The 144,179-nt window shown below is 41.8% G+C and overlaps 2 protein-coding genes and 1 pseudogene across 2 annotated transcripts; 2 read left to right on the plus strand and 1 right to left on the minus strand.

Annotated features, from left to right (window-relative positions):
- The first annotated feature begins 9,475 nt into the window (after positions 1 to 9,475).
- Positions 9,476 to 21,123, plus strand: LOC116981406 (annotated as a pseudogene).
- A 391-nt stretch (positions 21,124 to 21,514) lies between these two features.
- ccdc172 (coiled-coil domain containing 172) lies at positions 21,515 to 80,073 on the plus strand. The gene is made up of 7 exons (XM_033033946.1): positions 21,515 to 21,684; positions 40,972 to 41,088; positions 58,467 to 58,632; positions 67,213 to 67,314; positions 69,960 to 70,062; positions 76,737 to 76,824; positions 79,763 to 80,073. The coding sequence occupies exons 2-7, from the start codon at positions 41,053 to 41,055 to the stop codon at positions 79,808 to 79,810; spliced, it is 543 nt and encodes a 180-aa protein (XP_032889837.1). The 5' UTR covers positions 21,515 to 21,684; positions 40,972 to 41,052; the 3' UTR covers positions 79,811 to 80,073.
- A 27,463-nt stretch (positions 80,074 to 107,536) lies between these two features.
- LOC116981149 lies at positions 107,537 to 117,154 on the minus strand. Its single transcript, XM_033033947.1, has 2 exons — positions 116,988 to 117,154; positions 107,537 to 109,474 (listed from the first exon to the last, which is right to left on the minus strand). The coding sequence occupies exons 1-2, from the start codon at positions 117,096 to 117,098 to the stop codon at positions 108,425 to 108,427; spliced, it is 1,161 nt and encodes a 386-aa protein (XP_032889838.1). The 5' UTR covers positions 117,099 to 117,154; the 3' UTR covers positions 107,537 to 108,424.
- Between the last annotated feature and the right edge of the window lie 27,025 nt (positions 117,155 to 144,179).

Genomic DNA, 144,179 nt, shown 5'->3' on the forward strand with positions numbered 1-144,179 from the left:
TTATGGATTCCAATTTTTACTTTAAAAGAACTAGGAGAGGGCTAGGCTATATGTCCCTTCAAGCCTGCACCTGTTATGGCTGATTAGATCTTTGGTGCAGCTCTAGTGCCTTCCTCATGAGCCATGGTTAAAAAAGTATCTTACCCCTGAATATATTCCATTACCATCCCAGGTATTGCATTAGAGAATTCCAAATATTCACAGTGCCACACAAAAGTTCCACCTCTTTTCTGGAATGCATCTTTCACAGCCTGAATTAGTATATATACCTAATTCCACTCGTGAAGAATCAGAGGTAGAAATTACATTTACCTTGTAAAGAATGGGTGGAAACTCTTCCCCGACAAGACCTACCAGAAGAAATTAGAAATAGCAAATACTGTTTTCAAGTAGATTTCCCGTTTTCCTGATGTAGATTTAGTTTAGAGATACACTATGGAAGCAACCTCTTATGCCCACTGAGTTCACGTCGATCATTGATACCCATTCACACCGGCTCTATGTTATCCCGCTTTTGCATCCTCTCCATACACACAAGGGACAATTTACAGAGCCCGATTAACCTTCAAACCTGCACGTCTTTGGGATGTGTGGGAGGAAACCTGGAGCATCTGGAAGAAACCTACAATGTGGCACTGGGAGGATATGGAAACTCCACACAGAGCACATCTAAGGTTGGGATCAAGCCAGTGTCATGGCACTGTGATGCAACGGCTCTACCAGCTGTGCCACTGTATCTCTCTTTATGTTGCCTAATAGCATACAAGTGCCAGGAGAATAAATACATATCAGTGAAAAGGCTTAAGTAAGGTACACTATGTGGTTATTCACTATGTGAATAGGTCACATATTTTATGATTATTATAGAGCTGGGGGCGCTGACCTGTGCGCGGCTGCCCAGCCTGCAGCTGTCTGTCTTTTCATCTTTTTTTTATTTTTAGTTAGTTAAAGTGTTTTTGTTTTTGGAGTTCTAGACTTTTTTATGTGGGGGGTGGGGGGGGGGGGGGAAGGGGGAAACAACCTTTCAGGGTCCCTACCTGGTCTGAGAGGCAGCTTTTCTCCGGGCTGCAGCTTCGACCCGTCCTCGCGGCCTACCAGCGGGCCTGGAGTGGCGTTTCCTGTCGGGCACTGCCCAGAACCACGGCTTCGGCAGCGGCACAGCGCTGGAGCGCTATCGTGGAGCGGGCGATGCCTTGCCTGGGTCGCCGCGCTGGAGCTCCGGTGAGCTGAAGACCGCCGAGTAAAACATCGCGGAGCTGCGGGTTTGAGGAGCGGCCAGCTGCGGGCAGCGGCGCTGAACTGTACACCCCGGGCCTGGGATCTCTAGATGAGATCGCCAGTTGTGGAGCTCCAACCGGCGCGGCCTTGTTGGCTTCGGAAGCCGCGGCCTCCAGTACGGAAGCGGCCGTTCCAGGGTTCCCAGGCCGCTGCGAGGATTCTCCCGACGCCGGAGCAACATCACCCGGCGAGAACGGCCAGGAACATCGGGCCTCCGTAGAGGCAACTGTTGAGGCCTCAATGGGCCCGACTATGGGTGAACTGGGGTTGGGGACTGGACATTATGCCTTCCCTCATGGTGGGAGCCATTGTGGGGGGATGTTCTTTATGTTTAAAACTCTTATTAATGTTATGTCTGTATTCCTTCTTCATGTGCTGCATTGGCAAGAAGCATCTCACTACACCTAGGTGTATGTGACTAATAAATAATCTTTGAACCTTTGAACCTTTGAGCTACCAATAAAGTGCCTTAATTACTCCAGTTAATGGGGAACTTTTTGCTGATTGGCTATCTGACAGGATAATAGATGAAAAGTAACCCAATCCTTGGGCAAACCCTAGTTAGACATAAAATGCTGGAGTAACTCAGCGGGACAGGCAGCATCTCTGGAGAGAAGGAATGGGTGACGTTTCGGGTCGAAACCCTTCTTCAGACTGATGTCAGGGGAGTGGCTGACAAACCTTGGGCAAACCCTGTCAGTTCCTCATTGATGAATGTAATTGTATATTGTGCCATTAAAAAATAATTTGGCAGTACATTATTCAAATCAAAACCAGATCTATAATTTCTAACTACATTACCAAAGAAAACACGTGCAAAGATAACATAGTAAGGATAGATGACAGCAATTTTGCTTCACCTATGGGAACAGAAATGACAAAAACACTGATCTTGTTGAACATGGCAATTGATCCAACTAATAATGAATTTAAATGATTTTATCAAAGTCTGCAATGGCCATAAAGGGATTAGATCAAAGTAGACCTATGCTTCAGAAAATGTCCGAGTTGGGAAAACCCCTGACAAGTTTAAAAATGACATAACAGATGAAGAAATATGCGAATGTGCTCTAAAAGTTAGCATATTTTAGGGATGTGTCAGATCTTTACATTTTCAAAAATAAAAATGAGTAAAAATATTCCAAGAATGAAATCTAAAAAACCAAGGTCTGTGACACTAACAAGGCATTCGAAGCATAGTGTGACCTAGAAGTGAATTACCAATGCTTAGCTTGTGGTTTTCTAGAGGAAGCTCAATTTACAGAATAGTCATTCTTTATTTCAGAAATTGCTCAAGTACATCAAGGACATGAATCATTTCTTCCAGCATCAAAACTCTGGCCATTTGTTGGACTGTCTTGTACATTGAGGAAAAAAATGTTGATCCTGCTGAACAAGGCATCAGGATATGTTGGTAGACAAAAAAAAGATATTGATAATTCCAGAGTCACAAAAGCCATGCTCATTTTTACTGTCTTGCCAGTGCTGTGCCTGCAGTTTTCTTCATCTGAATGCCACATCTGGTTTCCCATTGGATGCAAGTCTGCAGAAATATTTTGTTCGACTATTACTACAATGCTGTTTCTGAATCCAAGTACCATGGAGGGCATATTGGTTTTTGCATCCACTATGCTTACTGGTACCATAAGACAAACTTAACTGTTGGTTATGATCATCATTATCAACTTTCATGGAGTGGTAAAATAAAGAGCACTGGGTGCCCAAAAGCCAAGGATATCTGGAACCACATGAAGATTACTAAGTAAGTCTTAGTTCTTGAAAAATCCAAATTGTAAGGTCTATAAACCTCAAGATTAATTCATGGCATGTGCAGTGCACTTCAACCTGCATCGGTAATTAGTATTCATGAACATGTCTGAATTGATAACAAAGTGAAAGCATATTTTTTGCAGAAGTGGGGTAGCAACATGTGGAATCCTTTGCAGTGCAAGCAGCAATGCTGTCAAAAATGTACCCATTTCTAACATCAATATAAATTATATAATTGTAATGGCACAGCAGTAGTTATCGTGCAAGCTAGCTGCAGATTTATACTAGGTGCTTTTAGAATGTTGAATAATAAAAATTATATTTCTGCACACTAAATCAGTTTGGTTTATAATCTCTGGATGGTAGAAAAGACTGTAACATTTTATTGAAAAGGTCAATTTATTAAGATTGATTTTTTACGATTAATCTAATAATAAAAAATTGAGCCAGCACATCAGATCTGCATGTTGCAATAGGCAAATAATCAGTGGCTCTGCGGAGCTCTGGTGCATCTGGACAATATCTGTTAAATGTTCAAGGACTGGGAAAGGGCCTTTACAGAGGTTGATCATTGTAACAGCAATAGGAAGCTGTACTGGAGCCTGTACTAACATATAGATCAAAATTTGTAAAGACAAGGTGGCTTGAAAAGTGTATTGAAAAGACAATGTGTCTTGCAGAGACAGTGTTTTGAAAAGACTGTTGTGACTTTGCTACCAGAGAGTAGCCAGGATTGATATTACAGACTGCAAAGGTTTGTTACAAATAAAGGATTGGGCTGAACAGGCTGAAAAGGTTTGTTACAATTTGTGTACTAAAGCGGCCTTTTCACGGGGCGACTTGACGCAAGAGTTAACCAGAGTTTAACATCGTGGGAACCTCGTGCGATAACAGTACGGCATTCGTGGACCACCTTGGACCACCGTAGCGCTAACGGCAGGTAGTCGTGTAACTTGGTCACTCGGGAGAAAATTCAAGAAAGTTTGAATTTCTCCAAGAGTGACTTGTACACTTGTGGTTGAGCATTGCAACATTATATGGACGTAGTGGCCAGTGCGATATCCGTAATAACTCTTGCGGGTACCGTGGGAACTCCTGCGAACGGTGAACCCAGAAGCTGGACAGAGGGGACAGAAGGTGAGTAAAAATTGTCTTCTGTGGGATTGAATTTAAAAAATAAATAAAAATAAAGATTTGCATCCGCATATGGACATCAACTTATTCATGAGTTATGTTAATGAGATTCAAGAAAATAACTATAATCTTTAAAAGGGACTTTAAAAGGGACTTTACTGAAAGGTTACGCATTTTTATGGTCCGTGAGAAATTTTTCACATGTACTTCTTTGAGAGATACAGGTCGGAGTCCTCGCCGACTAGCGATCGATGCCTTTCCGAAGCAGGGTCCGGAACGCTACCAATCAATGTTGTACAGAGACCCGTGTAAGGAGTGAACTGCACATGCTGGTTTAAACCGAAGACAGACACAAAAAGCTGGAGTAACTCAGCGAGTCAAGCAGCATCTCTGGAGAAAAATAGCTGATGTTTCGGGACGAGACACATCTTCAGACTCAATTCCGATTAGGCTGTCTGAAGAAGGGTTCCGATTCGAATCGCCACCTATTCTTTTTCTCCAGAGACGCTGACTTACTCCAGCTTTTTATGTTTTTCTTCCCAGATCTGACTTACCTGCTGAGTTACACCAACATTTTGTGTCCTTCTGAGCGTATTAACCAGCATTAACCAGCGTCTGCAGTTCCTTTAGACATTACCTAACTTCAGATTTTAGAGATATAGCGCGTGGGAACTCCTGCGAACGGTAAACCCGGAAGCTGGACAGAGGGGACAAAGGTGAGTAAAAAAGGTGGTCTCAATATCGACAAGGGAACATGTGTCCTTCGAGGACGTCCCACCTAATTGTCATTGTTGGATAATCTTTTTAACAGGAACACTTGCAGAGATGGCTCCCAGAAAATCTCAAAGAAAGGGGGTAAAGCGTGTCAGAGATGTTTTTGCCATGTTGCTCTATTCAGTTTCTATATTGTTTCAGTTTCTATATCTATATTGTTGCTCTATTCAGTTTCCCAGGGGGTCGGGACGGGACTGGAGTTGGGAGGGAAAGGTGGGGGAGTCGAGGTAGAGGAGGGGGAGTAAGATGGGGGTGTCTTCATTTACTGGCGGCGGGTGTCTGTCACTGAAACAGGCAGGTGAGATTTCACATCCACCTTGTGTGTGCCTCTCTCTCTCTCTCCCTCCCTCTTACACAGGCTGAGAGACTCTGCCTCTGTGAGTGTGCGTCTCTTTCTCCCCCTCTCCCACACACAGTAAGACCGAGGTACTGTGCTCAGTCCATCTGTGTCTCCCATACACAGTAAAACATGTCTCCAAATGAGCCAATTCAACCAAGGGAGGATATTTATAGTGTGTGAAAAAAAAAGTTACATCATTTGTGTCACGTGTAGTTCACGATGTTCATTCAAGATTTAACGCGAAAGCTCGGGAGACGGACAAGTCACTCGCACAAATAACAGAAATGCCGAGTACCGTGGGAACTCTTTATCTACCCCCCGTTATATCGTGCGAGACTCGTGCTGGACCATGACCACGTCACTCTGGTGACATCTTGCGTCAACTCGCCCCGTGAAAAAGCCCCATAAGTAAGTAGTGATTTGGAGATTGGATAGATATGGAAATAATTTGGATAAGAGTGACGAAAAGACGGCTGTACAACAGATGTGTTATTTGTTTCATAACAACAAGGATTATAGAATATTGAATTATAAATTGACGAAACGTTTGAGTAATGAGTCTTGACCAGTAGGAGGAATATGGAATGTGGAGTTTATTGCAGGGAGAGAGAGAGAAAGTGAGTGAAGCAGAAAATAAGTGGGTGGAGACGCGAGATACTAGTTGGATGGATAACGCCTGTAAAAGAGGGATTGAATTGTGTAATAAAGACGGAACTATTAAAAGATGAAAGTACTTCAGATAGAATGCCAGTGGGCAGAGGAATAGGAGATAAGGGCTAAGGCAGAGAAAGAGAGCGCTGATAAGAGAACAGCAATTAGTAGTTAAAAACAAACTTAGTCCTCTATAGACCCTATGTCTGGCATGGCGACTCTGTCTATAGAAGGGGGAGGTGGCCAATCACAATCTGGATCACTGTCCAATCACAGCTCAGACCACTCCCATTTTGAAAATTAGCCCGTTCACCATTACATTAAACTACTCCCTTTGTTCATTTTAAATTCTCACTCAAACAAGAAGACGACTTTTGCAAGCCCACCCATTCCCGGAGGAATGCCCTAGGTTGCTAATTCTGCAAATTGGTCCGCACAGAAACAAAGATTATTTTAAACAGAACGGCTTTTGTCAGACAAGGGAGGGGAATGTAAAGTTAATACAGAGAGATGTCTCTAATGTTTAACGCAATTTTTGGGGAAAAACTAAGGGGGCTGCGAAACTTTGGCTAACTCCTCTTGGCTAAATTTAAGTACCTGATGTATGTTTGCCCGTTCATTTGTACTAGTTTTCTTTTAATGTTTGAAGGGAAGTATTTGTTCCAAATCCAAAGCTCTCTCAAAATATTCTAGGATGTTCTTTCAAGTTGTCACTCATCCAAGTTCTGTCCCTTATCAGGTTAGATAAAACTCCATGTTCATTTGAGTTGTCACTCATCCAAGTTCTGTTTCTTATCAGACTAGAGAGCTCACTGTTCTTTTCAAGGCTATGCTGCCTTCTCCTGTGATCAGGATTTCGCTCTGTCTGTTTCATTTCTCCCAAAGCCCATCGGGATACTTGACATCCAGTCCCAGGGTATATTTATATATTCATATATATGCCCCTTTTGATGAAATGGTTCATGTCAGATGAAATAGGATCTCATTATTTTCTTCCTATTTCTTACCTTTTGAATTGAGTTCAAATAGTGACCTGAATTCCACGATGGCCGCGTGGCATCCAGGTAGATGTGTTAGATGAGATTGGCGATGCCTTTATCTTAGAACAAAATCTGTGAATTTGATATTGTAAATTTGGGGAGATAGATTGGAACAATTGGGAATATTTTTAAATTGTTTTTTTTTTAATAATGATCTATTTTTAAAGGGTCTGCATTATAGGTAGTTCAAGAGTGATCTCACATTCCCCACCACCCGTAGAATTCTGGATCAGTGGAGGGAATGAATAGGACACTAAAGAGTGTGGAAGTTAGTTATGATCTACAGGCCCACAGCAATGAATTAATTACATATGCACAGCAATTAAGCACAATCTTGTCAGTCTTGCATTCACAGGGGTTGAAAACACAGAAGCCACTGCCAGTTGAACACATACAGTCCATAATACTGGAGACAACGTACTGATAAGGTAGTGGGATCGGACAAAATTGGGACTGTGTTGGAGGGGACTGTACCAGGTGCTACTACAACACCAACCACCGTGAAGATCGCAGATTACCCCTGTTAGAGACATCCGATTTAATTGACTGTAAATGGAGGAGAACCAAGAAAAGACAATGGGGCTATTGGCCCTACTTTTTATCCTGAGGTTAGGCCCAGATGGGCTGGACTTGTGGAACAATCCCTGCACCAAGACGTCCTGAATAAGGCTGACAACTGTCCTTACGTTTATAACACTGACCAAGATGGATCCATTACCATAGGTTCTTGAAGTAAGCAGAAAAAGGTGGCAGCTTATCCCAGAGCTACAGACCGAGCTGAAACAGATAAGAAATGTGCTCACCAAAGCCCAGTCTGAAAATGACCATCTCGCTTCCATCACACAGCAGCTGAAGGAGAGCAATTAGGTTGTGGAGTTGAAAAGCCTTGATTTTGGAGTGCAACTCAGTTACAGAACTGGATTGAGGTAAATCCCAGCCGGGATCAAAGTGAGGAGCTGAGTTGAGATAGATCAGACAGACAGTTGGCATTGATGGAGAAGGACGAAGAATGCTGGTTTCACACGCTGATGGACATCTTGGGAGAAAGAACGACTCCATTTGTGGAAATAAACTACATTTGTGATGAATACGGACAGACTTTCATACAGCTGAAACACCTGTCAATTCACCAAATGTGCCATACTGGAGCAAAACCTTTGCAGTATGAAGTTCATGGTTTCCAGTGCAGGCAAAGAGCATCCTTGAAATACCATATGACCAAGCACAAGGCAGAAGCTGAACTTGAATTTGCTTGTGACCAACGTGAGAAACGGTTCGAGAAGGCTCACAATTTGAATGTTCATATGTCCATGGCTCATCCCTTCACCCAGAATACAGATAAAAACAGACCTATTGAAATTGAATCAAGCCAGGCTCACTTAAATTAGGTTGAGCAAAGGAAAGGTTTGTGTGGATAATATAGTTCTGAGCATTATAGCACACCAGTTCCAGAGACAAAATCCAATGTCTGCAATGTGGTAGAGGAGAATCAAGCAGAATCCTAGCAATTGGAAGGACTGTTCAGAACTCTGATAACAGAGGGGAAGAAGCTAGTTGGTGTTGTGGTGAGGCAGGATTCCACTTTGCCACAGTTACATCCTGGACATGCATTCAAGTCGCAGCATTGTTTTGAATGAGGGACAGTGCCCATCCAGTAGAAATAAGGGCTCAATGGAAGAAGTTCTGGATGGTTCAATAAACCTTTCACCTCGGAATGGAACAGTGACTGAAAATGGTGAGGGTGATAATGTTGCGAAGCATCAACCTGTCCCAGTGTTAGCAGAATTTCAGCCTTGTACATACAGTGGAGCCACTTCACGGCCAGTCGGAATCCCAATTGAAGAAGGATATGTTCTTGCACTCAGATCCTGAATATACAGAGTGCTCTTGGGAAAAAGTTCAGGTACAAGATGCAACTCAACCATTAAATGTGAAAAAAAAGGTTAACTGCAATGAAGCATCTTGTTCTATAAGAAATAATGTTGTGGATGGATTGGAGTCCAGTGATCTTTCTGAAAGGTATTTATCAAGTGAAGATGACAGAGAAATAAAAGTTAAGAATGGTTCTTCACTTGAGTCTTTTCAACCATATTGGAAGAAGAAGAGTAAGTTACCAGTTAAGAAGTGCAATATTAAGCATGTGAAGAAACAATCTGGGCAAAAACGTGGCCAAAAAACCAAAGTCAAACTTGGAGGGATGATTTCCCCCACCATGTATCGATGTCAGTATAAGGATTGCTGTGCTGTTTACAAAGTAGTTGTCGGACTTAAGAAACATATAAAAGAGTTGCGTGAAAGACCTTGCCACCACCCAGGATGTAACAAGGTGTTTCTGATTGATTATTACCTGCAGCACCATGTAAAGCTGATCCATACAGAAGAAAGAACATCTTTACAGATCAGGAGGAAGTGCAAAGACTTTGGTCACAACTTCAGAAAGACAAACCACATTTGATCAACAATCTTGAAGCATTTTGAGCTCTATCGTATGACCAAGGGTCTAGCGAGAGAGAAGTTGAACATTTTTAAACAGATGGACCTCTTGAAAGAGATTATGCATCACCCTATCCAGGAAGACAATGACTCAGACCTGGTGGGTAATCAGTGTGATGACAATCAGGACATTGATGAGGATGGCAATTATGATGTTTCTGATGAGAAGGACAGTTGCCGTTTTGTTCCCAACCCTGACCAGATCAATGCCGATGTTGACAGCAGGAGAGACACCTGCAAGGACGACTCTGACAACAACATCCCAGATATCTATGACATGTGCCCCGAGAACAGCGCCATCAGTGAGACTGACCTGAGTAAGTTCCAAAGGGGACGATGCAGATCGTTCCTAACTGTGTAATGCGCAACAAGGGCATGGAGTTGCTGCAGGCGGCCAACTCTGACCCTGGCCTTGCTGTCGGATTTGAGGAGTTTAACGCCATCAACTGCAGTGGCACCTTCTACGTCACCACAGACTGCAATCTACGCTGGCTTTGTCTTCGGCTTCCAGTACAGCAGCCGCTTCTATGTGGTGATGTGGAAGCAGGCCACCCAAACCTACTGGGAGAAGCTGTCCAAACCCATGGATACGCTAGCGTCTAGATCAAGGTGGTGAACCCCACCACTGTAACTTGCGTACAGTTTTGGTCTCCTAATCTGAGGAAAGACATTCTTGCCATAGGGAGAGTACAGAGAAGGTTCACCAGACTGATTCCTGGGATGGCAGGACATTCATATGAAGAAAGACTGGATAGACTCAGCTTGTACTCGCTAGAATTTAGAAGATTGAGGGGGGATCTTATAGAAACTTACAACATTCTTAAGGGTTTGGACAGGCTAGATGCAGGAAGATTGTTCCCGATGTTGGGGAAGTCCAGAACAAGGGGTCACAGTTTAAGGATAAGGGGGAAGTCTTTTAGGACCGAGATGAGAATTTTTTTTTTCACAAAAAGAGTGGTGAATATGTGGAATTCTCTGCCACAGAAAGTAGTTGAGGCCAGTTCATTGGCTATATTTAAGAGGGAGTTAGATGTGGCCCTTGTGGCTAAAGGGATCAGGGGGTATGGAGAGAAGGCTGGTACAGGATACTGAGTTGGATGATCAGCCATGATCATATTGAATGGCGGTGCAGGCTCGAAGGGCCGAATGGCCTACTCCTGCACCTATTTTCTATGTTTCTATGGGCCGAGTAGGGGCAGCACCTGTGCAACGCTCTCCAAAGAGACTGGCAACACCCTCAGACAGGTCCAAACTTTATGGCACAACCCCAATATCAGCTGAAAGGATTACACCGCCTACAGGTGGCACCTGATCCATCAACCCTAAACAAGCTTCATCAGGATGGTTGTCAATGAAGAGAGTGACAACTAGATGCCATACCATTGGTTTGATGGACTTTGGGGTACTATTGAACTGGTAGCCATACCTTTGGTTTGGTGGACGTTGGGGTACTGTGATACATTATGGCTCTATCATTCTGTTAATCATTGCTCTAATGCTTACGAACATTGTGTGTCTCTACTGTGAATGTTATCATGTTTGATAAAAAGGAGGGCATGAAAGAAATAATGGTCAAATCTAAAATGGAATAATTCTTCTACAAAAGCATGGTCTAGTAGAACAAAAGAATGGTTCGGTGCCAAGTCTGAATGACTTTGCAAACTAAATGAAACACAATACGGAGAACAGGTTGTCTTTTTAATAAAGAAATTAAGACGGAATCCTGTAGTAATAACATGTGCTCTTTCAAGGCCATAAAGAAGCCAAGATTGAAAAAATTGCTGACGCTCCAGAGATAAGTAATAACTTGTTATTGGATGAGCTTGATTTGGACCCAGCTTTTCCTATTTTCTGAAAGGCTATAAAATCTTTCAGTCATGCCATATTCAGACTTGGTAGGAGTGTTTTACTGATAAGAAAAAATGTATAATTGTGCTAACTTTCCTTTGTTCTGTGAGTGGAGCCCGAGAAGCACTGAGCAACGTTGTGCTCATTGTAGATCTTGCCAATCCCGTTTGACGAATCAATTAAATACTTTAATTTTGGTTCTTAATTTGGACTTTAATTCAAGTTGCTTACCTACCATACCACCTACAGGTTGCTTACCCACCATACCACCTCCAGGTCCCTCAGATCAGCCGACTTGGGGTTACTGACCATCCCGCGGTCTAGGCATAAGCTCAGGGGCGACTGGGCCTTTGCGGTTGCAGCTCCTAGACTATGGAACAGCATCCCTCTTCTCATCAGAACTGCCCCCTCCATCGACTCGTTTAAGTCTAGCTTTAAATTTATTTCTACTCTCAAGCCTTTCTTGAGGTCCTCTGAGGGAGCGCTGTATGTATGCATCTATGTATGCATGTATGTATGTATGTATTGTTGATCTATGAATCACTGTTTGTAGCACGTTAGTACCTGCACCAATGTAAAGCACTTTGGTCAATGAGAGTAGTTTTTAAATGTCCTATAGAAATACAATTGACTTGACTTAAAGATTGCCATGGTTTCCATTTAACATTTGTTGCTATCTGCTTTTTAAGAAACAAACTTTGACACATCTGGACAATATCTGTTAAATGTTCAAGGACTGGGAGAGGGCCTTTACAGAGGGTGATCATTGTAACAGCAATAGGAAGCTGCACTGGAGCCCGTACTAACATATAGATAAAAATAAAACAATGGAGACCTGCATAAAACTTGTGAATATTAAACTTTACAAAAATTAGGTATAGGGAGAAATAGCTTCTTATTATAAGAAGTGTCTTTGGAAATAATAAGTAAATACCATATGCCACCAGGGTTAAAAATTGCATTTGAGGCGTCTTACGATGTTGGGTACTCGAGAAACAATAAAGTATGTGTGTTAGGCACTTTCCCCCCCTGGTGAATGCTATGTACTTACTTCTCTGTTTCTATCCCAAGTACAGGCCTCGTGGCTGTGAGTCTGGAATCGAGGGGTTAAAGGCTCCTGTACCCGATTGGCCCAGCTGCGTCAGGTGACGGGTGACTCATCTGAAGTATAAATACGAGAACTTCCCAGGATCCTTCGCTTCGTCGTGGACTCTGACTGATGAGCAGTCTGTTGGTGGGGGCTGAGGCAGCCGGACCACATGGCATAGAACTTTGTGTATTTTCACCATTCCTTGTTAACAGATATTGTATTGGGACGGATAAGGGCTGACCTTAGAGTTTTCGGGTATTTTGGTTTCAGGGTTGTATCTCTTTGGGCAGGTTTTGGAATCTCCGGTTCGACGGCCCATGGCGTGGCTGGCTGGAGCATTGTTAAATTGTTGTCGGTTTATCCATATCCCTGACTGGGTTGTTTAAATCAGGTTTGAGTTTTGTGTTCCCATGAATAATTAAAACTGTTTTTTGAACCTGAACCTGGTTTTTGACTTGTGTTACGTGGCTCTGAAGTACTTGCATTCGGGAGTCGTAACAAAATGGGGGCTCGTCCTAAGTTTTGAGGACCCTAGACGTTTTTAGGGGGGTTTTTTGGTAGGCTTCTGGACTGAGGAAGTCTGTGTGTTGAGAGGGAATTTTTTCTTCCCTGTTTGTGGTAGCATTAAGGCCCAAGTTTTAGCTGGTGGTTTGGGGCTACATTAGTAATGGAATTTAAGGTGAAAGAATTTGTTGAGGCTCCTAGTCGGGAGTTGTTTGATAGATGTACGAAGGAGCATTTGATTTTGCTGGCTGAGAACTATGCCGTGACTATTGACAAGCATTCAAAGAAACACTCCATTAAATCGGAGTTGTGGGCTGCGTTGGTGGAGGCTGAGGTTTTGCCTGGTGGTGCAGACAGTCCCCCACCTTCTGTTCAGCCAGTTCAAAACATGGAGGCCATCATTAAACTGAAGGAGATGGAGCTTGAGTCACAGAGAATTGCCTCTTTGTTAAAAGAGAAAGAGCTCATGCATGTTCTTGAAATGAAACGGCTTGAGCTTGAGGAGGAAACCAAAAGGGCTGAATTTCAGCTGCGGGAAAAAGAAATAGATAATTCCCGGGTTTCTTCTAGGGAACGGGAGTTTGATATGAGCAAGAACATCCGCCTGGTTCCCCCATTTCGTGAGGAGGATGTGGACAAGTATTTCACAGTGTTTGAACGGGTGGCTTTGTCCTTGAAGTGGCCTAGGGACGTGTGGACCTTGCTATTGCAGTGTGTCTTTGTGGGTAAAGCACGGGAGGTGTACTCGTCTTTATCTGTTGAAAGCAGTCTGGACTATGAGTGTGTGAAGTCTACGGTACTAAGGGCTTATGAATTAGTTCCAGAGGCGTACCGGCAGAAGTTCCGGCGCTTTAGGAAGTTTGATAGTCAGACTTATGTGGAGTTTGCTAGGGAGAAGGAGGCACTTTTTGACAGGTGGTGCGCTTCTCAAGGAGTGAAGGATTTTGAGCTACTGCGGGCCTTGATAATTATGGAAGACTTTAAGAACTGTCTCCCTGAGAGGGTTACTACTTACCTTAATGAGCAGAAGGTGAATGAGGTGTCTAAGGCTGCGGTGTTGGCAGATGAGTATGTATTGACTCATAAATCTGATTTTGTTGGGCGATCCTATAGTTTTGGTGCACGGCCGGTTGATCGTGGTGGTGTCGCCGGTGGCAGTGTCAAAGCTGTTTCTGTGCCTGCAAGTGGCAGCACGTTGATACAGGGGGCGGTCTGAGCTGATAGGGTTGACGGAAATGTAAGGACTAATGAAGGTCCTGTGTGCTACTATTGTAGAAGGAGAGGGCACATGTTAAAGTCGTGTCCCGTTCTGAAGCAGAAAAATGCAAAGCCTGTTGCTTTGGTGGGTGCACAGAAGGCACCTGTCGTACCTGAGGTGCCTGAGTCTGATGAGTGTAGGAATTATTCTGCGTTCATCATGAATGGTTTTGTTTCTCTAGAGGATGGGGGTGATAGAGTTCCAGTATCCATCTTGCGTGATACTGGTGCTACTCAGTCCTTTATATTGGATGGTGTACTGCCGTTTTCTGGGGAATCATCGGTTGGGTCAAGTGTCCCAGTGGTAGGATTCGGGATGGATGACATGGTAGTGCCTTTGCATACCGTGCGTCTCGAGTCCGAGTTGGTTTCAGGCCGGGTAACTGTTGGGTTACGGCCGTGTTTTCCCGTTGGGGGAGTTTCTGTGATTTTGGGGAATGACTTGGCAGGAGGTAGAGTTTTAGTCACTCCTGAGGTGACGGCTGTTCCGATGGTGCAGAGTCCTGATAGATTGGCTATGCAGCATCCAAAGGTCTTCGCAGCTTGTGCTGTCACGAGGGCTATGGCTAAGAGCCAGGCGAAGTTTGAGGATGTGGTGGACCTGAGTGAGAGCATTTTTGGGGATCAGGATGATAGATCCTGTGTTGTGAAGGGTGTTTCTCCATCTCAAGATGGGATAGTGTCTGGAAATGTGCCGGTGTCACTGTCACGTGACCGGCTGGTTGAGGAGCAAAAGAGTGATCCAGGTTTATCTGATCTGTTCGACTGCGCAGTGCCTGAGGGGGATATGGATTCCACAACAAAGGGGTATTTTCTAAGGGATGGCTTACTGATGCGAAAGTGGTCTCCCTTGGATATATCTGGGCATGATGATTGGAGCGTGGTTGATCAGATTGTGATGCCTCGTCGGTATAGGGACGAGATACTCTGTTTGGCTCATGATGGTCCTCTGGGTGGACATTTGAGGGTCCTGAAGGAAAAATGGTTGCAGGAGGATACAAAACGTAGTGTTTTAGACCACGTTTGTACTTTTCGCTCTAGACTGAGGAGGGCATGCGAACTGGCAATGGGTAATCTTGCCTCTGCTCAGTCTAGGATGAAGGACTGGTTCGACAGGAAGGCTTCTAGTAGGAATTTTTCTCTAGGTGACAAGGTCCTGGTGTTGTTGCCTATTCCTGGTTCCAGTCTGCAGGCTCGGTATAGCGGTCCCTATCAGGTGGTTAAGAAGGTTGGTGAGAGGGATTACGTTATTGGTACCCCTGATCGGAGGCATAAGACTCAGCTCTGTCATGTTAACATGATGAGACAGTACCATGAGCAGGAGCCTGTGGAGGTTGATGGGTCGGAGCTATGTCCTTCTAAGCCTGTTTTGGCTGCAGTGGTGCTGCCCCCTGACACGGGTGGTGATGTGGGGGAGGCACGGTTGTCTGTGGCAGTAACGCAGGGAAAGCTGAGTAACTCTGAGGCTTTGGAGACGCTTCCCTTGCGGTTGTCTCATTTGACTGGCATATCCGTGGCAAGGATGATGTATTGGCTGATGCATTGTCGCGCCAGTGATGTCTGTGTTACTGAATAGTTGCTGAAATTTGGTGGTGTTTTTTTTAGTTCATTTTCAGAAACCTATTCAGTATCTTTGGGTGGGGGTGTTAGGCACTTTCCCCCCCTGGTGAATGCTATGTACTTACTTCTCTGTTTCTATCCCAAGTACAGGCCTCGTGGCTGTGAGTCTGGAATCGAGGGGTTAAAGGCTCCTGTACCCGATTGGCCCAGCTGCGTCAGGTGACGGGTGACTCATCTGAAGTATAAATACGAGAACTTCCCAGGATCCTTCGCTTCGTCGTAGACTCTGACTGATGAGCAGTCTGTTGGTGGGGGCTGAGGCAGCCGGACCACATGGCATAGAACTTTGTGTATTTTCACCATTCCTTGTTAACAGATATTGTATTGGGACGGATAAGGGCTGACCTTAGAGTTTTCGGGTATTTTGGTTTCAGGGTTGTATCTCTTTGTAGGTATGTTGCAAAGCGTACCTGAAGCGTCGTCTAAGATCTGCCGCTGAGGTTGTGCGCGATTTTGGCGCCGTTTAGAGGGGGCGGGTTTAAAACGCGATTTTCTCTAAGCTGTTCCAATCGAAAATGTTCAGCCTAGTTAATTATTAACGAAAAATCGCTGATAGACCCCGTCGCAAAAGCTATTATTAGGTTTAAAGGCCTTGAATAATAGTTATAGTAGTTTAAAAATCAATCTTTAAACCCGCGACCGTCAGCAACCCCAGGGTCTCATAAAGAAAATAGCAGAAGTTAGGTTGTATATTTTTACATTCAAAAGGGCTTCTAAAGATCCTTTTATACAAAATTTAATATTGCGAGTAGCTCAATTTGGGCCCATTATATCGCGCAGTATTTTTCTCGGCATTTGAGGCACAAATCTACCGCAATGTGAACGTTCTAAACCAGCGCGTTCCACAGGGACCCACTGGAAAGCTGATTTAAATGGGCATTTATTTACAGCAATTGAACACTGAATTCCTTCCATTTGGCCTATAAATTAATGTAAATGAGATTTAAAAATCATGTTTTATTGTGAATTATTTGTGAATATTATTTGGACATTTAGGCTATTTAAAAATGTTAATCATTTATTAAGAAATGGATAGATGTTTAGATCTAGTAATTGAAGTCTGAAATTAGCTACAATTAGGTAACTAACTAATTATATGCTTTAATTTCAGGTCATCCAAGTAAGATTATTTATATTTGTTTCAGAATGCTTCAATCTATGATAACTGAAAATTTCATTCAGTTCTCTTAATTTTTAAGAAAGTTATGGGCTTTTGACTGTTCACGATCACAGCTTTTTTGTTATGTCCATAGAAAATCAATAGGGAACAAGATGCTCATTTCCGAGTATGAAAATGGCCATAACTTTTTAAATACTTGAGATATGAAAGTGAATTAGATGTCAAATTAAACTTATTTTTATGCTTTATCTGACGGGATAAATTACAGACTTGATTTTTAAAATCTCAAAATTTTGTAACATTGCTACTCTTTGGGCAGGTTTTGGAATCTCCGGTTCGACGGCCCATGGCGTGGCTGGCTGGAGCATTGTTAAATTGTTGTCGGTTTATCCATATCCCTGACTGGGTTGTTTAAATCAGGTTTGAGTTTTGTGTTCCCATGAATAATTAAAACTGTTTTTTGAACCTGAACCTGGTTTTTGACTTGTGTTACGTGGCTCTGAAGTACTTGCATTCGGGAGTCGTAACAATGTGAGACAATTACTGCAGTATTACCAACTACATAAAACTATGATAACATGGCACAGCCAAGATCTTGGCAGCTCAGGACTGGTATATTTTCCACACAATTGAATGTTACCAATATTAATTAACTACCACTATTAGTTTAGTTTAGTTTACTTTAGTTTATTGTCACGAGTACCAGGAATAGTGAAACGCTTTTGTTGCATGCTAACCAGTCAGTGGAAAGACTATACAGGATTCCAATTGAGCCATTCACAGTGTACAGATATATGATAAAGGTAATAACGTTTAGTGCAAGAAAAAGTCCAGTAAAGTCTGATGGTCTCCATTGAGGTAGATGGAAGTTCAGGCCACCTCTCTAGTTGTTGATGATGGTTCTGTTGCCTGATAACAGCAGGAAGCTCAGGCCACCTCTCTGGTTTTTGATTATGGTTCTGTTATAAACCATATAACAATTACAGCACGGAAACAGGCCATCTCGACCCTTCTAGTCCGTGCCGAACACGTATTCTCCCCTAGTCCCATATACCTGCGCTCAGACCATAACCCTCCATTCCTTTCCCGTCCATATAACTATCCAATTTATTTTTAAATGATAAAAACGAACCTGCCTCCACCACCTTCACTGGAAGCTCATTCCACACAGCCACCACTCTCTGAGTAAAGAAGTTCCCCCTCATGTTACCCCTAAACTTCTGTCCCTTAATTCTCAAGTCATGTCCCCTTGTTTGAATCTTCCCTACTCTCAGTGGGAAAAGCTTATCCACGTCAACTCTATCTATCCCTCTCATCATTTTAAAGACCTCTATCAAATCCCCCCTTAACCTTCTGCGCTCCAAAGAATAAAGCCCTAACTTAATAATAATAATAATACATTTTATTTATGGGCGCCTTTCAAGAGTCTCAAGGACACCTTACAAAAATTGAGTATGTAGAGGAAAAACATGTAAGGGGAATGAAATAAATAGTAGAGACATGACTAGTACACAAAGTAAAGACAGAATTCAATACAAAACACAGTATGAGGCAATTAATGCACAGATGAAAAGGGACGGGGACGTGGGGCTAAGGATAGGCAGAGGTGAAGAGATGGGTCTTGAGGCGGGACTGGAAGATGGTGAGGGACACGGAATTGCGGATCAGTTGGGGGAGGGAGTTCCAGAGCCTGGGAGCTGCCCTGGAGAAGGCTCTGTCCCCAAAACTGCGGAGGTTGGACTTGTGGATGGAGAGGAGACCGGCTGATGTGGATCTGAGGGACCGTGAGGGTTGGTAGGGGGAGAGGAGGTCAGTGAGATATGGGGGGGCCAGATGGTGGAGGGCTTTGTAGGTGAGGACCAGGATTTTGTAGGTGATCCGGTGGGAGATGGGAAGCCAGTGAAGTTTTTTGAGGACTGGAGTGATGTGATGCCAGGATTCGGTGTGGGTGATAAGTCGGGCGGCTGCGTTCTGGACCAGTTGGAGTCGGTTGATGTAGGTGGAGCTGATGCCAAGGAGAAGTGAGTTGCAATAGTCCAGTCGGGAGGAGATGAAGGCATGGATGAGTCTTTCAGCAGCGGGCGGTGTGAGAGAGGGTCTGAGTTTGGCGATGTTGCGGAGATGAAAGAAGGAGGTTTTAATGACATGGCGGATGTGAGGCTCAAGGGAGAGGGTGGAATCAAAGATCACGCCAAGGTTGCGGGCCTGGGGAGATGGGGAGACAGTGGTGCCATCGATGGTGAGAGTGGGGTTATTGATTTTGCTGAGTGTGGCTTTGGAGCCTATGAGGAGGAATTCTGTCTTATCGCTGTTGAGTTTGAGGAAATTTTGTTGCATCCAGGTTTTTATAACTGACAAACAGGAGTTGATATGGGAGAGGGGGGTTTGTGGGGGGATTTGGTGCCAAGGTAAATCTGGGTGTCATCAGCGTAACAGTGGAAGTCCAACTTGTTCAACCTCTCTCTGTAACTTAGTTGCTGAAACCCAGGCAACATTCTAGTAAATCTCCTCTGTACTCTCTCTATTTTGTTGACATCCTTCCTATAATCAGGCGACCAAAATTGTACCCCATACTCCAGAATTGGCCTCACCAATGCCTTGTACAATTTTAACATTACATCCCAACTTCTATACTCAATGCTCTGATTTATAAAGGCCAGCACACCAAAAGCTTTCTTTACCACCCTATCTACATGAGATTCCACTTTCAGGGAACTGTGCACAGTTATTCCCAGATCCCTCTGTTCACCTGCATTCTTCAATTCCCTACTGTTGCCTGATAACTGCAGGACACTGTCCCTGAATCTGGAGGTGTGCCTTTTCACACTCTGTATCTCTTGCCTGATGGGAGAGGGGAGAAGAGGGTTGTGACAGGAGTGAGACTTGACCTTGATTATGCTGGAGGCCTTGCTGAGGCAGCGTGAAGTGTAAATAGATTCAATGGGAGGGAGGTTGGTTTGTGTGATGGTCTGGGCTGTGTCCACAATTTTCTTCACTTTCTGCGGAAATATGGAGCTTTTCCCAAACCATGCTTTCTATGACGCATCTGTAGAAGTTGGTGAGAATTGATGGTGACATGCTGAACTTCCCAAGCTTTCTAAGGAAGCAGAGGCTTTCATATGTTTTCTTGGCGTTTGCTTCAATATGGAGGGTCCAGGACAAGTTGCTGGTGATATTCACTCCTAGGAACTTAAAGCTTTCAACCATCTTTACTTTAGTGCCGTCAATACCACTTCGCTTTCTGAAGTCGTTCACTATCTCCTTTGTCTTGCTGACATTGAGAGAAAAGTTGTTGCCTTGACACCAGCTCAGTACATTCTCATTCCCATTCCGGCACATTATTTGATGTCCGCTTTTTAAAAAAAACAATGATGCCCATTACTTTGATACATTTTCTAGAGAAGTTTAAAGGGGAGAGGGAATTGGGAACTAGGTGAATGGATGGGAATGTGGAAACTAGGCCAGAGATTGAGTTGAATGAAGCATGTGAGTGGAATTAAATATGGGAATAAGTGACCGACTAAGTGGAGTATGGGAGTAAGTGCCCTAGAGAATGGAAGCAAAGTGGAACTGGACTCCAGTGAGTGGGATGGAGCGTAGGAAGAAGTGCCCTATTGAATTTGAGGTGGTGTGGGAATTGGGCTAGAGTGAGTGGAATAGATCAGGTAGATGCACAGAGTCTCTTGCCCAGAGTAGGGGAATTGAGGACCAAAGGAAATAGGTTCAAGGCTAAGGGGCAAAGATTTAATAGGAATCTGAGGAGTAACTTTTTCACGCGTAGGGTGGTGGATGAATGGAACAAGCTGCCAGAGGAGGTAGTTGAGGCTGGGATTATCCCAACGTTTAAGAAACAGTTAGACAGGTCCATGGATAGGACAGGTTTGGAGGGATATGGACCATGCGCAGGCAGATGGGACTAGTGTAGCTGGGACATGTTGGCCGGTGGTTTGGGCAAGTTGGGCCGAAGGGCCTGTTTCCACACTGTGTCACTCTATGAATGAAAGTGACAGCAGCAAACACCACTTCATGAGCCAGATACAAACCCCTTGGGTTTTCCGAGTCCCTGATAGCAGATGATTGGAGTTTTACTGTTATTGTATATAATTCTTAGCATTAAATACAATAATTTAAATATCATAAGTGGCTTAACCGTAGTACAGCTCCCAAGAAAGAAAATGTTGATGATACTGGGGTAATTGATTGATTGATTGATTGATTGATAGACTTTATTAATCCCCTTATTCAGGAGAAATTCTGATGTCCTTGCAGCACACTAATAAAAATACAACACAGTATTCATGAAGAAATTCAACACCAAAACATAAAAACATCTATCTAACCCACTATCCATTGCCTATGAATGAGTACCTTTGCTCAGAGGCGTTAGTGATGTTTGCTACTCCCTCCGGCGAGGGCTCCCTGCGGGAAGGCTCGACGCTGCTGCTTCTGGCGGCCGCGCAGACTCAGTGCTGCTGCCATTTGGTGCCCGAGCCGTCCGTGGTGCTTGGATCTTTGGCGCAGCCGCAGTGCTGCCGGCCGTTGGTTCCCTCGCCCGGGCCTCCGGCGCAGGCGCGCTGCTACCGGCAGTTGGTCGTCGCTCAGTCCGTGACGATCGGACGGCGCAATAAACTCGAGGACCCGTCGCCTGTCAGCCTCTCGGAACCACTTCGCTGGTTAACGTTGGCCATGAGCCTGGACAATTTATTCGAGGAGATCCTCGTGACCGAACAGAAGGCTTTGCAAAAAAGACAGTTTCTTCAGAGCGGTAAAGAAGTGCCCGCCCCTCCGCCACCTTCCCTCGACGCTCGGTCCCTTTAACCACCACCCAGGGTCGCGGCGGCCGTTTGCCATTCCGTCCCGGCGAGTTGTCCGATCTCTGCGCTGGCCTCGGGTCTGGGATGCGGGTGCTGCACCACTGTTTTTCCTGTACTGCCTGTCCCAGATGACGGCTCGGCTCGGTGGCGCAGCGGGAGAGTTGCTGCCTTACAACGACAGAGTCCCGGGTTCGATCCTGACCACGGGTGCTGTTTGTGCGGAGTTTGTACGGTCTCGCGGTCTGTGCGCAGTTTGTGACCACAAACCGCATGGGTTTTCTCCGGGCGCTCCGGTTTCCTTCCACACTACAAAGACCTGCAGGTGTGTGGTGCTAGGGTGGTTGCCGGTCGGCACGGACTCCATGATACAGGTGTTCCTATCCCTAAAGCTCTCGGCCGCCACTAGGTAGCTACTTTAGTCAGATCGATTGAAAGTAGCATGGAAACTGGCCCTTCACCCCATAGAGTCCATGCTGACCACCGTTGACACTAGTTCCATGTTATCCCACTCTCATATCCACTCCCTTCACTTTAGGGGCAATTTACAGAAGGCAATACAAAGGCACGCCTTTGGGATGTGGGCGGAAACCCACGGGGTCACAGGGAGATCGTGCAAACCCTTTTGCACGAACTACATTCCCAGTGATGTCTGCTGGCATGGCCTGCCACCCCCATTCTGCAGCATATCCTGCGTTTGCCAACTAGCAACATTAAAGATCAGACAGTCCCCGGATTACGTCAGAACTTCCTTAAACAATTTCTCCGCAGTCAACAAAGTCCAGTTTCTATAGTAATCGATAACATGTTCGGCACAGACATTGTAGGCCAAAGGGCCTGTTTCTAAGCTGAACTATGTATCGAACATTGGGGTCTGAAGAAGGGTGTCGACCCAAAACGTCACCCATTCCTTCTATCCAGAGATGCTGTCTGTTCCGCTAAGTTACTCCAGCATTTTATGTCTAGTATGTAGTCTTGCTATTGTTTTTTTTATTGGATAATCACCCTAATTCCTATCAACATCCCTAATTAAACGAATCAAAGAAATTCTGTATCCTGTCATTAATTAATACCATAGAACATTTTATTATTACCAGCACAGTTTTAAAATGGGGAAATTTTGCATCATTTTGGATTTATTCATTACCCGGGTAGCGATCTACCAAACCTTTAATATGTTTCCGATACCAAGGGACACAATATGTGTGGGGCCTTGTCTACATTAGGCTAATATTTGGTTATAGGGCTATGCAGATCAGGGAAGAAACCTGAGGCCACAACCAGATTAGCCATGGTCTTACCAAATGGCTCTCGTTTCCTAATTATGCTTATCAGATGGAGTTGCTATTTAAGCAAAAATAAAAACATGTCTGGTGATTTATTGTCCATGTAGTTGCAGTAGCACCATAATGAAATTATATAAAAATGTGTAATAAATATATATCCTAGTTTTATATTTAAAATTGCCTCAGCACCCATGGAGGCACCTTAAACATGTTGCCACACAATGCTGCCTATTCTCTTGGTGAAGTCTAGAATTTGGTAGGGTGCAGTACAAGTTTTCCATTATTCTAAATATGTTCAACGTGATAATATTATTTTCAAGACAATGTTTTTGCGTTCCTAAACTAGTTTCTTTTGCCTGGGAAAATAAGTAGAAGTTACTCAAAATTAGAGAATTATGTTCATACTACTGGGTTATAAGTTACCTGAGTGAAAGATGAGGTACTGCTCTTCTAATTTGCATGTGGCCTCACTCTGGCAATGGAGGAGGCCCAGGATGGAAAGGTTAAAATGGAAAGGGGATTTGAAATGATTGGCCACCGGGAGATCTCGGCGGACTGAGCTTAAGTGTTCAGCGAAACGGTCACCAAATCTATATTCGATCTTGCCGATGTTTAATGCCCCTGTCCCACTTAGGAAACCTGAACGGAAACCTCTGGAGACTTTGTGCCCCACCCAAGGTTTCCGTGCGGTTCCCGGAGGTTTTTGTCAGTCTCCTTACCTGCTTCCACTACCTGCAACCTCCGGCAACCACCTGCAACCTCCGGGAACCGCACGGAAACCTTGGGTGGGGCGCAAAGTCTCCAGAGGTTTCCGTTCAGGTTTCCTAAGTGGGCCAGGGGCATAAGAGTCCACATCAGAAGCAGTGGATAAGGTTAGAGGAGGACATGTGAACTTCTGTCTAACTTGAAAACTGCCGGGGTCTCTGGATAGATTGAGGGAAGATGTATAAGGACAGGTGTTGTATCTCTTGCAGTTGCAGGGTAAAGTACCAGGGGAGGCAGTGGTTCGCATGGGAAGGGATGTGAACCAAGGGGTTGCAGAGGGATTGGTCCCTACAGAAGGCAGAAATGGGTGGAGATGGGAAGATGTGATTAGTAATGGAATCCTCTAGGAGGTGACGGAAATGTCAGAAGATAATATGTTGGATGTAGAGGCTGGTTGGGTGGAAGGTAAGGACCAGGGGAACTTAGTTGAGTGGGGGGGAAGGGAGAGCGAGTGTAGAACTGCGGGGCACAGAGGAGACACTTGTGATGGCCTCATCTAAGATAGAAGGGAGGAACCCACGTTCACTGAAGACATAGCAGATGTAGTAGTATGGGACACCTCATCTTGGACAGGCGCAGAAGAATAGAGAATAGCATCTTTGCAAGAGACAGGGTGGGAAGAAGTGTAGTCCAGATAACAGCCCAAGTTGGTAGGTTTGTAATAGATGTCCATCATTTGTCTGTCTCCTCTGATGGAGACAGAGATCGAGAAAGGGGAGATAGGTGTCAGAGATAGTCAAAGTGGATTTGATGGAACAGCTTTCTTACTAGCACCCTCAAGACTCATATTATTTCTGTTTTATGCACACTCTAGCCAAATGAACTAGGTTTAATTAAAAGCTACCTTCTTCATTATTTCTTTTTGAGTGATCTTAAATCTGGACCACATAAAGTTATTTGCCTGGATTGGTCAGTGTTGGAATTTATGCTGTACTTGTGCCTCTGGGCCCATTTATCTGATCATATCAGCACAATCTCCCTCTAGTGAATATCCAGCTATCCATGTATCTATCACTATCTGCCTCGTTTAGACAAAGTGGGAGTGGGTTCCTTTGGACACAACAAAAGCTGTATGTTGTTGATGAATATTAACTATTTTCATTGAAATGGCAGTATATCAAGGATTCCTGCATATCCTGAATGGAATGGTAAAATTTAGAGCTTATTCTTGCAGAATTTTTCTGTAATTATCTGATACAGGATCCTTGAGCCCTTTAATTTCAATGCTGGCGATGGAGGTGCAGCTATTGAGCAGTTGAGATGATTTATTGCTTAATTAAAAAATATATCCACTTCCTTGATTGTTTTACTTTTTCCAGTTTTATATTTTAATTATTTCAAGTGACATTAAGAACCATTTGGAAAGATTGACAATTTGGGGAGATGAAAGCTTTGTTGGCTGTAAAACCAGTTATGGAAGTTTTGAAAGCAAGACATTTTGACTCAACATTTGGTGTTGGTATTGGCTAAGTCTTGTCAAGTGTACTAAAATAATGTGAAAAAACTCAGTCAAATCATATCATTCATGAATTCAATCAGTTGTTCACAAATTAAACAGATAGTGCAAAAGAAAAAATATATATAACCAGAAAATAGAATATAGCATTGCCGCTACAGAGAAAGTGAAGTTTAAAAACATCCAAGGGCCGCAAGGAGGTAAGTTGGAAAATCGGAACTGCATCCTTATCTTATGCATGGTCCTCAGTAATCTGATTACAGAGGGGAAGAAACTGTTCCTGAATCTGGAGGCATGTGCTTTCACGTTTTGTAACTTCTGCTTGACAGGAGAGAGGTGGAGGGAATGACTAGGTGGTAAGTTGGCATGATTGTTGGCATGTTATGTTGGCTATTTTCCTGAAGCAACATGGTTTGTAGATGAAGAAAATGGAGGCAGAAGGGAGAGGGAGGGAGGCTGGTTTGAATGATGAAATGGGCTGTATCCTCTACTCTGCAATTTCTTGAGGTCTTGAGCAAGCTGTTGCCAAACCAAGATGTGAAGCAATAAAATAGGCTTCTTTCTACAATGCATCTATAGAAATTGAGACATCTGGATTTCCTTAGTCTTTGAGGACGTTGGTCTGCTTTCTTGGCCATAGTGTCAATATGGTTGGACCAGGAGAAATTGTTGATGATATTTATACCCAGGAACTTGAAGCTTCCAACCATCTCTTCAGTGCCATTGATGCCGACTGGGCCATGTACACCACCCGGTTATCTGAAGTCGATGACTAGCTCCTTCGTCTTGCTAATACTGAGGAAGAGGTTGCTGTCTTGAAAATATATCCATCACCAACTCTCTATCTCCATCCTGTACTCTGTCTTGCTGTTGTTCAAGATCCAGCGTCAGTGTCAGCAGCAAACTTGTAAATGGAATCAGAGCAGAATTTGGTTCACAGTTGTGAATGTATAGGGAGCATAGTAAAGGGCTGAGAAAGGCACATGTGTGGGGTTGTGCAGGCCAGTTCAAGAATCAGGTGCTTTTTGGAAAGTAGCTGTTACTGAACCTGGTAATGTGGTACTTGAGGCTTCTGTACCTGTTGCCCAATGGCAGCAGCAAAAATAGGGTATGACCCAGATGGTGAAGATCCTTAACGTTAAATGCCACATTTTGTATAGGTACTTCGACTTTTTTTAACCTCAATAAGCCCAAGGAATCATCAACCCTATTTCTTGATTTACCACTTTGGTGTGACTTGACTTGAATAAAACAGAAAAACATGAGAATTCAATAAATTAAAACAGCATTTGGTTTGTTCAATATAGTCACATGTACTGAGATATGAGATCAAATTATAGTATGCTATCCATGTAAATCATACCATTGATAATAACTACATCGTGTAGTGCAAAATAACAAAATATACAAGAGTGCAAAATAACAAAATATACAAGAGTGCAAAATATTCTGATACAGAGAAAGTGCAGATTTTTTAAAATGTGCAAGGACCACAACAAGGTAGATTGGCAGATCAGGACCATCATGTTTTTTTAATATTGTTTGTTTAAAAATGTATTTCATGAAAATACTAATGAATACTGAACATCACCAGGGGGCGCTGCACAATGGCAGCCTCGCCAACAGTCTGTCTGTTTTTTTGTCTAATTTTTAGTGTGTTTTAAAAGTTGGTGTTAATGTTCTCTGGTTTGTTTTATGTGAGCAACTTTTTTTCAATCTCTTACCTTGCTGGAGATGTAATTGTTTTCTGGATCGTGTCTCCGGTCGCTCTGCGGCTTAACATCATGGAGCTGGCAGCCTTGCTTGGGATTGACTTTGAGCCCCACCGCGAGGCCGTGGACTTACCATCGGAGCCGATCCCTTGCCTGGGATCGACGCTCCAACCGCGGCCTTGTGGATTTCACCATCGAGGAGCTCACAGTCTCGGGTAGAGACCGATGTCGGGAAGCTCCAAACAACGCAGATACTCCAAACAACCAGCCCCGACCCGGGGTCAGATCGACCGACACGGGGGAGCTGAGATTCCCCCCGATGCAGGAGCATGATTGCCCCGATGCTAGGGCCCAAACACCGTCGGCTACGGGAGCCAAGATCGCCCCATCAACGGAAGGCTCGAGGCCCCCGACCGCGGGAGAACAAAGAAGGGAAGAGATTGAACTTTTTTTCGCCTTCCATCACAGTGGGGAATGTGGAAGAGTCACTGTGGTGGATGTGTATGTCAAAATGTATTTTGTGTGTTCTGTTACTTTTTATTGGTATGACTATGGCAAATGAAATTCCTCGTATGTTGCAGAACATACTTGGCTAATAAAATATGATTATGATGATGTGATCTTCATTTTGAAGCATGAATATGTGATTATTTTCAATGAAGCTTTGAGAAATGACCAGTCAGAAATAATGAAGTATTAATTCTTGACTATCTGATTGAGATAAAAATAGTTATAAAAACGCACATAAATTACAGTTGTCTTTCAGACTGATATATAATAGTAAGAAATGCTGATTAAACAGAAAAAAAATATGAATTCCATTTTTTATTCTAGATTCAGACATGTAGTTATATATTATAAATTGCCATAGGCCTTAGAGAGGTAGATACCAGGGATCGGAATTTGGACATAAATCATCTGAGCTACAGAAATCAATTACAGCAGGTTACTACATTTTTACTATTGAATTATTTTTTGTATTCTGTGTTCCAGTTTTCTAAGATTTTCAAAGATTTTCTAAAAGCTGCAGGATGTTGTGAAATTGTTTTATTTCTTTCATTCTATCTTTTTTTTCATTTACTAATTTTACATAATATGTATTCACCTGTTAATAGTAACATTTCCTAGTTTAGATTGTTTCTTAAATTTAGTTTTCATTGTTTATATTTCAGTGAAATCAGAAATTATTAGATGCAATGAAAAGCTCAGGGATGTCACGGAGAATTTACATAAAAACAAAATAACACTGGAATCAAAGGTAATTGAAACGGTTATTTTTAAGAAGTGCTTTTTGAAAAGCAACACATTTATTATAACTTGCAATCTTTTATTTGTTTGGTGAGATCAGTAGTTGTCAACAAATATAGTGATTATACCATTCAAATGTGAAACCATTGATATTATAATTTACAAATTAGTACTTGGTCCCATTCAGAGAGAACTATTTCCATAGAAACAGCTTTAATATTTGTGCAATTTTTTTCCAATGTTAAATCAGATAATTATAGTCTGGAGAAATATATAGGTCCTGTCGATAATGAGCTGCTATTTTGGCAGTTTGCCATTAAGTGATCTTTAGCTAACTAGTTAATATTGGAAACAAATCTACTTTAATGATTCTTTAAGCGAAAGCTCCCATAATGTCTGATGTGACTTTAAAATATCTGTCATCATCATTAATCTAAGAGCTCAATATAGAATCTGCAGTTGTGTTTTGATGTACTTAACAAGAGTTTCAAGTTCTGGCTCAATAGTCAGCTTGCCTTGGATCCCATGTGCCTCAACCAAAGTGCCTCAGCTTTATCTGTGACTTTGCTACCTATACATTTCTGTATAGGACTGTACCTACACAGTTGGAAAGATTATCACTCCCAGCACATTCATAATTGTACAAGTAGAACCCAAATTAATCCATGACTGCATTAGTCTCGAGTTGGAGATTTCCACTGCGACTACAAACACGTGAAGCTTGATAGAAATTCTGGTTGGAGTCCTCGCAATGTGATCTTACTGCCGAGTAACTTGAGAAGTACACGAATGCGGCACTTGCCAAATAATGCTCTACATTATTGAATGCTGCTTAAGATGGAAGTTAGGAGGGCATAGGAACAAGAGGACAGAGATGGTGTTGGCAAATGATGATAAGGAGAGCATTTCTGTGTGTGCCATTAGGGTACACTTTATAGCCTTGAGCTTCAGTTGAAGATTCTTGCACCTCAAGGTACAAAGAGACAGGCAGATGTCTATTTTACCACCACTTGAACTTGGAATACAATGTCATAAATTATCATTCACACTAGTACTTAACAAAATAAAAATATCTAGTTAAAATTCTTCCTCCTTGAAATTCAATAAAGTTACAATTACTCATTCCTCCATTAGCAATATCAGAAAATTAGTTGAACTCTCATGGTTGCAAGAGCAATCCGAAAGCTTTGACGGAAGTCTGTAGAATTTATTTCCTTTGTATGTAAGTCTATTCCACTGTCGAATTAGTAGAAGAAATTCTTTGCAGCTCAAGAGACAGCGAAGAATGTGGTCCACTTGCTCTTTGAATATAGAAACATAGAAAATAGGTGCAGGAGTAGGCCATTCGGCCCTTCGAGCCTGCACCGCCATTCAATATGATCATGGCTGATCATCCAACTCAGTATCCTGTACCTGCCTTCTCTCCATACCCCCTGATCCCTTTAGCCACAAGGGCCACATCTAACTCCCTCTTAAATATAGCCAATGAACTGGCCTCAACTACCTTCTGTGGCAGAGAATTCCAGAGATTCACCACTCTCTGTGTGAAAAATGTTGTCCTCATCTCGGTCCTAAAAGATTTCCCCCTTATCCTTAAACTGTGACCCCTTGTTCTGGACTTCCCTAACATCGGGAACAATCTTCCTGCATCTAGCCTGTCCAACCCCTTAAGAATTTTGTAAGTTTCTATAAGATCCCCCCTCAATCTTCTAAATTCTAGCGAGTACAAACCGAGTCTATCCAGTCTTTCTTCATATGAAAGTCCTGACATCCCAGGAATCAGTCTGGTGAACCTTCTCTGTACTCCCTCTATGGCAAGAATGTCTTTCCTCAGATTAGGAGACCAAAACTGTATGCAATATTCCAGGTGTGGTCTCACCAAGACCCTGTACAACTGCAGTAGAACCTCCCTGCTCCTATACTCAAATCCTTTTGCTATGAATGCTAACATACCATTCGCCTTCTTCACTGCCTTCTGCACCTGCATGCCTACTTTTAATGACTGGTGTACCATGACACCCAGGTCTCGTTGCATCTCCCCCTTTCTTAATCGGCCACCATTCAGATAATAGTCTACTTTCCTGTTTTTGCCACCAAAGTGAATAACCTCACATTTATCCACATTATACTGCATCTGCCATGCATTTGCCCACTCACCCAGCCTATCCACCTTGCAGCCTCCTAGCATCCTCCACACAGCTAACACTGCCCCCCAGCTTCGTGTCATCCGCAAACTTGGAGATGTTGCATTCAATTCCCTCGTCCAAATCATTAATATACATCGTAAATAGCTGGGGTCCCAGCACTGAGCCTTGCGGTACCCCACTATAGTTCCAGTAAAGTTATGGAAGCTTGAATTCATGCAGTGCAATGCAGCAGCTTTGAATGCTAATAACATCTCCAGCCATCATTGCTACGTCCTGGCTTCGTTGTGTGTTAACCTCCTCATAGATGCCAGAAATGTATTAAGAATTTTGCAGCAGCACACAAAAAACATTGATTTTTATAACTGAAAGGAAGACTTACTGTTAATATATGCGTTAGCCTCCAAACTTATAGACCATCTAGAATTAGAAATACATTCAGTTCTTCCATGAATCTTCATTGTACTCTGTTGTAGTCTACATGGCAGCATTTTTTAGTTTATTCGTCACAACCCGAGCTACAAGTTAAAAAGCCTGCTCCTCAATATCCTTCATCTACATTTGAAATAATCAATAAATACTCAATTTCCAGCAATGCCAGGAGTATTTATTAATAAACATTGAACTCCAGAGTGAGTAACAGTGCAGTAATGTTGCGCTCATTCTGTTCTTGATCATTTCACCACGTATCTGAGAAGGAATCACCCATATCAACACTTCTGTAAATCCAAATGAAATCAGTCACAGCAGTTGACTGCTCATCTTTCTACATTCCCTCACTACCCATTTGCGGCATTTCAGCATAGGATGTTTCTATTAGCTGCAGCCAACCCATTGGATGATCTTTCTTGTACTTCAGTTTGCTGCAGATGGCATGAAGTATGAGTCCAAAAGGGTTTTATCATTGCTGGCCCAATTTTTAATTATTCAATCTTATAATGAGTGGCAGATGTCCCCCATGACTTGACAATAGTCAGTATTGAGGAAATTATTGTAATAGTAATGATGGAAGCATAAATCCCGTGAGAATGCAATAGATTTATATTCCATGAAACCATTCTGCTGAGCAGTGGACGGGAATCGGCAAAGTTAATCATCTGCTGCCAGGAAGTATCTTAATATCTGTGAACAATGCATTCAGTGTCATGAAGTCTGAACTTTTATCAAGATCGCTTTTGCCAGTGGTGCAATGGAAACAGATAGCAACCTGGTGACACTGCATGGTTGGATCCATGTTCACATGGAACTGAACCATTTTTGTTGAAATAGCTGCTATCGACTTCCGGTGGCGCTATGGAGGCTTGAGTCCAGCGCCAACTAGCTCCGTGCCGAAGAAATTTAAAACGGGAGAAAATCGGGTCTTACCTGCAGCGATCGCGATCTGAACGGCTGCCTGCGTGACGTCATCAGGCGCGCGACTTTAAGATATGTCGTCGGTACAACATACCCCCCCCCGTGGGACACAAAAAAAAGCCGGTAAAGGGAGACAGCAGAAGGAAGAGGAAGGCCTCACAGAGGCCTCGACCTCAGTTACAACGACGGCCCAGGAAGACCCTTCGAAGAAAACGAAACCGAAAAAGTCTGAAATGGAGGATCTTAAAATTTTTCTCTCTGCCGAAATGAAAACCTTTGGAGAGAAGTTTGGAGAGAAGTTTAAAGAGGAACTTGACTCTTTTAAGGTAGATTTTAAAGCAGAAACGCTTTCTACCGTTCAACAAATGCTGGAAATCTGGAAGAAGACGAGGGAGGAAGAGATCAAGGATCAGATGGAAGTGCTGGAAACCAGGCTTGTTTCGGTGGAAACGAAGGTTAAAACGGAGGTGGTCCCCATTTATCACATACTTGATCAGCATAGAACAGCGATAACCGAACTTGAGAATTCGGTGACGACAAGTGCGGAAACTGTAAGTCGACTCCTTATTGAAAACCAACGCCTCTCCGATATGGTGATCAAATTAAATAAGTGTATTGATTTGGAGGGGCGTCAAAGACGTAAGAATCTAAGAATTGTAGGGGTGAAAGAAGGAAGTGAGAAGGAAATGGGCACTCGGGATTTTGTGGCAGACCTATTACAAAAAGCCTTAAAATTGGATCACAAACCTTCACTCGGTCGAGCTCATAGAGCGCAGGGACGTCGTATACAAGATGATCCCCGTCCAAGACAAATTATCGTAAAGGTACAATTGGATCATGAATTTGATGATATAATGAAGAAAATTGTTCGAGGCGGACAGCTCCTTTTTGAAGGTGCGAGATTCAGTATTTACCGAGATTATCCGGCAGAAGTCTTCAAGAAAAGAGCGCTGTTCATTGAGACAAAGAGAATACTGAAGGATGTACCTGATCTGAAATACAGCTTGTTTTACCCCGCAAGACTAAGAGTCCTCTACAAGTCCAAGGAGCACTTTTTTACAGACCATGAAAAAGCACTGGAATATGCCAAAGAAGTCAGTAACATGACCACAGACGGAAGAATTTACATTACTCCTTAGGAGTCAAGCCAGATCTAAAAGGACCTTTAAAGTTCTTTTAAGAGCTTTAAGGACATTCGGAAACCGAAATGGACGGAGGACATTGGATAAAACCGTGATCTTTGTATTTTTGTTTATTAATCAATATTATTATCTGTATATTCATGCCTAACTATATATGTAACAACTAATACTTATTAAATATCTATATTACCACTAAAATTATTAACATTAACATTTCTCATAAAAATTTAATACTGTATATGATTGATAACAATGATTAATAATAAATAGTCTTCGATTAACGTAGAAATGAATTACATACTTATATTATATAGGAAGATATGCAAGAGGTAAATTAGATTACGTCATTAAAAAAGTTTAACGGTTTTTCTCTTTATTTTTCGATTTAAAATTAAATTTATAGATTTAGCGAAAAAATCAATATGATATGTGAGAATAATAACGTTGGGAATTTTTGCTGTTTTTGAACTTTTCTTCAGGGTTACGTGTTTATGTATGTATGCATATGGGTATATGTGTATATATATGTATATATATATATATGTATATATATATATATATATATATATATATATGTGTGTATATTGTGTGTGTGTATGTATGGATATGTAAATAAGTTTGTTACTCCCAAAGAAGTTATTTGAATGTTAGAAATAATCTTTTTTTTTCTTCTTCGGGCACGGAGCTGGAAATTTTTTTTTTTTACAAAGGCTACGGAAGTCTTTAGAATTCTAGCCACGTTAGTGTGGCTATCACTAACTACACTAATTGTAGATGTAGTTCTTTTTCTTTCACCCTATACTAACCAACTCTATCACTTTTTTTACTTTAAATATTTTTATAATTTAATGTTTGAATGGAAAAATAAGATTAATACAAGGAGATGTGTTCGGAAGAGCGATGTATATGATTTTAAATTCATCTATTTGAGGTTCGGGAGCAGGGTCAGGTTCTATGTGTTGTACCTTCTGCTCGGTTATAGACCACCTTAGAAACAATATGCAAGATGTTAATATGATAAGAGGGGGTCAGGGAATAACATTTTGTAGTTGGAATGTCAAGGGAATTAATGAACCAATTAAGAGAGGTAAAGTTTTGGCACATCTAAATTTAATCAAAACAGATATAATATTTCTACAAGAAACACACCTTAAAAAGGAATCTCAACATAGACTTAAAGCTAAATGGATCGCTGAATCATATCATTCCTCCTTTTCCCATAAGTCCAGAGGAGTTGCAATACTAATTCGTAAAGGAATACCTTTTAAGAACTCTTCAACAATAGTGGATATTGATGGTAGATATATTATATTAGTTGGAGAGTTAAATGGAGAAAAAGTGATTCTTCTTAATGTTTATGGGCCTAATTTTGATAACCCCAAGTTTTTTAATAAAACATTTAATAAAATTCCTGAATTTACACAATATAAATTAATAATTGGAGGAGACTTCAATTGTACATTAGATCCATACTTAGACAGATCATCAAGGCAAAAAAAAGTAAAATCTCAATCAAGTGTATTTCTAAATTCATTTATTAATACCACTAATATTAAGGATGTCTGGAGAATAGAAAACCCAACGGGACGGGAATATTCATTTTATTCACCAGTACACAAAACATACTCAAGAATAGATTATTTTTTAGTTGACTCTACGTTTATCCCATTTATTTATAATTCAAAATACCATAACATTATAATCTCAGATCACGCACCTGTAACATTCATGATTAAATTAAATGGAATGTCCGAGAAACAAGCATATTGGAGATTTAACCCACAAATTTTGAACGAAAGATCATGCCAGGAATATATTATTAAACAGATTCAAATATTTTTTGAGGTAAATGACAACCCTGACACACCTATTTCTCTTATGTGGGAAACGTTTAAAGCGTATGTTCGAGGTACATTAATTTCTGCTCAAGCATTTTATAATAAAGAGAACAGGATTAAGCAACAAACATTGGAAATTGAAATCAAGCAACTAGATATAGAAAATGCGAGAATGCCATCTACTTTAAAACATAATAAAATTGCGGTATTGAAATATAAATTAAATAAAATGTATTCAGAACAAGTAATAAAACTTTATCAAAAAACCAAACAACTACATTTTGAATTTGGAGACAAACCACAAAAATTATTAGCACGTCAATTGCGAAAAATGGGAGGGGAAAAAACAATTCATAAAATTAGAACAGAGACAGGAGAATTATTAAAAATGCCCAAGGATATAAATGATAGATTTCTCCAATATTATCATAACCTTTATTCAACTAAAACCGTAGCACAATCAGAAGGAATAGCAGATTTTTTAATAAAATGTAATTTAAAAGGTTTAGATTCAAACGATAGAGAATTATTAGAAAGGGAGATTACGATAAAGGATATTGAGGAGTCTATTGGCTCTTTAAAAAATGGTAAAGCAGTAGGACCAGATGGTTTAGGTTCCGAATTTTATAAAATATTTTATGATTTGCTTAGCCCACGTTTACAAAGACTGTATGAGTATATATATACTCAACAGAAACTTCCAGACACTTTAAATGAATCAATAATAACACTTATTCCTAAAGCTGATAAAGATCTGGAAGACCCGGGATCATACAGAGCAATTGCACTTTTAAATACAGATCAGAAAATTTTAACTAAAATACTAGCGCATAGATTAAGTACAGTGATGAATAAATTAATACACCCTGACCAAACAGGCTTTATTCAGAAACGGTACTCATATTATAATCTAAGAAGATTATTTAATATTATATATTCTAAGAGAATTATTAATGAAGATCTAGCAATAATTTCACTTGACGCTGAAAAAGCATTTGATCAGGTCGAATGGCCTTATTTATTTTCGGTGATGGAAAATATGCAGCTAGGGGAGAAATTCTGTACATGGATAAAACTGTTATATACAAATCCCACGGCTAGAATATTTACAAACCAAAGGTTGTCACCTAAATTTAGCCTATCTAGAGGTTGTAGACAAGGATGCCCATTATCTCCATTATTATTTGCGCTTGCTATTGAGCCACTGGCAGAAAGAGTTAGGGGGCATCCGGAAATACATGGGTATAACACAAAGGACACAGTGAATAAAATTTCTCTATACGCAGATGATGTATTAATTTACATTACAAAACCAGAAATTAGTATTCCAAACTTATTAAAGCTAATAACCCAATTTGGTTCACTTTCAGGATACAGAATAAATTGGAATAAAAGTGAAATTATGCCAATAAGGGAACATAACAAACAGACAATACAACAATTTCCATTTAAAATAGTAAATGAAAAATTTAAATATCTAGGTATTTATGTAACTAAGATATATACATCATTATTTAAAGCAAATTTCCCCCCATTACTGAACAAACTACATAAGAATATTCAATACTGGAAAACACTTCCTATCTCAATGGTAGGCAAAATCAATGCCATAAAAATGATTTTTTTTACCGCAAATATTATATCTTTTTCAGACAATTCCGATATATCTGGCAAAAAACTTTTTTTTTAAATTGGACTCTATTAATGATTTTATCTGGGATTATAAGAATCATAGGATAAACAAAAGACACTTGTGTAAATCAAAAATAAATGGAGGCTTGGTTTTACCCAATTTTTTGTTTTATTTCTGGGCAGTTAACATTAAAAATATGAATTTCTGGTTGGAAGAAATAGATCATCAACCAGACTGGTTAAAAATGGAAAAGGAAGATTGTTTACCTTTTGATATCGGTTCGATATTATTTGCTACGTCTAAATTAAACAAAAAAATTTATAGGGAAAACCCTATAATATTTAGTGCTATACGAATCTGGAAACAATTAAAAAAGACATTAAAATTAGATAATTTATCACTTTTTCTTCCAATTGTGAATAATCCTTTGTTTAAGCCTTCATGGTTGGACGGGGGTTTTACACAATGGAAGAATTATGGAATTAAAAATATGGGACAACTTTACAAGGAAGGCACTTTTCTGACATTTCAGGAATTGCAACAGACTTATGGACTTCGAGGAAATGATTATTTCAGATATCTTCAACTTAGAGATTATGTAAAATCGAACTCCCAAAATTTTCGAATTAGAAATTCAGAAATTCTTGATGAATGTTGGAACAAACATCCTAATACAGAAAAATTAATATCTTATATATACAATATCTTATTAGACAGTGACATTCCCTCGACGGACTTACACAGACAAAAATGGGAAAAAGAATTAAATCAAGTAATAACGAAAGATACTTGGGAAGAAAGTTTGCAACACATACATCAGTGTTCACTAAACGCCAGACATTCTCTAATACAATTTAAAGTAATACATAGGTTACATTATTCAAAAACAAAACTACATAAAATTTTTCAACATATCTCACCTATATGTGATAAATGTCAACATTTAGAAGCTACATTATCTCATATGTTTGCAAACTGTATAAAAATTAAAAAATTCTGGGTAAATATTTTTAGTATAATATCTAAAGTAACCAGCACACAATTGGACCCAGATCCAAAATTAATAATACTCGGAATATTAGAATTAAATCAAACACTTAGAACAACACAAAGAAACTTTATTGATTATAGTTTAATAACAGGAAAAAAATTAATTCTAAAATTTTGGAAAGGACCTACGGCCCCCACAATCAAAATGTGGATTATAGAAATGACGGAGACCTTAAACGTGGAAAGAATCAGATTTTCCCTGTTGGACAAACAGGAATTATTCGTTGGAACATGGTCTCCTTTTATTGATTACTTAAAGGGTCAGAATGGTTCAGCACAGGAACCTGACTAGCACGCGGGCTAAAGAATGGATGAAATACTATACTCTGAAATGTACGAATATATCTCGAATGAAGTCTTTTTTGTTTTAATAAATTTTTCCATTCTTCTTTAACTACCTTTTTTCTTTTTGTTTTTTTTTTTTTGTTTTTCTTCTCTTTCTTTTCTTTCTTTACTTCATCTATCTCTTTAGTTCTATCTAGTTTAAAAAAAAAAAAAAAAGGCAAAAAGTATTGGAGACAATGTAATAATAATTGACAATATTATCAATTTAAAAATGTAAGACTGTAATGATGTAATTTGGTTATGTACCTATCTCCAATAAAAAATATTTTCAAAAAAAAAAGAAAAGAAATAGCTGCTATCAACAAAAATACTGATGCCTCAAGAAACTCACGTGAATCTGATTTCAATATCTGTGCAACATAACAACTGAATCGGATTGAACATTTATCCTGATAGAGCTATTAATTTTTTGAGATGCTTTGAAAAATAATGATCCAATATATCATCAGTAGCTCATATATTCAAGATAAATTAAGATTACAGCATATTTAATTGAATGTTACTATTTGTCATTAGTACTAAATAGTATTACGGAGGTGGATAATTTTAAGTTCTTCTGCAAGTTCGGCAAAATGACTGCTGTGATTTAGTAATAACAATGGTGTACTTATTAACAAATTCTTGTTCGGCATGTCATTTTACCTTGGTTTTTATTGGTGTTCCAAAATAAAACTGATGGCAAATTCTGTATTAGTAATGCATTTATGGTTTATATTGGCTTTTTCAACATCTCTTTAAAGAATTACAAACTGCTGATTGCACATTTTGCATGATGATATTTTGGTATTCATGGAATTTAAACATTTCCATTTAGGTACACTGAACCTTTGCAAATAAGTGTAAATATTTGTTTAAACATCCAATCAATAGTGCCTAAGGGAAATGTTATCACAACATACAGTAATCTCCAAGCTTTTTTCAGCACAGAAACTAGCCATTTAACCCAACATTTTAAATATTTACTAGACCAAGTGCAGACCAGTTGGGTCTGTTCCCCCAACGTGTGATTGCGGGGGAGGGGGGGTCGGCATGCGGCATCACATACACTAACTACCCCCCCCGCACACATGCTAACTACCCCCTTGATATATTAATGTTATTAATTTGCACCTTTTACCCCATAACCGCCCTATCCACTGACGCATAGCCCCCAACTCACAGGCGCAGAGAGAGAATGGGGAAAGACAGATAGAAAGGGGCAGGGAGAGGGGTTGGAGGGGAGGAGGAGAGGGGGGGAGGAGGGGTGAGGGAGATGGGAGGAGGGAGAGGCGGAAGGGAAGGGAGGAGAGGGAGGGAGGGTGAGAGGTGGGGGGGTGGGGAGGGGATCGGGTGGAGGGAAGGGGGTAGGGGATGGGTGGAGGGGGGGAAGGGGGTTTAGGGGAGGGTGGGGGAGGAGAGGAAGGGGTGAGAGATGGGGAGAGACAGAGCGAAATGCAACCGTGCGTCACTCGTTCGGAATGTTCTGGAAATGAAGCGTCCACGTCTCATGCACGAAAGCTGTTGGCAGCTCTATGGAATTCAGGGAGGCCCTCCACACACACACACACACACACACACACACACACACACACACACACACACAGCGGGTCCGATCTAAGCTGTCAATGAAGACAGCAAATTTTTTTTTTTAAACTGTCTTTGAAATTAATAGTTAATGTTAAGAATTAGTGATGTTAAGTGAGAAATAATTCAATTCAATTCAATGAAAAACAATGGAATCAACATCCTGGCAGGCTGGGGGGCAGAGCCGGGCGGGGCCAGGAAGCAGTTGGGCCAGGTGCAAAGGCATTGTGAGGTCAGCGGGCGGGGCCACCAGGCAGGCGGGGTGTGGGGGCAGGGCCGGGCGGGGCCATGAGGCAGTTGGGCCAGGTGTAAAGGCATTGTGAGGTCAGCAGCTGGGCAACCTTAATATTAAAAAAAAATGTCAGTTTGGTTATAAATTTTAGTAAATATGTCGGGAAATAGTCGACCAAATTTATCGAGGATTGAATTTTTGAAACCATAAGGAAATTTTCTACCAGAAGATGTAAAAATGTCTATGTTATTGTAACTCAGCAGCTGGGTGGCGGTGACGTGAGATGTCACTGTGACTCATGCAGCAGTTTGATTTTAGTGGGACCATGTGAAGGTTCCAATCTCCCACCCCTGTCCCATTGTGATGTCATATATGTAAATGGGATCCATTGTGATTGGACATGTGAGGTGGCACTGTGACTCATGCAGCAGTTTGATTTCTTTTTTAAATTATGTTTTGTGAACAATTTTATTCAAAATCTGGGGAAATAATCGACTGAGGTTAGAGAGGAATGGATTTATGAAATCATAAGTTAAAACTTTACCGAAATAGTAAAAAATCTCCACGTTTTTGGATCTGGTTTTCGAAGAGATTTGTTTCAAAGGCAAAATGACATACACCCACACACACACACACACACAGAGTTTAAAAAAAAAATAGATAGATAGATAGATAGATAGATAGATAGATAGATAGATAGATAGATAGATAGATAGATCTCAACCATATCCATGGTAATAAATTCTAACCCACCGTTCTATGTATGTGTATTAAAAGTTTATGTGTGTTCTTTTATCTCTCTCTCTCCTCCCCTCCAAGGTTAGTTCTGTTTGCCGTTATTTTCTTCAGTTTTGAACAAGCGTTTTTTTTTTTGCATTGTCAATGAACTTGATGCTTAAACCAACTTTGCCAGATGTATAATTTGCTTTTATCTCACTCACAAGTACAAATTACATCAAATAGTACAAATTATCCCTGTGTACACTACGCTCTTTTGTAACACTGCAAAATACCCGTTTCTTATCGAATTTCAAAGAATAAAATTCACACAATCTATTACCCAACTCAAACAGGACAGCTTATTAGCCCCTCCCCCTCCCTGCCTGCCCCTGTTCTACGTCAGTGTGCCAGTAATCATCAAGTGTGAATGTCAACAGATATAATTGTACCTATTTCTGCAAAACTAATTTCTGTGAGAAGCAGCACACAATATCTGTGCATATTATCTTTTAATGCAGTGGGTTTTTAATTGAAATGTCAATAAACGTCTTATTTGTGCCATGAAACACCTTGCTGTACTGTAATAGTGTTGGAAAAATGTTTTTTCCTACTGTGACTGGAAAAAAGAGTCATGACTTAATGTACAGCTTGCAGTCAATATCTAGGTTCATCTCTTGCCTCATTCAACTATACTCATGAATCTTTGAGAATTTTAGGATATTCCATCTTTATCTAACATTATATTTATAAAAAGGTAAAGGATCTTTCAGAAGAATATTTCCATTTGGATCGGCTGAAGAAGCAGGAAGAGGGCCTGAAGAAACAACGGGAGGAGATGGTTAAAGAGAATAATATCTACTTAGAAAATCTAGTAAGACTTCTTAACCTTCTACTAATTTTGTTGTAACTTTGTTAGTAACATCAGAGCTCGAAAATTAGCGGTTGCCCGGGTGCCAATGGCGACCTAACGTCCCGCCGGGCAACCTAAAACTCGTGTAATTTTGCCCGGCTTGGCAAGCACCCGGGCCACCTATTGTTTAATTCTGATCGGGCCCCCCTCTCTATCTCTCTCTCTGTCACTCTCCGTCTCCGCCCGCCATCTGTATCCGTGTCCGGGTCTCCGTTCTCCACTCGCTCCTCATCTGTCGGCACCGCCGGCCGCCTTGCACATGCGCACTGCCACGGCCTGCACATCCTCCCCTGCACATGCGCACAACCACGGCCAGCACATCATCGGCCATGGTTGTGCGCATGTGCCGCCCTGCACATGCGCACTCCCACGGCAACTGTTCGGCGTCAGGCATTTTCTCCCGCCCTTTGCATTGTGGGAGATCTGGCCACCATTGCTGTCCGGTGGCCACCTCGCCGCGACCGTTGAAAACCAACGCAGAATCACTCCCTGTAGCTGGAGCAACTCCTTTTTCTTCTTGGATTCCTGGTCCTCCAAAAATATTCCAAATGGAATTTAAACTGTAATGGACCCACCACCACCAAACTCTGTAAAATAACAGCCTATTGCAGTTTATCTGTTTATTTATTGTGTATATATATATATGGTTTATAGTATATAGACACACTGAACTTTTATCTCCTGTTCTGTATTATGTTTACATATGCTGTTGTGATGCAGCAAGCAAGAATTTCATTGTCCTATCTGGGACACATGACAATAAAACTCTCCTGACTCTTGACTTGGACTTAAGCAAAAAAGGGTTCTTGGGGAAAAAAGAGCTACCTTAAATTTAGTTGCGTCTGGTTGGGTAACTATGGTAGGGTGAAGACTATTCCATGCTTTAATTGTGCGGGGGAACTCCATGGAGCAGCCAGCATCTCTGGATAGGAGAAATTGGGTGATGTTTCGGGTGAAGACCCTTCTTTAGATTTCCTCTGGTTTTAGTGTTTTTAGTTTTATTTGAAGATACAGCGTGAAAACAGGCCCACTGAGTCCACGCCGACCACCGATCACCCGTACACTAGTTCTATCCCAAACATTAGCGACGTGAGTCAAGAGTGTTTTATTCTCCCAGTTAGAACAATGTAATCCTTACTTGCAGTGCACAACAGAATATGGAAACATAGTACTTACGAGGCTAATTGGGACCCGTTGGGTCCCAGAATCACACTCCCAGGGTTGGCCCCCAAACGCAATATTCCACCTCTCCACCAATTCTAATATTGGTGGCCAGTGTGGGGGCTTTCTGGAGCGGTAGTATGGGTGTTGTGGGCTGAAGGGACTGGTTTCCAGAGGGCTAGTATGGACATTGTGGGCTGAATGAATTCTTGGGCTGGCGGCGCAGTCACTCAAGCCTGTTGTGCTGGCAGCTAACTCACTCACGGCTGGTGAGCTGAAAGTGGACTCACGGTTCCTTGAAATTCCATTTCAAGCAGGGTGCAAGGCCAGCAAATTCAAGTGCAGTTTCATACCATTTCAAGCAGGGTGCAAGGCCACTAAAGACAGCGAGTCGTGACCTCTCCCTCCTCCATTTTGCAGAGACTGAGCCACGGCCACACTTCTGGGTTTTATAGTCCCCCCCCTCCCACCAGAAGGGGCGTGGCCTTCATGGCGTCATTAACAGGAGAGAGAATCGCAACATTTTTAAAACACTAATAAGTCTTATTTTTCATCGATGGGAAAAATCCTCTGCACCTGATGAGCGGAGGAGGACTCTGAGTAAGATGGCCTAAAAACACAGCCGTAAGTGGTAGCGTTTTTTCTAAAATCAATATAAAGCACAGACAGGAAGTGGTCTAGATTAGACTTTTAATTATATAGAAGGCAAGGCAACTTTAATTAGGCAAGGCAACTTTAATTAGGCAAGGCAACTTTAATTGGGCAAGGCAACTTTAATTAGGCAACACAGCTTCAGCATTTCCAAACCAAAGACAACACAGCTTTAACATTTCCAAACTATATTTTCAAACCACATTAAGGGCACTCACAGGTCAGTAAAACCACTCACAATTTAGTAGACATGTGTTCAGTGTTATTCACAGCTCAGACTGAGAGACATGATCCTCTCGCTCCCCCATCTTGCAGAGACTGACTGAGGTACTCAACACTTCTGGGTTTTATAGTCCCTCCGGAAGGGGCGTGGCCTTCTGTAGAGAGAATCTCAACATTTGTTAAACACTAATAACTCTTTTATTTTTCATCAATGGGAAAAATTCTCTTGTCCTGTGCAGCAGAGGGGGACTCCGAGTAAGATGGCCAAAAATCACAGCCGTAAGTGGCAGCGCTTTTTCTAAAATCAAAATACAGAACAGGAAGTGGTCAAGTTCAGACTTTTAGTAATATAGACTAGACTAAGTGGAACCCGTTGGGTCCCAGCATCACACAGGAGGGCTGGTCATCCAATGCAATATTCCACCTTTCCACCAATTCTAATATTGGTGGCCAGTTGGGGGGGGGGGGGGCTTTCTGGAGCGCTAGTATGGGTGTTGTGGGCTGAAGGGACTGGTTTCCAGAGGGCTAGTATGCAAATTGTGCGCCAAATGGATTCTTGGGCTGGCGTCTCAGTCAATCAAGCCTGTTGTGCTGGCAACTCACTCACTCACGGCTGGTGGGCTGGTAGTTGACTCACGGCTAATCCTTGAAATTCTATTTCAAGCAGGGTATAAGGCCACCAAATTCAAGTGCAGTTTCATACCACTTCTAGCAGGGTGCAAGGCCACCAAATTCAAGTGCAGTTTCATACCATTTGAAGTAGGGTGCAAAGCCACTAAAGACAGCGAGTCGCGACCTCTCCCTCCTCCATCTTGCAGAGACTGAGCCACACCCACATTTCTGGGTTTTATAACCCCTCCCCCCCACCGGAAAAGGTGTGGCTTTCATGGAGTGATTGACAGGGGAGAGATTCTCAACATTTAAAAAAAAACTAATAACACTTTTATTTTTCATTGATGGGAAGAATTATCTGCACCTGCTCAGCGGAGGGGGACTGAGTAAGATGGCCAAAAATCACAGCCGTAAGTGGTAGCGTTTTATCTAAAATCAATATACAGTGCAAACAGGAACTAAGTGCATTTACAGTAGTGCCTTTCAACTTCAAGCCAAAGCACGCACGCCACCATTTGCAGTAAGTAGTGCATTTCAACTTCATGCCACCATTTGCAGTAAGTAATGCCTTTTAACTTCAAGCCAAAGCACCCAAGCCACCATTTGCAGTAAGTAATGCCTTTCAATTTCAAGCCAATGCACCCAAGCCACCATTTGCAGTAAGTAGTGGCTTTTAACTTCAAGCCATTGCATCCAAGCCACCATTTGCAGTAAGTAGTGACTTTCAACTTCAAACCACACCCAATGCACACCCAAGCCACAATTTGCAGTAAGTAGTGCCTTTCAACTTCATGCCACCATTTGCAGTGCCTTTCAACTTAATGCCAAAGCACCCAAGCCACCATTTGTAGTAAGTAGTGCCTTTCAACTTCAAGCCAATGCACCCACGCCCCCATTTGCAGTAGGTAATGCATTTTAACTTCAAACCATTGCACCCAAGCCACCATCTGCAGTAAGTAGTGCCTTTCAACTTCAAGCCACACCCAAGCCACCATCTGCTGTAAGTAGTGCCTTTTAACTTCAAGCCACCATTTGCAGTAATTAGTGCTTCAACTTCAAGCCAAAGCAACCAAGCCTCCATTTGCAGGAAGTAGTGCCTTTCAACTTCAAGTCAAAGCTCCCAAGCCATTATTTGCAGTAAGTAGTGCCTTTCAACTTCATGCCACCATTTGCAGTAAGTAGTGCCTTTCAACTTCAAGCCAAAGCAACCAAGCCACCTTTTGCAGTAAGTAGTGCCTTTCAACTTCAAGCAAAAGCAACCAATCCACCATTTGCAGTAAGTAGTGCCTTTCAACTTCATGCCACCATTTGCAGTAAGTAGTGCCTTTCAATTTCAAGACACACCCAAGCCAAGCCAACCAGGGGAGTGCGGTGGGGGGCTTTCTGGAGCGCTAGTATGAACCATTTTAGAACCAATAGTCATTTTGTTGCATGCTTTAGAACCAATAGACATTTTTGCAAGCTTTAGAACCAATAGACATTTTTGCAAGCATTTTAGAACCAATAGACATTTTTTTGCAAGCTTTAAAACCAATAGACATTTTTTTGCCAGCTTTAGAACCAATAGACATATTTTTGCCAGCTTTAGAATCAATAGACATATTTTTGCAAGCTTTAGAACCAATAGACACATCTTTTTGCCAGCTTTAGAACCAATAGACATTTTTTTGCAAGCTTTAGAACCAATAGACATTTTTTTGCAAGCTTTAGAACCAATAAAGACACTTTTTTGCAAGCTTTAGAACCAATAAAGACACTTTTTGCAAGCTTTAGAACCAATAAAGACACTTTTTGCAAGCTTTAGAACCAATAGAGACACTTTTCGCAAGCTTTAGAACCAATAGACATTTTTTTGCAAGCTTTAGAACCAATAAACACATTCTGCCAGCATTTTAGAACCACTAAGGGCACTTACATTTGAGTAGACATGTGTTCAGTGTTATTCACAGCTCAGAGAAACGTGACCCTCTGCCTTCCTCCAGCTTGCAGACACTGATTGAGGCATACACACTGGTTTTATAGTCCCTCCCCTGCCGCCAGCGGGGGCAGCAGAGAGAATGGGGAATTTTGTAAAATCATTAATATCTCTGTCATTTTTCATCAACTTGAAAAATCCTCTGCACACATGCAGGTTGGTTATTGTAAACTGAGTGGCGGTGTTGTGCGAAGCGATCGTCAAGCCTGCACTTGGTTTCACCGAGGTTGATCATACGCTGAATAATCCAACCAGATTTTTGTTTGGAAGTGGAAAGAAATAATAGAAATTGTGTTCATTGCAACGTGTAAAAAGAGATGAGATACTGTATTGTAATTTTGCTTCATGTCATTGTGGTATAGATCAAGTTCAAGTAAGTTTACTGTCATGTGTCCCTGTATAGGACAATGAAATTCTTGCTTTGCTTAAGCACACAGAAAAATAGTAGGCATTTACTACAGATCATGTCTTGATTGGTGAATATGTTTAGTTTGGGACTTTATTTGAAGCAGAAATAATATGTGAATGCTTCATTGATAATTCATAATTCTGACTGGTAACTACGCACTTCGTTCGAGCACATTATCGCACGCGTCATGCAAGCTCTTAAATGACCACCTAAACTGTCATTTGGCAACCTAAAAACCTGCCGAGGTTGCCCGGCTGGCAACAGGGAAAAAAAGTTAAGTGAGATGCCTGAATATAATATTGCAAGTTGAGATAAGATACAATAAAATCTATGTCAATTAATGCACGGTTCAGTGAATTAAGTTGTCTTTTCAATCTTCCAATTGTATTCCCATTACACATTTTCTTATTGCAGTAATAATTTTGCAATTTAAAAAAAAGAAGGGGATTTTGTGAAGACCTGACTCTATGTACTCTACACAGATTACATGTAAATTTGTACTTGTACATTCATTTTTATTGTTCATGTTTGATATTTTAAATAACTTACATTATGATAGCAGAGTAGACTTGGTGTGCCGAATGGCCTAATTCTGCACCTATGACTTGTATACTCAAGAACTTATAATATGTGCCTGCAATTTACAGAATAAAATTAAAACATTTCTTTTTTTTTCTTTTTTCTTTTATTTTATTAGAAGTAAGTACAATCATATAGCACCAAAGTGCCTAATACATATTTTCATAATACATTTTATGTACAGCTTCTTATTTTTTTTTATTATAATAAAGAAGAATAAGAATAAGAAAAAGAAATTAGATAGTAAAGGATAGAAAAATGTGAGATATATAGTGTGTGAAAAAGAAGAAAAAAGAAGAATGAATGAAGAAAGTTGAAGAAAGGAAAATAGGAAAAAGAGAGTAAGAAATAAAAAAAGAAGTAAGGAGATCATTGTTTATAATCTTGACCATCCCTCGTCCAGTCCTGAAACAGTTAGCTTTTACAATTGAGTTGCACCATATGATTCCAAAGAGACGACAAATGGAGACCAACTCGTTATGAATTGGTCTGATTTATCTATTAGGAGGAATCGCATTTCCTCAAGATGTGCGGTCCAACATGCTTGCGATCCACATTTTAAGCGTTGGTATTGATGTATTTTTCCAAAATTTAAGTGTTAATTTTTTTGCTATTAGTAAACCATAATTAAAAAATAAATTTTGAGATTAGCTCAATTTATTCCCATCTTCCATTACTCCAAATATAATCATTTCAGTATTAGGTTCCATTCTTATCTTGAATAATTTTGTAAATATTTCAAAAATATCACTCCAAAATCTATAAAGTTTTATGCAGGAAACAAAAGAGTGTGTTATAGTTGCGTTTTGGGATAAACATTTATCACAAAGGGGGATATATTTGGATAGAATTTATTCAATCTTGTTTTTGAATAATATAATCTATGTAAAATTTTAAATTGAATTAGATTATGTCTTGCATTAATCGAACATTTGTGAATATATATCAAGTATTTTCCCATGTAACCTTCGTAATTTTTATCATTAATTCCCGTTCCCATTCTTCTCTAAGTACCTCTGTCGATGGTAGGTCTATATTTAAAATACTATTATATAAATATGATATTAATTTTTGTGTCAGCTTTAATATTCATTGCTTCTTCCAATAAGTCAGGAGTTATTTTTTGATATCCTTGTATGTATTTCTTCATGAAATCGCAAATCTGAAGATATTTAAAATATTGGTTGTTTTTCAATTTAAATTTTAATTGTAATTGTTGTAATGATAATAGATTTCCCATTTCATACATATTCCCGATCCTTTTAATTCTGAAACTTTCCCATTGGTTATATGTTTCATCAATAAGCGATGGTTTAAATAAAGGGTTATTCGCTATTGGCATTAACAATGATAAATTTCTTAATCTTAAGGATAATTTTATTTGTTTCCAAATTCTTATTGTATCATGTATAATTGGGTTCTTCTTATATATTGTGTTGTTCAGTTTTTTCGCGGAGAAGATCGTTCCTATATTACAAGGAAAACAATCCTCTTTCTCCATTTTTAACCATTCTGTCTGTTGGGTAGAACTGTCCAACCAATAAATTATATTCTTAATATGCACTGTCCAATAATAATACAAAAAATTCGGGAGTGAAAGTCCCCCGACATCTTTTGGTTTACATAAGTGTTTTTTTTTTATTCTATGTGATCTATAATCCCCAATAAAATTAGTAATATTAGAGTCTAATTTAAAAAAAAAGTATTTTGGTATATATACTGGTATCGACTGAAATAGATATAATAATTGTGGTAGAAAGATCATTTTTATAGCATTTATTCTACCTAATAATGATAAAGGAAGTGTTTTCCAAAATGCAATCAGCATATTAAGTTTATTTAATAAAGGTATAAAATTAGCGTTGAATAATGCTTTATATTTTCTAGTAATCTGAATACCCAAGTATTTAAATTTTTCTGTTGCAATTTTAAAGGGGAACTTCAGTAAGTGTGTAGATTCTTGAGGTTTTAACGTCAAGATTTCACTTTTATTCCAATTTATTCTATATCCAGAAAAGGGCCCGAATTCCTCTATTAAATTTAATAAATTTGGTATGCTCGTTTGTGACTTTGTAATATATAAAAGTATATCATCTGCATATAATGACATTTTATTATTTGAGTCCCTAGTATTATAGCCCTGAATATTCGGATGAATTCTTATACAGTCAGCCAAAGGTTCTATCATAAGGGCAAATAGCAGGGGTGATAACGCACATCCCTGCCTATTACCCCTTGATAATTGAGATTTTTGAGATAACATGTTGTTAGTTAATATTCTTGCCATCGGTTTATCATACAATAATTTTACCCATGTAATAAAATTCTCTCCCATATTAAATTTTTGCAGTACTTTATATAAGTACTGCCACTCTACCTGATCAAATGCTTTCTCTGCGTCCAAAGAAATAATTGATATATCTTCTTCCTCTACTTTATGTGAGTACATTATATTAAACAGGCGTCTCAAATTATTAAATGAGTATCTTTTGGGTATAAACCCTGTTTGATCAGGGTTTATCAATTTACTAATATATTTGCTTAATCTTCTTGCTAAAGTCTTTGCTAAAATTTTCTGGTCTGTCTTTAAAAGTGATATAGCTCTATATGAGCCCGGATCATCTAAATCTTTATTTTTTTTGGAATAAGCCTAATAGTTGATTCTGCTAATGTTTCAGGTAGTATATTTTCTTTAAAAGCGTAAGTATATAAATTAAATAAATAAGGAGTCATTAGCTCATTAAATTTTTTATAAAATTCATTACTAAAACCATCTGGTCCCGGTGGTGTCTTACCATTTTTCAACGATTTTATTGTTTCACCTATTTCTTCGATTGTAATTTGAGCTCCAAGTTCCTCTTGTTCCAAAAGGTCAAGTTTTGGAAGATTACAGTTATCTAAATTTTTTTTAATTTTACTATCTTCTATTTTAGTTTTAGATGTATATAAATTTTGATAAAATTGAGCAAATCTGTTATTAATCTCTTTAGGTAGTATTAGTAATTCACCTTTCTCTGATTTAATTTTAGTTATAGTATTTTCCTTTTCTTGTTTTTACAATTGGCGAGCTAAAAGCTTATGTGGTTTGTCACCAAACTCAAAATGTTCCTGTTTTGTAATTTGGAATAATCTTATTACTCTTGACGATAAAATTCGATTAAGTTTAAATTTCAGTAATATTATCTTATTATGTTTATCTGTAGTGCAAGCTTTAGCATTATCTAACTCTAACTGTCTGATTTCTTGTTCTAACAACATTTGTTCTGTCTTATTTTTATTTTGAAAAATTTGATATGAAATTATAATTCCTCTAATAAATGCCTTAAAAGTTTCCCATAATAAAGAAGGCGAAGTACCTGGTGTATCATTTGTATTAAAAAAAAGTTTCATTTGGTGTTTTAAATATTGATAGCCTTGTAAGTCATTTAAGATATGTGTATTAAACCTCTAAAAAGATTTTTTACCCGGCATTCCCTCGAATTTTACTGAAAATGTCAACGGAGAGTGATCAGAAATATTACTAATGTGGTATGTTGGATTCATTGTATATGGCATTAATTTCATATCCACTAAAAAATAATCAATTCTTGAATAAGTTTTATGTACTGAAGACTAAAACGAGTATTCCCTTCCAACTGGATTAGCAGATCTCCATATATCTATTATATTAATATTTTTTATATATGTATTTAGAAGTTCACTAGTCTTAGATTTTAAATTACTCCTCCTTTGTTTTGCTGATTTGTCTAGATATGAATCTAAAACACAGTTGAAGTCCCCCCCCCCCCCCCCCCCCTATTATCACATTTTGGTAATTAAACTCTGATATTGTGGCGGCTCCCAAGGGTCGTGCCATCATACTGTTGAACCCCTCGGCACGGGAGTGGTTCAGTCCGGAGGCGGCCCTTAGCCAGAGGGTTTAAAGGCAGGGGTTTGGGTGCCATCTTTCTCTTGTTTGGTCTTCCCTACAACCGGGAGGAACATAATTAAAGGTGCCTCTCAAAACACTGGACTTCGTGCTTCCTTTTGAGACCCACGCACCACATTGGTGACCCCCGACGCTCCATTGGCGTCATGATGGAGAGAAGACAAAGCCCTACCTCCTCACAGGCTGGCCCGGCCCTGTCTCTGGACGCGGTCTCGGTGAAACTGCCCAACTTCTGGACCACCCGGCCGCTCATCTGGTTCCAGCAGGCGGAGGCCCAGTTCAACCTGCGGGGCATCACGGTCGATGCCACCCGCTTCTATTACCTGGTGGGGGCCCTCGACCAGGACACGGTTGAAGAGGTCATGGACTTCCTCGCAGCCCCCCCCGGACATTGATAAATATCTCGGCCTTAAGGAGCTCCTGCTGCAGATTTATGGCCTAAGCAGGATGGAGCGTGCTGCTAGGATCCTGCATATGGAGGGCCTAGGCGACCGACGGCCATCTAGCCTCCTAAAGGAGATGGTGGCTCTACTGGATGGGCCCATGCCGTGCCTGCTATTCGAATATACATACCTGCATCTGCTGCTGGCCTACATTCGTCTGCAGCTCACAGACGCCTCCTTTGCTGACCTCAGGGCCCTCGGGAGGCGCGCCGACGCACTGTGGATGGCGCGCCCTGGTGACGTCAGCATGCTGGCCGTCAGCAGAGACGGGGTCGCGCTGAGGCCGACGCGTCCTGATGACGTCAACGCGCTGGCCGTCGGCAGGCGCGCCGATGACGTCACCCCGGCAGCTCCCGATTTCCTCCGGTGGGGCGGGGGAGCTGTGGAAGGAGTGACAGCTCCAGCCCGACGGCCCGTACGATCGCCCCCAGCGGCAGTGAGGGGTACTGCACCTGCAGTCCAGCGCCAGCAAGCTGCAGGCACCGCCAGCGGGAGCAGGCAAGCTCCAAGTAACACGAACATGAGGCGCTGGTGCTATTTCCATCAGCGCTGGGGTGCTGCAGCATGACAATGCCGCCAGCCGTGCACGTTCCCGGGAAACGCCTGGGCCGGCTGCCAATAGTCCCCGCGGCGGCCGGCCAAATTCACCGCCTCTTCGCCTGGGATCGGCGCTCCGGGACCCACTTCCTCGTTGATACTGGAGCGGAGCTCAGCGTCCTGCCCCCTTCGCTGGCCGACATTCGTTCCGGTAAGCGGGGGCCCGTCCTCACCGTGGCGAATGGCAGCCCCATCCGCACATATGGAGTGCGCATGGTTCCGATCGTGTTTGGCTCCTGCCATTTCTCGTGGCGGTTCACCATTGCCGACGTCTCCCAGCCATTGCTCGGGGCCGATTTCCTCCGGGCGCATTCCCTCATGGTGGACGTCAGGCGTCAGCGTTTGGTCAACGCCACTACGATGGAGCCGATCACGTTGCGTTTGTATCAACCGGTGGGACGGCCCCTGGCGTCCGTGGACTCCCGCTTCGCACGGATCTTGGCCGCGTTCCCAGACATTCTGACCCCACAGTTTCGATCATCGACCCCCAGCCACGGAGTGGTACATTTTATCCAGACTACCGGCCCACCTCTCCATGCACGAGCACACCTGGACATTGACCAGCCGGTGCTGGTTGCCCAACCTCGGCCTCGAGGGCGCCCCCCCTTCACGGCTCCCTCCGCCTGTCACTCCACCTGTCCTCCCGCCGGTCCCTCGACCATTCCCTCGACCTGTCCCTCCACCTATGCCTCCGCCAGCCCCACGATCGGCTGACTTCTGCATGCGGGCCGGCCGGGTCGTGCTCCCGCCGGTGCGTTTCGTGCCTCTGGTTCTGGGGGGGGGGGGGTCCTGTGCCGGCTCCCAAGGGTCGTGCCATCATACTGTCGAACCCCTCGGCACGGGAGTTGTTCAGTCCGAAGGCAGCCCTTAGCCAGAGGGTTTAAAGGCAGGGGTTTGGGTGCCATCTTTCTCTTGTTTGGTCTTCTCTACAACCGGGAGGAACATAATTAAAGGTGCCTCTCAAAACACTGGACTTCGTGCTTCCTTTTGAGACCCACACACCAGAATATTATATCTATATTTGTATCAAAAAATTGGGGGTTGTCAAAATTAGGAGCGTAAATATTTATCATAGTTAGTGGGGTTGCATAAATTTCTCCCGAAACTATAATATACCTTCCCTCTTTATCTGATATAGCGTTCTTTAATTTAAAAGGTATACCTTTTCGAATAAGAATAGCCGTACCTCTAGATTTAGAAGTAAATGACGAGTAGTATTTGACCTATCCACTTCGCCTTTAATCTCATTTGTGTTTGTTGTTTCATGTGAGTTTCCTGCAAAAACATGTCGCTTTTCAAAGATCTTAGTTGAGCAAAAATTTTACCCCTCTTTTTTTTTTTTTTTTTTAATATTTTATTTTATTAGAAGTAAGTACAGTCATATGGCACCAAAGTGCCTAATATATATTTTCATAATACATTTTATGTACAACTTCTTTTTTTTTTTTTATTACACTGAAAAAAGATTAGAATAAGAAAAAGAAGTTAGATAGTAAAGGATAGAAAGATGTGAAATATATAGTGTGTGAAAAAAGAAAACGAGTAAATGAAGAAAGTTGAGAGAGAGAATAGAGAAAAGAAAAGAAAATAAAAAAAAGAAAAGGAGATCATTATTTATAGTCTTGACCAACCCTCGTCCAGTCCTGAAACAGTTATTTTTTACAATTGTGTTGCACCATATGATTCCAAAAAAACGACGAATGGAGACCAACTCGTTATGAATTGGTCTGATTTATCCATTAGGAGGAATCGCATTTCCTCAAGATGAGTGGTGTCCAACATACTTGCAATCCACATTTTAAGCGTTGGTATTGATGTACCCTTCCAAAATTTAAGAATTAATTTTTTTGCTATTATTAAACCATAGTTAAGGAATAGATTTTGAGATGTGTTCAATTTATTCCCATCTTCCATTACGCCAAATATAATCATTTCAGTATTAGGTTCCATTCTTGTCTTGAATAATTTTGTAAATATTTCAAAAATATCATTCCAAAATCTATAAAGTTTTATGCAGGAAACTAAGGAGTGTGTTATAGTTGCCTTTTGGGCTAGACATTTATCACAAGTGGCGGATATATTTGGATAAAATTTGTTCAATCTTGTTTTTGAATAATATAATCTATGTACAATTTTAAATTGAATTAGATTATGTCTTACATTAATTGAACATTTGTGAATATATATCAGGTATTTTTCCCATTTAACCTTCGTAATTTTTATCATTAGTTCCCGTTCCCACTCTTCTCTAAGTACCTCTGTCGATGGTAGGTCTATATTTAGAATACTATTATATAAATATGATATTAATTTTTGTGAGTCAGCTTCAATATTCATTGCTTCTTCCAATAAGTCAGGAGTTACTTTTTGATATCCTTGTATATATTTTTTCACGAAATCGCAAATCTGAAGATATTTAAAATATTGGTTGTTTTTCAATTTAAATTTTAATTGTAGTTGTTGGAATGATAGTAAGTTTCCCATTTCGTACATATCCCCGATCCTTCTAATTCCGAGACTTTCCCATTGGTTATATGTCTTATCAATAAGAGATGGTTTAAATAAAAGGTTATTCGCTATTGGCATTAACAGTGATAGATTTCTTAATTTTAAAGATAATTTTATTTGTTTCCAAATTCTTATTGTACCATATATAATTGGGTTCTTCTTATATATTGTGTTATTCAGTTTTTTTGGGGAGAAGAGGATCGTTCCTATATTACAAGGATGGCAATCCTCCTTCTCCATTTTTATCCATTCTGTCTGTTGGGTAGAACTATCCAACCAATAAATCATATTCTTAATATGCACTGCCCAGTAATAATACATAAAATTCGGAAGTGAAAGTCCCCCGACCTCTTTTGGTTTACATAAGTGTTTTTTTGTGATTCTATGTGATCTATAGTCCCAAATATAATTAGTAATATTAGAGTCTAATTTAAAAAAAAAATATTTTGGTATATAGATTGAAATAGGTATAGTAATTGTGGTAGGAAGATCATTTTTATTGCATTTATTCTACCTAATAATGATAAGGGAAGTGTTTTCCAAAATTTAATCAACGTATTAAGTTTATTTAATAAAGGCATGAAATTAGCATTGAATAATGCTTTATATTTTCTAGTAATCTGAATACCCAAATATTTAAATTTTTCTGTTGCGATTTTAAAGGGGAACTTCAGTAAGTGTGTAGGTTCTTGAGGTTTTAATGTCATGATTTCACTTTTATTCCAGTTTATTCTATATCCAGAAAAAGACCCAAATTCCTCTATTAAGTTTAATAAATTTGGTATGCTCGTTTGTGACTTTGTAATATATAAAAGTATATCGTCTGCATATAATGAGATTTTATTCTTTGAGTCCCTGGTATTATAGCCCTGAATATTCGGATGAATTCTTATACTTTCAGCCAGGGGTTCTATCATAAGGGCAAATAGCAGGGGTGATAGTGCACATCCCTGCCTATTACCCCTCTTAATTGGTTCGTTGGCACCCCTTATATTCCAACCACAGAATGTAATTCCTCCATTCTTTATTTGTCTATCGTCTTGCATTATAAATCAAAATAGTATTCCTGAATCATATGGTGCAACCAAGTACCTCAGACTTCTGGGTGTTGGGTGGTCATCCGAAGTTTTTAGATTTATATTGCATCTCCTTCTTGTATAGTGCCTTAGAAAAAGAAAGAAAAGATGTGATATAGAATTGATTACAAAAAAGATAAGCAAATAAAAGTTTTTATAGTGATTTAATAAAAAAAGTGATATTAAGGTATCTAAGAAAAGATACCTTAAAGACTAATAGCCACCTATGGTGGAGAAAAATTCATCAACTTCCGTTGATGTTGTTATACATTGAGCTCCAACCCCTTAGTAGAGCCTCATAAAAAGCTACAGATCGTTTCAGATCTTGTCTTTTCTTATATAAATTTATCAAACCAGCACCAGTGAAAACCGAAAGAATTCAGGAAGAGACATAAGAAGTAAAAAACCAAATATAAAACACAACATATACTCAGTTCTATAAGTATATATGCCTTTCCAATTTATCTAACCTTAATCTAATCTAAACTTTACCATATATATCCACCCAAGATTCTTACGCAATATCCCATTCTTTAACTACCATACAAGCAGGTACCAAGGGGTTAAACAAAACCTCAGTTCTGGATCTTTTCCAGGTTTATGCTGCGCCTAACTCCTTCCCACACAAAAAAAAGGTAGGTTAGTAACGTTATAAACATTTTAGTTAGTTAGTTAGTATATATCATTTTTAATATATATCATTGATATTAATTCATTTCCCTTTTTAAATATATAAAATCATAATTATATACACTCCCATTATCTCCTTCCCCGTCTCATGAATTATTCATGATTTATTCATATTTACTACATACATTCACAAATAGTATTGTTAAATTTGTTAAAATCATTGGTTATTTATAATTAAAGTATAATGATTAGAGATCTTCTTAAATCAACAATTTTTATATTCCAATTAGTATTATCTCGTTCCATGTCCATTATACATTCCCTCATTAATTCTGTATCTTCAACGTCCTTTGTTTATCTTTGAGCTTTTCATTCAAGGTGAAACATGGACAGTACTCTCAAAAACACATTCCAGACAGATAAGCTTGGTAACTGTCTGGAAAGCTCCGCCATCTTAACCAGTTCAAAACTCTATCATAAAAATTAAAAAGTTCAATCTTCTTCCTTGTCGACAGCTTCCCCCGATGTTTTCTTTACGATATCCTCTGCGTACTTAAAGGCTTTTTCGGGATCTGTAAATGAGCGTTCAGTGCCGTTATGAGTAATTTTCATTTTTGCTGGAAAAAACACCCCGTATCTCACACCGGGGACTCCTTTCAGAACGTATCTTGTCTGTGTAAACAAGTTCCTTCTCCGGACGACCTCCGGGGGGTAATCATGGAAAAATTGAATATTATCCCCACGATATGTCAGATTCTCCCCATGGGTAATCTTTTTCAATATAAATTCCACTGAAGAGATATCAAGGAATTTCACAATTATCTGTCTTGGAGAAGCATTTGTCCCTCTTGACACACGTCCAACTCGGTGAGCGACATCTATTCTTGGTTCTTCCGGCAGTTCAAAAATATCTTTGAGTAAGTCAGTAACGAAAGTACATGTTTGAGATTCATGTCCCTCTCGTCCTTCTCTTACTCCAAGAATTCTCAAATTCTGCCTTCTAGATCTTGCTTCCAAGTCCAGACACTTGTCAGTCATTCATACAAGTTTTTCCTCTTCAGCTTTCTGTGATTTTTTTCAAACTCTTTATTTCCGTGACCATCTCTTTTATCTCATTCTCCATCTCTTCCATTAGCTCATCCAGCTTTCCCATATCATCATTTACATCAGTAAATTTCTTATTATAGTCATTTTCGATTCTAGCACACTCTGACTTTAATTTTTTATCAAACTCCTTCTTCAGCTCCTTTAACTCACCACAAGCATTATCAATTTTTTGAAAAATTCTCTCCATATTAGTCTCCATACTCTGCTTATTACTCTCCATATTAGACTCCATACTCTGCATCTTTCCCAGTGTAGAATTGATTGTAGCAGTCATATCTAAAAGCATTTGCTTTACCTCATTCTCCTTCTTGTCTCCTTTTGTAGCCATTTCAAGCAGAGATCCTTGGCTGTAAGATTCTTCTTCTTATGAGCCTTCTGTCGTTTGCAGAGTATCGAAAACTTCCTCGAGCTGGAGACTTATGGTGCTCTTCTTAGGTTCTCGTGAGCTTTTTTCTCTGCTCATTTAAAACTCCCGATTTTTACAATTAAAGTCCCGATTTTCACGTCACCTTCTGATGACGTCACCCTTACGTGACGCCAAGCAGCTCTGGTGAGTTTTTTAAAAATCGGCACTGTCTTAAAAAACGGCTTTTTAGCGATTTTTGCGGGAGAGGAGCTCAATGCCGCGCCTTAGTGCTCAATGGCGCCACCGGAAGTCAAAATTAAAACATTTCAAGCATTGTTTTGCCTGAAATCCAGATTGAAAGATCAGAATATGATCTGATTCCTTCATCATTGAACTGTGGTTTGAATAGATGTGAAGCAGAAATATGAAGTGTTGCGTACAGTTTTGGTCTCCAAATCTGAGGAAGGACATTATTGCCCTAGAGGGAGTGCAGAGAAGGTTCACCAGACTGATTCCTGGGATGTCAGGACTGTCTTATGAAGAAAGACTGGATAGACTTGGTTTATACTCTCTAGAATTTAGGAGATTGAGAGGGGATCTTATAGAAACTTACAAAATTCTTAAGGGGTTGGACAGGCTAGATGCAGGAAGATTGCTCCCGATGTTGGGGAAGTCCAGGACAAGGGGTCACAGCTTAAGGATAAGGGGGAAATCCTTTAAAACCGAGATGAGAAGAACTTTTTTCACACAGAGAGTGGTGAATCTCTGGAACTCCCTGCCACAGAGGGTAGTCGAGGCCAGTTCATTGGCTATATTTAAGAGGGAGTTAGATGTGGCCCTTGTGGCTAAGGGGATCAGAGGGTATGGAGAGAAGGCAGGTACAGGATACTGAGTTGGATGATCAGCCATGATCATATTGAATGGCGGTGCAGGCTCGAAGGGCCGAATGGCCTACTCCTGCACCTAATTTCTATGTTTCTATGAAGGAACAGGATGATGAAAAAATATTTATTATGATTTTATCATTAATGGAATTGCAATTTATCATCTCACTAATCAGAAAAATATCCAACAGCATGTTGTTTCTCTTTTAAGGAGGAGAAGAAAAGAAAAAACACAGAGGAAAGGAAAACATTTGTTAAAGAAATATCAGAATTCAATGCTGCATATGACCTATTGAGCAACAGAATAATAACAATTGAAGTAAATGCCAAGTCAGAAATATTTGACTTAGAAACAGAAGCTAAATATCTGCAGAATGGTAAGTTATATTTTTAGTCATATTTCATATGTTTGTATTGTTTAATTTGAAAAATAAATTTAATATCCTGGTTCTTCAGGTTAAGGTTCAGAGAATTAACAAAAGTCAATACTTTGTGTTTACAATTCAGCCAGAGGATACTAAAATATGAAATGTCTTTGAAATCTGATGCTTTTGTTTAATTGGTTATTTTGGTCCTAAATTGAGACTATAACCATAATATTCAGCAACCCATAAATAAATGTAGTCCTTTCACGTCACCTGCCTTTCTGCAAATCTTGCGTTAGCATTCATTGAACAATATGAAATAAACTCAAAAGCGCTGGAATTATTAAAAGCCGAGGCTCTATCCGTGAAAAGCAATGATAGTTATTGTTTCAAGTCAATATCTTTTCATCAGAAATCGGAAAAGTTAGATATAGCCAGTTTTAAGGTGTTAAGGAAGGGCCACTGAATAGAGAGAACATTAAAAGCACCATTTCTTCAGACCATAGAATGAACAATGACATTTGAAAGTACCTAAAGAAGAGAGATGCGTTTCAAAACTGAAAATTAGTTGTCATGCTAGATTAGCTGATTATCTGAGTTTTTGAATTAAATGCTTAGTCCTGTAAACTGCACTGTGTCCAATTTTTCTTGGGCTAGTCTTAAATTCCATTGTATGAGTGTAGGAGGCTAGACATAGAGATAGGAGTGGAAGTGGGATGGAGAAAGAAAGTGAATGTTTAAAAAATGTGCTGGAGAAACTAAGCAAGCAAGACACCATCTGTGCAGGGAAATGCACAGATGATTTGGTTTGGAACACTTCTTCAAATTGATGGACTGACTGGCAGATAGGTAGAGACAGCAAAAGGCTGGAATTTGATAAGGAAAGAAGACAAGGAATGAAATGTAGAACCAGAGGGATTGTCCATTGAAGGTAGACAAAAATGCTGGAGAAACTCAGCGGGTGTGGCTGCATTTATGGAGCGAAGGAATAGGTGACGTTTCGGGTCGAGACCCTTCTTCAGACCATTGTCCATTGAAGGTAAGTAGTTGCGGTAAGGAAAATAGGGGAGCCAAAGTAGAGGATAAGTGGATGGAGGAGGGGCAATAAACTGGAGGTATGCGCGTGGTGGGGATGGGAAACGAAGTATATGAGAAGGGCAGGGGGAATGGTAGATAAAATTGGAGAATTCACTGTTCATGCTTTTGAGTTGTAGGCTGCCCAAGCAGAATGTAAGACGCTGTTCTTCCAATTTGCTTTTGGCCTCACTTTGGCAGTGGAGGAGGCCAAGGACAGAAAGGTTGGTATGAAAAGGGGAATCAAAATAACTAGTAATTGGGAGATCCAAGAGGTGGACAGAGTGCAGGTATTCAGTATATTTCAAGTCTTGTCCACGCTTGGCCTCGCCAATGTAAAATAGGCCTCTTTGAAAGCATTAAGTGCAATAGATGTGAAACTACCTAAAATATCATCTGTCCATTTCCCTCCACAAATGCGATCGGGGCTGCTGAGTTCCTCTAGCACTTAGTTTATGCTCCTGCAGTTGCATAGAAAGGTGCTTTTAACAATGGGAGGTGGTATTGATGGAGATGGAAGAGTGAACCAGTACCACAAAATGCAGAAGGTCCCGGCGAACCCCAGCCATATCCCATCAGCAGGCCTGGCTCGCCCGCTGTGCAACCGGGATAGAAAAGCGGCTGAACCCGGCCCCTGCACGCCCCGAAGACCGGGAACCGGAAAGGAGGTGCAGGGAGTCGGCCATGGCGGCGGACACTGGTCAGTAGGAAGAATCAATAGAAACATAGAAAATAGGTGCATCAGGATTGGATCAGGAGACGGCCGGTCGCCTGGTCCCTTACCCATGCGCGTTGCCGGATCAGGACAAATATGAGGGCCTTAAAGTGCTGCTCTTGCAGACCTTTGGGCTCAGCCGCTGGGACCGCTCATGCATTTGGGCAGCTTCATCAATCGCAAGCCGTCGGAGCTCATGAGCAAGATGCTCACCCTCATGGACAGGCATCGGCCCTGCCTGCTTTTTGAGCACACCTTTTTGGAGCAGATGCCAGACGACATCCGCCTGATGTTTGCCGGTGAGGATTTTGCAGACCCCCCTGCTGCTAGCGGAGCATGCGGACGCGCTGTGGCTCGATCGATCGAGTATCGGCGGTGCCCTGGAGGGTACAGAAACCAGGCCCTGCGTCCACCGGGAGTTCAGCTGCGCCGCCTGTCCCGAACGACCCCGGTAAGGGGAAGTGGTGTTACTACCACCAGCGCCGGGGACCCGCAGCCCGTCAGTGCCACCTGCCCTGCTCGTATCCGGGAAATGCCAGGGCCGGCCGCCAGTAGTCGCTGTCGGCCTGAAACATCGCCTCTACGCGTGGGATCAACACTCAGGACGACGGTTCCTGGTTGATATGGGCACGGAGGTTAGTGTTTCACCCCCGTCAGGGGTGGACACTCATTCTGTCAACGTCAGCTCCATATGGACATATGGAGTTTGCACGATCCCACTCATCTTTGGACCATGCCATTTTACCTGGACCTTTACGGTGGCCGGCATTTCCCAACCATTGCTGGGCGCAGATTTCCTCCGGGCCCAATCCCCGTTAGTGGATATGCGGGGATAACATCTCGTTCATGCTGCCACGATGGAGACGATCTTACGCCCCAGAGCATCCGCTACGCCACGCAGTCTTCTGTGGACAATATTTACGCTCAAATACTGGCAGAATTCCCGCACATTCTGACCTCACAATTCCATTCGCCGAGCCCCAAGCACGATGTGGAGCATCACATCCTCACCTCGGGCCCCCCGCTCCATGCACGGGCGCGCCGACTTCCTCCCGATAAGCTCCGGATCACCAAGGTGGAGTTCCGACAAATGGAGGCCTAGGGGATTGTACGGCACTCTAACAGTCCGTGGGTGTCTTCCCTTCACATGGTGCCTAAGGCTTCCGGTGTCTGCCGGCCTTGCGGGGATTATCACCGCCTCAATAACGACATAATCGCAGTCCGGTACCCAATCCTGCATATTCAAGAGTTTTCTGCCCATCTAGCCTGCGCCCATTTCTTCTTTAAAGTCGACCTGATGCGGGGCTCCCATCAGATCCCGGTACGCCCTGAATGCCCAAGACGGCTATTATTACTCCTTTCGGGCTTTTCGAATTCCTGTGGGTGCCTTTCGGCCTGAAGAATGCCGCGCAGGCATTTCAGCGCCTGATGGACACAGTGAGTCGCGGCCTGGACTTTCTCTTTATTTACCTGGACGATATTCTAGTTGCCCGTCACACTCACTAGGAACATTGTGCGCACCTCCGTCTGCCCCAGCTTTTTGTGTCTATATCTAGAGACTGAGTTTGAGCAAATTGGGCATAGGTTTAAGGTAAGAGGTAATAGAAACACGAGGGGCAACATTTTCACACAGAGAGTGGTAGGTATATGGAACAAGCTGAGGGAGTGGTTGAGAATAATTGTAATATTGTGAAAGACATTTAGACTGGTCCATGCTTAGAAAAGGTTTGGAGGGATATGGGGCGAACACTGGCAAATGTTACTAGATAAGATGGGCATCTTGGGCGGCTTAGATGTATTGGATTAAAAGGTCTGTTTCCATGCATAATGACTGGATTTTGGAAGATCGCAAACAATGTGTTTACAATATCTGCAGCTGCCTCGTTGAAGATCCTAGTCATCAAGGCATTTTACCATTAGTCCCCTTAGTTTGCCTGAACTTTTCTTTAGTATTAATAAATATTTAAAATTTCTACCATCTTCTTTTTTCAATACTATTAGAATGCGCCTCTGATTTTTCAATACTATTAGAATGCTTTTAGTGTCTCCTTACATGAAGAGAGATAAAAAATATTTGTTCAGTCTCTACAATTTCCTTATTTCCCATCATTGCATCCTCTAAGCAACCAACACATTAGCTTGTTTTATACTCTTGCAGCATCTCTTACCATCTATTTTTATATTAATTCCAAGTTTATGTCATAATCTATTTTCACTCTTTTATCGTCACCCTTTGCTGGTTTCCAAAAATTATCCCAATGTTCTTGCTTACTACTAATCCTTGTAACACTATTTTTCTATTTTTGTAATGGAATAAATCTTTGTTGGGAATTGCACAATATACTCTTAAATGTCTCCCTCTGTTTATTTACTTCATTATGGCCTGTCCCACAGGAGATTTTTTAAGCGACTGCCAGCGACTGTTATAGTTGTAGCAGGTCGCCGACAAAACTACGACAATGTCTACGACAAGCTACAACAACCTACCACCTAGTCGACGGCAAGCTACTGACAACCGGCGAGTCATTAGGACGTCCACCTACGACCACACCTACGACAACCTACGACCACACAGGCGACAACCGAAGTCAACCTACGTCCACCCACGACAACCTACGACCCTGTCGGTGACAACTGAAGACAATTCAGTCGCTTGTACCTGTCGCCTGTTGACGTAGGTAGTCGCCAATGGAATTCACTGAAGTCGGCACCGGCAATAACCTACGTCACCTGGCAACAACCTACGTCAGGAGAAGTCAAGCTACGCTCATTGGCGTCAACCCACTGTCGCCGAAAATGTTTGAACATGTTGAAAATCCAGTGGCGACCAGAAAGAAGCAACGACTCTTTGGGCGACTGAGGAGACTACTCACGACCATACACCCCGGCGACCATGTGGCGACAGCCTACTCGCCTGTAGTCGCCTAAAAAATAACCTAAATGGGACAGGCCCTTACTTTCCAAGTCCATTTTAGCTATGTATGCCTTTATACTTTCCTTTTAGATCTGAAACTGTTATCGTCAACAAGTTTCTGTCTCTCAAACAATTCCTTCAACTGTGATTATTTTTGCCAGAGAATCCATTACAATAAGATCATTAAATAATTCTGCCTCATTACACATAAGCAGATCTAAATATCTCATTTCCTGGTTGGTTCCACAATGCATTATATTTAGAAACTGTCTTGAATTAATTCCAGGAACTCATCCTGTAGACCTCTTTTGCCAGTTTGATTTATTTAATCTGCTTGAAGACGCCCATAATTATTTCTGCCCATTTCGTAGAGGCCCTCATTGTTTCTAGATACATCATAGTGCAATGTAGCTACTCTTCCATTAGTGATCTCTTTCACTTGTTATATCTTACCCTCACAATTATATTGATTCTACATCTTGAATTTCTTGTCAAATTCATTTCTCAATATTGTGGAGATGTCATCCTTTAGCAACAGGTCTTCTACTTCTTATATGATGTTATGTAGCCCAGAATATTTAGTTCCCTGCCGGGGTAACTGGCTTGGCTTGACCTTTGACTTTCTGAATTTCAAAATGTTTGCCACTTACTTACTTGCATAAAGGACAATCTAAACAAATGGCCATGAATACAGGTCTGTATTTGGCAACTGACAAGATGAAGTCAGGAAAGTTGCCAGTATGTGCCCGAACAGTCTGTGACCCATAGCACTATGTTTAAAGCCCATAGCGCTATGTTGAAATCCCATAGTCCTGTGGCCAGAAGCACTATATTTAGAACCCATAACGCTGCAGTTGACAGCGCTTTGTTTAAATTCCCACGCGCTAAACCGGCAGCGCTGTGTGTATTACCTTTACGTGCCAAGTCTGTAACGATGTGTATTGCTTTACGCGCCAATCTGCGAATGATGCCGCTTTGTTCACAAAGGGGGGGGGGGGGGGAAGTCGCTCAGATGCAGTCCCCTGCCATTGGTTATAGTTTGAATTTGGGAGCAGTGCTATTGGCCAGTACTTACCAGCGGTTATTTCAATGGCTGATTTCCTACCTGTATAAAGGCAGGTGCCAGGAAGCCAGAAGTTAATTTATGTACGAGAGGGGTTCACCGACGGGCTGAGTCAGGGCCCTAGTGAGACCACACCTGGAGTATTGTGTGCAGTTTTGGTCTCCAAATTTGAGGAACGACATCTTGCTATTGAGGGACTGCAGTGTAGGTTCGCAAGGTTAATTCCCGGGGTGGCGGGACTGTCATATGTTGATAGAATGGAGCGGCTGGGCTTGTATAGTCTGGAATATAGAAGGATGAGAGGGGATCTTATTGAAACATATAAGATTATTAAGGGTTTGGACATGCTAGAGGTAGGAAGCCGACGTTGGGAGAGTCCAGAATCAGGTTTAAGAATAAGGGGTAAGCTATTTAGAACGGAGATGAGGAAGAACTTTTTCACACAGAGAGTTGTGAATCTGTGGAATTCTCTGCCTCAGAAGGCAGTGGAGGCCAATTCTCTGGAGGCTTTCAAGAGAGAGTTAGATAGAGCTCTTAATTATAACGGATATGGGAGAAGGCGGGAACAGGGTACTGTTTGTGGATGATCAGCTATGATCACAGTGAATGGCTCTAAGGGCCGAATAGCCTACTCCTGCACCTATTGTCTATTGTCGGTGTGCTGCAGGTGGGACCAAGAACCTCGAATCTTCAAGCTCCTCTTATGCTTTTAACGTGTCACAATGGAAAAGTTTACTGTTGTAAATTTCACGCGAATGGATCAACACTGGCATTTGCAGGATTTGATCGACTCGTATTGTTTTGGAATATATATATATGGCGACTACGATAATTATGCTACATTGGAAGATCACAGTGGAGCAGTGATGGAATTGCATTATAACACAGATGACAGCATGTTATTTCCAGCAACAACAGACAAAACTGTAGCAGTGGGACAGTGAAATGTGTGAAAAAATCAAGAGATGGGGACCATAGTTGGTCTGTACAGGAAGCAACGACGAAATAGTGAAGCTACGGGACATTCGGAAGAAGGCCACAATCCATACGTTTCAAAACATGTACCAAGTACTGGCAGCAATGTTTAATGACAGAAGCAATCAGATTATCTCTGGTGGTATTGATGACGGCATTAAGGTTTGGGACCTCCGACAAAACAAGTTAATTTGTACCAAGCGTGATCATGCAGACTCGGTGACTGGTTTGACCCTGAGTGGGGTAAAAGAGAACATCACCAACCTCGCTGACCACATCTAGGAAGCCATAGAGAAGATTCGAAGGGTCAGAGAACAGTGCCACGACTGCAATCCCTCGGGAGGATGGAGGACAACAGAGGTACACTGGGGACTGACCATTGGGACAATCTTGTTGGCCATAATATTACGACGTTGTATATGCTGATTGGCATCACGACCGCAGGGACTTTACTCCAGCCTGTGGGTCTGATGTAACGAGGTAATGCCTGCGGGCCGGATGTGGCAGTAACTAGACTGTTCGAGGGGAGGAATTCGAGAAATTTGCCCGACCAGTCTGTGACCCATAGTGCTGTGGCCATAGCTCTATGTTTAAGGCCCATAGCACTGCAGCTGGTAGCGCTATATTTAGAACCCATAGGGCTGCAGCCAACACGCTTTGTTTAAATTTCCATGCGCTAAGCCAACAGCGCTCTGTTTAAACCTTTGAGTGACAAACCGGCAGCGCTGTGTGTATTACCTTTGCGCGCCAAGTCTGTAGCGCTGCGCGTATTGCTTTGCGCGCCAAGTCTGTAGCGCTGTGTGTATTGCTTTACATGCCCGTCTGCAGCTGATAGCGCTAAGTTCCCAAAGGGGTAGGGGTCTTCCCTTGGATGCAGTCTCCTGCCATTGGTTATAGTTTGAATTTGGAAACAGCGCTATTGGCCAGGACTTACTGGCGGTTAATTCAACGGCTGATTTCTTACCTGTATAAAGGCAGGCACCAGGAAGCCATAAGTTAGTTTATGTACAAGAGGGGTTCATCGACGGGCTGAATCGCGATCAGCACAGAGGCAGAGAGAGAGAGAGAGAGGTATGCTGCTGTAAAACGGAACCGCGCGCATACCAAGACATTCTTTTTGTCCTCTCTCTTGCCAATAAATCTGATGTGTTCTTGACAAGAGGGATTCACCAACGGGCTGGGTTACGATCAGCGCCACGGACGGAGGTCGAAGAGAGAGGGAGGTGTGTTGCTGTAAGATGGGCCCCCGCTCTTACCGAGATAAGTATTATTTTTGTTTTGTCTTGTGCCAATAAAACTGATTTGTAACAACAGACGAGTGTGCCTTTTTTTCTGTTCTACTAGTCACATCCGTGAACCTATTTCCTAGTACCAATGCTGCTTGCCTTCCTCCAAAATGTTTATTATATCAATTTTGCACCTTTTGGCTTGTCCTTTGACTTTCTGAATTTCAAAATGCTTGTGGTTGCCACTTACTTGCATAAAGGACAATCTAAACAAATGACCATGAATACAGGTCTGTTTACCTGTATTCTAAACAATCTAAACAAATGACCATGAATACAGCAACTGACAAGATGAAGTCAGGAAAGTTGACATTTTGGAAGGAAACAAGCACAAGATGGTATTGCTGCACAAGATATTGTCAGCATGTGTTATTTGGCTGTAATGGGAACTTATTGCTGAAAATGATGCAACGTCACATAGCAAATTTGATATCTTAATTTTTCTTAAATGTATATATCAAGTGAAATCTTTCCAAAGTTCTCAATATAAAATACACAGCAAATAATTATTCAAATAATATTAATCAAATTTTTTTTTTAATTATCATGAATTATGTGCTTACAGATATGAAAAACATGGAACAGAAAAATATTCAGCTAAATGTTCTCCAACAACAGAAAAATGATTTAAAAGGAGAACTTCTGCAACTTCAGAACAAATTACACGGTTTCATGCCAATTGAATACTATATTGTGTTTTCATATTTACCAGTAACTTAAAATTGATGAACAAACAGTTCTCTCAGTTTTATACATATGTAGAGCTGCCAAGTAGTACGGAATTTCCGTATTTTGTACGGAAATGCGATAAGAATACGGATGTACGGATTTGCTTTGTAAAATAGGGATTTTTTTAAAATCGGCCCAACTTCCTGTTTCATCGTGCTGCTTAAATAATGCAAGGATTATTGTCATACTTGTCATACAAAAAAAGTCATACTGTAACTCTAAAAATTATAGCAGATTAAATCTATTAGTATTTTAAATTTCAAGATCTGGATGATTATTTTTGTAAGCTTTGATCTGTCTTGTCCTGCTACAGATTTAAACAGCGCTGTCAGTTTAGCGCATGGGAATTTAAACGAACAGCACCATGGGTTCTAACTATAGCGTTACCAGCTGGAGCACTGTTGCCTTCACACATTGCGCTATGGCCACAGCGCTATGGGTCACAGACTGTACAGGAAGGGAGAAGGAGAGAGGGAGAAGCAGAGAGAGGGAGGGAGAAAAAAGGAAGGAGGGAAAAAATTCTAGAAAAAAGGAAGGAGGGAGAAAAATCCCCCTTTCTCTCCCCCCTCCTCTTCCCCCCTCCTCTACCCCCCCCCCCCCCCCCCTCCTCTACCCCCCCCCCCCTCTAACTAAGCCAGTTACTAGAATACTGAAATGCTCTGACAAAACTTGGCAGCTCTGCATATGTATAACCGTACAGCACAGAAGTAGATCCTTCAACGCACATTGTCTGCCGGCTGTGTTGCTAAACTAAACTCACCCTAACCGCCTGCACAAGATCCCTCTGTTGCCTGCCAGGTTTTGGTTTATTATTATCATATATGCTGCCATATAGTGAAAAACCTTCAGGCAAATCATATTATATGCGAGTACAACAGGTAGCGCAAAAGAGAAAATTAATATGGTGCAGAATATATTGTTACAGTAACCAAGAAAGTTCAGATTAAAAAGTATAAGTGCTACAGTGAGGTAGATTGTTATGTGCTTAGGTGCCTGGAACACACTGGCAGTAATGATGGTGGTGCAGGTATAAGAGTGACTTTTAAGAGACATATGATTATGCGGTGAATAGAGGAATATAGAGAACAGAAAGACAGATGGGATTAGTTTTAACTAGGTATCATGCTCGACAAAGACATCATAGACGGTAGGGCCTGTTACTGTGCTGTATTATAATATGTTTCTATGTTTTACTCCATGTTTGAATCCGACAAATCAAATTTATAATATATATATTATCTGCAATAACTTTACATGCCATGTCTTTGGTATCCCCCCCAAAAATATACTTTGCCTCCTTCTGTTTTAAAAACAGGATAGCGTAGATTTAAGTTGAGAGATAAAGAAGATTTAAAGAGGATTTGACTGGAAAGTCTTTTGCAGAGACATTAGTTGGCATCTGGAACTTGCTGCCAGAGGAGATGGTGGTTCAATATAATCCAATATAATCACATCTTCTTATAGCTTGTGTAAGAGTTTGTTTGGAGATTTTGGAACACTGGAGTTGCCTGCAGCCGGAATGACCTGGGAGCTCCAGTCGCGGAGCCTGTGGACTTACCAGCTGGCCGGCTTTGGAGCGTGGAGAGCTGTGGTGGCGCGTTGCTGCGGCCCGACTCCGGAGCTTCGGAGGCTCCAGCCGCAGGTCCGGTGGTCGGTGACATCGGGAGCTCGCAGGTCCCTGGTGGGAGACCGCTTTTTGGAGCTCCCGCAACGGCAACTTCTCCCGCTCGAGTTGCGGGGTTGAAGGCCACCCGGAGTGGGGCCTCCAACATCAAGACCCGGGCAGGGCCTTGCAGCGCCTGGCGCGGCCTTAATGGCCGCAGGACTTGCCAGCGCCCGTCGGGGGCTTTGACATCGGGAGAAGAATGGAGAGCAGGGGAGAGACAAGACTTTGCCTTCCATCACAGTGAGGAGGAGATTCACTGTGATGGATGTTTGTGTAAATTGTGTTGGTGTGTGTCTTGGTTCTTTTCTTGTTGTATGACTGCAGAAACCAAATTTTGTTTGAACTTCATTTGAGGTTCAAATGACAATAAACGGTATTGTATTGTATTCTTTGGAGATTTTGGTATGAATCGTCCATTTAACGTGTTACATATAAAGGTTAGTGTTGCAAACTCCAGCAGTAGAGGGCTGGTATTGCAAAAGTCCAAAATAATTTTGGATTTAGTTTCAGTAAGTCAACATAATTGAGTTATTGTTTAAGTTGGTACAATGGAGTTGAGCGGGAAAGATAGATCAGCCATCATTATCTTTCTACTATGATTTATGATTTATAACTGATGAATATAAAATAGACCTGAAGAGCTGATAGTGATTAGTCTCTCACATATTCCAATAGGTTTGGGTATGAAAGGACAAAACATAGTCCAGTCTAATCAGGAGTGATTGAGCAGGTTATATTTGAAGTGAATAGTATCACAGGCTGAGTGAAATGTCTGTTTCAGTCTAGAGCATTGTAGTTCTTAATTTATTTTATTTTCAACTGATTTCAAGGTTACAAAGGCATTTGAGTTCTACTTTATTTAACTTTTGATCATTTACTGGCTTGTCAATAAAGATGAAAATTTTTTTATTTTTCAGGTCTTGAAGATGAGATTACTAGAGTAGCTTTTAACACAAAGCTTTTGGAAGCAGAAAGATTAAAAATATGCCAAAAACCACAGACAGACGATGAGTTTTTACGGTATGCCCATTTGGTTTTAATTATGTATGTTATAGTTTTTTCCATAGATTTGTTTATTGTTCCTTCCTTTGCTAACATGATGGATTTCCATCTAATATAAGAGTGTCCTAATCTTGTAACAAGTAAATTGTTAGTTTTCTTTACCCATTGATAGATTATTACATTATTTTGTTTTCATTCTTGGCATGAAGCTGTTCCACAAAAGGGTATTGCTGTTTGAGATGCCATTACTGTTCTGTCTTAATTTTGTATCAGAGGTTTTATGGATCCATTGTGTTTTGTAAGGCATTTTAGGATTTCGATTAGAAATTTCAGGAAATTTCTCATATAAGAGGACGTGATTAATTCACTTACTACAGTGTCCTCCATAATGTTTAGGACAAAGACCCATCATTTATTTATTTGCCTCTGTACTCCACAATTTGAGATTTGCAATAGAAAGCATCACATATGGTTAAAGTGCACATTGTCAGATTTTAATAAATACCATTTTTATACATTTTGGTTCACCATGTAGAAATTACAGCAGTATTTATACATAGTTCCCCCCATTTCAGGGAACCATAATGTTTGGGACACACGGCGATATCATGTAAATGAAAGTAGTCATGTTCATTATTTTGTTGCATATCCTTTGCATGCAATGACTGCTTGAAGTCTGCGATTTATGGACATCATCAGTTGCTGGGTGTCTTCTCTGGTGATGTTGTGCCAGGCCTGTATTGCAGACATCTTTAAGGGCCTGTCCCAATTACGCGAACTTTTCGGCGACTGCCGCCCCCTGGTGACACCCTGCGACACGTCGCCAGGGGTCGCCTGTATGGTCATGAGAGGTCTCCTAGTCACCCAAACAGTTGTAACGTCTTTCTGGTCGCCGCTGAATTTTCAACGTTGAAAATTTTCAACGACCCATGATGGGTGCCGGCAGTCATGGTCGAGCAAGTGGGATAGGCCCTTTAGTGTATGCATGTTTTGGGGACTAGTCCCCTTCAGTTTTCTCTTCAGCATATAAAATGCATGCTCAATTGGGTTCCGATCAGGTAATTGACTTGGCCACTCAAGAATTGATAATTTTTTATCATTGAAAAATTATTTTGTTGCTTCAGCAGTATGTTTGGGATCATTGTTTTGCTGTAGAAGGAACAGCCGTCCAATGAGTTTTGAGGCATTTGTTTGAACTTGAGCAGATAGGATATGTCTATACACTTCAGAATTCATTATAGCAATGTTACATAATTTTGAGATTTTAAAAATCAAGTCTGCAATTTATTCCATCAGATAAAGCATAAAAAGAAGTTTAATTTGACACCTAATTCACTTTCATATCTCAAGTATTTAAAAAGTTATGGCCATTTTCATACTCGGAAATTAGCATCTTGTTCCCTATTGATTTTCTATGGACATAACAAAAAAGCCCATAACTTTCTTGAAAATTAAGAGAACTGAATGAAACTTTCAGTTATCATAGATTGAAGCATTCTGAAACAAATATAAAATAATCTTACTTGGATGACCTGAAATTAAAGCATATAATTAGTTAATTACCCAATTGTAGCTAATTTCAAACTTCAATTACTAGATCTAAACATCTATCCATTTCTTAATAAATGATTAACATTTTTAAATAGCTTAAGTGTCCAAATAATATTCACAAATAATTCACAATAAAACATGATTTTTAAATCTCATTTACATTAATTTATAGGCCAAATGGAAGGAATTTAGTGTTCAATTGCTGTAAATTAAAGTCCATTTAAATCAGCTTTCTAGTGGGATCCTGTGAACGCACTGGTTTAGAACGTTCACATTGCGGTAGATTTGTGCCCTCAAATGCCCAGAAAAATACTGCGGGATATAATGGGGCCCAAATTAGCTACTCGCAACATTAAACTTTGTATAAAGGGATCTTAAGAAGCCCTTTTTAACGTAAAAATAAACAGCCTACCTTCTGTTTTCCCCTGTATGAGATCCGACCCATTGTCGGCGGTCTCGGGTTTAGAGGTTAATTTTTAACCTACTATAACAAGTAAAGAAAACCCTTAAAACTAAAAATAGCTCCAGCTACGGAATCTTCCAGCGATTTTTCGTTAATAATTAACTAGGCTGAAAAACCTCGATTTGAACAGCCTAGGGAAAATCGCGTTTTAAACCCGCCCCCCTCTAAACGGCGCCAAAATCGCGCTGGGACAGATTTTCAGCGATCTTCAGGTAGGCTTTGCAACATACCTATTCATTATGCTACTACCATCAGTAGTTGTATCATCAATGACGATAAATGAGCCAGTTCCTTCGGCAGCCATACATGCCCAGGCCATAACACCCCCACCACTGTGTTTCACAGATGAGGTGGTATGCTTTGGATCTTGGGCAGTTCCTTCTCTTCTCCATACTTTGCTCTTGCTGATAGAAGTTAATCTTCGTCTCATCTGTCCACAAGTCCTTTTTCCAGAACTGTGGTTGCTCTTTTGAGTACTTCTTGGCAAAGTGGTTTGCATCTTGCAGTGTAGCCTCTGTATGTTCATGAGGTCTTCTGCAGACAGTGGTCATTGACAAATCCACACCTGACTCCTGAAGAGTGTTTCTGATCAGTCGGACAGGTGTTTGGGGGATTTTTCTTTATTATAGAGAGAATTCCTCTGTCATCAGCTGTGGAGGGCTTCCATGGCCTGCTAGTCCTTTTGCAATTAGTAAGCTCACCAGTGCTCTCTTTCTTCTTAATGATGTTCCAAACGGTTGATTTTGGTAAGCCTAATGTTTGGCTGATGTCTCTAACAGTTTTATTCTTGCTTCTCAGTCTCATAATGGCTTCTTTGACATCATTGGCACAACTTTGGTCCTCGTGTTGATAAACAGCGATAAAAGTTTCCAAAGGTGATGGAAAGACTGGAGGAAAGACTACGTGCTGAGAGCTCTCTTATACCTGCAGTAAGGAGGCATTTAAACACACCTGAGCAATTACAAACACCTGTGAAGCCATGTGTCCCAAACATTATAGTGCCCTGAAATGGGGGGGACTATGTATAAACACAGCTGTAATTTCTACATGGAGAAACAAAAATGTATAAAACTACGCCTTAATAAAATCTGACAATGTGCACTTTAACCACATGTGATTTTTTTTTTTCTATTGCAAATCTCAAATTGTGAAGTACAAAGGCAAATAAATAAATGATGGGTCTTTGTCCCAAACATTAGGGAGAGCACTGTATCTTCCACAACACACAGTGCATTCAGAAAGTATTGAGATCCCCTCCTCCCCCCCGTTATTCAAAAAACGAGCAAGTCCGGCTCTGGATTGAAGCCGCCAGTTGACACCCGGTCGCCTGCCCCGCTCCCCTCCTCCTCTCCCCCTTCCACCTCTCCCCCCTTCCTCTCCCCCCCCATCTCCTCCTCTCCCCCCCCCCATCACCTCCTCTCCACCCCCATCTCCTCCTCTCCACCCCCATCTCCTCCTCTCCCCCCCCCATCTCCTCCTCTCCCCCCATCTCCTCCTCTCCCCCCATCTCCTCCTCTCCCCCCCATCTCCTCCTCTCCCCCCCATCTCCTCCTCTCCCCCCTCCTCCTCTCCCCACCCCCTCCTCCTCCTCTCCCCCCCTCCTCCTCTCCCCCTCCTCTACCCCCCCGTCCTCCTCCTCCCCTCTCTAACTAAGCCATTAGTTAGTTATCCCATTTATAGCATAATTTAACCTCTTTTAGATCATCATTAGAACATTTTCACATTTGTGCATTTTTCAACTTTCAAGATTAGGAAATCATCAGCCCCATTAATTCTAGCTGTTAACAGTATGTCTGGGAATTTGACAGATTGGGGATTAAGTTGTTTCTTTTCAAAGCTCTTTTGGCAACCGTTATGCTTTAGGGATAAAATGAAGACGGTCTATGCGGAAAGGGGTGGAGATGGGAAGATGTGGCTAGTGGTGAATCCCATTGGAGGTGGCTAAAATGTCGGAGGATTATGTGCTGTATTCGGCGGCTGATGGTGTGGAAAGTGAGGAATAGGGGGACTCTGACCTTGTTGTGACTGGGGGGAGGGGAAGCTAGAGCGGAGTTGCAGGATATAGAGGAGATTCTAGTGAGGGTCTCATCTATGATGGAAGAGAGGAACCCCCGTTCTTTAAAGAATGAGGACATCTCCGATGTCCTGGTATGGAACACCTCATCTTGGGCGCAGATGCGGCGTAGTCTGAGGTATTGGGAGTAGGGGATAGAGTCTTTACAAGAAGTAGGGTAGGAAGAAGTGTAGTCTAGATAGCTGCGGGGGTCAGTGGGTTTATAATAGATTCCATTCAAAAGTCTGTCTCCTGTGATGGAGACGGTGAAATCAAGAAACAGTAGGGAGATGTCTGAGATGGTCCAAGTGAATTTGAGTGCAGGATGGAAATTAGTAGTAAAGTTAATGAAATCAGTGAGTTCTGCATGGGTGCAGGAGGTAGCACCGATGCAGTTGTCCATGTAGCAGAGGTAGAGTTTGGATAGGGCCAGTGTGCAAATGGAACAGGGATTGTTTGACGAACACCACAAAGAGGCAGGCATAGCTGGGACACATATGAGTGCCCATAGCTACCCCTAGGATTTGGAGGAAGTGGGAGGAGTTGAAGGAGAAGTTGTTCAGAGTAAGGACCAGCTCTGCTAGGAGTGGGAGAGTGTTGGTAGAGGAAAATTGGCTGGTTCTGCAGTCAAGGAAGAAACGGAGGGCTTTAAGACCATCCTGGTGGGGGATGGAGGTGTAGAGTGACTGAACATCCATAGTAAAGTTGAGGGAGTGGAGGCCAGGAAAATGGAAGTAATAGAAAAGACGAAGGGCGTGTGAGGTGTCTTGGACATAGGTAGGGAGGTATTGGACCATGGGGGATAGGATGAAGTTGAGGTATATGGAAATTAATTCAGTGGGACAGGAGCAAGCAGGAACAATGAGTCTGCCAGGGCAGTTCTGTTTACGGATTTTGGAGAGAAGATAAAACCGGGTAGTGCGGGGCTGGGGAATGATAAGGTTGGAGACTTTGGAGGGCAGATAATAAATAGGCAATTCATTCTGGAATGGTCCAGCAAATGCATCCTGAAAATCTGGAATTATTCTATAACTGGGGGACCAGGTTGTGTTGGTGGAACGGGTGAGTGGTGGAATCTTACTTTGGGGAACGGGTTGCATTGGGGGACCAGGCCTCCCATAGGGGCTATGGGTGAGTGGTGGAATATTGCATTGGGAGAACTGGTTACGTTGGGGGAACGGGTGCGTGGTGGAAACAGGTTGCGTTGGAGGAACAGGTGAGTGGTGGATAATTGCGTTGGGGGAATGGGGCCTAACGGGTCCGACTTGGCCTAGTTAATTTATAAAGTTGACAGTGATATTGGGAGTTAAACAAATGCATTCTTGAGTGCAGGAATCAATCAGTGATTCAGCCCAATTCCCACAGGGTGCAGCGTTTGCAGCTCTTTCTACTGCTGTCATGGGAAATCATGAAGATGCATATAGATCAACAGTTTACAGCCTAGCACAAGAGGTCCAAATATCCTTTTGGTCATCAATAGGATACAAATAATCAAAATCAGTAATATACACATGTTAGAGCTTTGCCTTAACTATTTTGACCTTTTTTTCATTTTCTTTATTGCAATTGCAAACAAAATTGTTTGTTGTTCCGGTTTTACCCATGCTTTTACACCTATAGCCGCTTTCATCAATTCTTCACGTGCCACTGACTAGTGCATCCTTCAAACAAATGGGATTGATCAGTTATCTAAATGAGCATTTTAAAAGCCTGACATGTTTTTCTTAAAATGGATGGAAACTTTAAACTTGACATTATTTACATTTATCATTGCCAGGTTATTTTATTGGTTTAAAAAAATAAGAAATAATTTTCCAAATTGTTCTTCAGGAATATTTTCACAGGCTTTCTCTGTTACAAATTCAAGACATAATCATATATCCCATATAGATTTACCACTCGGTTTACAATTGTCGATATGATATGAGAGCTTGTTACTGTAATTGACCGTTACAACAATTTGGTAACATCACAATTGCAAGCACTGGAGATCCCATTGAAATGTTGCATGCATCAGCAGATAGTGGGAAAATGGAAAGTTATTATATCAGTTGCTAAACCTTTGTTTGAAGTCAACACTTAACACCAGTACTTTGGCCTTTACTGGATATACTGGACTATTATTTCACATCTTAACTATATCTTTCGCAATATGGTTTGGACACGTTATAGCCCTGTCCTACGGTACAAGTTCATTCCAAGAGTTCTCCCGAGTTTGCCCCGATTCGAACTCGGAGAATTACGGTAATGGCCACTCGTCGGTACTCTGGGCTCTCGTGGACACTTTTCAACATGTTGAAAAATCTTCACGAATCTTCCCGTGCTTACCTGCCGTTATCGAGTCTTCCCGAGTACCCGCCGTTAGCGTTACGAGCCGCTAAGAGACGTCCCCGAGCTCCGACGTACCCGCTACGTTCATTCTCCGTGCTTACCACGAGTTTGATTTTTTTTTTTAATTCAGGAGAGCTCTTGGAATGAACTCGTACCATGGGACAGGGCTATTAGTATTTTTGAGAGGTATAGAATCTTGCTGAGAAATTTTATAATCTTGTTACCAACATGTAGATATACAAACCTCTAAATTTAGAAAGACATGTTTATGTGTGAAGAACATTTCTATTTCAGGTTAAAGAAAGAATTGGAATTACACAAAGGTGATGATTTGGAGAATCTGTATGAGACCCTCCGGACAGAGATACAGTTCCTGCAGATGGTAAAGAATGTTAATGTAGTTTTAAAAGATTTGTTTCAGTTTAAATGTAACCATATCATATTATTTTGTCTTTAGTGTTTAAATAAATATATAAACAATCCAATCGGTTCCCCTCAACTAACACTCTCCTCTGCCTGGCGGTACTTGGTCTCACTCTTAACATCTTGAGATCATGGAGATGAGGAGGAATTTATTTAGTGAGAGGGCGGTGATTCTGTGGAATTCTTTGCCGCAGAAGGCTGTGGAAGCCAAGTCAGTGGATATATTTAAGACAGAGATGGGTAGATTCTTGATTAGTACTGGTGTCAAAGGTTATGGGGAAAAGGCAGGACAATGGGGTTAGGAGGGAGAGATAGATCAGCCATGATTGAATGGCGGAGTAGACATGATGGGCCGAATGGCCTAATTCTGCTCCTATCACATGATCTCTTTTGACTCATCTCATTTTCTTCAAGTCAAAGGGCACTAGTGCCTTTTTTTTAAATATTCATGCTGTTCCGAAAGTGCCTGGTAACATTTCCCAATTCTTTCTTCGCTGTATTAACGACTGTAATAGAACTGCCTCTTGCACCCATCTAGAGCTCATTGATTTCATCAACTTTACTTCTAACTTCCACCCTGCCCTCAAATTCACCTGGATTATCTCTTATACCTCCGTTCCCTTTTTCGAACTGTCTCCATCACAGGGAAGAGACTATCGACTGATGCCCACTATAAATCCATTGACTCCCACATTTGCCTTGACTCCACCTCCTCTCACCCTGCCTCTCGCAAGGACACCATCCCTTAATCTCATTTCCTCCATCTCCACTGCATCTGCTAACAAGATAAAGCTTTTCCCTCAAGGACAAGGGCGGCATGGTGATGCAGCGGTAGAGTTGCTGCCTTACAGCGATTGCAGTGCCCGAGACCCGGGTTCAACCCCGATTACGGGTGCTTTCGGTACGGAGTTTGTACCTTCTCCGCGTTACTGCTGGGTTTTTTCTGAGATCTTCGGTTTCCTCCCACACTCCAAAGATTTACAGGTTTGTACGTTAATTGGCTTGGTATATGTGTAAAATTGTCCCTAATTTGTGTAGGATAGTGTTAGTGTGCGGGGATCGCTATTCGGTGCGCCGAAGAGCCTGTTTCCACACTGTATCTCTAAACTAAACTAAACTAAAGACAACTGAGATGTTCACTTCAGTGAATGTGTTTCTCTCCCCATTTATTTTGATGTAGCCCTCATTTGTGCTCTTGTGCCCCTCCCCCAAAATAGAAGAAGGATAGAGTTCCCCTGCTCCTGACCTTTCACCCACCAGCCTCTGCATCCAACACGTCATTCTCCAGAATTTCTGCCATCTTGAACGTGATCCCACCATCTTTACATCTACGTGACCCCTTCCAAAACTCGTTGATTTGCTCATCCCTTCCTATCTAACCTGCCCCCTCCACAGGTGGTTTCCCCTGCAACTACAGATGTAATCCTGTCCCTACATCTCTCTCACTTCCACCCAGGGACCCCAGCATCCTGAGCAGGTGAAACTGAGGTCCATGTATACGTCTTCCAACCTGATGTGGCCTCCTGCACATCAACGAGACCTAGTTCTGTCTACCAAGGCTGCTAGAGCTCTTGGTTGATAACCGTTTTAACTTCCCTTCCCATTCCTATGAGAACCTTTCGATCCATGGCCTCCTCCATCGCCAGACCAAGCCACACGCAAACAGGAGGAAACCTCTTATTCCTCTTGGGTAACTTACAACCCAAAAGTATGAACATTGAATTCTTCAATTTCAAGTAATATACTCCTTCTCTCGTGCCCCATGCTCCCTAACCCTGATACACACACTACTCCCACCATTTCCCTACCCCAGCTACTCTGCTTCTTTCCCTACCTTGGTACGCTAATCTTCCATCTCCGAGACCCCATTTATTTTTTATTCCCCCATCTTTCCCCTCCATCCTGTACCCCACATCCATCTCCTCTCTCCAGCTTTACATTATGTAAGACTTGCTCTGATCTATTCTAACAAATAAACCATTGCTTTTAAATTTCAATGCCATGGTGATCACATCAGCCATAGAATGAACTTCCAGCTTCCTATATCGAAGATCTGCCTCTTTGTTCCAAATCAGATCTTTATAACTGTCTTCAACGAAGGTTCCTTAATCTTGCTGGCTTTGCCCTGTACTTTAACAGGAGCCTACAGATTGTGAGCTCTCCTATCTTACTTTTGAAAGCCTTGCAACCCTTTACATGCAAACAGCCACTACCAATCAACTTTTCAAGGTTTCAAGGTCAGTTTATTGTCACATGTACCATTTAAGGTACAGTGAAATTTGAGTTTTGCGAGTTCCTGTCTAATGCCTTTAAATCAGTCTTTCCCCCGATTTAATACTGTAACTTGAGGAGCAATCCAATTGTTTTCCATAATATCTTAAAATTAATCGAATTATGGTCATACCAATAGTAACAGTGCTGAGATATGACGGTACCCAACAATACCCTGTCCAGATAATGATGAACTGCCTCACTTGTGACCATCACATTTACATGCAAGCAATGGTATCCTTGATCAAGCCATAGCTCAAATTCTCTTATCGGTCATATTACATACAAAACATAGCTTCTATAATAATAGAAATCCCATCTCATTTTCATCATGTCATGATCAAACTAATGATTTTCATTCATTATTCAACACATAAGGCTTTTGTGTTGTGTTCTTGCATGGTGGCACCAAAATATATTTCAGTCTCCTTTCTGTAATCGTGCAAGAAAGCATGTGGTGGCACATGGGTTTAGTTATCATTCAATAAGATATCAGACGGTAATCTGCTCTAGGTCATTTGGTCTATGAGGTCTACCAGTGGGAATGATTAATGTTGCTGAACAAGAGAATAACAAGCATAAAACCAGAAAAGACACTGCAAAAATGTTGTATTGTGTCTTTTCAGAAGCTATCACAGGACAACCATCCACAGAATAACAAGTCCCAAACTTAACCGTGGTGTGCATCTGAATCTGATTTATCAAATGTAACAAAAGCACATTGGAAAGAGACAACACCAATAATTTGAGACATAAAATATGGATATTGTGCACAAAAGTGAACTTAAAGTGCTGTTAGTTTATTTTCCATTCACAGTAGTTATAAATGAATAATTAAACAATCAATTTATTTAATTTACTGCTCAAATCACATTCTTTGCTGCAGTGAGAGAAAAAAAGTTTGTTTAACGTGAAATAAATGCTGTTGTATTCATTTTTCTTGCCTCCTAGCTAATTATTAAATTCACTCTTATGAGAAACTAGACTAAGATTGGGTCCCATGTTCACACCGGAGGGCTTGTCCCCCGATGAAATATTCCACCTCTCCACCAATTCCAATATTGGTGGCCAGTGGGGGGGGGGGGGGCTTTCTGGAGCGCTGGTATGGGTTCTTGGGGTGGCAGCTCAGTCCCTCAAGCCTGATCTGCTGGCAGCTCACTCACGGCTAGTGGGCTGGCAGTTGACTCATGACTACTCCTTGAAATTCCATTTCAAGCTGGGTGCAAGGCCACCAAATTCAAATCCATGTTCCTACCATTTCAAGCAGGGTGCAAGGCCACCAAATTCAAGTGCAATTTCATACCACTTCAAGCTGGATCCAAGGCCACCAAATTCAAGTGCAGTTTCATACCACTTTCAGCAGGGTGCAAGGCCACCAAATTCAGTGCAGTTTCATACCACTTCAAGCAGGATGCAATGCTGCCAAATTCAAGTGCAGTTTCATTCCACTTCAAGCAGGGTGCAATGTCACCAAATTCAAGTGCAGTTTTATTCCATTTCAAGCAGGGTGCAAGGCCACCAAATTCAAATGCAGCTTCATAGCATTTCATGCAGGGTGAAACCACCATAAAACCACACAAAACACCAAACTCACACTTCAGAAGACATTCAGTGTGTTCAGTTGATTCACAGCTCAGACAGAGTCAGGACCTCTCCCTCCCCCATCATGCAGAGACTGAGCCACACCCACACTTCTGGGTTTTATAACCCCCCCCCCCCCCCCCCCCCACCGGAAAAGGTGTGGCTTTCATGGCGTGATTGACAGGAGAGAGATTCTCAACATTTAAAAAAAAACTAATAACACTTTTATTTTTCATTGATGGGAAGAATTCTCTGCACCTGCTCAGCGGAGGGGGATTGAGTAAGATGGCCAAAAATCACAGCCGTAAGTGGTAGCGTTTTATCTAAAATCAATATACAGTGCAAACAGGAAGTAAGTGCATTTGCAGTAGTGCCTTTTAACTTCAAGCCAAAGCACCCAAGCCACCATTTGCAGTAAGTAGTGCCTTTCAACCTCAAGCCAAAGCACCCAAGCCACCATTTGCAGTAAGTAGTGCCTTTCAACTTCAAGCCAATGCACGCACACCACCATTTGTAGTAAGTAATGCCTTTTAACTTCAAGCCATTGAACCCAATCCACCATTTGCAGTAAGTAGTGCCTTTCAACTTCAAGCCACACCCAAGCCACCATTAGCAGTAAGAGGTGCTTTTCAACTTCAAGCCAAAGCAACCAAGCCACCATTTGCAGTAAGTAGTGCCTTTCAACTTCAAGCCAAAGCACCCAAGCCACCATTTGCAGTAAGTAGTGCCTTTCAACCTCATGCCACCATTTGCAGTAGGTAGTGCCTTTCACCTTAATGCCAAAGCACCCAAGCAACAATTTGCAGTAAGTAGTGCCTTTCAACTTCAAGCCACACTCCCAAGTCATTATTTGCAGGAAGTAGTGCCTTTCAACTTCAAGCCAAAGCAACCAAGCGACCATTTGCAGTAAGTAGTGCCTTTCAACTTCAAGCCAAAGCAACCAAGCCACCATTTGCATTAAGTAGTGCCTTTCAACTTCATGCCACCATTTGCAGTAAGTGGTGTCTTTCAACTTCAAGCCACAGCCAAGCCACCATTTGCAGTAAGTAGTGCCTTTCAACTTCAAGCCAAAGCAACCAAACCACCATTTGCAGTAATAGTGCCTTTCAACTTCAAGCCAAAGCTCCCAAGCCACCATTTGCAGTAAATAGTGCCTTTCAACTTCAAACCAAAGCTCCCAAGCCACCATTTGCAGTAAGTAGTGCTTTCAACTTCAAGCCACACCCAAGCCACCATTTGCAGTAAATAGTGCCTTTCAACTTCATGCCACCATTTGCAGTAAGTAGTGCCTTTCAATTTCAAGCCACACCCAAGCCACCATTTGCAGTAAGAAGTGCCTTTCAACTTCAAGCCAAAGCTCACAAGCCACCATTTGCAGTAAGTAGTGCATTTCAATTTCAAGCCAAAGCACCAAGCCACCATTTGCAGTAAGTAATGCCTTTCAACTTCAAGCCAAAGCACCCAAACAACCATTTGCAGGCAGTGCCTTTTTACTTCAACAAACCATATTTTCATTTTCAAACCACATTAAGGGTACTCACAATTATGTAGACATTTGTTCAGTGTTATTCAGAGCTCAGAGAGATGTGACCCTTGGCTTCATCCATCTTGAAGAGACTGAGTGAGGCAACCTGGTTTTATAGTCCCTCCCCCTCCCTCCAGCAGGGGCAGCAGAGAGAATGGTGAATTTTTTTAAAACATTAATATCTCTCTGATTTGTCATCGTTGGGAAAAATCCTCTGCTCCTTTAAGGCGGTGAGGGGCTCTGAGCGAGGTGGCCAAAAATGACGGCCGTAGGTGGCGCCGTTCTGTCGGAAATCGCAGCACAGTGGGCCAAAAGCGGTCAAGATCAGAGTTTTAGTAATTTAGATTATGTATCTGAAAATATATTCTAGCCAGTTTTTTCAAGTGGAACAATGTAACAACATTGAGAGGCAGAAGTCAGGATTTTAATTTGTTCAAGAAGGAACTGCAGATGCTGAAAAATCGAAGGTACACAAAAATGCTGGAGAAACTCAGCAGGTGCAGCAGCATCTATGGAGCGAAGGAAATAGGCAACGTTTCGGGCCGAAACCCTTCTTCAGACTGATAGGGGGTGGCGGGGAGAAGGAAGGAAAAAGGAGGAGGAGGAGCCCGAGGGCTGGGGGATGCGAGGAGACAGCCCGAGGTCTAAGGAAGGGGAGGAGACAGCAAGGGCTAACAAAATTGGGAGAATTCAATGTTCATATTGAATTCAATTGAACATTACATACCTAGGATTTTAATTTTGTTTCTCTTTGTGGATTACAGTGCCCTCCATAATGTTTGGGACAAAGACCCATCATTTATTTATTTGCCTCAATTTGAGATTTGTAATAGAAATCTGACAATGTGCACTTTAACCACATGTGAATTTTTTCTATTACAAATCTCAAATTGTGGTGTATAGAGGCAAATAAATAAATGATGCGTCTTTGTCCCAAACATTATGTTTGGGACAAACATAGGCACTGAATTTCATACTAACATTATATTTAAAGTGAGTGTAAGTATGAAAATAAATTGGCATGTAGGGCTCATTTTAACCTTCCACTTCTCTGGTGGTCACAGAATGGAAGATGGATACTGTACGAAAGATGAGAAACACGTGAAACTAAGAATGTGATGGATCGAGTGGCTGCTTGAAATCCAAGGAAATTATTCCTGCTGAGATAAGTATTTAAGACATGGGTCATTTACCTATCTATCCTGAACTAGATAGTAGTAGCCATGAAGACACAGAATGTCTGCTCTCTTTACCCATAAAGAAATTTTAAAAATGTAGAAAATAATCATTTGTCAGTAGCTGCAAAGATCCTGATTCTTGCTGCTGCCAGCTATTGCCTAAATTTTGGGGTGTTAAGGTGGCTCGGAGTGTGTGCCATGTTCCTTATCTATTCTTTTTGCACGATATTGACAAGCCCGAAACAAGGCATAAGAAGGGCTTTCAACAGCAGTGGTGGATACATATTAATGTCCATTCCTCATCCATTAAGAAAATGAATTTTATCCAAGTGCCAACCAATTTCAAGACTAATTTCCAAACTAAGCAACAGCTGGCAGCAACAAAAATCTTCTTTGAAGGAACTAATCAATTATTTATTTTTATATTTTAAGGTATGTTTATGGGTAGGGAGAGTAAACATTCTTTATGTCTTCAAGGCTGCGACTGTCTAGTAGAAGATACTGTAGATGGGAAAATGCCACCCCGTCCCAAATGCTATCTCAGCAGGAATAATTTCCTTGCATTTCATGCAACCACTTCATCCATCACATTCCTAATCCACCATCATTTTTTATTGTGGCCCACTGGCAGATGCATTTCCAATGTTTTAATCAGTTTGAAGATATCAAATAAAGTTTGGGAGTTTACATCCACTAGGCCTCAAACTCTCACCATCCATTTAGACCATAAGACATAGGAGTGGAATTAAGCCAGTCTGCCATTCAATCAAGGCTAATCTATTTTTCCCTCTCGGCCCCATTCTACCTTCTCCCCGAAACCTTTGACGCCCTTACTAATCACGAATATATCAATCTGTTTTAAAAATACCAATTGACGATCTCCACAGCCGTCTGTTGCAATAAATTCGACAGATTCACGACCCTCTGGCCACCCACTCACCACCAACTTCACCAGTGTATTCTGATGAAAACCCTTACACTTTAGTTTCATTGGTTGCTTATTGAGGTAAATGCTACTCATCATGGAATCATAGTGATACAGTGTGGAAACAGGCCCTTCAGCCCAACTTGCCCACACCGGCCACCGTGTCCCAGCTACACTAGTCCCACCTGCCTGCGTTTATTCCACATCCCTCCAAGCCTGTCCTTTCAATGTACTTGTCTAACTGTGTCTTAAATGTTGGGATAGTCCCAATCTCAACTACCTCCTCTGGCAGCTTGTTCCATACCCACCACAGTTTGTGTGAAAAAAATACCCCTCAGATTCCTATTAAATCTTTTCCCCTTCATCTTAAATCTATGTCCTCTGGTGCTCGTTTCACCAACTCTAGGCAAGTGATTCTGTGCATCTACCCGTACTATTCCTCTCATGATTTTATACATCTCTATATGATCATCCCTCCTCCTCCTATTTCCAAGCAATAGAGTCCCAACCTACTTTCCCTATAGCTCAGACCTAGTCCTGGCAACATCCTTGTAAATCTTCTCTGTACCCTTTCCAGTGTGACAATACCTTTTCAATACATGGTGCGGCCTCACCAACATCTTATACAACTTCAAAATGATCTCCCAACTTCTATACTCAAAACTCTGACTGATGAAGGCGAATGAGCCAAAAGCCTTTTTGACCACCCTATCTACCTGTGCCTCCACCTTCGTGGAAACATGCACCTGCACTCCTAGATCCCTCTGCTCTACAACATTCCCCAGAGCCCTACCATTCACTGTGTAGGTCCTGCCTATGTTACACTTCCCAAAATGCAACACCTCACATGTCTCTGTATTACATTCCATGAACCATTCCTCAGCCCACCTGGCCCATCAATCAAGATCCTGCTGCAATTTTTCACAACCATCTTCACTAGATGCAAAACCACCCACTTTTGCATCATCAGCAAACTTGCTAATCTTGCCATGTACGTTTTATCCATATTGCTTTATCCATTTCTTCTGAGATGGTCATGACTATGTCAATAGCTTCCACTGGATGAAAATATTGTGCTGCAGAGATAAATATAAGCATAGCTTTGTGTAGATTGGCTGCACAGTGTACATTAATAAACCACAATACATAGTCAAATGTTAGTATTAACATTATTACTGTTACTTTCTGTAAGGTGAACAAGAACCACATCAGATGATTACTGATAAATATGAAATGGGTTGAAAGGATACACTATGAAAGAGAAATACAAAGATATAGTTACCAAAATAAACATTTCAGTATCATTTGTATTTTCATTAGCTAATATTTAAATTGAAAAAATGAGCAATAATGCAGAAATTGTTAATTATCTTTAGGCACTTGGCATGATTTATTTTCCGATGATTTTCTTAATTTTCAGTAATATGTGTTTTACATATAGTCCATTTATTAATCCCATCCTCATCAAACTGCACCATGTTATCAGTAGGAAGGAACTGCAGATGCTGGTTTAAACTGAAGATAGACACAAAATGCTGGAGTAACTCAGTGGGACAGGCAGCATTTCTGGAGAGAAGGAATGGGTGATGTTTCGGGGTGATACCCTTCACCCGAAACCAGGCACGAAAACCACTGCCAAAATATGGGGGGGATACAATTTTTTGGCGGACGCGCGCGCATGCGCTCACGCACACATGCGAGGCTTCGGCCATGGGCCCTGTGGACGGTAACATCGGGAGCTGACCTGTTGGCGCCCGAACCCCAGCAACAGCACCTTCGTCCACCCCAAATCGTGCGGCTTCAATCGGCCCGTTCGTGGGGGCTTCAACATCGGGAGCCTCGATCGCCTCGACGCGGCAATGTGACCGCGGGGCGGTGGAAGGTCCCGCGGCCGGCCACGCCAGTGCCGGGCGATGAAAAGCCCCGCAAACGGGCCGATTCAAACACCGCTCTATGATCTTTGCTCCACGGAAGTCTCCCTCCTCCAATCACCGCGTTCTATCCTCAGTCCCACCCCCCTACTTCTGCCTCTGACCGACACCTCCCTCCTCCAAACATCGGACTGAATTATCATGGTCTCCCCCCACTGCCTATTGACCGACATCTCTCTCCTCCAATCGGCGCCCTTGATCATCAGTCCCACTCCCATAGACTGGGGTGCTAACCATATAACCATATAACAATTACAGCACGGAAACAGGCCATCTCGGCCCTACAAGTCCGCGCCGAACAATTTTTTTTTTTCCCCTTAGTCCCACCTGCCTGCACTCATACCATAACCCTCCATTCCCTTCTCATCCATATGCCTATCCAATTTATTCTTAAATAATACCAACGAACCTGCCGCCACCACTTCCACTGGAAGCTCATTCCACACCGCTACCACTCTCTGAGTAAAGAAGTTCCCCCTCATGTTACCCCTAAACTTCTGTCCCTTAATTCTGAAGTCATGTCCTCTGGTTTGAAACTTCCCTATTCTCAAAGGGAAAAGCTTGATCACATCAACTCTGTCTATCCCTCTCATCATTTTAAAGACCTCTATCAAGTCCCCCCTTAACCTTCTGCGCTCCAGAGAATAAAGACCTAACTTATTCAACCTCTCTGTAACTTAGTTGCTGAAACCCAGGCAACATTCTAGTAAATCTCCTCTGTACTCTCTCTATTTTGTTGACATCCTTCCTATAATTGGGCGACCAAAATTGTACACCATACTCCAGATTTGGTCTCACCAATGCCTTGTACAATTTTAACATTACATCCCAGCTTCTATACTCAACTATGCTAACCCAGCCTTTCCCGGGTGCCGTCTTTCTTTGCCGTCAACTCTCTTCAGTAGTCACCAAACTATTCTTGGTTGTCACCCAGTCTATTCCTAGGTGCCACTAGCTGAGCCAGACTTCAGTGTGAAAAATATACATCTTCTAGTTGTGCTGGGATGCATCCTCAGTGACCAAAAGTCCAGTGATGATTTAACATTTATCATGCTTCAGATCGTGCATACTCTTTCAATGCAAGTTTTTCACTTTGACACCTTTTGCATAATAGACAATAGGTGCAGGAGTAGGCCATTCGGCACTTTGAGCCAGCACCGCCATTCAATGTGATCATGACTGATCATCCCCAATCAGTACCCCGTTCCTGCCTTCTCCCCATATCCCCTGACTTCGCTATTTATAAGAGCCCTATCTAGCTCTCTCTTGAAAGCATCCAGAGAACCTGCCTCCACCGCTCTCTGAGGCAGAGAATTCCACAGACTCACCACTTTCTGTGAGAAAAAGTGTTTCCTCTTCTCCGTTCTAAATGGCTTACTCCTTATTCTTAAACTGTGGCCCCTGGTTCTGGACTCCCGCAACATCGGGAACATGCCTCTAGAGTGTCCAAACCCTTAACAATCTTATAGGTTTCAATGAGATCCCCTCTCAGCCTTCTAAACTCCAGAGTGTACAAGCCCAGCTGCTCCATTCTCTCAGCATATGACAGTCACGCCATCCCGGGAATTAACCTTGTAATTCTACGCTGCACTCCCTCAATAGCAAGAATGTCCTTCCTCAAATTAGGGGACCAAACCTGCACACAATACTACAGGTGTGGTTTCACTAGGGCTCTGTACAACTGCAGAAGGACCTCTTTCCTCCTATATTCAATTCCTCTTGTTATAAAGGCCAACATGCCATTCGCTTTCTTCACTGCCTGCTGTACCTGCATGCTTACTTTCATAGACTAATGTACAAGGACCCCCAGATCCCGTTGTACTTCCACTTTTCCCAACAACGCCATTTAAATAGCAATCTACCTTCCTGTTTTTGCTACCAAAGTGGATAGCCTCATATTTATCTGCATTAAACTTCATCTGCTATGCATCTGCCCACTCCCCCAACCTGTCCAAGTCACCCCCTGCATTCTCATAGCATCCTCCTCACAGTTCACACTGCCACGCAGCTTTGTGTCATCTGCAAATTTGCTAATGTTACTTTGCTTCCGTTCATCCAAATCATTGATGTATATTGTAAATAGCTGCGGTCCCAACACCGAGCCTTGCGGTACCCCACTAGTCGCTGCCTGCCATTCTGAAAGGGACCCGTTAATCCCTACTCTTTACTTCCTGTCCGCCAACCACTTCTCTATCCATGTCAGCACTCTACCCCCAATACCATGTGCCCTAGTTTTTCCACTAATCTCCTATGTGGGACCTTATCAAATGCTTTCTGAAAGTCCAGGTACACTACATCCACTGGCTCTCCCTTGTCCATTTTCCTAGCTACATCTTCAAAAAATTCCAGAAGATTAGTCAAGCATGATTTCCCCTTCATAAATCCATGCTGACTCGGACTGATCCTGTTACTGCTTTCCAAATGTTCGGCTATCTCACTTTTATAATTGACTCCAGCATCTTCCCCAACACCAATGTCAGGCTAACTGGTCTATAATAGTAAGATTAAATGAGAACTTACCAGTTTGAAGTTTGATCTGTATTTTATGAGGAGTTACGATGAGGGATTACGTGAAGACCCCGTCCAGCACGCATGCGCGACATACTTCAAAGCAGCGGTGTGGAATCACAGAAAACACAATAATTGAAATAAACATAGTAAAGATAAGGAGAACTAAGATACCAGTTGATCTCTGTAATTGAGGGTGGGAGCGGAGGGCACGTAATCCCTCATCGTAACTCCTCATAAAATACAGATCAAACTTCAAACTGGTAAGTTCTCGTTTAATCTTACTATTTTACTTCGGAGTCATGTGAGTGACTACGTGAAGATTTTAAAGCTCTGATTTCAAACTGTAACAGTCCATACTTCACTCGCTGCCAAAGTCATCCAAGGGAGGAAATATGTTATCATAATCAAACATGAATCTGTTTGTAAAACAACAATGGTATTATTTGAATATAATAACAAAGAAATTAATCCTTTCTTTGGGCTTAAATTATATATTTTTTGCAGTGTCTAAAATTTTCTCTGCAAGTGAAACAGGTTTTATAATGGCTTGTTGTAGAATGTTTGAAAAGTTATTTCAATGGACCACCCCGCAGTTACCAGGGTAGGTCCAATGGCACATCCATACTGTTAGCCGCCGACGTGGATGCTGCTCTGGTGGAGTGAGATGTGTAAATATCGGTATCCACTCCAGCAGCTCCCAATACCTGTTTGAGCCATCTAGAGATGGTTTGACTCGGTACCCTGACCCAGTGTTTTTTTTGTGGCTGACCCATCGTGCTTTTTGTCTCCCTCGGGAATTTTAGGTTGTGTTGATATATTGTAGAAGGTGAGTCATGACACATAACGGGGTCAGGTGGAAACGCCCGGAATTCCATAATGTGTCCTGAAGTTCCTGGTCTACTCTGTTTTACCAGCTCCTGAATGGTGAATGTTATTTGGTCTGATGTTACGACCATATTGTCCAGTCTGAGTAGGTAAAAGGACTGGACCCTTATGCTGAGACTAAGCCATCAGCATGGCCGTATACAGGGTAGCTGCTTTCAGAGTAAGGGATCTGGCTGGTGGCCATCCCTTAGGTATGTCAGGACAACGCTAACATCCCAGATCTTGGTATGTCTAGGTCTAGGGGGTTTTGAATAGAAGGTACCTCTCATTAATTTGGCCACCAGTGGACGAGACCCTATGGCCTGTTTCCCTTGGTGCCTGTGTTAGATAGGCTGACAGTGCACTTCTAGCACATTTGATAGTGCTATAGTTCAGACCTTCATCGTGGTGAAGGCTGGCCAGGAACTCCGGTACATAGATATGGTGGTTGATTAGTAGGTTGTCTCTGTTCTCGAGCAGTATGTTTCCCATTTTCTTATACTGGAGAGATATTGTTTCTTGGTGGAAGTCGGTGAGATGCTGTCATCATGTCCATGGTCCTATTTGACAATCCCAGGTCCATCAAAAGGTCTTTTTGGAATCTGCAACCCAGTAGGCTTATTCTGTCATGGCATGGGTGACTTTCGCCTGATACAGGGTGGATCGGTAGATCTGGTCTGCTGGGAATGGTCATGGGTTTCAATGACCCTGTCAAGAACCACTGGGAACCATGGCTGTGCAGGCCAGTCGGGTACTACCAAAACGTCCGAAGCAAAGTTCATCTGTATTTTGCGTAGTACCTGACTGATGAGGCAGAAAAGGGGGGAAAAACATAGAGATTAGTTCCCCCCAGTTCAGCGAGAATGTATCCATCGCCGCTGCCTCAAGGTCTGGTTCCCAAGCGACATACATCGGTACGTGGTGATTCAGTCGGGATGCAAAGAAATCGATATCTGGTGTTCCATATTGCTTTGTAATTTCAGCAAATACTTTGGGGTTTAACATGTCTGCCACAGTATTTAGCTTACCTGGTAGGTAAGTTGCTGATAGCCAAATATGTTTGTCAACACACCATTACCAGATTGTGTTGATCAAATTGTCACATGATATCGCTTTTATCCCGCCCATGTGGTTAGTATAGGCCACCACTGTGATATTGTCAAATTGTAAACGAACATGCAAAATGGTGCACTTTTGAACAATATGCTTTTAACCCATAGAACGCACCCAACATTTCCAACTAGGTTTTATGTCCAGTGTCTGTAGTAGTGATGACTCTAGGTTAGTCCATCTACCACCTGTTCTGGATATGGGTTATTGATAAATGATGGGACTGGAACTATGCCAAATGTTCTCTTTCCATCATTATAGGTCTGAAAATAGGCAATTTCATGGTTCAGTCAAAGTGACCTGTATGTTGTTTAAAACGCTAGCACCTTTGCTCTAATGCAAAGGTCCAGGTTAAGTAGCTGATAATGCTGCTACTAATTTCCCAATTACTCTTGCCACTTTGTCGAATGGTTGGTTGATTGTTAACCATTAATTTGTTACAGGTTTGTGCCAATTCTGCTGACTTTTCTTTTGGCAACGTTAGAGACATGTGGACTGAGTTAATTGAATACCATATAGTCCATAATTGTGGATGTGGTCAACGTAGATTTATCTGGATGTATGACAAAGCCCAAGGTTAAATAAGTTTTTAGTAGCTAATGCTGCTGAATTAGCTAATTCCATGGTTTTGTCTATTGTTAAATATCATCGAGATATGCCATGACAACATGTTTCCTTAATAGTGTCAGGGCTGGTTTAAATATCTTGGAAAAGTTTTGGCTCATATTAGACCATTAGTCAATAATTTGTACTGCCATAGTTACCCCATCCAGGTAAATTTTTAGGTATCTCTGATGATCTTTATGAATGGGTACTGAATAGTATGCATCTTTTAAGTCGACGCCTACCATAAAGTAACCTTAGGAAATCCATTGTTTGGCAATTACAAATGTTTTCCATTAAAGTGTGTATACCTGACGAAAGTATTCAATGTGGTTAAATCAATGATGGTGCGACATTCACCATCTTTTTTGGTTTTAGTAATTTTAATACGAATTCCAAAGGTTCACATTTAGACTTCTTTATGATCCCTTTGTATGTAACTTCTCCAGTTCAGCTTGTCCCTCATGTTTTCTTTTTAGTGAGAGGGTAAAACCCCTTTGGGGTGCATGCTGAACTGGTGGCAAGTTTTTCTTAAATTCAATTTTTATCCTTGAATACTTTTTGGTATATAACTACCAAGTGTGATAGTTCTTCATGCTTCCAAAAACAGGTGTAGTTTCCCCCCCTGTTAGCACAATCCCCTCACCTTTTATGTGATGGTAGGAACCAGACCCACCTACCTCCATTGGTGTTTGGTGGTTTGTTCATTTCTTCGGTTTCTGGTTCCTTGTCTGTCGGGATGGTGCTGTTGGGGGGTGGCGCATTTTCCATGGGGCCCGCTCTGGGCCCTGTCCAGAAAGACTTGCGGGGATGGTATGCGGGCCCCGAGCTTTCACCAGTACCATGAAGTAGACGCCTACTGGTGGATGCGTAGAGGTACTGCCGTCTGGTTTTTGCGTGGTTTTCTCATTCCAGGTCCTGCCCTCATGAGGCCAAATGCCTTGGATTCTTCGTCCAGATTTTAGGCTTGATTTGGTCATTCTTTGCCAAATAGCAGGATCTGTGGTTCTGATGCCGGCGTCCTGCGAATTTTTGAGGTAGAAGGCAGGTCTTATGACCTCCTTCCGGAGGTTGCCAATCACATACTGTGTTGCACAGTAGAGCCAGGGTGTTTCGGCATGTCAACCCTGTCCATGGAATGAGCATGTGAAGTGAAAGCCGACGTCAGGGGTATCAACATTTTTTGCAATTTTAGGTTTTTGGGTTTAAATACCCTGCTCAATGTATCCCCAGTAATGGCAGGCACATTGAGCAAATGCAATTTTGGGGAGGCGTGATAAAGTCCAACGCCTCAATGACTACCTGTCTTGTAGAGGTTTATATGACAGGTAGTAAGCTGGCCGCTAGTTTAGGCTGTAACGGCCGTCCCACTCGTGGTGTTGCCACGTTGCGGTTCACCACACCCAGCAGCTCTTCCTGGTCCTGTACCTCAAGCATACTCCCGATTTTCTTCAGCCAGTGACCCCTTTTCTTGACCAGCCCAGTCCTGGTCGCCAACGCTCCCCTCTGTTGAGGGAGATGCGATGGCCAGTGCTGTTAATGCACTGGAGCGGGAGTGTTTGTGCTCCCTTGGCGAGCTTGCCCCATCTCCCGGAGCAAGTCTCGCTGGAGCTTTTGCTCCATGAGCCTTTCCATAAGGCTTGAAACGTTCACCTTTGCCGCTCTCGGGAGGGAGTCTACCGTGCCGGGCTCTTCTGAGTGAACCGGCTGGTCCGACTTCCGTGGTGCCTTACCTCCAGCCGACAGCGGTTGGTCGCCAACGTTCCCTTGAGCTATGCTAGAGGCGCTGGGCTCGGCTCGGAATGCTGTTGGTGACTGTGGACCGCAGCGTTATGCGGTCCAGTTGCCGCCGGTCGCCCCCCATTGCTGGAACCCTCCTGGTCCATAGCAGCCCGACGGGAACGACCTTCCTTGGTGTTTTCCCTGTTCCATTCCTATTTAAAAATAAAACAGAACAGGGTTTCGAAAACACCATGTCCTCAGAGTAAGATTTGCTTACCTGAAGGTCCGTTTTCAAATTGTTGCGGGAGAGCTCGTACTCCCGTCCATCGCTGTGCATTGCGTGAGACGCTATGTCGCGCATGCGTGCTGGACGGGGTCTTCACGTAGTCTCTCACGTGACTCCGAAGTAAAAATCCCTGTTTTCTCTCTCCCGCCTTTCTTAAAAAGTAGGATAATATTAGCTACACTCCAATCCACAGGAACTGATCTTGAGTCTATAGAACATTGGAAAATTATCACCAATGCATCCACGATTTCTAGAGCCACTTCCTTAAGTACCCTGGGATGCAGACCATCAGGCCCTGGGGATAATAACTATGTTGTTCACAAAATAGGCTCTCCTACTGTGTTTCCAGTAGACCACAGGTAGTCAAGTTTAGCCTCCACAAAGGCCGTACTTCCACTCTGTCCTGAAATTCACATGGACTAGTCTAATACTTAATTTCCTGGATCTTTCTGCCTCGATATCTATGATGAACCTACAGACCCCTACAACTTACATGACGATACCTCCTCCCACCCTGGCACCTATAACTATGTCATCCCTTTCTCTCTATCCATCCATATCCATTCTCAATATGACTGTTCTAGGACTTCTAAAATATCCTCAAGGAAATGTGGCTTCCCCTCTGCTATGGATGACGAAGCCATGCATGCATTTCCCACACATCTGCTCTCACACCACTCCTCCTGAGACAGAACAGAGTTCTCGTGGACCACTAGCTTTTACATTCGCCCTATCATCCTTTGCCACATCTGCCAGCTCTGAAATAATCCCACACATGAGCAGTCCCATCTTCCCTCCCTCCCTTTCTGCTTTCTACTGCGACATCTCCCTGACTCCCTGGACCTCTCATCCCTTTCCTCCCACACCTGACACTCTTCCCTACAACTTTGGGATGTACAACAGTTGTCCTGACACTATCTACCTCACCACCTCTAGGGATCTCAACAGCACTTCCAAGTGAGGCAGAGATTCATGTTCACCTCAACCAACCTGGTCGATTGCATTCAGAGCTTATAAAGCGGCTTCCTCTAGCAAGAACAAGCATATACTAAGCATATCTTTTGCAGAGCATTTGGCCTCTGTCCACATCAGCCATCTTGAGCTTCTGGGTGCTGAGAGCATTCTGGCTAGTAGACTTGGGTAGCCTACAGCTCAATAATATTATTTATTTTATTTTGATTTAGATCACACAATCCCCTTCCTTTTCCACCCAGGATCTCTCCATTTGATCACCATTTCCATTCCTGCTCCCTTCATTGCCTAGACTTCATCCTCCCCCATCTGGTATTATCTATTCATCACCCACATAACTAGCTACCTGGGTGTCTACCTGGGTTACAGCCCAGAGGTAAGAATATTAATTTCTCTAACTTCAAGTAACCCCGGCATTCCCTCTCTCTCTCTATCCCTCCCCAACCCAAGTCGTACCAGCTTCTTGGTTTCACCCAACAAACAGCCTGTTTCCTTAATCATCGTTACTTTTTTACATATCTTTCATTCATTGTTCTTTATCTCTCGTCATTATATTAAAATTTCACTGTACTTTAATTGGTACATGTGACAATAAACTGACTTTGACCTTGAAACCATGAACCTTGATATCTCTCGTTTCCCTTTTCCCTAACTAGTCTGAAGAATGGTCTCGACCCGAAATGTCACTCATTTCTTCTCTCCAGCGATGCTGCCTGCCCAGCTGAGTTACTCCAGCTTTTTGTGTCTATCTTGGGTTTCTTCGCCCTCGGTTCACCATTCCTCTCTCATCCGCCATCTGGTTTAATCAGCCCATCATCCTTCCCTTATATGCCAACCTCTGACTACCCTTCCGCAACTGGCTCCATCTGCTTTTTATTCTAATTTATTTCCATCTACCATCAATCAGCCTCTATCACCTCTCCTCACTTTTATATTGTGGTTGTCTTCAAACTACTTGTCTCCTCTCAATCTTGATGCAGGGCTTTGAGCTGAAATGTTGTCAATCTGTTTGCCTCCACAGATACTGTTGATCCACTAAGGTCTTTCAGGAGTTAATTTTTTTGCTAGATGCTGAACTTGCAACAGTTATGTGAATTTAGCGATTGTGTAATCCATTCTCATTGGTTCACTTTTCCCATTTGTCACATGTGTGTAGATTTTCCATGTATCCTTAAAGAATCATCTTTTCAATTATGTCTGATCATGCTGAAAGGTTTTTTTTTCGTATGTAGGCTAGAGATTTAAACATATCTACAATGGTTCTTGCAATAGCTTACACTATTCTTATAATGTGTGCTGCAGTGTATCGGGTTTTCTGATCATTTCTGGAGGCATAAATTCTGATGGAGCTTAATTTAGATTCCAAATTATTAATTTATTCCTATACCTACATGCAGCACTGGTGAATGATGAATTTAGCAACAGATTCATGTCCTGATTCTCTGTTTCTGTCTGCAATATAGTCTGTTTCATACTTGAACATGTGAGTTGACAATGATAATGCAGACCAGAAAGTATCGGTCTGCCCTCTTGAGTCTCCTCTACTTTCATTCACTACTTGTAATCAATAACTATACTGTGTCTCCTCAAGCATGCTAATTATCTTTGCCTTACGTAAGTAGTGGTGTGAGTGCTGAATGCTGAATCATTATGTTCAAGAATAACTGCAGTCTTTCCTCCTTGCTTATAACTATTCCATAAAAAGGGATGGAATATGGTCTATTTGTTTGTAAATATGCATAGTTTTACTTCACTGAAATCCGTAATGATATTTTTCTATTTCTAGTTGATCACTGTGAAGAATGAGCCTGACCTGAAACATCACCTATCCATGTTGTCCAGAGATGCTGCTTGATCCATTGAGTTATTCAAGCACTTTATCTTTTGTTGTAAACCCAGCATCTGCATTTCCTTGTTTCTAGATTTTTCTATTTATTTTACAAAATAGAACCTTAGTTTTAACAACGCTAAAAGTCTAACCTATTGGAATATTTCTTAAGTACTTGGTTATGTAACGGCTGCTGGACAAGGTCTTCTTTTGTCTCTTAATATGAAAATACCAAATAACGCAGACTTCCAAAAAAGCATATGACTAAAAGTAGGAGTTTGACAAATTAAGGCATTGAATCTACACTCTTCTAGTTTGTGGTAATGTGCAGTGTTTTGTACAAAAACTGCATGTTTTGAAGAGGAAAAGTAAAAACTATGTACTGTGCAAGTTTTTTAGTCAGATATTTAGTATGAAAATATTGAACATGGATAGACAATAACGCAAAATATAGATAATTTAGATGTTCTTATGACATGATTGTGCAAAAAAGAATGATTTTGATTATCTTGAGAGTGGATGTTTCTGATTATGATACAGAGATCGGATTGTGGCCACTGCCATGATTTTGCTCACACTCACAGCTGGCAGGCAAGGCACGGCCGATATTGGGGCCTAAATAACATATTTCGTATCATCAGATTATAAATAAAATGTCACCAAAAACTAGATAAACGTCCTACAGTTAGTACATACCTTTTGTTTTGTCCTGAACTTGCGATCCGTGATTTTGAAGGCGTTGAAGTTGGGCCCGACTTTCATCCAGCGATTCAATAGTCAAGCAACATTTTTTTTTAAATCGCGAACGGGATGACAGAACTAAATTTCCTCATAAGCTTGTCGTACGAGGAAATCCCTCCCTGACAACCAATAAAAACATGCATGTTACTAAGACCCTCAGCCTCTCGAGTCACACGTACAGGCAGTGGGCAGATCTAGAGCGCCACTGATGGCAGGAATTTGTAACGATGCTAGAATTAGAGTTATGCAGGTTGGTGCTAGAACCTTATAATTGCAGGAGAGTGGCTGTTCCTGAACCCGGTAATGTGGGACTTCAGGCTTCTGTACCTCCTGCTTGATAGTAGTGGTGAGAAGAGGGCATGGCCTGAATGATGCAGCTCCACATGTAAATGTTTCCAATGGTGGTATTTATATTGAATACATTTTCCTGTAAGCCTTTCATAAAGACTGGCCCATACCAGCAAGATTTCTATGTCTCAGAGTTGATAGATGACATATGTTTTTTTTCTCTTAGCTAAGGTGCAGTATTCATTTAAGTTTTGTGAGTGCAGTAAATTACATCATTAAAATATTTTGATAAAGTCGATGGTAAGGAAGTTATAAGAAACAATATGATAGTGCCATCCTGTGGCTGCAGCATAATAACATTAGAAGTGACAGATCTAATACAATCCTGATGAATTTGAGTTAAACACTCCCAAGTTCAAGATTTTCAAGCAAATATCAAAGTTTCACTGTGCCAGCTGCTCTTTTCTAACGATTTCTCTGCTGTATTCTGATGTTGAATTCCTCTTGGTGTCTATTGGTAGAATGAAAACTTTTGCAAACCCCCATCATTAATGCTGGAGAATTTGCTCCCTGAATCTCCATTGCCAGAAAGCAGTGGAGAAGGATGGTTGCAAGGGGACAAATTAAGTCTGAGGTGATATACTTTTTTGAATTTATTTACCTAGTTTATTATTTGCTATTACATTTTTAAGTTATTTAGTTTCCATTTTTTAAATGTTAAAGAAGTTTCCAAGTGTTTTAACTGCTTCATTTTTAATTCTTAAAGTCACACAGCATGGAAACAGGCACTTCAGCCCACATTGCCCATACTGACCCATGTACACTACTCCCACTTGCTTGTGTATGGCCCATACTCCTATAAACCTTTGCTATCCATAATTGTTCATGAGGGGTTGTTATAATTCATTTTTGGGTTCTGGGCATTGCTGGCAAGGCCACCATAGTTTGATCGTCCGTTACTACCCTTGAGAAGTCTAGGTGAGTCAGCTTCTTGAAATCTGCAGTTTTTCTGGTGAAAGTCAATTCAAGTCAAGTCACTTTTATTTCTATAGCACATTTAAAAAACAACTCTTGTGACCAAAGTGCTTTACATTGGTGGAGGTACTAACGTTATACAACAGTGGTTCATAGATTAAGTACATACATAAATACATACAGCCCTCCCTCATAGGACGTCAAGAAAGGCTTGAGAGTAAAGATGAGTTTTAAGTCTCGATTTAAAAGAGTCGATGGAGTGGCAGTTCTGATGGGAAGAGGGATGCTGTTCCACAGTCTAGGAGCTGCAACCGCAAAGGCGCGGGCGCCCCTGAGCTTATGCCTAGACCGCGGGATATTCAGTAACCCCAAGTCGGCCGATCTGAGGTACCTGGAGGTGGTGTGGTGGGTCAGCAGACTTTTGATGTAGGTGGGGGCAAGCCCGTTAAGGGCTTTGTAAACCTAAAGAAGGATCTTGAAATGTATTTGGAACCGCACAGGGAGCCAGTGGAGAGAGGCCAGAATCGGGGTGATGTGGTCCCTTTTTCGGGTGCCCGTCAGGATTCTCGCTGTGGCATTTTGGACCAGTTGCAGGCGGGACAGGGAAGATTGGCTGATGCCAGTGTAAAGGGAGTTGCAGTAATCGAGGTGGGAGGAGATAAATGTGTGGATGATCTCCCATTGTGCTCCCATTGTGTTTGTAGGTAAAGAGTTCCAGGATAACGACCTAGTTGCAGTAAATGACCAATGATATATTTCCAAGTTAGGATGGTGTGCAACTTTAGGTTCAGGTTTATTATTGTCATGTGTACTGAGGTGCAGTGAAAAGGTTTGTTTTCCATGCTATTCAATCAAATCAGATAATACTATGTATAAATACTATCAAGTCAAACTGGTGCAATAGGACATAGACCAGTACAACACAAGAACGGGTCCATTGGCCCACAATGTCTGTGCCAAACATTATGCCAAGACCGCCTCTTATCTACCTATGCATAATCCATCTCCATCCATTCCCTGCATATACGTATGCATATCTAAAAGCCTATTAAGTGCCACTGACGTATCTGCCCCAACCACCAATCCTGGTAAATGAGTTCCAGGCACTCACTACTTTCAATGTAAAAAAGATGTCCTGCACATCTCCTTTAAACTGCCCCTCTCACCTTAAATCTATATCCTCTAGTATTTGATTTTTCTCTCCTGAGAAAAAGTTTTTGTCTACGCTATCTACTGCATGACTCACCTAATTATATATACAGGTACTTCCATCAGGTCTCCCCCGCAATCGCCAGCGTTCCAGAGAAAACAATCCAAGTCTATCCATTGTAGATATATCCCTCTATTCCAGGCATCATCCTAGTAAACCTCCTCTGCACCCTTTCCAAAGCCTCCACATCCTTCCTGTAATGAGGCGATGTAACGGGCAGGTCTACATCCACAACTCTGCAATTTCTTTTGATCTTAGGCAGAGCTGTTCCAAAACCAAGCTGTAGTGCAACCTGACAGTATGCTTTCTCTGATGCATCTGTAGAAGCTTATGAGTCATTGGAAACATGCCGAATTTCCACAGTCTTCTGAGGAATCTGAGGTGTAGCTGTGACTTCTTGGTTTTTGATTCAATGTGGTTGGTCCACAACAGAACGATGGTAATATCTACGCCAAAGAACATTAAGCTCTCAACCATTTCCACTTCAGCACCATCAATACAGATTGAATTACGTACTCCACCATGCTTCCTGAAGTCAATAACTAGTTCTTGGTTCTTGGTTTCTTGGTCCTCCAAAATATTCCAAATGGAATTTAAACTGGAGGTGGTGAAGGGAGGGCTTAAGCCAGAAAGGGTTATTGGGAAGAAAGAGCTACTTTAAATTTAGTTGCATCTGGTTGGGTAACTATAGTTGGGTGGAGATTATTCCATGCTTTAATTGTGCGGGGAAAGAACGAATTGCTGTATACATCTGTCTTCGTCTCTGATCACAAATTGGATTGAATGCCCTCGTCTGCTCCTAATTGGTTTGGGTTTGGTGTAGGTCTTGTAGTCTATGTCGAGCTGACCATTTAACATTTTGTAAAAACAGGTCAAACGGTGAGCTTCACGTCTGTCTTGGAGAGGGTTCCACCCCAGAGAATTCAGAACTTTGGTGACACTCGCTTCTCTCTCATAGGTGTTAGTAACAAATCGAGCTGCCTGTCTTTGGACACGTTCGATGGAAGAAATGTTTTTATTTGTGTATGGGTCCCATGCTGCAACTGCATAGTCCAAATGAGGTCTAACGAGGGTGAAGTATAGCTTCTCCTTGACAGAAGTTGAACAATGATGAAAGTTGCGCCTCAGAAAGTTTAGGACACCTGTTGCTTTCACCGTTGCATGATGAGTCTGACCATTCCAACGCAGATCATTCTGCAATTTGATGCCAAGATACTTGGTTTGTTTGGATTCTTCAAGGGTGGCACCAAGTATATTGTAAGATGTTTCGCCTGGATTCCTCTTTCTGGTGACACGCATAGTTTCACATTTGGAAGGGTTGAACTGCATGCCCCATTGTTGTGACCACTCAACCATAGTATCGAATTCCTTCGCCTTGCTGACATTGAGGGAGAAGTTGGTGTTCTGATGTCATGTTACTAAGTTCTCTAATTCCTTCCTGTATTTCGTCTCATCATTCTTCGTGATCTGGCTGACCACAGTTGAGTTATCTGCAAACTTGAAGACAGAGTTAAAGCTGGAGCCATTTGGAGAAGACCCAGTAAGTGGCAGTGTTCACACTACAACTGATGGTCTTGTCCTTCTTGGTGATAGAGGTTGTGGATTTGAGAGGTGCAGTTAGAATAGATTGGGTATGTGACTACAGTGCATTTTGAGATGGCATACAGTAGAACCCACTGTGTGTCGGTAGTGGAAAGAGTAAATGTTTAGGGTGCCATTGTCCTGAATAGAGTTGACCTCCCTGAGAAATATTGGAGATGCATTCATCCAGATTATCCCGACTTGACTTCTATATTATAGATGGTGTAAAGGCCTTGGGTTGTTACCCAAGGGGCAGCGCAGTTGCTGCCTTACAGTGCCTGGGACTGGGCTCAATTCTGACTACAGGTGCTCTCTGTACGGAGTTTGTACATTCTCGCTGTGATCACATGGGTTTTTCTGGGTGCTCCGGTTTCTTCCCATATTCCAAAGACATAAAGGTTTGTTGGTTAATTGGCTTTGGTAAAATCATTAAATTGTCCTTAGTGTGTAGGATAGTGTTAGTGTACGGGGTGATTGCTGGTCGGTGCGGACTTGGTGGGCTGATGGGCCTGTTTCCATGCTGTATTTCTGAAGTCTAAGGTTCAAAAGGTTATGAGGTGAATGGCTCACCACAGGCCACGAAGCCTCTGACTTTATCTTGAAGCGACAGAATTTATCTGGGTGGTGCAGTTGATTTTCTGATCAGTGGTGACACACCCCCTCCTCCAACCCCAGATATTGATGAAGAGTGACTCTGTAATTCTAATGCCATTGAATGTCAAGTGTAGATGGTCAGACTATCTCTTATTGGAGTTAGTCATTGCCTGTCAGTTAAGTGGTGCAAATGTTATTTGCATGTATCAGTCTATGCTTGAATGCCATATTGATCTTGCTGTCTGCTGGCATGGGCTGCTTCATTTGCCGAAAAGTTGCAACTGGAATTGAGCATTGCACAAGCATCAACATACCCATTTCTGAACTTTTGATGAATGGAAAGTCATTGATGAAACAGTTAAAGATGGCTGGGCCTTTGACACTGCTCTGAAGAACTCCTGCTTTGATATGCTGGAGATGGGATGATTTTACTCCTACAACCACTGCCACCTTCCTTTGTGAAGCCAGTATTTTCCCTTGGATTCTGTTTACTTCTGTTTTACCAAGGTACAGTGCCCTCCATAATGTTTTGGACAAAGACCCATAATTTATTTATTTGCCTCTGTACTCCACAATTTGAGATCTGAGTACTGAGAGATCTCTTATATTTGCATTAAGGAGGCAATTAAACACACCTGATTAATTACAAACACCTGTGAAGCCATGTGTCCCAAACATTACGGTGCCCTGAAATGGAGGGACTATTGGGCCTGTCCCACTTAGGCAACTTTTTAGGCAACAGCAGGAGACTATGCAGTCGCCACATGGTTGCCACATGTTCGCGGGTGGTTGCCGGGGAGTCACCTTCATGGTCGTGAGGAGTTCCCGCATTCTGGGAACTAGTCACGGCCTCGTTATGTTCGCCATGAATTTTTCAACAAAAATTAGCAGCGACTGGAATGGAGAGTAGCGAGAATTCTCGAGCCGTAGGTGGGTTGGTAGGAGGCCCTAGTGGGTTGCCAGGAGGTCGAAGATTCTTGGAGGTTCTCTTAGGTTGGAGCCGGTGCTGACCAGTGAATTTCATTGGCTCATTGGGGGGAAAAAAAGGTGAGCAGTAGTTTTCAGAACCAAGGATAACCAACTGAAATTTCTACATGGTGAAACCAAATTGTATAAAAATGGCCTTTAATAAAATCTGACAAAGTGCACTTTAACCACATGTGATTTTTTTCTATTACAAATCTCAAATTGTGGAGTACAGAAGCAAATAAATAAATGATAGGTCTTTCTCCCAAACATTATGGAGGGCACTGTATGTCCAGAACAAGGGGTCACAGTTTAAGGATAAGGGGGAAATCTTTTAGGACCGAGATGAGAAAAACATTTTTCACACAGAGAGTGGTGAATCTCTGGAATTCTCTGCCACAGAAGGTAGTTGAGGCCAGTTCATTGGCTATATTTAAGAGGGAGTTAGATGTGGCCCTTGTGGCTAAAGGGATCAGGGGGTATGGAGAGAAGGCAGGTACAGGATACTGAGTTGGATGATCAGCCATGATCATATTGAATGGCGGTGCAGGCTCGAAGGGCCGAATGGCCTACTCCTGCACCTATTTTCTATGTGTCTATGTTTCAAGAGGTGTCAATTCACCTCGCATCTGGTGTTCAGCTCTTTGATCCATGTACTGAGGTCTGGATACATGGTTAAACTGAACATCGATGAGGAAGTGGTGAAAAGGTTCTAAAACTGGGATGTTGTTTAGTTCCCTGGCTTTTGCTGTAACCAATGGTATAATAGTTCAGTTCGTGCAATTCTATACCCACAACAATATTTTTTTATAGTTCAGCAAATATTACAAGGTGCACACAGAATAATGACCCTAAAGGTTCAGCATCTTTGAAGGGGGCTTTGGATTATTGACCTGATCAATTTTAAGTTTTTGACCTTAAATATCACATTTTTTTAAATACAGTAGATAGGTTAAATATAATGATTGTTCTAAAAACACACTTTACAAAATATGTATGGAAGACCTTTCACAAAATAAACCCCAAAATTACTGAAACATTCGTCAGGACAAGCAGCATCTATAGAGTGTGAAGCAGAGTTAACATTTCAAGTCATTAAACTTTTATCAAGACACACCCGTTCACTTTTTCTAGCAGTGGAAAGTTTTTGCATTTTGATTGCTTATTGAATAACAATATCAAAAACAGAATTTGGGGTAGCTTCCTTAGAAGCCTAAACATAAAATTAGGGGAGGATGAAAACGGGTTCAAAATCTGTTCAAATGAGGAGAAAACAAAAAAAGATCTAATTTCATCTTTTTTTAAATCTGGGTACTAAATTTTTCCGGCAGTGAGATAAACCCGAATACCATCACTGATGACATTGTTCGGATTGCACCCTCTTCGTTAAGATTGTACAGCTAATGTTTTTCTTGCTGCCTCAGTATAGCTCGTGAAATTATATTTCAAGCCTAACTCAACCTTGTTGTAAGAGAAATGTGTGGTTTTCCGAGACAAGCCAATGGAGGCCATTCTCAGTTTCAACCTCTTCCTACTCTTTGAGTCTAATACTATAGAGTTCATGCACCCAGCCCTTTCCAGATGAAATAGCAAGAATGAAAATTTCCAGCACCAAATAGCAAATGAAGAGCTGCACCATTACTTAGCAGCTGGCATTCTCCACCGACAACACAGGCAGGGTTTTGGTGAACAAGTCGAGATTAGCAGCTAGAAGTTGACCTTTGCCAGGGATCTAAGCTTCTGTAGCAATTGGGCAGTCTATCAGTTCTCAGAATATTAGCCTTTGGGAGGGGCACGAATGGATGGAAGAAAGGCAAGCATAGCTGCCCAGGGTTTGGAAACTTCATTTTATCTTTTGTTCGTCTATAGTAATAATAAATGGCTAGATATTAGTTAGAACTGTGAATCGCTCTGTTAATAGATTGTACTTTTTTGTTATAAATAGAATCTCCTGTCATTGGGGGGCAATTAACGACCCTAATGTCAAAAGTACGCTGTGTTATTTGGAAAACTGTAGCCAAAAGTACACTCTGTTACTTGGAGGATCTTAGTAATAATATGTAATCCTATTTATTGAACAGTGAATGCTGCCTCACTCCCATTGCTCCTCCATTCATGTTCTTCCTTCTTAATAATGGTAGCCAAGCCTATGCATATTGGGTATAAAACATTAGAAACCTTCCCGGGTTGGTGGTAAATTCTGAAAAATGTCAGTAATTGCACACTTCAAAATCAGAGGGACAATCAGTTGAGTGTTGGCATAATGTCAAAAGGTGACTTTATAATTTATTCACAGCCACAACCATGACTATCAAAACTGACCACACTCTTTCAACGTAAAAACTAATTACCTCCACCTAAAGTTGAAAGTAAATTAAATTTCATATCTTTATGGTCATATTACTAAAATTGCCATTTAACCCATGTGTAGAAACTGTTGGATATCTTCTTACCGAGGCATTGTACCAGTCTGTACAGGATAACATGTTTTCTATTTCACCTATCTCAATGACTCAAAGTGTATATTGCTTATTTAACTAACATCACAAGGCAATACATTCAAAATTTTGGAAGTCAAAATGCACATGCAGGTCAGCCTTTGGGGTTGAAAAAGCCCAATGTTAAACAAAAGAGAAACACTGAACCTGATTATGCATCAGATGTAAATTAGAGACAAGGAACTGTAGATGTTGGAATCTTGAGCAAAACACAAAGTCCTGAAGGAACCTATTGGGTCAGGCAGCATCGGTGGATGGAATGGATTGGACCATTCTTCAGACACAAAGTAGACTCGAGTCAGGCTATCCTATTGAGCCTGACAAAACACAAACTCTGTGTTGGATTGGGGTTGGGTCAGTGATATATCTTGTAAAATAATTAGGATTTGGTTGTATTAGGCTGCACTATTTCTGTCCAGGTCACCAATTTAACCAGATCATAAAGATTTGCTTAGCATTACCTACTGTTATCTGTTGTTGATCGATGGCAAGGTGCATGCAACATAACAAGCTTTATTTTTTCTATTCTGCAAATGCCTCAGGGTTAGATCAATGTGGAAATGGAAAAGACCTCTTGGCTGTGGTTATGGCACCTGCAGATCAGAATTAACTTTATACCTGAACAGACTATAGCGAACAGCCTGAACATTTTCATTTATAGTAATAACAGATTATTGCTCCAAACTCTGTCAGCAAGCTTCTCGTCCATCTGTCAAAAAGTCCATGGTTCCCTCAAAGTTCTCATCAACCGTTTCAAAACCCACATAATCAGAGCAGAAATAAGTGATCCTTGATTCTGTGGGAGTATTGAAGAAGATGCTTTTGTACACGTCGTCTCTGGGTTCTGATCCTGGGAACTGTTCAAAATCCGAACAGGTCACACGTCTGCAACATGATCGCCAACCGAGATCTCACACAGCAGAAGATGCCTGCAGAGGTAGGTTGCTCCATAAGAACAGATAGTCTCGGGAAGCATTTTAAATCTTGTTTTGTCATTCTTTATAATAAAGCTAATATTAACAAACAGCCCTAGTTCATCACGGACTCATAATAATATTTTTTTAGAAGGTTTCACAGCAAACAAAGTTTTAAGTGCTATTATGTAGACACAAGGAACTGGAAATGTTGGTTTACGAAAAACGACATAAAGTGCTGGAATAATTCATTGGGTCAAGCAGCATCTCTGGAGGAACAAAGAACTGCAGATGGTACACAAAATTGCTGGGGAAACTCAGCGGGTGCAGCAGCATCTATGGAGCGAAGGAAATAGGCGACGTTTCGGGCCGAAACCCTTCTTCAGACAAAGAACTGCAGATGCTGGTTTATACCAAAAATGGTTGGGCCATGTTTCGGGTCAGAACCCTCCTTCAATCTGATCATGTCCAGCACCTTGTGTATTTTTTGAGTCCAATTGCTATTGTGTATTTTATTCAATGCTATTTTTTTTAATGCTAGGGACACAACTGCTAGCCCCGACAGTCTGCTCCAGTTAGGATTTGTAAAGTGGACATCAACATATTAACGATAAAAGGCCTGTCCCACTTTCACGACCTCTGCAGAGTTTGCCCTTGATTCCTACTCGCAGCATGGTCGTCACGAGGTCGTAGGTAGGTCCTAGCAGGCAGTGTTGCTAGTCGTAGGTACTCTTGGCATCAAGTAGGTCGGGGCGTTTTTTCTAGCATGATGAAAAATGTCCACGAGTAAAAAAGGTCGTGAATAAGGTCGTGAAAGTGGGACAGGCTCTGAACACATCTTCCTGGGTTGCATGTGGTAAAATTTCAGCTAACTGCAAGAAAATTCACTTCCGGCAGCCATCAAATCCATCTTGCTGGTCTTCCAAAGGTGCCAGTACGGGTATTGTTCTCTACTGTTTGTGCTCATGGTGCATTGTCTTCCAATAATCTGCTTAAGCCATTTAAGAGCCTGTCTGCTTAATTTAATCAATAGACTGTATTTTAAAACTTTAATAATCTTCTAGTAATATTAATAATTTGAAAAATCTAGTTTAAAACCTTTTAAGGTGATGGTAAAAGTTTTTGTGATGATGCATATCAGCACTGTTTCTTAGGCCTGAATTTAGGTAAAGCAGCTGTGGAGTCCAGTGGTGAACATGTGATTGTGCTGTAATTACTGAGCATATGTGTAGTTGCAGGATTAACATAATTGATTGAATATAATTGTAACAAAATTGCTGATATCAATTCCATTATTTTCAGAAATGCCATGACTGTGTCCTCAACTGCACTATTGAATTCATTTTTTGTACTAGTATTACCCTTATTAATTTATTAACATTTTCTGATTAGTATAGCGTTTATGGGCCTGTTAAGCTGTTGCAAATAAAATATTATTCCGCTGTTGGTACATGCGACAATTATACAGTCTTGACACATCTCACGAATAATAGAAAAACATAGATGATGGGTATTTTTTTTGTATTTAATTTTAAAAGTACAAAACATATTTTCATTTGATATAAACTGTTTCGAAAAAACTATATTTTTCCTGTGATTTCAGCATTGCAAATACCTTATGCCTTAAAAAAAGTCACATATATTATATATAGAAATTTCCAATTGGATGTTCTAAAAGACAAAGCAGCAACATGAAATACAATGATGACAGCCACAGATGAGAGAGATTGAGAAATGCACATACAGTTTACACAGATCCATAAGCAATAAACAATGACATAACCATTGACCCTAAAGAAGCTACCCACAAAGATCATGCATGGACAGGTCTTTAATTATTGTTGGGCATCAATTCATGGTGATCCTTTGCACCCATCAAGCAAGCTGGCCGAGGAATCAATTACATTAAATAATTATTCACAGACTGTAACCCTGGAAGCAATCTTCAAAATTGATTTCCTAAACATTTTACCAGATATTAATTAAATATTGGAATGCATACATAACTGAAAAAAAGTTGAACAGTTGAATAATAATTTTAAACGTATTTTTATTAAGGATTTACAAATCACATATCTCAAATTTATGTTTGAGGTATATAAAGTTTAGGAATTATGATGTACCACACCATTAAAAACTTAGACCTCAAGCAACAAAGTCAGTAATTTTCAAGGTATTATACCCGAATAACAGTTTTACTTTTTTTGTTCATATCAATTCAAATGATATTTCTTGACTAATTTGGTGATGGTTGCAAAGACGATAGTTTTTTGTGGGAGGCTAAATCTGACAATGCAATGCATACTCAAAATATCCCAAAGATATTGTCAGTTTTATGGTACAATATTGCTTAGAAATCCAAGCCTACAATTCCATCTCTACAAATCCAAGCCTACAATCTGCTTAACATAGAACCCACTGATTGACATTTGTACAGTATTTATACAAATAATATATATATAACAGATTATGTTTAAATGCTTATCTACCTATTAGAAATGATTGAATCCACATTGACATAATAATTGTTTTGCGTTTTTCTCTTTGAAGATGGTACATTTTTAGGTGGTCTGAGAGGAGCATCTTTAATTGCCTGTTTTGGCACAGCATAGTCATCTGCAGAAGGATTGTACGGATATTCATAACCAAAGTCATTCGACCTGCCTTGTGTTTTCCATGCTGCGCTCAATTCTTTAGCTTCATCGTAAAGTAAACAATCATCACTAACTTCATATATGTGCTCATTCTTCTTGCTACATGATATCTGGCAAAGTGGATTTTTGGAATTTGGTACATCAGATCCACTATACACCGTATCATAAAGAGCTTCAGGATGCTCGGTCGTTACAATGGAAGGAATTTTCTTTTCAACAAAATTATTCTCATTGTTGGATGAATGGGCTTGGCTGGGAAACGGAACTAAAGGCCCATTGATTTGGTTTAGTTGGCTATTCCCTCTGCGAGATGTAAAGCTACTTTGCTGCTTTCCTACTTGTCTTGATATGGATTTATTACTGCTTGGTGGTTCCAAAGGAAGTATCGAGTGAATCTCTCCTGGATTTGATTCTGAATATAGTGTGCTCCTATTTTCTTGCGTGTCTGTTGATAACTTAGCAGTTACATCACTATGCAATGCAAGTAGAGGTGGTGATGGGAAACTGTACTGAAACCTGACTGGTGACTTACTTAGTGGACTACGTGTCTGATTATCGGGGAAAGTATCACAATACAAATTTTGCATTCCTTCGGAAACATTTGATATCACAGAAGATAATCTTTTGGATAGTCGAGATTTGTTTATGGCAGTTTGCTCCTTTATACAATCTGAATATAGCCTGTGAGTAGCAGAATCCGCGGCAATTAAATTGTAGCTTTCTAAGGTGTCAGAATTGCATCGCTCCTCTTCATTGTTGGACTTTTGAGCACTTACAGCAGCATTTACGGATGTGAAAATCTGTTTTCCTTGGTTGGTTTCAAATTCAAACTGGCCTGGACCAGATTTGCACCTCCTTCCAGATTCAATTGAAAACATTCTCTGAAAAATATAAATGTATACTGTATAAGCAGTTGGTTGTATTTGTTCATGGAATGTCACACAGCTGGGACTGTAAAATGGACTAGGTGGGCTGTTCTGTGCCATGTATACAAACTGAGGGGGATTGTGCTTTTGTACGAGGATAGTCTTGCAGATCCGTATGCAAAAAATGTATTTCACTGTACCTGGTTCACGTGACAATAAAGAAACCAATGGCCATTGAGAATATGACCACAATAACAAGGACGCATCATGTACTGCCCATCCCAGGGATGGAACCAACATCCATTACTATACAAATGTTTTTTAATTGCATTTAATTGGTTAACATTACTCATTGAATATTATGTCATTTAATTGGCATGTCAAATTTCATTCTATGATTAATACTAAACATTTGGGTAAGTGTTTGGCGTAGCGCAGCTGGTAGAGCTGCTGCCTCACAGCGCCAGAGACCTGGGTTCATACCCAACCTCAGATGTTGTCTCTCTGGCATTTGCACGTTCTCCTGTGATCATGTGGGTTTCCTTCGGATGCTCCGGTTTCCCCCCACGTCCCAAAGACGAGGGAGTTTGTGGGTTAATTGGCCTTTGTAAATTGCCCCAAATGTCTAAGGAGTGGATGAGAAAGTGGGATAACATAGAACCAGCGTGAATGACTGGTACATTGTTGGCGTGGACTCGGTGGGCCAAAGGGTCTGTTTACCTGCTGATTAGAGAGGAGATTAACGCAATGGAAAGGAAGGACATTGGTTTGCAGGATGTGGAATCGGTATGGGTAGAGCTGCGAAACACTAAGGGGCAGAAAACGCTGGTGGGTGTTGTGTACAAGCCACCTAACAGTAGTAGTGAAGTTGGAGATGGTATCAAACAGGAAATTAGAAATGCGTGCGACAAAGGCAAAACCGTTATAATGGGTGACTTCAATCTACATATAGATTGGGTGAATCAAATTGGCAGGGGTGCTGAGGAAGAGGATTTTTTGGAATGTATGCGGGATAGTTATCTAAATCAACATGTAGAGGAACCAACGAGAGAGCAGGCTATTTTAGACTGGGTATTGAGTAATGAGGAAGGGTTAGTTAGCAGTCTTGTTGTACGTGCCCCCTTGGGCAAGAGTGACCATAATATGGTTGAGTTCTTCATTAGGATGGAGAGTGACATTGTTAATTCAGAAACAATGGTTCTGAACTTAAAGAAAGGTAACTTTGAGGGTATGAGACGTGAATTGGCCAAGATTGACTGGCAATTAATTCTAAAAGGGTTGACGGTGGATATGCAATGGAAGACATTTAAAGACTGCATAGATGAACTACAAAAATTGTTCATCCCAGTTTGGCAAAAGAATAAATCAGGGAAGGTAGTGCATCCGTGGATAACAAGGGAAATCAGGGATAGTATCAAAGCGAAGGATGATGCGTACAAATTAGCCAGAAAAAGCAGCATACCGGAGGACTGGGAGAAATTCAGAGACCAGCAGAGGAGGACAAAGGGCTTAATTAGGAAAGGAAAAATAGATTATGAAAGAAAACTGGCAGGGAACATAAAAACTGACTGCAAAAGTTTTTATAGATATGTGAAAAGAAAGAGATTAGTTAAAACAAATGTAGGTCCCTTGCAGTCAGAAACAGGTGAGTTGATCATGGGGAACAAGGATATGGCGGACCAATTGAATAACTACTTTGGTTCCGTCTTCACTAAGGAAGACATAAATAATCTGCCGGAAATAGCAGGGGACCGCGGGTCAAAGCAGTTGGAGGAATTGAGTGAAATCCAGGTTAGCCGGGAAGTGGTGTTGGGTAAATTGAATGGATTAAAGGCCGATAAATCCCCAGGGCCAGATAGGCTGCATCCCAGAGTACTTAAGGAAGTAGCTCCAGAAATAGTGGATGCATTAGTAATAATCTTTCAAAACTCTTTAGATTCTGGAGTAGTTCCTGAGGATTGGCGGGTAGCAAACGTAACCCCACTTTTTAAGAAGGGAGGGAGAGAGAAAACGGGGAATTACAGACCAGTTAGTCTAACATCAGTAGTGGGGAAACTGCTAGAGTCAGTTATTAAAGATGGGATAGCAGCACATTTGGAAAGTGGTGAAATCATTGGACAAAGTCAGCATGGATTTACAAAAGGTAAATCATGTCTGACGAATCTTATAGAATTTTTCGAGGATGTAACTAGTAGCGTGGATAGGGGAGAAACAGTGGATGTGGTGTATCTGGACTTCCAGAAGGCTTTCGACAAGGTCTCACATAAGAGATTAGTTTACAAACTTAAAGCACACGGCATTGGGGGTTCAGTATTGATGTGGATAGAGAACTGGCTGGCAAACAGGAAGCAAAGAGTAGGAGTAAACGGGTCCTTTTCACAATGGCAAGCAGTGACTAGTGGGGTACCGCAAGGCTCAGTGCTGGGACCCCAGCTATTTACAATATATATTAATGATCTGGATGAGGGAATTGAAGGCAATATCTCCAAGTTTGCGGATGACACTAAGCTGGGGGGCAGTGTTAGCTGTGAGGAGGATGCTAGGAGACTGCAAGGTGACTTGGATAGGCTGGGTGAGTGGGCAAATGTTTGGCAGATGCAGTATAATGTGGATAAATGTGAGGTTATCCATTTTGGTGGCAAAAACAGGAAAGCAGACTATTATCTAAATGGTGGCCGACTAGGAAAAGGGGAGATGCAGCGAGACCTGGGTGTCATGGTACACCAGTCATTGAAAGTGGGCATGCAGGTGCAGCAGGCAGTGAAGAAAGCGAATGGTATGTTAGCTTTCATAGCAAAAGGGTTTGAGTACAGGAGCAGGGAGGTTCTACTGCAGTTGTACAGGGTCTTGGTGAGACCACACCTGGAGTATTGCGTACAGTTTTGGTCTCCAAATCTGAGGAAGGACATTATTGCCATAGAGGGAGTGCAGAGAAGGTTCACCAGACTGATTCCTGGGATGTCAGGACTGTCTTATGAAGAAAGACTGGATAGACTTGGTTTATACTCTCTAGAATTTAGGAGATTGAGAGGGGATCATAGAAACTTACAAAATTCTTAAGGGGTTGGACAGGCTAGATGCAGGAAGATTGCTCCCGATGTTGGGGAAGTCCAGGACAAGGGGTCACAGCTTAAGGATAAGGGGGAAATCCTTTAAAACCGAGATGAGAAGAACTTTTTTCACACAGAGAGTGGTGAATCTCTGGAACTCCCTGCCACAGAGGGTAGTCGAGGCCAGTTCATTGGCTATATTTAAGAGGGAGTTAGATGTGGCCCTTGTGGCTAAGGGGATCAGAGGGTATGGAGAGAAGGCAGGTACGGGATACTGAGTTGGATGATCAGCCATGATCATATTGAATGGCGGTGCAGGCTCGAAGGGCCGAATGGCCTACTCCTGCACCTAATTTCTATGTTTCTACATGCAGTATTTTTCAGTTCTTTAAAGTGTTCTGCTATTTTCCACCATTTAAAAGCTCATGGGAATGGTCAATTCCCATCAATGAAACTCTTGTCCAAAGTCAGTCTAAGCAGAGAAGTCACGGATCGATACATTTGCATGTTGGGTTCCAAGAGGAAGTCCTGCTGTGAAATACAGCCCGACTGTGAGAAATGTGATTTGGGAAGACAATTGGTCTGTTCAGAGCCAAGATAACAGACGTGAAACACGCACAATGCTTAAATATTGGAAACAAGCAGCAAATCCTATATTTAGAGTCATAGAGTTGTACAGCATGGAAACAGGCCTTTTGGCCTAACTCGCCCACGCCGACCAACATGACCCCTCTACACTAGTCCACCTGCCTGTGTTTGGCCCATATCCCTCTAAACCCATCCTATCCATGTACCTATCTAAATGATTCTTAAACATTGCGACAGTACCTGCCCTAACTACCTCCTCCAGTAGCTTGTTCCATACACCCATCACCCTTTGTGTAAAAAAGTTACCCCTCAGTTTTCCATTAAATCTTATTTCCCCCCCCCCCCCCTTAAATCTATGTCCTCTGGTCCTCGATTCCCCAATTCTGGGCAAAGGATTCTGTGTGTTTACCCGGTCTATTCCTCTCATGATTTTGTACACTTCTACAAGATCATCCCTCATCCTCCTGTGCTCCATGGAATAGAGTCCTAGCCTGCTCAACCTCTCCATATCGCTCCATATCGCTTGAGTCCTGGCAACATCCTCAAAAATCTTCTCCGCACCCTTTCCAGCTTGACAACATATTTCTTATAACATGGTGATCAAAACTGAACACAATACCCTAAATGTGGCCTCACAAAAATGACACACATCTGGCTTGAGCAATGGCAACCAGAGAAATTTTGTAGTGAGCTATGCTCTTGAACAATTACAGTCCAAACAAAAGAGAATGTTTTTCTTTGAGTAAAGTTGTTTTGATGATGTTAAGGGGCTGTCGCACTGTGGCGACCTAATCCACGAGTTAAGAAGAGTGTCTTCGACCTTCAAGCTCAAGGGCACTCGCGAGGAGGTGGGGGGGAGGGGAGAGAAGGGGAGAGAAGGAGAGAGAAGGGGGGGAGAAGGAGTGGAGACACTTTTAAGAAGTATAATAAAGTTTAGCGGGCATTTTACCTACCGGTCGGTTTTCCTTGGTCCTGAAAACTCCAATGAGCCAATCAAAATGCCCGGTCAGCGAAGGAAATTGCCTACGGCTGCCCTCGACTGCCTGTAACTAAATAGCGACTCCACTCCACTGCACTACGAGTTAAAAAGAACCATGCCGACCAAATTTTACTCGTGGAAAATGTTTTAACATGCTGAAAAAATTTCCGCGACCTAACTGAGGCCGCGAGTATGCAGGAACTTCCCTCGAGCATGAAGGAGAGTTCCAGTGACCTCATCTGACCTCCTAGGACCACGTGTCGACCATGCTGCGAGGTTGAGTCGAGGGCAAACTCTTCTGAACTCGCGTATTAGGTCGCAGCAGTGGGACAACCCCTAAAGGATGTCCAAAGAATGTGTATATGCAATGAGAATGGTGTTGTCATGTGACATGCATGGCAGCTACTAGAATGCGGAGTCAAATAAGATGGCGAAATGGGGGTTGAAAGTTTGGAGGTCGAAGCTGGGGAGGGACATAAGTCTGGCTATTAGGCTACAGATTTCTTTTCACAATGTGGCTTCGCACTCAGGTAGGTGCTTTACCTTTTTGATTGACCCTAGCAGATAATTTCCAGGTTTGATTCCACTCAAATGTGCTGGCACTAGTTGCCACTCTCAAGGCAAACATGTCCTCAAACAGTTAACTTTTGCACATGTGGGACATGATGATTTCTTTCAGCAGGCATGAAGGATGAAAACATGTTCTTCCTGTTGGCATTGTGCATGTTTGCTGCCTGTCATCGTAACTCTACATAGGCCATTTATCTTCCTGATTCACCCCTCTCACACTAGCAGGCCTCATTTCACAGCCTCCTCTCTTGCTCTTGGAACCCAACATGCAAACATATCACCCCATTACTGGGAAACTTCTCTGCTCTAATTGTCTTTGAATGAATAAGATTAATTGTTGAGAATTTGATCACATTCTTTAATCTCAACCCCTATCTGGTGGGAAACAACAGAACATTTCCCTAATTCTTAAAAGGAGTCTCAAAATAGAATTTGCCATGCCAATTGAAATGACAATGAATACTGCCATCCAAATAAATACCAGAAAAATGTGCATTTATATAGTGAATCTCATAATTTCAGAATGTCTCAGAGCACTTTCCAGCCACCAAACTGTTTAGAAAGTGTAATAAAAGGGACTGCAGAAGCTGGTTTATGCCAGATAGACCAAATTTATTTGCCTCTGCACTCCAGAATTTGAGATTTGTAATAGAAAAAATTGCATGTGGTTAAAGTGCACATTGTCAGATTTTAATAAAGGCCATTTTTATACATTTTGGTTTCACCATGTATAAATTACAGCAGTGTTTATACATTGTTTCCCCATTTCAGAGCACCAGAATGTTTGGGACACATTTTTTCACTGGTGTTTGTAATTGCCCAGGTGCGTAATAATTGCTTCCTTAATGCATGTATATGAGAGCTCTCAGCACCTAGTCTTTCCTCCAGTCTTTCCATCACATTTGGAAACTTTTATTGCTGTTTATCAACATGAGGACAAAAGTTGTGCCAATGAAAGTTAAAGAAGCCATTATGAGACTGAGAAACAAGAATAAAACTGTTAGAGACATCAGCCAAACTTTAGGCTTACCAAAATCAAATGTTTGGGACATCATTAAGAAGAAAGAGAGCACTGGTGAGCTTACTAATCGCAAAAGGTCTGGCAGACCAAGAAAGACTTCCACAGCTGATGACTAAAGAATTCTCTCTATAATAAAGAAAAATCCCCAAACACCTGTCCGACAGATCAGAAACACTTCAGGAGTCAGATGTGGATTTGTCAATGACCACTGTCCACAGAAGACTTCATGAACATAAATACAGAGGCTACCCTGCAAGATGCAAACCACTGGTTAGCCACAAAAATAAGATAATGGCCAGGTTACAGTTTGCCAAGAAGTACTTAAAAGAGCAACCACAGTTCTGGAAAAAGGTCTTGTGGACAGATGAGATGAAGATTAACTTATATCAGAGTGATGGCAAGAGCAAAGTATGGAGGATAGAAGGAACTGCCCAAGATCCAAAGCATACCACCTCATCTGTGAAACACGGTGGTGGGGGTGTTATGGCCCAGGTATGTATGGCTGCTGAAGGTACTGTCTCACTTATCTTCATTGATGATACAACTGCTGATGGTAGTAGCATTATGAATTCCGATGTGCATAGATACATCCTATCCGCTCAAGTTCAACCAAATGCCTCAAAACTCATTGGCCGGCTGTTCATTTTACAGCAAGACTATGATCCCAAACATACTGCTAAAGCAACAAAGGCGTTTTTCAAAGCTACAAAATGGTCAATTCTTGAATGGCCAAGTCAATCACCCGATCTTTATTAAAATCTGACAATGTGCACTTTAACCACATGTGATTTTTTCTATTACAAATCTCAAATTGTGGAATACAGAGGCAAATAAATAAATGATGGGTCTTTGTCCCAATCATTACGGAGGGCATTGTAATATAATGACGAGGTAATCTATAAAGTATTACTAATCGATGAATATATATTTATCGATGCGTCAGATGTAACTCTCTTGTTCTTTTAAGAAAAGCGCCACAGGATCTTTTACACCTATCCGAGAGAATTGATTCAATGTATCATCTGTAAGATATTATCCTCTGCTATATTCTGTGCTAGAGTATCAGCCTAGATAGTTGTATTTGGGATGGGATTTGAGTCTTATTGAAAATCAAATACATTGCAAATACAGGAAATCTGAACCAAAAGCAGCATATGTTTGAAACACAGGCCAGTAATACATCCTAATCTGATGAACGTTTCCAGCATTTTTTTAATGTTTTGAATGAGTACCACTGAATTTGATAATAGCTTGCATTACAATGCACATAATTATTCTATTTTAGTATGCACTTACAATTTAAAAATAATTAAAAGGTACCTTGTCACCACCAAATCTCCTTAGATACTTATAAGGCCACTCGCATACCAGTTGTTCAGGACTGATACTTTTTAAAATCAGTGCATCTTTTTCTGCCTTGAGAAGATACATTCCTTTCAGGTCACATCTCTCAGAAGCATCTGTACTTCTTATTGAAACTTTATACTCGTTCACTGAAAATAAAAAAGATATATATATATATATAATCAGTAATTTCACATTGGGTTTCATAGGTAATGGGAATTGTAAGCCATTGTCAAAGACTAGTTCACCTTTCTCTGCCCTCTTCCCCCAATACCAATGATGCTTTCAGGAACACAAGTATCAGGTCAAGATAACAATTATTTTATTTGATAGAGAAGGAGATTGCCTTCTCAAGTAGCAATGCAGATAGTGGACTCAGAGTGTTCACTATGTTACATTTCAAACAAAATTGCTTTAACAATGTGATAGATGGTTGAATGATATCCCAGCAGCTCCTCCTTCATGTCAACCAATGTATAGGAGTCCACATCCATATGCTTACGATACAGATTGGTAAAATAGAAAACTTGCAGATATACTTAAAGTGGGTGTTAGTACTAGGCCATCTGTTAAACCACTTCTCTTATGTCATGAAAAGCTAATGTCATGGAGATGATCTTAGATTTGCTCATTAATTCCAAGGTTAGGAACTGCAATTCACGCCTTCATCTAACCCGGGCATCATCGCAGCAACAATGTTCACAGAGAGGTATTTTAAGCACAATGGAAATAGTAATCAAACACAACGGTAAATCTGTAGGATCAGATAAAGTCAAATCATTTAAAAACTAGTAATTGAATGGTATGTAGACAAAAATGCTGGAGAAACTCAGCGGGTGAGGCAGCATCTATGGAGCAAAGGAAATAGGCAATGTTTCGGGCCGAAACCCTTCTTCAGACTCAATTGAGTCTCAAATGAGTCTGAAACGTTGCCTGTTTCCTTCGCTCCATAGATGCTGCCTCACCCGCTGAGTTTCTCCAGCATTTTTGTCTGCCTTCGATTTTCCAGCATCTGCAGTTCCTTCTTAAACATTGAATGGTATGTAGTGTGATTTGGAAACATGCCACCGGATAAGGCAGTGGTGGTGTAGGGGAGTATGTGGTTGAAATGGATGTGAACAAAGGGAGATTAATTTCTTAGATTACTAGTGTATATCCTAATAATAATAATAATAATAAATGTTATTTAATGGGCGCCTTTCAGACATCTCAAGGACACCTTACATAGTAATCGGAATAAAAACATATAATCGGAATAGAACAGGTAAAAAAGACATCACAGAGACACAAATTAAAAACAGAATTCAATCCAAAAACAGAAAATCAAAAACACAGTGTGAAGAGAGAGCAGCGGCAGCCAAAGCGCGCCAGCGTCCACTTTCTCTTCACGGCAGCCATCTTGGACACAGGCCTACAGGACTACAATTAGACAAAAAAATCATCCCCCCACAGTGGGTAGCACTGTGGAGGAAGGCACAATGTCCAGTCCCCACCCCATGTTCACCCCAAAGTCAGGCCTATTGAGGCCACCGCAATTGCCTCTACGGAGGCCCGATGTCCCTGGCCGTTCTCACCGGGTGGTCTTGCCCCGGCATCGGGAGAGTCCTCTCGGCGGCTGGGCCACCTGGAACGGCCGCTTCCTGGTTGGAGCCCGCGGCTGCCGAAGCCGACAAGGCCGCGCCGGTTTGGAGCTCCCAGGCTCCCGATGATAAAGTCGGCGCCGCCTCTCCGCACTGCCGCCTCTCCGCACTGCCGCCTCTCCACACGCCGCCTCTCCGCTCCGCAGACCCACAGCCCGGAGATGTCGCTCTCAGCGGTCCAGCTTGCCAGAGCTCCAGCGCGGCGACCCAGGCAAGGCATCGCCCGCTCCACTCTGCTCCGCTCCAGCGCTCCAACGCTGTGCCGCCGCCGAGGTGCTGGGCTGTCCCCGCCAGGAAACGGCATTCCAAGCCTGCAGGTAGGCCACGAGGACGGGTCGACGGGCAGCCCGGAGAAAAGGCTGCCACACCGACCAGGTAGGGACCTAGAAATAAAGTTACACCTACCCCCCCACATTAAAAGACCATATCCCCTACAAACAAAAAAACAGGACTCACTAAGAACTATAAAAAAAACGAATTTAAAACGGACGGCTGCTGGCTAGCAGCCGTTCACCAGGATGGCTCCTCCTATTGAACTTAACTCTCAGTGTCAGGCCCACCTGATCTTCGTTTGGATACAAATTGCTTTGGAAATGAAAAATAGAGTGGTCTTAAGGAGTTTAAACTAGAAAGTGTGTGTGGCAGAGTTCAGGGTGTAATTGTTTTGAAACAATCACAATGAAGAATTGTGAAGTATTATTAGTCAGAAATTGTGTTTCAGGTGCTACATGTTAAGGGAAAACTTTAAAGATATTAAAATCAACAAGAGATGTTTTAAAATAGGTGAATTTTACATCCAGATGTAAAATTAACAATAGATCACATGTACATTAGCATATGTAATAGTGATAGAAATGTGTGAATTTCTACCAAAAGTGACCGATTGCATTAGATCTGATGTTAATTTTATATCTAGATGGATGATAACTGAACATATTAAGGGACATTGGATGGGGGCAGGTAGATGGATTCAGCTCAGGGCCGGGTTTACGTATATGCTAGACAAGCTTAAGCTTAGGGCCTCGAGATCTAGGGGGGCTACTCACCTCGCTGCCTCACTGACCATCCGCCCACCGGGACCTCTTACTCTTCGCCCGCTGACCCTGGCCCCTCCGCCGTCCTCCAGCAGCCCGCAGCAGTCGCCTTACCTGCAGCCTGGACTCAGCACCGGGCCTGAAGTTTCCACGCTGCAGATTCCCACTACCCCGGGTTTGACTGCGCTGGGTCTTAGTGCTAGGCCCCCTAACCCTGGTGATCTCAGTGACTGTTCCACTGGGTCTTCCCCATTCCCCTCAAACCATGTGACCCCAGCTCTTCCCCACCCACACTACAGTCCTCATACCCCCCTCCCCCCTGACCACCCACCACCCCTCCACCAGACATCGCCTCGGCCTCAGTCCACTCACCTGCCTTCCTCCGGCCCCAACCCCCATCCCTGCCACAGGCCCAACACTCCAGCTTCAAACGGCGATCCAGGTTAGGCATCGCCCGCTCCGCGGTGAATCCAATATGTATTTTAAAACCAACTGTTTAATGACAACATACAGTAGGATCTAAAAGTGTCACACTGTCACTGTCGGGTAGTCATGGTCTTCTAGTCGTGGGGGTGGGGGATTGGGAGGGAGGGGGGGCCTCACAAGTGAAATAGCTTAGGGCCTCTCTTCATCTAAATCCGGCCCTGGTTCAGCTACAGAGATCAACGCTTTAAAAGATCATTCTGAGTTTTGCATTAATCCCTTCCCAACATTTGGGACAAAACATTATTCTTAAAACTTTATTCCCAAGGCTTTTATCTCAGTTGCACTGCCGTGTATAATTATTGAGTCCTCATGGTGCCCACAACAGCCTTGCAGTGATCAGCAGACTCTCTTTAACAAGGGTATCCATATTTGATGTTTGGCACTGGATTAGAAATGAAATAATCTTGTCAGATTCTTGATCTTAATAACAGGTTTGCATGCCAATGTTTCCTTCAGGCCTGGCATCCTGCAGACCTTCAGGAGTCACATTAGTAATGCCTTAAATAACATTATTGAACATAATGTCAGTATTCTCTTCCTATTCTTTTGATTTATTGTTCCTCTAATAGAGTGAGGCACTCTGTGGGTACAAGGCCCAGGAAATTAATTAAAATGCATTACAGTTGACTTTTTTACGATTAGTAACTCCTCATTATCGTTTTTTATTTTAGAGATACAGCATGGAAACAGGCTCTTCGGCCCTCAAAGACCATACTGATCACCTGTTCACATTAGTTCTCATCAGGCAATTTACAGAGACCAATTAACTAACAAAGATATAAAAATACAAAAATACGTAAAACTAAAAAGTCTGAAGAAGGGTCTCGACCCGAAACGTCACCCATTCCCTCTCTCCATAGATGCTGCCTCACCTGCTGAGTTACTCCAGCATTTAGTGTTTACATTCAAGTACATTTTGGTTTCTCTCATAAACAACTAGAGTGATTAACCTAATTTCATTACTATCTCTGTGTTTGCCTGTCGATCTACATTTCTGTAATACTGTAATGCAGTGAAATAAATGATTAAAAAAACAAGATTATTGATGATAATTATTGAAAATCTGTAGATTATAAGATTGCTAACTTTATTAATATCACATTTTGTAACAGGATTGGAAAATAGAATTGTAGAGTATATCTGCTATAAATAGTTAGCTTGACCACATGTCTGGTTCAACAATGGAAAAAAAACATGCAGAACTTTCCAGTTCTGGTCGTAATTTAAAGATATTTAAAGCATGTAATTTTGTCATCTTTGATGGAAATTAGCTATTACCACTATTGTGCTCTATTTTAAGGGAAGCATTTATTGCTACATACATAGGTTCTTTCTTTCATTACCTCTTCCTTCCTTCCATTACTGACACTTGTGATGATAATTTCCATTGAGGTCAGTGCAACACTGACAGATATATGTACAACAGCGTTGCTCATATTGACAATACAATTACACGCAATCATTAAATGTAAATGTTTCATGGACATCTCAATTATGTATTTTATATATTTTGGAAAATCTTCTTGATTTACATTTATAAATTCTTTATGGAGGAAGTATAATAACCACAGTCACTTTTCATTATATAAATATACGAGACTGAATGAATTTGCCTTTGGAGATGTGAAAGTGTAATTAGGAAAGAAAGTACTTGCATTTATAGAATGCCTTTCTGGATGTCCCAAAGCACCTTATAACCAATTAAGTAGTTTTGATAGTGATCCAATATTGCAAAATAAGAATGGTAGCACCTAAATGCTCGTTTGTGCACTGTAAAGGCCTTTTCCTTATTTAAAGTGATGTCATGGGATTTTTTTTCATTGCAATGAAAGGACAAATGGGCCTTCAATTAAATGCCTCATTCAAAAGAATGAAACACTCCCTCATCAACCTAGATTTTCTGCTCAAGTCTCTTGAATAGGACATGAAAAAGCAACATTTTGACAGTTGAAATAATTGTATCTCCAAGCCATAGTTCCCACAGTTAACGATATTTAAGAATAGCATTTTATATGAGATTTCAAAATTTATTTTGGTTTTAGCTGGAAACAACATTATGGGGAGGCACAGTGGTGGAGTTTAGCAGTAATTCAAGGCTTGGACTATTGATCATAAAATTAGAATGCAGATCACAACACAGAAGTTGGGAGTTAAACTTATTACTTAAGTAGTTGGGAGGAACAGCTAATATCATTCACGGTATCCACGAAACCACTAAGATCTTGTAAAAACCCATTCAATTCACTTTTATTCTTTGGGAAGGAACGGTGCTGTCCTCACCCACAATCAATCCCTTTAAGAGTCTGGTGTGTCTGACTTTAAACTACTTGGAAGTTGGTGCGTTTAAGAGGAACACAACACTGCAGCTGCTGCAAATCTGAAATAAAAACCGAAATTGCTGGAAATACCTAGCAGATCAAGCCCTATCTATGGGAAGAGAAACAGTTTTATTTCAGGCCTGATCTACTGAGTATTTATAACATTTTCTATTTTGATTATTGATTGAGAGGAACAATGTGTTGCTCATGTTGGTTGAAGAATAAATTAAAATAATGTAATAGTAATGAGGGCTGGATTCCCCTTTAAGATACTGTTCCATACAACACAAAAATGACTCAGAATTAGCGAATGAGCTTTTCCCCTGATCTCATTTTCTCCGCCACTGATAATTGTGTAAACTACGGGCTGCCTCTTCACTATCTATATGTGTCAATGCCTTCCAGGAGCTGGGGCCTCACATGTTACACATCTACTCTGTTGACGTTCTTTCCACCACCCCCAGCTTCTGGGGGCTTTGGGTATTAGCGGAGGCAGATGGTCTGTTCATGCCTTCCTTTCCTGTCCCCTCAAGGACTTTCCATCATCTAGAAAATCCAAGTCACAAGTGTGATACCTGGTTAAGTGCCATGCCAACAATTCTCAAGAAGCCCGCCTGATTGGCACCCCATTCATTCACTCCACTACCACAGTGACTGGAGGGTACACCAAATAACCAATGCTTTGAGATTACTCAGTAGCACTAAGGGGTATCTTCACCAGAAATGCAGCAGTTCAGAAAAGTGGTCATCACCACCTTCCCAAGGGTAATTAAGAACAGGCAACAAATGCTGGCTTTGCCAGTGATGTCTAGAACCCATAATTGAACAAAATAAATGCTGTAATCTGAAGAAGAGTCCCTTTCCGAAATGTCACCCGCTCCAAAGATGTTGTCTGACCAGTTGAGTTACTCCAGTGCTTTGAGTCTCCCTTTAAAATAAAAGCTGTCCTTGGTTTAAAAATGGTCACATTTTTCTCTTTAAGTATGTTACATCGTTATGTGATGGTGATGCATCCCTACTGTTATACTGTCACAACATAACAGCCAAACCAGACAAAGCTCCCTAGCAAGTTGTAAAATATTCACAAGCTTCCTGTGCACACTAAATGATTTCAGACTCTATAAAATGGGATGATTTCACAGAAAGAGTTTTCAAGACTTAGCTCTTATGGCTAAAGGAATCAAGGGATATGGGGAAAAAGCAGGAACAGGGTACTGATTTTAGATGATCAGCCATGATCATATTGAATGGTGGTGCTGGCTCAAAGGGCCGAATGGCCTACTCCTGCACCTATTTGTCTATGTTTCTAAAGATTAGGCAATCTGCTGCATTACAGGCATCATGAGGACAATCCAAAGTTACTTCCTGAAATAACACTCAGTCCTTTTGTTGATTTGCTTATTTACTGCTCAAGAACTATAAATCTGACACCACGTACGTCTTCCTCCAAAAAAGTGACACCATGTTTTACGGGAGAAATGGCAGAACGTGGTCTGACCTAGATAAAAAATCAACAGAACAACAGAAAGAGTATATTTGGGCAAGGAGATTGCATATAAAGATTCCATGTTCTGAACTTTATAAACTCCACCATCAATAGTGTCACCTCCCTCAAACGGGTGACCAGATTCCCGAATCAGAAGCCATGGGTGAACAGCGAGGTCAGGCTACTGCTGAAAGCACGGGACACCGCTTTCAGGTCAGGCGATGCTCGAGCCTACAGTTCATCCAGGGCTAACCTGAAGAGGGGCATCAAGAAGGCCAAGCACTGTCATAAGCTCAGGATTGAGGAGCACTTCAACAACAACTCCGACACCCGACGCATGTGGCAAGGCATCCAGGCCATCACGGACTATAGACCCACCAACACCACCCCCACATCCAGCGACGCCTCCTTCCTTGATGAGCTTAACCACTTCTATGGCCGCTTCGACAGGGACAATCTAGAGACAGCCATCAAGGCTGTGCTCCCTGCTGTTCACCAACCCCTCACACTCACCCCCTACGACGTGTACGTGGCACTGAGTAGGACTAATGCACGTAAGGCTGCTGGCCCTGACGGCATCCCCCGGCGCGTCCTCAGGGCCTGTGCTGCGCAGCTGACAGACGTCTGGACTGACATCTTCAACCTGTCACTTGCCCAAGCAGTTGTCCCCACGTGCCTTAAAACCACCTCCATCGTGCCGGTGCCAAAACACTCCACTGCGGCAAGCCTCAACGACTTCCGCCCAGTTGCACTTACCCCCATCATCACCAAGTGCTTCGAGAGGCTGGTCCTGGCACACCTCAAAGGCTGCCTACCCCCCACATTGGATCCCTATCAGTTTGCCTACCGCAAGAACAGGAGTACGGAGGATGCATGACTGTATGCATGTAAATAGATTTATTTATTGAAATCATATTCTATGTCGCTCTTCCAGGGAGATGCTAACTGCATTTTGTTGTCTCTGTACTGTACACTGACAATGACAATTAAAGTTGAATCTGAATCTGAATCTGAAAATGCTAAAAAACAATATTCCGTTATGGTTAAATACTGTCAAATATTTTAATTGTGGGAAATGCAAAAATAAATGTAGTGATGGTGATTTCTTTCTCTTTTCCGGAGCACTGCTCTACAGTAAGAGCACTATTTGCAATAGAGAAATGCATGGAGCTTCTTGTGAGATTTCAGAAATCCAAAAGGCTGGGTGAAATGCATACAGATCAATTTTACTCACTTTATTCATGTGCGTGACAAGTAACACCCTGATTGTCATTGCAAAAAGTAGCTTCATAAAAATAAGATATGTAGCCTAAAATGGCGGAACTCAGACGTTTGTTAACAGAAGGTTTGCTCTATAAATGCAAGCGTAGATATAATTCATTAAAAGCGATGAACAGAATTGCCAACAAATAAGCATGCTGGGAGCATTTTATATGTAGCAGTTGCAGTTCATTCCTTCTCATAAGAATTGCCATGTTTTATTTATGTTCAATTATAACAAATACTGTACACATAATGATGGGCTACGAGTCAAGGGTGTTTATCTTTTCTATGCACTGGATATGAACCCTAACCATGAAATTCTTATGCCCCTGTCCCACTTAGGAAACCTGAACGGAAACCTCTGGAGACTTTGCGCCCCACCCAAGGTTTCCGTGCGGTTCCCGGAGGTTTTTGTCAGTCTCCCTACCGGCTTCCACTACCTGCAACCTCCGGCAACCACCTGCAACCTCCGGGAACCGCACGGAAACCTTGGGTGGGGCACAAAGTCTCCAGAGGTTTCCGTTCAGGTTTCCTAAGTGGGACAGGGGCATTACTTGCTACAGCTTTACAGGTGCATTAAATGCAAAGAATCAAATACACAGGACAAGATGTTAAGAAGTCCCTTGTGCCAATAGGTGGGGAGCATTTCACGACATTCGTTGATTGTTGAGAGTGGTAGACGCTCAACATCTGTGGGGGGGGGGGCGGGGGGGGGGGGGGGGTGGGGGAGTGGATACGTATATCTTGGCCTGGGTAACCTTTAGGACAGTTGGGCACAGGACACATCATCAGTAGTGTACCCTTGCATCACTGGGTGTTTCGGCCTTTTATCACTATACACCCTCCACAAGGGCGGCCCGCTGCAGGATGATCAGCCCTCAGCGCGTGTCCCGTGTCAAACCGTCCCAAAGATTCACCCTGAAATACTTGGGGCCCAGCATGGATCTTTCCGCTTGAGCCAAATCCACCGGCTGCTTCTTTCAGCCGCCTCTGAGAGTGATCTTATGGTCTTCCGCAGAGCCTGACCGTGGATTCCAAGCTCCTTCAGCAGTCTGATGGTAGATGACGCAACAAATCCTCTGCATCCCACTTCAACTGGATAGACTTTGGTGTTCCAGCCACGCTGCGTTGCCTCTGCTGCAAGCTCTGCGTAATGCAGCTTCTTACGCTCATAGGCCTCCTCAACAGAGTTCTCCCATGGAACTGTGAGCTCTATGATGTAAGCAGTCTTCTGTGAAGGGGACCAGAACACCAAGTCTGGCCTGAGGTTGGTGGAAGCAATTTCAGGTGGAAAAACTAGTTGTCGGCCAATGTCCACCAGCATCCTCCAGTCGCGGGCCCTGCATAGGTTTCCTTCTTCTGATCTGGTGGAAGGATGTTTAGATGTTTTCTGTCCTTCTCGGACAAAGGTTGTTGCCCTTAGGGGGAGGGGGTTGCTTGCTCTCGGAGGCAAGGAGTTGGTCGCACACCGCCTGTTCTCAAGGGCTGATGCCAGGCTTTTTAGTACCTGATTATGCCGCCACGTGTATCTCCCTTGCGTGAGGCTGGTCTTGCAGCCTACCATGATGTGTTTGAGGGTCGCTGGAGTTGGGCAGAGGGCACAGGTTGGATCCTCGCCGTACCACTGATGGAGGTTCTTTGGTGATGGAAGCACGTCATAAGTCGCTCTGATGATGAAGCTGATCTTGCTTGCTTCCATTTCCCATAGTTCTTTCCAGCTGATCTTCCTCCGCTCCACACCTTCCCACTGCATCCATTGCCCCTGTTTGGCAAGAGAGACCGCCTTTGCACTTCTTGCGGCCTCCTCTTGTCGCCGCACCTCCTCGACCACCAATGTCCTCCGCTCTGATGTTGTGGCCTTTCGCCAAGTTGGTTTACTTGTCGTAAGGCCAAAGCCTCCTCTTCCCTGCTGGACTTGCCCCACGATGTCTTTGTATCTCAGGGCTGATGAAGCTTGCTGTAATGCATCAGATGGCGTCCACTTCCGGCCAGTTACTAGGGGCGGCGCAACAGCACTGATGGTCTTGTCTCTAGAGTCCCTCAGTGTCATCTGAAGTCTTACTTTAGAACACTTGTATTCCTCTGTTAGACTAGTGAGAGGTAGTTCCAGGACCCCTTTGCCATATAGGCCGATGTTAGTTAGACATCGTGGGACCCCGAGCCATTTCTTCGCGTATGAAGTTATGGTTCGCTCCATCTTCTCCACAGTTGTTATTGGGGCTTCATAAATGGTCAGTGGCCACATTGTCCGAGGAAGGAGTCCAAACTGTAGGCACCAGAGCTTCAGTTTCCCAGGCAGTAGGGTCTGATTGATGTTCTCCAGGCCATTGACAATTTCTTGCCTTAGTTGTTCCACCTGCTCTTTATCCTTGAGACTTGCATTGTACCATCTGCCCAGGCTTTTAACTGGCTGTTCAGACACTGTTGGTATAGGGTCGTCACCGATACAGAACCTTGTGTCTCTAAGCACCCCCTTGACTATGGAGATGCTTCGAGATTTACATGGTTTGATCTTCATTCGGGCCCACTTGATGTTCTCCTGCAGCTTTCCAAGTAGCCGCTTGGTGCATGCTGCAGTAGTGGTTAGTGTGGTCATGTCGTCCATGTATGCCCTGATGGGTGGCAGACGGAGCCCAGCCCTGGTTCGTTCACCGCCCACCACCCATTTTGAGGCCCTGATGATGACTTCCATGGCCATTGTAAAGGCCAAGGGTGAGACTGTGCAGCCTGCCATGATGCCTACTTCCAAGCGCTGCCATGTTGTACTGAAGTCAGCTGTTGTGAAGCACAGCTGCAGGTCTTGGAAATAGCTCTTGACCAGTGTGGTGATGAGCTCTGGTACATGGAAAAAGGCAAAAGATTCCCAAAGGAGTTCATGGGGAACTGAACCAAATGCATTGGCCAGATCGAGGAAGATCACATGTAGGTCTCTCTTCTCCTTCTTAGCTGCTTGGATCTGGTGCCAGATCATGCTTGTATGCTCCAAGCAGCCCGAAAATCCTGGAATTCCTGCTTTCTGTACAGATGTATCAATGTACTTGTTTGTTACCAGATAGGTGGACAGCCTTTGTGATACAATGCTGAAAAAGATTTTTCCCTCGACGTTGAGGAGACATATTGGCCGGAATTGGCTGATGTCTGACGCATTCTTTTCTTTAGGTATTAGCACGCCGCTGGCCCTTCGCCATGCCTTAGGTATTGTTTGCTTCTTCCACACCACCCTCATGAGCTTCCATAGAAAGCGTAACACATCCGGTGCGTTCTTGTAGAGCTTGTATGGTACTCCATTTGGCCCCGGAGCTGATGCTGCTCTTGCTCGCCGGACAGTGTTCTCTACCTCTTTCCATCTTGGAGGGCTGGTGTCCAGGTTGAATTCAGGTGGTTGAATAGGCGGGATGTCATGTGGGATGACTAACTGCTCATGCCTTTTCGTGTCTTGGTGGGCCTTTTCCAGGTGTTCCTCCAATTCCCGTTTTGATGTTTTCAAAGTTCCACTTTTTTCCTTTGCGAAGAGGTCTTTGATGAACTTGAAAGGGTCTTTGTAGAACCGTGTTCTTGTGTGTTCTTTCTTCCTGCGAAGTTTCCTCAAGTTCTCTGCTTTTCGCAAGGTTGCCAATCGGCTCTTGATGTCCTCTTGGAGTAGCATGAGACCTTCTCTCTCTGCCTCAGTTGCTTTTTTCCATTGCTTTTTCAACTGTCTCCTCTCTCTGATTAGCCTCTCGATCTCCTGCTGCCTCCTAGACTTGATTGGTGTTGGTAATTTCTTTCCACCTCTCCCTTTACTCACCCCAAACCGTTCTTCTCCATAGCTGTAGATTGTGTTGCCCATCCTTTCAAGCTTTTCCACTGCTGTGCCCGCTTGTTGCTCCAAGATATGTATAAGGTCACTGTTGACCGTCTCCCACTCTTTCTTTTCAACAGCTTTGGGCCATTTCACTCCAGGTTTGTGCCCTTTGATCTTTCCCTCCAATGGAGGTCTTTGTCGTTGTTGCGTGGGCTCCTCCACCGGCATTTCTGTGCTTGTATCACCCTCTTCAGTGACATGGGTGCTGATGCTCTGCGAACTTTGGTTTGAGTCCTGTCGCTGTGCTTCACTCGACTGATTTGACTGGTTGCTTCGTAAGAAGTACTGGTCAATGCGAGGCCCATGTCTCTGCTCTCTCAAGCACTTTTTCCTCCCTTGGTGGATCTTCAAGCCCTTCACTGATGTAATTTTCTCCCAAGGTTTCCGTGCGGTTCCCGGAGGTTTTTGTCAGTCTCCCTACCGGCTTCCACTACCTGCAACCTCCGGCAACCACCTGCAACCTCCGGGAACCGCACGGAAACCTTGGGTGGGGCACAAAGTCTCCAGAGGTTTCCGTTCAGGTTTCCTAAGTGGGACAGGGGCATTACTTGCTACAGCTTTACAGGTGCATTAAATGCAAAAAACACCAAAATAAATGATCAGTTAATCAAATAAGACCATGACATCAACCAAAAATACGTTGAGCGACCAACATATACGTACAGTAAGAGTTTAGTGTTAAAGAGTAAGACTGCATTTTCTCTGGTATGGTAATATTTAACATAAGCGTATTCCAACAATGTGGGTGTGAAAGACGTGAGAATGGGTTCAAGGTGAGAGAAGGAAGATTTAGAAAAGAGCTGTGGGGGATTTCTTCACACAGAGGAGTGTCTGGAAGGTGCTGCCTAAAGAGGTGGTGAGGACATACACTCATGGCATTTAAGAAGCATCTAGACAAGTGTTTTAATCACAAAAACAAAGGGCGGATAAATGGGATTAGTGCAAATAGTAACAATAGGTGGCATGGACATAGTGGGTCGAAAGGCCTATTCCTGTGCTGTACAACTCTATAACTATACTTTGACATGCAATGCAGGGCAGAAAATGCCGACATCCTCAAAGTGATCTTTTGCTATTTCCCTAGCTAATGTGCAGCAGAATAATTAAAAAATGGGGAAAATTAGAAACCCATATGAATCTTAATTTATTTCCTTTCGCACCATGTATCAGCCACTGGTGATCCTTCCTCACCCACTCCTGGTCAATTCCAGTGGGAAGCACTTATGAAAGCTCCAAGTCAGATTCCTCCCTGCCACTACTGCGGTGAAAATTAAATTCTTAGACCAAAAAAAGAATGTAGGTTTGAAGTGTTACCTCAGAACCTAAATATGGTACCCGAAAAATATGGAAGTCTGAAGAAGCGTCTCGACCCGAAACGTCACCCACTCCTTCTCTCCAGAGATGCTGCCTGTCCTGCTGAGTTACTCCAGCGTTTTGTGTCTATCTTCGGTTTAAAATAGCATCTGCTGTTCCTTCATACAAATATGGTACCTTACTATTTCTCCACCAACAAAAACAAAATCCCAACTCCTCCATTAAATAATGATATAAGCATTTGATTCACATGCATTTGGTGATATTCCATTATAATTAAACACCTATAATCACAACAAGAATGAAACCTGATAATATGGTCTTTCAAAAATGAACCAGAAAAGGAAATTGATAAAATGTAAACAAGAATATCTCAAAATTGACTTTTCCAGAGAAGGAAACTTACTAAAAAATAAAATTTGTTTCAAAAACAATATTGAAATATTCAAATTCATGCTTCAACGTGGATTTTTATCAAGGGGTATTTAAATATAATGTTTTCCTTCAATTATGCAGGCAGTTGGAACTTTTAAATTGTATTAAACTCAGTTTCAGAGAAACAAAAAAAAAAACACATGTGGCCGCCAACCTCTGTCACAGAATAAACATGAATGTTTCCGGCTACAGAAAAATACAAAATAATTGGAGAAAAATATCTACTGAAAATGTTGTAAACAATACCGTAAGCAAAGAGAAAATTCAAAAGAGGATACTTTATGTCTGGGAAATTATGGCTTGTGAATTTGTTATCTGTCAGGAAATATCATTGCGCCTGTCAGATGGGATGATAAACAACTGAAAATGTCATTCACTGAAGGTGTGCAATATAAATCTAAAAGCTTGGTTTTGCTTTACTGTACGTGGAAATTAGTTTCAATTTGTTTCCAGGAATGAAAAACAAACTATCTTTCTGACAGCCATTCGTGTGGTCAGAATAATACTGTAGACAAGCAAGTTTTGTCAATTGTTTCTTTTACTTACAGAATGTCAAACCCATAGCAATAACTTTGAAGCATTGTATTAGCAATGTATAACATGGGAATAAATTATAATGCCACTCATAATGAAGATCGTGCTTCATAACTACCCTAAAAGGTTAGTCACAATTCTAATTTGTGTAATATAGCTATGATTTTATTGTCCAAATGTAAGTATTCTGATGCTGCATTACTTAACAATTAATTATGTTCCTTATAATATGTCCAAATTATTTAAATAAATTACCGTTATAGCTTAATTCATTAAAGATCAATGTTCTTAAAATATTTTTTAATACTTCAGTTTAGGTTAGTTGCTAATAAAAAAAAGTCATCCTTTGTTTGTGTTTCTTCCACAACTACATCCTAGAATTATGAGCCAGAAAGGTCCGCAGTTCCCTTCAATCTCCATTCCACATGCTGACACTTGTTACAGCATCGAAAAGCATGGAGTAATTTTCCACATGTATGTTGGTGACACACAGTTCTACACTTGCACATGCAATTTTTGTATTCTTCTCAGCCCTTCAGTGCCTTTGAACAAAATCATGCTGACTTAACCATAATCTTTCCACCACATTCTAGTTTCCTCACAGTAAACCTTTCTATTCCTCTGCTTTTAAAGCAGAAAAATCTAAACACTCGCTATCCTCTTGAGATTTAAAAAAGTTCACCTTATCTCTGCCTTAGACAGCAGACAGTCAACGAGCTAGATAGACGGTGTAACCTTAAGAGGCAGTCAGGCCAATCCCATTCCTTCACACATTATGTGGTAACCTATTGTTTCTCACAAACCCATCATCTTCACCCTGATTCTCCCAACACTAACCTGCACCAAGGCTAGTTTACAGTCGCCAATTGATCAAACAATTTGGGAAGTGGCAGGAAACCGGGGCACCTGTGGAAACCCATCTGGTCGCCGAATGTGTAAATTCCGCACAGAACTAACTGCAATTGTTTCCACCTCTAAAATGCTCTGAGATACCTAAACCCTTTCAACTCATGTGCCTAATATGTCCATGAATTTCATCATGCCATCAATGCTCTGAGATACCTAAACCCTTTCAACGCATGTGCCTTATGTGTCCATGAATTTCATCATGCCATCAATGCTCTGAGATACCTAAACCCTTTCAGCTCATGTGCCTAATATGTCCATGAATTTCATCATGCCATCAATGCTCTGAGATACCTATACCCTTTCAACTCATGTGCCTTATATATCCATGAATTTCATCACGCCATCAACGATAGATGTCTTAGACTCGATGTCATTATCATTAATTGAGTAAAGCTTCTGTTAACAACTTAGGGACGATTTTTTTCTATATTAAAGGTGCTGTATATACATTTCTGTTGAAACTGCTACAGATGACAAAGTAGAGTTTCAGACCTTTAAATGTTAGAACACATCATACACGTTCTGGACACAAAAACTTAGGATAAATTAGGGCTGGACAAAGTACAGCATAGATTTATCAGAATGGCACCTGGATCCAAAGGTTAAATTAGCAGGAGTCCTTTGAATTAAAACAATTCGCTGATGATCCAATTAATGTTTCAGGATATTAAGTTGAATTGATAGCATAAGTAGTGCTAATGATTTTTACCAGTTGGAGAATCTAGAGATAGGGACTTCATCTAAAAATGAGAGCTAAACCATTCAGAAATAAAATTAGGAAGCAGTTCAAAACATGGAGAAATTGGAAAGTCTTTTCTGTAAGTAGAAACTGTGGCAAACTTCAGCAATCTTATTTTTTGTTGTTAATCTAAGACATTCATCTAAAACATTGGGTGACACGAGGGCGTGGCGGTAAAGCTACTGCCTTACAGTGCCAGAGACCCGAGTTCGATCCTGACTACGGGTGCTGTCTGTACGGAGTTTTGTACGTTCTCCCCGTGACCTGCGTGGGTTTTCTCCGAGATCTTCGGTTTCCTCCCACACTCCAAATACGTACAGGTTTGTAGGTTAATTGGTTTGGTATAAATGTAAAATTCTCCCTAGTGTGTTTAGGCTAGTGTTAAAGTGCTGGGATTGCTGGTCGGTTTGGAGTCGGTGGGCTGAAGGGCCTGTTTCCACGCTGTATCTTGAAACTGTTAAATATTTAAGGGATGTGAGAAAATGTGAAGTCAGCCATTACTCCATTACTCAAGAAACTAAATAGTCACCATTTTTTGCTATGTACCAAAACCTAAAGACCTCAATATAATCCAAACCCAGTGATATAAAATGTCCTTGTGCTTTTAGTTTTTCTGTAATCTGTCATCTATGTTTTCCATCTGGATTAAAGCCAGAATTGCCAAAATGTGGGGTTTGTACCTTCTAAAGCTAACTCCCTAAAACTGGCAATGTATTTTATATGCATCGGGGTACTAGAAACCCAGGACACTGCTACATTAGGAGCATAATGACATTAAATAACATAGTATTATGCCAGGCTCAATAAGAACTGACGGTTAGATAAACTAACATGAATATTTAAAAAAACTGAAAATGCTGGAAATCCTCAGCAGCTTAGGCCAGAATTGTGGAAAGAGAAACAAGAGTTCATGTTTCAGATCGAAGATACCTGGTCAGAACTGGGACAATAGACAATAGACAATAGAAAGTAGGTGCAGGAGTAGGCCATTCGGTCCTTCGAGCCAGCACCACCATTCAATGTGATCATGGCTGACTATCCACAATCAGTACCGCGTTCCTGCCTTTTCCCCCATATCCCCTGACTCCGCTATCTTTAACAGCCCTATCCAGCTCTCTCTTGAAAGCATCCAGAGAACCTGCCTCCACCGCCCTCTGAGGCAGAGAATTCCACAGGCTCACAACTCTCGGAAAAAAAGTGTTTCCTCGTCTCCGTTCTAAATGGCTTACCCCTTATTCTGAAACTGTGGCCCCTAGTTCTGGACTTCCCCAACATCGGGAACATGTTTCCTGCCTCCAGCGTGTCCAAACCCTTAACAATCTTATATGTTTCAATAAGATCTCTCTCATCCTTCTAAACTCCAGCGTATACAAGCCCAGCTGCTTCATTCTCTCAGCATATGACAGTCCCGCCAACCCGGGAATTAACCTTGTACAGATTGGGACAGAGACAAAACAAGCTAATTACACTGCAGGGAAGATGCAGTAGATGCGTGGCCCATATAGAATAAAACTAGGGTGAGCACCGTGACAAACCATAAACAAGGATGTCTGGTCAATGAGAGAATTAAGGTAGCTGCGGGTCAGCACAGTGGCGCAGCAGTAGAGTTGCTGGTTCACAGCGCCAGGAACCTGAGTTCAATCCGGAGTACGGGTGCTGTCTGTACGAAGTTTGCACATTCGCCCTGTGACCGCGTGTGTTTTTTCCAGGTGCGCCGGTTTCCTCCAACATTCCGAAGATGTACAGGTTTGTAAGTTAATTGGCTTCTGTAAATTGTTCCTCGTGCGTACGTTAGAACTAGTGTACAGATGATCGCTGGTCGGTACAGACTAGTCGGGCTGAAGGGCCTGTTTTCACGCTGTATCTCTAAACTAAACTAACCTAAACTAACTAAGCAGTCATTTGAACTGTGGTTATTGTTTCTTGCTTCAATAACCTATACTAAAATACAAGTTGCTTCAGTAATTCTTGACTGACTTATAACGCCAGCAATTATAACCCATGCCTAATTGGCCTTGAACTAGGTTGTTTACTACAGCATTGATGGATCTGGAGTCGCAGAGCTAACAAACTGGGATGGGAGATTTTATTCTCTTGCAATTTAGCGAACCATTTGGGGTTTTACCAACATCCAGAAGTTTTACTGGCATCATTATTAATGACTGCTTTCCTTTTTATGAAGCCAATTTATTATTGAATTCCTTTGGTGTGATAGTGGGAGTTGTACATGGTTCTCTGGACTGTCAGTTTTGCTCCTACATTAGGTATGTTGCAAAGCCTACCTGAAGCGTCGTTGAAAATCTGTCGCTGCGGGTGTGCGCGATTTTGGCTCCGTTTAGAGGGGGCGGGTTTAAAACGCGATTTTCTCTAGGCTGTTCAAATCGAAGATGTTCAGCCTAGTTAATTATTAACGAAAAATCGCTGGAAGACCCCGTCGCAAAAGCTATTATTAGTTTTAAAGGCCTCGTATAATAGTTATAGTAGTTTAAAAATCAATCTCTAAACCCGCGACCGCCAGCAACCGCAGGGTCCCATAGAGCAAACCACAGAGGGTATGTAGCTTATTTTTACATTACAAAGGGCTTCTAAAGATCCCTTTATACAAAGTTTAATATTGCGAGTAGCTCATTTTGGGCCCATTATATCCCGCAGTATTTTTCTGGGCATTTGGGGCACAAATCTACCGCAATGTGAACGTTCTAAACCAGCGCGTTCCACAGGGACCCACTGGAAAGCTGATTTAAATGGGCATTTATTTACAGCAATTGAACACTAAATTCCTTCCATTTGGTCTATAAATTAATGTGAATGAGATTTAAAAATCATGTTTTATTGTGAATTATTTGTGAATATTATTTGGACATTTAGGCTATTTAAAAATGTTAATCATTTATTAAGAAATGGATAGATGTTTAGATCTAGTAATTGAAGTCTGAAATTAGCTACAATTAGATAACTAACTAATTATATGCTTTAATTTCAGGTCATCCAAGTAAGATTATTTTATATTTGTTTCAGAATGCTTCAATCTATGATAACTGAAAATTTCATTCAGTTCTCTTAATTTTTAAGAAAGTTATGGGCTTTTGACTGTTCACGATCACAGCTTTTTTGTTATGTCCATAGAAAATCAATAGGGAACAAGATGCTCATTTCCGAGTATGAAAATGGCCATAACTTTTTAAATACTTGAGATATGAAAGTGAATTAGGTGTCAAATTAAACTTATTTTTAGACTTGAAAATTTTGTAACATTGCTACCTACATCCCAAACTTTTGTAAGGTAATTAGCCACTGTAAATTATCTGTAGAATGAGGGTGGGTCTTACACTAGGGGGTGGGATAGGGGAATTGATCAAGGTTCAGAGCTTTGCACAGACTTGTAGGAAAAACGGAGATGAGGAAAAACAGAGAGTGGTGAATCTGTGGAATTCTCTGCCTCAGAAGGCAGTGGAGGCCAATTCACTGGATGCTTTCAAGAGAGAGTTAGATAGAGCTCTTAAAGATAGCAGAGTCAAGGGATATGGGGAGAATGCAGGAACGGGGTACTGATTGTGGATGATCAGCCATGATCACAGTGATTGGCAGTGCTGGCTCGAAGGGCCGAATGACCTACTCCTGCACCTGTTGTCTATTGTCTATTCTCCCTGTAACCGTGTGGATTATCTCCGGGTCCTCTGGTTTTCTCCCACACTCCAAAAAAGTATAGGTTTGTAGGTTAATTGACTTCTGGAAATTGTCCCTGGTGTGTAGGGTAGTGTTAGTGTACAGGGTGATCTCTGGTCAGCGAGGACTCGGTAAGCCGAAGGGCCTGTTTCCACGATGTATCTCCAAAGTCTAAAGTCTAAGAGTCAAGAGTGTGTTATTGTCATATGTCCTGAAACGGAACGACAAAATCCTTACTTGCAGCAGCACAACAGATATGGAAATATGTGATGGATTGCGAGGAGAATTTTGAAGAATTAAAGTGGGATTAATGTTATTGGGTGCTTGGTGGCTGGCATTGACTGAGGGCAGAAGAGACTGTTTTTGTGCTGTCTGACACAATGATTCTCATAGTTAGCCAAGGCTCCCTAGATGGCAACTGCCAAACCTACAAAGTTCATCATCTATGAGGCAATGGAGCAATACATGGAAGCATCACCCTCTGTAATTACTCCTCCAAGGCACACACCATCATGGATTCAAAATCTATTGACATTATTCAATGTCACTGGGCCTGATACCTGCTTCAGCCAAAAGACTGAGTGGTTCAAGAAGGCACCATCTTCTCAAAGTAAATTAAGGCAGGACAGATGTGGAGAGGATGATTCCTCTTGTAAATAACTAGGATCACGAGGAAAATCTATTTTATTTAAGAAAATCTGAGCCTCTGGAACTCTCATCCTCAGTTAATGGGGGTTTTGTTCTCTCAGGCAGAGGTAGATCAATTTACACAAAGCAAGGGATGAAAGGTTGCCAGGTATAGGTGGGAATGTGAAATTGAGGTTACAATCAGATCAGCCATGATCTCATTTTATGGCCTAGTGGGCTTGAGGTGCCGAGTGATCTACTCTTGCTATTAGTTTCTGTGTTCAGACATAGAATTGTGCAATGAATGCTGTCTTTGTAAGTGACACCCACATCCTGTAAATAAGTTTTAAAAAGCCTCTGTGTGCCGACCAGTACAACATCCTGCCTATTTCGGGTGAAAGAGGGTTTGACATCATGGAGATAAATTCCATCCATGAGGTCAAGGTTGTCTGATGAGGTGTGATGCTGACCTTGCCCAACTGTTAGTCCAAATAAAACCCACATGGTTTATAATCAGGTTTAAGGTGTGAACAAAGAATGGCACCAAGTGCTGTAATAACTCAGTGGATCAGGCAGTCTCTCTGGACAACATGGAAACGTCACCTATCCATGTTCTCCAGGTATGTTGCCTGATTCGCTGAGATGCTCCAGCACTTTGTGTCTTTTTTTTGTTATCCAGCATCTGAGTTCCTTGTTCTTACTAAATGATTTAACACCATTTTCCCCCATAGATAGAAGCAGCTCGTTTTATACATGTTATTTTATAGTCTGCACGTTATCCCTGTGACCACGTGGGTTTTTTCCAGGTGCTTTGGTTTCCAAAGACGTGCAGGCTTGTATGTTAATTGGCTTCTGTAAATTATCCCAAGCGTGTAGGATAGAATTGTTGGACAGGGTGATTGTTGGTCGACGGGACAAAGGGCCTATGTCCACGCTATATCTCTACATTAAACTATCGGTAAATGTTACTTTAAGATGCTACATTAATGTCCCCTTCAATGAATAAGTGCATGATAATGAGGTCTCTTTCCAACTTCACAATGGTTATTTTAACTTAGTCCATCTAATAATAATCTATTATGACAGGATCAAACCGTCATAATATGACCACCCTGATTTGGTTTGTAGTTAATGGAAAATAAATTTTGGTGGACTGTAAAATGTACAACAAATCTAAACTCAACATTCCCACTAGAAAGGTTAGTAGCGTCTTATCTCCTTTGCACGAACATGTGTTAACAACATTTTATGAAATATAATTAGTGTCATACCTTGGATTTTAAAACATAGTTAGAGGGCATTTTTTCATCTACAGCCAGGAGGAATTGGAACAAATGGTAGTTTGTTTCATGAAATTGTTAGTTTCAAACATACTTTAATTTGTTAAATAACAATTCTGACATTTGCAGCGTTATACTATTTTGGTACTTCTAGATGAAAGCTTCTTAAAATTATACATAACAGCTTCAGTAATTGAGACTAGACTAAGTGGGACCTGTTGGGTCCCAGCATCACACAGGAGGGCTGGTCATCCAACGCAATATTCCACCTCTCCACCAATTCTAATATGGTGGCCAGTTGGGGGGGGGGTGCTTTCTGGAGCGCTAGTATGGGTGTTATGGGCTGAAGGGACTGGTTTCCAGAGGGCTAGTATGCAAATTGTGCGCCAAATGGATTTTTGGGCTGGCGTCTCAGTCAATCAAGCCTGTTGTGCTGGCAACTCACTCACGGTTGGTGGGCTGGTAGTTGACTCACGGCTAATCCTTGAAATTCTATTTCAAGCAGGGTATATGGCCACCAAATTCAAGTGCAGTTTCTTACCACTTCTAGCAGGGTGCAAGGCCACCAAATTCAAGTGCAGTTTCATACCATTTGAAGTAGGGTGCAAAGCCATTAAAGACAGCGAGTCGTGACCTCTCCCTCCTCCATCTTGCAGAGACTGAGTCACACCCACATTGCCGGGTTTTATAACCCCCCCCCCCCCCCCCCCCACCGGAAAAGGTGTGGCTTTCATGGAGTGATTGACAGGAGAGAGATTCTCAACATTTTTTTAAAAACTAATAACAGTTTTATTTTTCATTGATGGGAAGAATTCTCTGCACCTGCTCAGCGGAGGGGGACTGAGTAAGATGGCTAAAAATCACAGCCGTATGTGGTAGCGTTTTATCTAAAATCAATATACAGTGCAAACAGGAAGTAAGTGCATTTACAGTAGCGCCTTTTAACTTCAAGCCAAAGCACCCAAGCTACCATTTGCAGTAAGTAGTGCCTTTCAACTTCATGCCACCATTTGCAGTAAGTGGTGTCTTTCAACTTCAAGCCACACCCAAGCCACACCCAAGCCATCATTTGCAGGAAGTAGTGCCTTTCAACTTCAAAGCTCCCAAGCCACCATTTGCAGTAAGTAGTGCCTTTCAACCTCATGCCACAATTTGCAGTAAGTAGTGCCTTTCAACTTCAAGCCATTGCATCCAAGCCACCATTTGCAGTAAGTAGTGCCTTTCAACTTCATGCTACCATTAGCAGTAAATAGTGCCTTTCAACTTCAAGCCAAAGCACCCAAGCTACCATTTGCAGTAAGTAGTGCCTTTCAACTTCATGCCACCATTTGCAGTAAGTGGTGTCTTTCAACTTCAAGCCACACCCAAGCCACACCCAAGCCATCATTTGCAGGAAGTAGTGCCTTTCAACTTCAAAGCTCCCAAGCCACCATTTGCAGTAAGTAGTGCCTTTCAACCTCATGCCACAATTTGCAGTAAGTAGTGCCTTTCAACTTCAAGCCATTGCATCCAAGCCACCATTTGCAGTAAGTAATGCCTTTCAACTTCATGCTACCATTAGCAGTAAATAGTGCCTTTCAACTTCAAGCCAATGCACCCAAGCCACCATTTGCAGTAAGTAGTGCCTGTCAACCTCATGCCACCATTTGCAGTAAGTAGTGCCTTTCAACTTCAAGCCAAAGCAACCAAGCCACCATTTGCAGTAAGTAGTGCCTTTCAACTTCAAGCCAAAGCAACCAAGCCACCATTTGCAGTAAATGGTGGGGGGGGGGGAAGGAGAGGGAAGGAGAGGAGGGAGGAGAGGAGAGGGAGGAGGAGGAAGGAGAGGGAGGAGGAGGGAGGAGGGAGGGGGAGGGGAAAAGGAGGGGAGGGGGAGCGGCGGCGGCTTTCTGGAGCGCTAGTATGAACCATTTTAGAACCAATAGTCATTTTTTGCAAGCTTTAGAACCAATAGTCATTTTTTTTGCAAGTTTTAGAACCAATAGAGACACGTTTTGCAAGCTTTAGAACCAATAGACACATTCTGTAAGCATTTTAGAACCACTAAGGGCACTTACATTTGAGTAAACATGTGTTCAGTGTTATTCACAGCTCAGAGAAACGTGACCCTCTGCCTTTCTCCATCTTGAAGAGTGAGTGAGGCACACCACTTCCTGGTTTTATAGTCCCTCCCCCCTGCCGCCAGCGGGGGCAGCAGAGAGAATGGGGAATTTTGTCAAAACATTAATATCTCTGTCATTTTTAATCGACAGGAAAAATCCTCGACACACATGCGGCGGGGGGGGGGGGGGCTCTGAGCAAGGTGGCCAAAAATGACGGCCATAGGTGGCGGCGTTCTCTTGGAAATCGCAGCACAGATGGCCAAAACCGGTCAAGAACAGACTTTTAGTAATATAGATGTCAATGCATTAGATGTATAGAGTTCATGGACATTTGTTTCAGAACATTTGGAAAGGTACATGGATAGGAAAGGTTTAGTGGGATATGGGGCAAACACAGGCAGGTGGAACTAGTGTAGATGAGGCATGTTGGTCAGCTGGACTGAAAGACCTATTTCTGCGCTGTATGACTGTATGATACGACACTGGTTTGCGTATTCATGTGAAGTTGGATGGGTTTCTTGGCAGTCCACAATTACACGTCACACGTTCTATCTGGGAACTCCAGGATTGCTCATCTATCGCACACAACCAGAGGTACAGAAAGTTTCTCATGTTGCTCGAGAACAACAAGTTCCAAGATTTGAAGCAGGGAGAGCAGTTGGCAGAGGTGAGGGAAAAGTGCGTCTGGATTTGCATGTCCCAGGAATGGCCACCTCTCTGCGACAATGCAACCAGAGAGAAACAAGTCACAGATAGTACAGCAGCCAGTGCCACCAGCCATTTTTGTTTCTATTTTGGAAGTCTGGATAGTCAACTCTGTGCATTAAATAAGATTCAGAACATTATTGCCACGGGAGGTTTTACTACACTCAATAAATATAAAATAACTGTAGAAATATATTACCCAGAGGGGATTTTATAGCAAGGCAGCAGGCAGTATTTCTGTAACTATGCATATTAATAATGTGTTGCCTTGATATGCCAGAGTAAATTATACAATCAAGTGTGCACACAATATTCTGCATGGGGAAGGGGAACAGATGGAGTTTATGATTTGTGTTGAAACCAAAAAAATACATTGGAGTGAATTAGTTTTCTAAAGTTTCAAGATCAACTAATATGATTCTAAAGCAGGATCTCAAAAATAATTATATTAGGATTACTATTCATACCCCGACAAATCAATGAGCACTGAAGGTAGAGAATGTTTTAGATTCTTGAACTGTTGGGCCCAGTTTTGAAGGGGAAAGGAATTTTGTACAAAACTGACATGTTCCAACTTAATAGAGTTGGGTCCCTGTGCTTGTTAAGGAATTGAATAGTATCATTGGAAGAATTCAAATTCATTTGGCAGGAGGAGGATAACCACAAACCAGAAACAAGAAGTTAGGAAATCAGAGGATGGGAAGATATAAATAATAAAGGTTAAAAACATTCCGAATGCCCCAGCGGGATGCTGAGGAAGGATATAAGAAGTGAGTGCTGAATATATCTCTGAATAAATCTCTGAAAGTAGATGTACTGCAGGTGCAAGATACCACATGTGATGATGTTTGGATTGTATTGCCAGAATTCGGTTCAATAAAACCAGAAATGAGTACTTGTTGTTCATAGTAACCAAGGATTCAGGAAAGGTACACAAGGAAAAAGACAAAAGAGGCACGTCAGCGGTGATTAAGCCTAACGTTATAATTCTAAATAAAGGCATATACTTGTTAGTATCAGAAATTAATTTATTTGGCTTGAGTTACTGAAATCGATTTAACCGAACATATAAAATTGAATGTAACCAACAAGTGGAACTCTTATGGGCCTGTCCCACTTACGCAACTTTTTCGACATGTTGAAAATTCAGCGGCGGTCAGAAAGACACTATGACTCTTTGGGCGACTGAGGATTCTACTCACGACCATACAGGCGACAACCTGGCGACATGTCGCGGGGTGAAGCCTGTGTGGTCGTGAGTAGCCGCCCAAAGCGTCGTACCTTGTTCTGGTCGCCGCTGGATTTCCAACATGTTGAACATTTTCGGCCACCTGCAACGACCTACGACGGATGCCGGCAAGTCTCCAAAAAAGTCTCATAAGTGGTTCAGGCCCATCACTCTTCTATTATCTGTCACAGCATTACTGATCTAAAATTGCTCCTTTATCTTTCCGTTTCTCTTTACTTCTGGTGCTTAGAGCACCACTGATTATGAGTCTACTCTCTACTCTCTTGTTTGTTTTCAAACTAATATTAATATTTTCTTTTTCACTCAAGGCCTCTTTCCCCCTCCTCTTCACCAACTCCCCCCTCCCCCCACCTTTCTTACTCAAACTCCCCATAATTGCCCTATTTGTTCTTTCAGTGAGGCGTTTGTCAGATTTTGTGGGACCGCAATCAAATTACTCAATTATATCTACCCTGTGAAATGGAATCTAGCCTGTGATTGCATATAGAACATAGAAAAGTACAGCACATGAACAGGCCCTTTGGCCCACAATGACTGTGCTGAACATAAACTAATCTCATCTGCCAACACATGATCCATCTCCCTCCATTCCCTGCAGATCCATGTGCCAATCTAAAAGACACTTAAATGCCACTTAGTTTAGTTTAGTTAATAATGTGGAGATAATAATCATTGAGAACCTGTTCGTTAATTTAGCTCCTAGGATCTGGTGCTCCCCAAACAAGAAATCCATGACTCTCTTATGTGCTTTGATCTAAATGTGCACCACAATGACTTGACCCTCTTCTCCCTCTCTAATAACATTTCAGGGCATGTGGATTTCCCCCACTTTGGCAACATGTTGGGCAGCTCAATAAAGATGCTATCAGCTCCTATATGCTCTGTAATACCACATTCCCTCCTCTTTCTACTTCCAGACAGCCATTTGTCCTCAAGTGCTGCTGTCCCTATTCTCTGTCCTTTTATTCCATTTCATCTTTATCCTCACAGATAGCAATATCATTATAGATGTTGAATAGAATCTGCTTCAGCACACCCCATTTTACTAGGGTTGCTTTTACTCCTTACTATAGTGGCTGAACAAGCCCCAGATAACTATCTTCTTCCTTGTTTGTTGGAGTGTCCCCAGCTCACACTCCAGCTTCAGTGACTCTGAGCCAGAGGAATGCAGGATGGAGATATCTACTGCACATGTTCAACTTAGGCAGTCTTACTTTCCGTCAAACACAACATTTGCAGTTTGATCTGATGTCTTAATCCACGTCGCTTACAATGTGTTGGCTGTTGCAACGCTCTCTTTCTTTTCATATTAGCTTTCACAAAAACTAAAACACTCACCAAAAATGACAAAATCTTACTCCATCGAGACTATACAAACCTCAAAAAGGAACTGAAGATACCACCTTCAGCCCCATGTACTAAATTGTACTCTGAATATATTTCCAACTTCACCCTCCAATTAATACATTTGCTGAAAATTGTCTGCAATTGAGGGCTGGCTGTTTGCGTGATGACAGGAATGGTGACAGCTGCAACG

The sequence above is a fragment of the Amblyraja radiata genome, chromosome 15 (assembly GCF_010909765.2).
Source record: "Amblyraja radiata isolate CabotCenter1 chromosome 15, sAmbRad1.1.pri, whole genome shotgun sequence".
Taxonomy (NCBI): domain Eukaryota; kingdom Metazoa; phylum Chordata; class Chondrichthyes; order Rajiformes; family Rajidae; genus Amblyraja; species Amblyraja radiata.

Coding starts and splice junctions, on each gene's coding strand:
- ccdc172 (XM_033033946.1), top strand. CDS start 41,053: ATGGTTAAAGAGAATAATATCTACTTAGAAAATCTA. Junction 41,089..58,466: donor ATATCTACTTAGAAAATCTA/GTAAGACTTCTT, acceptor TTCTCTTTTAAG/GAGGAGAAGAAAAGAAAAAA. Junction 58,633..67,212: donor AGCTAAATATCTGCAGAATG/GTAAGTTATATT, acceptor ATGTGCTTACAG/ATATGAAAAACATGGAACAG.
- LOC116981149 (XM_033033947.1), bottom strand. CDS start 117,098: ATGTATCTTCTCAAGGCAGAAAAAGATGCACTGATTTTAAAAAGTATC. Junction 109,475..116,987: donor GGAGATTTGGTGGTGACAAG/GTACCTTTTAAT, acceptor TATATTTTTCAG/AGAATGTTTTCAATTGAATC.